The sequence below is a fragment of the Poecile atricapillus genome, chromosome 25 (genome assembly GCF_030490865.1).
Source record: "Poecile atricapillus isolate bPoeAtr1 chromosome 25, bPoeAtr1.hap1, whole genome shotgun sequence".
Classification (NCBI taxonomy): Eukaryota; Metazoa; Chordata; class Aves; order Passeriformes; family Paridae; genus Poecile; species Poecile atricapillus.
In genome coordinates this window covers 7113000-7215873 of record NC_081273.1, presented here as the reverse complement: position 1 = coordinate 7215873, position 102874 = coordinate 7113000, and the positions used below count along the sequence as shown (strand labels likewise).

The window sequence follows — 102874 nt, the reverse complement described above, 5'->3', positions numbered from 1 at the left end:
GTCTAACTCAGAGGTAGAGAGAAAGGAAACGGAGGCAATTCCTGGTCACTGTAACTGAGTTACAGTGGAAAGGAATCGACTCCGTTTGCTGTCTGTCTAACTCGGAGCGAGAGGGAAAAGAAACAGAGGAAGGGTGGAGACAAACCGACTCTATTGCTTTTCTGTCTAACTCAGAGGTGGAGAGAAAGGAAACAGAGACGATGCCTGGTCCCTGTAACTCAGAGTTACAGGGGAAAGGAATCAACTCCATTTGCTGTCTGTCCAACTCGGAGCTAGAGGGAAAAGAAACAGAGTTGGAGAGAAAAGAGACAGAGGGAGAGTGGAGAGAAACCGACTCTATTTCTTTTCTGTCTAACTCAGAGGTAGAGAGAAAGGAAACAGAGACGATTCCTGTTCACTGGAACTGAGTTACAGTGGAAAGGAATCGACTCCATTTGCTGTCTGTCTAACTCGGAGCTAGAAGGAAAGGAAACAGAGTTGGAGGGAAAATAAAGGGTTGGAGTCAGACAGCAAAGAAACAGAAAAATAGAGGAAGTAACAGACAGAAATAAGGTTAGAAAGAGACAGAAAAGCAAGAAATAGAATGAAAATAATGTCTACACCACACCAAAGACACAGGGGTTGGGGAGGAGGGGGTGGGGGGGATCATCTTTATTAGGGGTGAGGCAACTTTATTGAATGAATTTATTTACAGTACAGAAAAACACATAGAAACTGGATACAAATGCATTACAATACAATACAATTGCTGTACACGCTGAAAAACTCCTAATTCACATACAGAGCAATACAGAGAAACACAGCAGCAAATACAGAACAATACAAGCCAAATACATATTAACGTAATATAACCATTTCTGAAAAGGACAATACATGCTGTTTCATTATTACTGCTCCCCCAAACCACAACGAGCACGCAGAAAACACAATACTCATTCGCCACAGAAGCCGGCTTCTGCTCACACACACGCTCACCTTCGCTCTCCTCTCGACCGCCCCGTTATAACCCTGCTGGCGGTGGTCCTCGGGAACGTGGTTCCCGGGAGCCTCGAAATCGGCCTGCCTGACGAAAACCCCGGTCCGGGGCCGGTCCGTGCCCAAACTTAGGCGATGACTGTCGCCTCGCAGACCGGCCGGGACCGAGGAAAAAAAACCCCAGCTGGGAGGGAAAAAAAAAAAACCCCCCCAGCTGGGGATTTTTTATTCTAAATTTAAAAGTGAATTTAAAGTCCTGAAAAGCAATACACACAAGGTTAGAACCCCACAACACACACCCCTCCTACCCCACAGGGAACTCGGTTCCCGGAGGCCTCAAAATCACCCTGCCTGACGAAAACCCCGGTCCGGGGCCGGTCCGTGCCCAAACTTAGGCGATGACTGTCGCCTCGCAGACCGGCCGGGACCGAGGAAAAAAAACCCCAGCTGGGAGGGAAAAAAAAAAAACCCCCCCAGCTGGGGATTTTTTATTCTAAATTTAAAAGTGAATTTAAAGTCCTGAAAAGCAAAAGCAATACACACAAGGTTAGAACCGCACAACACACACCCCTCCTACCCCACAGGGAACTCGGTTCCCGGGAGCCTCGAGATCCGCCTGCCTGACGAAAACCCCGGTCCGGGGCCGGTCCGTGCCCAAACTTAGGCGATGACTGTCGCCTCGCAGACCGGCCGGGACCGAGGAAAAAAAAACCCCAGCTGGGAGGGAAAAAAAAAAAACCCCCCCAGCTGGGGATTTTTTATTCTAAATTTAAAAGTGAATTTAAAGTCCTGAAAAGCAAAAGCAATACACACAAGGTTAGAACCGCACAACACACACACACACACCCCCCTCCTACCCCACGGGAACTCGGTTCCCGGGAGCCTCGAAAATCAGCCTGCCTGACGAAAACCCCGGTCCGGGGCCGGTCCGTGCCCAAACTTAGGCGATGACTGTCGCCTCGCAGACCGGCCGGGACCGAGGAAAAAAAACCCCAGCTGGGAGGGAAAAAAAAAAAACCCCCCCAGCTGGGGATTTTTTATTCTAAATTTAAAAGCGAATTTAAAGTCCTGAAAAGCAAAAGCAATACACACAAGGTTAGAACCGCACAACACGCACACACACAAGCACACCCAGACCCACCGACTCTCACAGACAGACACGCTCTGACACACAGCGGGAGACTCTAACTCACACAGTGACCGCAACCCTTATTTGAAACACTGTGCTGAACAAAATGCCCCGAGACATCTTCTCGCTGCTGCTTCTCAACATCAAATGGTAGATCCTCAGAAAATAGGCATCAGAGACCTGCAAGACAACACAAGGTGGTCAGTGAGGGATTGTATGATAGCTATGACTCAGCCCCCCTCTAGGCCCACACATTTTATACACAAAAACCTCATAGAAAAGAGGAACTATAACCTTTTATACCTGTTCTACCTAACTCTAACTATGGGCCAGGGCAGGGCAGCTCCAAACCAATGCATTTTACAGAGGCGAGCACAGCACAAGGCACTTTTTACAGAGGCGAGCACAGCACAAGGCACTTTTTACAGAGGCGAGCACAGCACAAGGCACTTTTTACAGAGGCGAGCACAGCACAAGGCACTTTTTACAGAGGCGAGCACAGCACAAGGCACTTTTTACAGAGGCGAGCACAGCACAAGGCACTTTTTACAGAGGCGAGCACAGCACAAGGCACTTTTTACAGAGGCGAGCACAGCACAAGGCACTTTTTACAGAGGCGAGCACAGCACAAGGCACTTTTTACAGAGGCGAGCACAGCACAAGGCACTTTTTACAGAGGCGAGCACAGCACAAGGCACTTTTTACAGAGGCGAGCACAGCACAAGGCACTTTTTACAGAGGCGAGCACAGCACAAGGCACTTTTTACAGAGGCGAGCACAGCACAAGGCACTTTTTACAGAGGCGAGCACAGCACAAGGCACTTTTTACAGAGGCGAGCACAGCACAAGGCACTTTACAGAGGCGAGCGCAGGCGATGTCTGCCGGGTGAACGTGGCGATAGCCGCGGGGACGCGAAGGCCGGTTCCTCGGACGAAAAAATCCACGACGACGTCGAGAGGCTGAGACGGCCGACGACGTGAAACGCGAGAGCGTGGGAGGATGGATTGGAACTGCCCTGCCCGGCAAAAGCTCTGGGAAGCTCAAAAAGAAACCCTCTCCCTTGGCTTCAGAGGGGCCCACCCCACTACAACCCTGTCCTGTACCTTAACTTCAAATTGGCTCCACTGATTATAAATGCTTTTCCCCTGATCCCAACTTCCACCTGTGACGCTTACCTTTTGTAACGTAATAGAACAAGGCCCATCCTCGATAGGATGCGTACGTCGAGACGTCCCCCGTGCCGGCTTCGGTGCGGCCGATCGCAAACTTCGGCTCTGCCTCTCTGCACGGAACCTCGGACAAAACAGAAAATATGACTGGCACCATCCGCAAGGTGGAATTCCTGATGCGGTTCCTTTATTCCATCTTGGACTACGAAAGCTTGTCAGCCAACCAGGGACTTAAACAGAAGAAAAACCACTCAGTCCCACCTCTCGTACTCAAAGATCCCCTGTAAAGTTCTGAAGACAGAGCCCTCAAATGAGTGTGGGGTGCTTTGCATCTAGGCGTGTGCAGTTTTTAAAAAATTCGAATCGCCTCCCTTGCTTTCTAGACACTGCTCACCGGCGTGGCAGGCTAGGGGCGGCTGAGGCGAAACGTCTTTGCCCGAGACTGAGTGCACAACAAATCTGCAACCCCTTCTGTCTCTCAGAATCCTGTCCGTGACACCGATTTGTGTCGGGATCCACGAGGTGGGATTTGTGATCTGGTTCTTTCATTCCATCTTAGAGAACTAAACATTATCAGCAAACAAGTACTTTAAACAGAAAAATCAGTCAGTCCAAACTCTTGTACTCAAATATCCCTTGTAAAATTCTGAAGACAGAGCCCTCAAACGAGTGTGGGGTGCTTTGCATCTAGGCGTGTGCAGTTTTTAAAAAATTCGAATCGCCTCCCTTGCTTTCTAGGCACTGCTCACCGGCGTGGCAGGCTAGGGGCGGCTGAGGCGAAACGTCTTTCCCCCGATACTGAGTGCACTACAAATCTGCAACCCCTTCTGTCTCTCAGAATCCTGTCCGTGACACCGATTCGTGTCGGGATCCACAAGGTGGGATTTGTCATGTGGTTCCTTCCTTCTGTCTTAGAGAACTAAACATTATCAGCAAACAAGTACTTTAAACAGAAAAATCAGTCAGTCCAAACTCTTGCATTCAAATATCCCTTGTAAAATTCTGAAGACAGAGCCCTCAAATGAGTGTGGGGTGCTTTGCATCTAGGCGTGTGCAGTTTTTAAAAAATTCGAATCGCCTCCCTTGCTTTCTAGACACTGCTCACCGGCGTGGCAGGCTAGGGGCGGCTGAGGCGAAACGTCTTTCCCCCGATACCGAGTGCACGACAAATCTGCAACCCCTTCTGTCTCTCAGAATCCTGTCCGTGACACCGATTCGTGTCAGGATCCACAAGGTGGGATTCGTGATACGGTTCTTTCATTCCATCTTAGAGAACTAAACATTATCAGCAAACCAGGGACTTAAACACCAAAACACACTTAGAGCTTGCACCCACCTGTCCTCTGGCATCCTGGGCTGGGATATCTTGCAAGTAGACCACCTAACATAAAAAAACAAGGGATTAAAGTTATAGCAGAAACTGAGACCCCAGCAAGAACAACTGCTTCTCTCCACCGACCGAGGCTCACCTTCACAATGCTTCGCCTTCGCTGCTGCTATCCGGCTTTACTTCCTGAAAAAAAAGACAAAGAGCAGAGCTGTAACACAGTGACTGACTCCAGCCCCGCTGCAAAAGAAGAACCGTGACCGACCTTCCCAGGGGGATCCCCTCATCTGGGACGGGGCGCTCTGCCAGGAGGTCGATCCATCCGCATCTGAAAGAAAGTTGGGAAAAAGGTCAAAGTGCTGCAGGGTAACTTCACAGCTCCAGACACCTTCTGCCAACATAAGAATACTACCTAGACTCCAACTACAGCCCGTATTACGAATCTCCACTTTCAAGTGCCCGGGACTTGTCCTTGAACACCTGCAACGGGGCCGGGCGGCAGGGCAGAGCAGTTCCGGACCGAATACCCCCAGACACCCGTGACACGTGACACGAGGGGACACGACAGGGAGAGAAAACTCTCTGAGACGAGGAAGTCCTCACGAGGACGGAGAGAATGCTGAACGAGATGACCGAGGGGGGACCGAAGGAGAGCCCGCCGGGCTCGGATGACCCCTGAGGAAAAAGATGCTAACGGAACGACTTATTCCAAGAACCGCGGACACGGATGCCTGAGAATCCTGTGGCTGGAAGCCTCTGCCTGCCTTTGAATCGGCACAAGTCCTTATCCACTGTAAAGAAAGATTACTGCACACAGCTGTCAACACAGCTGAGAACAAGACCTAAGAAGACATCCGATCGGATGCTGCTGAACAGAGATGCGATTCTGACGCCCGTCTGACCTCCCGAATCGAAACTTCGCCGGCGTCGGCCCCGGGCCGAGGAACGCAAAGATGGGAGATGACCGGAAGGACCTGGGGTTTCTCATAAGCTCCTGGGAGGACTAAGGCAAGAGACATGTTGCACGAGATGAACGGAAGACACGGAAAGCACGACAGACAAGTGACAACACACCTTGGGACTGCTCTGCCCTGCCCGCCTCAGCATTGTTAGCCAAAGTGAGCCTTTCCCTCACGGTGGCCCCAGAGGCCAGTTCTCAAACCTCCCCCTTCCCATAGCTGACTCAAAACCCTAACCGGTGTGAATCCTAACCCACTACCCTGCTTTGATCCCCTCTGTGACCACAGCCCTCGACTTATCTCTCCGAAGCGAATCCGTCGGAGAGACCGATCTGCTGCTAAGGAAAGCTGCCGCAGCGGTTCCCTTTTGTGTCACGATGAATCTGCTGAGAGAATCTGAAGTATCGCACTTGACGTGACCGAGAACTTCAGGAAACTGCAATCCTCCTAAAAAAAACCCAAACAGAAGAATCATTATAAAAGCATCTTATCACCCCTGAACTCCCAACCCAAAATCATGAACTTAAATACTCCCTGTGTTCAATAATGTTTTCTTCAAGGTGTTTTCAAAACCTCTGCTGCTTCAAATGCCCAAAAGATACCTGCTAAAAGCAGGCTGAAGTAAATTGAAAGAGCCTCTTCGCTGAAATGAGAGACAAGCTCTTTAGCCCAGCTGATTCTCCCAGAGGGAATAATGCCCCTTAGCACAGCCTGGGGTTAATATACCCCTAATTGAGCCCGCCTCTTTTTCCCACGCTGCCTGGGAAAAGGGAGGCGGCAAATCCCACCGGGTATAAAAGCCCTCAGAGGGACCGTAGCTGTTTGGCTCCTCTGAGTTAAAATTGAGGTAAGGAGCTCTGCGTAGAAGAAAACTCTTTGGGAAAAGACAGTGTTTTCTTTTTTTACTGCAATTACTCAGAGCAATGGAGCAAAGGGAAAAAAAAAGGTAAGAAGCAAAACTTTGTGTTTCAGCAGTGTTGTCGGCTAAGTTGGATAATTTATGGACTTGCATAATTATTTATTAGTGATTACTAAGTAGCACTCCCCCTGTGATTAATTAGGGTGGAGAAGAATAGTATAGATATGAATGGTGTCTCACAGGGACCTCTAATTCGGGCTCTCTACATTATAAATGAAAATAAGAAAAAAAATAGACTCCTAGTTGGCATTACCGTTACGTACCTGCTGGACTCGCTCCTGTTGGAAATATTTGGTGCCGGGGCGTGGGTAGAGGTATCCTGAAATGCAGCTTTAAACCCTTGAAATGCTGTGTCCTAGTTTAGGGCAAATTAGGGAGGAAAACTCCAAATGGGGATTTCCCCAGGGAAATGACCCCTCCCTACCAACTGGTCCAGGAAAGGAAAAAAAAAAATTCCTTGGAAAGAAGTGGAAAAAGCTGTTTATTTAACAGAAATTGAATAATATGAAATAATAAAACTTCTCACTGTTCAATGGGATGGCAAGTCTAGGAAGAAAAGTCCTTTTCATGTGGTGTAGCTCGCCTCACTCGGGTTCTTATCGGTCCTTCCGGCGCTGAAAAGTGCCGAGGCCCGGGCCCCAGTGGGCCAAAGGCGTGAGCTCCCGGGGTTTGGCCGGGTGTTCGGTCCGGAGCAGGTTTGCACAGATCCAAGGAAACAAAATAAGGAAAAAAAAAACAAAGGTCCAGGGAACTCCTCTGCCTCAGCTAGCTAAAACCAACTAAAAGCCAGAGAGAAGCTCTGTCCCGCTGTCTGTCCGTGCTGCAGACACCACGGTCCAGGAGCGGGATGTGTGGGACTGATGTTTGTTCCTTAACGCAAACGGCGTGCCTCTTCTTCCCCCCGCTCTCGCCTTCAGAGCCGGTCTTAAAGGTGCAGAACTTAATATTTAACATAAACCAGACGATTGGGGATACCGGTATCATAAAGTCACCCCAGGACATGCTGGAAAAGGCAACGCTAAAAATGAGCAAATGGGGCAGCTACCTCCACTTAAACGGATACAGTGGTAAATAAATGGCTTCTCCCCTTTAATTTAAACGTGTCAAATATTGGGAAAAAGAGTGGTTTTCCTCACTTTAAATCTCTCTGGTGATTGAAAAGGGGGCATTTTTCGGTTAATTCAGATCCATAAAAAAGCATCATCCCTGCTTTCCCTTTCCACTTAAAGTGGAAAAAAATAGAAAATGGGCATTCTCTATCAATTAATATCTCTAACAGCACAGAAAAGGCAGAGTACCTCCAACTGAGACTATCAAAATTGCAGGGGAAGTGGATTTCTCTTCAATTCAAACACAGGCGATTGGGGAAGAGAAAGCTTTTTCCCTCAGCTTAAACGCCTTTTTTCCTGATAACCCATCCCTTCTTTGGGGCTGTGGAGATGGAGTAGCGAGGTAGAAGAGGAAAGCTGAAAACTGCCGCCCCCCGCCCCCCCCCCCCCCCCCCCCCCCGGGAATGTGCGTGCTGCCCCACCCGCTCGGGTGACCCTGCTCGGCAGGACGGGCTTTTCTCTCGGCTTTATCTTAAAGTGACGCTCCCCGTCCGGGTGAAACCGCCTGATCCCCCGGTCCCTGCTGGGTGCCGTGACCCTCGTTCCCGGAGGAACTCCCGGGATGCCCCCGCTGGCCCCTCCGGCGGCTCCCTGCGCGAGCCTTGCCCGGGTAAGCCTCTCAAAACTGCCTCTGCAAGGAGCTGCTGCCTTCTCGTCCTCACCGGTCACGCCTGAGGCTGCACCTTGGAGTGGGGGGGGGGGGGGGGGTGAGGCGCAGAAACATCCTGCCGGTCGTTCCCTCCCTTACGTGTCCCGCTGTCCGTCCCCAAAACGCCGGGGTGCTGGGCTTTCATTTCCGCGATAGAGAACCGGTATCCTCCTCCGGGTGCCGTGGCCGAAATTGGGATTCTGCCGCATAAATCCCCTGCGTGCTGGGTTTGTGATTACCGAGGAAATTCCTCACGGGGTCCTAGGCGATTACCGGTTACTGACTTCCGCTTCCCTTGAGCGGTCGGGGGTTGGCCCGGCTCGTTTAGGGCTAATCCTGGCCGAACCCGAGCGCCCCCGTCGCTGCTCTGCCCTGAATTTCAGTGAAATATCGATATAGTTTATAAATGCTCCCTTTGCTCGCCGCTCGGTCTTCCCCCGCGCAGCCGCGGGGACCGGGCTCGCTCTGTGTTTCGATCCCGGCCCCGGCGGTCCCGCCCGGAGGCTGCGGGTCACGGACGCGAGCTGAGGACCGCTACAAAAGTGGGGTTTTAAAGAAAAATTTTATTACGCCCGGCTAAATGATCAAAATAACTACGTGTATTGATGATCACCAGGGAAAGCTTTTCAGGGAAGAAAATAGCCGTTCTGGTAGCACAGATCCCGTTTTGACAATAATTGCATTCATTTGGGTTTGGGAATCCTGCCGGTGTAAGACATCTGAGAACTGGTATTTTGCAATTTGATATTTTGAAATTGGGTGCTTTTCATATTTTGGAACTCACTAGTTTACTATTTTGAAACGGAATCATTTTGGAATTTTGGAACCCCGTATTCTGGTATTTTGCAATTGGATTCCTTTGGAAATTTTCAACTCGGTGATTTGAAACTGCGTGACGCTGGTATTTTTGGACTTGTTCTGGTGTTTTAGAAGTGGTCATTTCTCTCCCCCTCCGCGGTTTGACAGGCTGGCACGGGGGGGGGAGACGCGGGGAGCGCGGGGACGGCGGCAGGAGCCTCGGCGATAAAAGCCGTGATTGCGCATGCGTGGATGGCGTCAGCGCCGCAGGGCAGCATGGGGGAGTGGTGTACGGCAGCGGGAGTTTCGGATCGGCCCGGCCGCACCGCTCGGATCGGTGTCGCTGGGCGGCGGCGGCGGCGGCGGGGCCGGCGGCCCCACGGGCACCGGGAAAGCGAAGCCTGTGGGGCGGCAAGGCGGCGCGGGCGGCACGGAGGGGGTGTAGGGGAGCTGAGCAGCGGGAACGGCGATGCCGAGGGTGGGCGGGGTGGCGGAGCCGGGAACCGCGGTGTCGGCGGGGGAAGGCGGGACCGAGGGGACGGCGGCGGCGGGGCCCATAACCGCGGGGACGGTGGAACGGGACGGGACCGCAACATCGGGGGTAGCTGGGACGGCAGGAGGGAGGCAAAAGCGGGCGGGCGGTGGGAGGGGTGGGAACGGAGCGTGCCGGAACTGGGGTAGGGGGAACGGGGGGCGCGCCGGTCTCAGTGGGCAGGAAAGAAGGGGGGCCGGCGGGGACAGAGGATGCGGGGGCCGCGTGGTGGGGGGGAGGGGTAGGAGATACGGGGGTTGCGGGGGTACGGGGGGCTCGTCACGCGTTGTGTATTGGCAGCACGCATTTCTACGAGTGCTCTGCAGGCTGGGAGGAGCTTAGCGGCCGCCACAGTTCGGCGAGAGATGTTATTAAAAAGCTTATTACCAACTGTGTCCCAAAAATCTCTAGTAAAAAATTCTGAGTGTTTTGCGTTTGGGAAATTAACTAGAGTCCAGGTTAGGAGGGTTTTTAGTTCTCGTTTAGGCAATTTACTTTGGCTGGCTTTTAGTGAGAATTTTAGTTGCTTATACAGCTTTTTTTCTGGGGTTGAATACTTTTGACCCGTGATAGACTGGTTTGTGACTCACCTCTTATTTTAATGATGTCGGCTCGTCTCTTGTCTGTTTATGGATTTTTAGATTTGGGTTCTTTTTCCCTTTGAACTGAAGATTGATGAGAGGGAGGCGGTTTTTTCTCTCGTTCGGTCTCAGTTGTTTATTTTTTGTTATCTGCATTACAAGGTACAAGGAGCTATGTGCACTATGATAGAAAAGGGGTAAAATGGCTAACAAAGATCTTCTTCGAGGTCTTTTATATGTCCATTTACCCAATTAACAGATGCCAACTAAGCTATTTTTCTTAGTGACCCAATGACCCAACACCTGTGTGCTGCACTGTGACATTTTCTACCCAATCACTTACTACTACCCAAAAACCCCTAGGAGGAGAAGATGAAGAAGAAAGAAGAAGGACAAGAGACAACACCCTAAATCCTCCATCTTGTCTCCTGTTCTCTAAACTACTTTTTCACCCAGTGATTTAAGAAACTTTCTAATCTACACATTTACACATTTCCTATCTAACTTGAACATTTGTTTTCATGTATCACCATGAAAACATGCACATGAATTTCATATTATATGAAATTCAGTGTTTCTTTGAATCCTGGAACTAAATATTAAAACCAAGGGCACACAGTCTGTATCTCAGACTCCAACAGTCTCTCAGAGCTCGGGTGATGGGTGCTGGCCAGGCACCTCCCGTCCGTTCTCGGGTGTCACTTAGTAATACTCGCACATAACCACGCTGCAGAGTCGTCTGAAAACTACAGTGTGGACGCTGCAGCGGAAAAACTTTTATAGAGTTCGGGGTGTAGATGCTGTGACAGCGTCTGCCCCTCACTCGACCACGTAGAGGCTTTGCCCACCTAGCCCAGGTGAGACGTCGCCTCGCAACGCCCCCCTGAGCTCGGGGGCTCCACGGAAACCAGGGGTTCAGACGCTGCTTGGCAACCTTCACCCCGAAGAAACCACGCAGGGTATGTCCCGTGTAGCACAGAAGAGGCGTGGCTTTGCCACCCTTCTCAGTGCCGCGGGGCCCTGCGGAAACCAGGGGTGCGGACGCCGTTCGGAACGTGCGCCCCGAAAAAGCCACGCGGCGGATACCTCTAGAGCTCCGGAGCCGACGCTGCTGAGCGACGGCCGGCCAGTGCCCGAGGGTGCCGCGGAACAGTGGAAAGAGAGTTACGGTGTTATGGTGATCAGCCGCATAAACTGCGCTCTAGACGGCCTTAAAGGGTGAAAAAACCTGTCTTCGTAGTTGCCAGTGATGATGGAGCAGTGTCTCACCGATGGAGGAGTCGTGGGATGGCTCGTAAACGTGCGGGCGCCAGGTATTGGTATGTAAAAACGCTCACTCACGGTGAGAGACTTCTCCGGGGTCAAGCTGTTCAAGTATAAGCAATTTATTATAAGGGTAAAAAGAGGGGAGATCCATGTCTGCCGCCGGCCTCGGCGTCCGCGTGGTCCGGGGAAGGGGAGAGAGAACGGGTAAGAGCAGGGGAGGAGAGGTTGGGAAAGGGGAGGGAGGGAATAAGAGAGCAATAGAGGGAAAGAGGGAAAAACCAGAGGTAGAGAGCAGGGAAGACTAGTGGGGTAGGACCAGGGAGAGGGGGCTGAGAGTTAAGAGTGGGGGAGAGGGCTAGACGGGAAGGAGGTGAGGGAGCGGGGTTCAGAGGTAAGAGCGGGGGAGAGGGGAGCTGAGAGAGGGGTAAGAGTTGAGAGCGAAGTTCTTGTTACAATCCAATATATCTTTTTCTATCGTGAATATTCTAATTCTTAGTAACCGATCACCATGAGACACGGCCACTAAAGAGTTTACATACAGCCTATGCGCTTCCCTATATTAACATACAGTGCTGCGCTTTAGACTCTACAAAGCTTTACAAGTTCTTTCCTTGCTTTTTACCTTTGGACTTCTCAATCAGCAGAAGGACATTGTTTTGTCAGCAGGGATTCTCGTTCAACTGGCTAGGCTATTGTTCTTTGGTTAACCGGCACTCGGTATCCTAGGACTCAGAGCAGGCTTTCATTTCTACTTTGATTCTAGCCTTCATATTTTCAGAATCTTCTGACAAACAATCACATTCATAAGGTTTCCCTGTTTCACCCTCCCCAACAGAGTTGCTTCCCTCAGTTTCAACTACTTTCGTCCTCATCATCCCCATTTTTTCTAGGGACGCTTTGGAGGGACTAGGAAGATGAAATCAAAAGGAAAAAAGGAGAAAGATCCCCCCTGCAAATCCAGTTCCCCCCTGCAAATCCATGCACCGGTTCATCTGCTCGGCTGCTGCTGCTTGACAGAGGTTTGTCCGATACCCGCTGCTGTTGCCCCTGGGTGAGAGGGTAGGGGCGGAAACGGCTCGCCGCTAGTTCCCTGAACGCCTCGTTGTCTGCGCCTGACGCGCTGGGGTGCTCGGCTTCCCTTTATATGGCTAAGGACTCCTGTCCTCCTTCGGGTGCCCAAAGCTGAAACTAGAATTCCACCTTCAGAATTTCACATGTCTCGGGTTTGTGACTCCCGAGAAATTTTTCCCCAGCAATCGTTCAGTCGTGAATTTTTCCTCTGCAGTCATTACTGCCTTGGCCTTCTGTGGATGTGTTTCAAACGCTCATTGAGAGCTGAGGAGCCGAGTTGGCTTGTTTATGACTTAGCTGACAAGCCCAGGCTAAATCCAAACGCCCCGAATTACGGCGAAATATTAATGCGGTTTAGAAAGAGGCCTCTTCCGTGCGACTCGGTCCTTTGCCGCGCGTCCCCGGAGATTTACTCCGTCCTTCGTTCCCGACCGTGCCTCTTCGGCGGCCCGCCTCTCGCGGACGCAAACCGAATGAAATTCTACTACGAGTGTTGCCTTGAAAAATAATCTTCTAAGTACATCTAGCTACGTGATTAAAACACATCCGTGCCTTGGCGGTCGTGTACGGAACGCTTTTCGGTGGAGAAAATAGCTATTTTGATAGCACGCTTTCATACGCCTTCAGAAAAAGCAGAATTCGTACCGGCTCCTGAGACTCCCCGCTGAAGAACCCGGCCGTCCTCGCGACGCTCGATGCGGCGGACGTCGGGGGAAAAGCCGAGCCTGGAGTGAAAAAGAGACGGTGAGTATGCGGCCTTTAAAAAAAGCCTTCGCGCAACAATAGCGGGAACCTGTCGTGTTTATTCTTTGCTCATTTTTTCTGATAATGTAAATACCACGTAAAAGTACATGAAACACGAAGCAGAGCTAGGATTTTACGGGTCTTCATTTCGGCAGTCTGGATGAAAAATGTCTCTTCCTGCGCTAACACCCGGTCCGGTTTGAATCCATATTTAGCCTGAATCTTCCTTGCCTCCCGTTTCCCATTTCTAGGAACTGCTTCCCGGTCTAAGGACGAGGCTGGATGCCAACCCTGTTCCACAAAGTTCAAGGAGAAGCTGGATGTCCTGTTTGATCGCTTGTGACCATTTGTACCACAGATCTTCTCTGTTGTATCCTGACCAGAGGCAGAAGTGAATCCTCAGGTCTCCAGAGAAGTAACCCACATTTCTTCGATAATTTTACCGACAAATACTGTCCACGTATTTGTTACTACGGCCTAAAGGAATTACTCACGTGAGACGCTTACGGCCGAGGTCACGTGGGGTAAGTTGAGATTCGGATGTGGGCTCTGGGATAGCCTTCCCTCCTGGCATTGGAGGCCCGGTGATTAGCTTAGGACTAGACGGGACTGGTCCCCGGTGCTTCGAAGGAAGGTACGAGAAAGCTCGGGAGTAATAACTGTTTTATGCGTCCATCCGTAAGTTTTTGATCGCTGTAAAAGTGTTCTTTCCTATATGTATACGTATGCGTGCGTATATGATACCGTTTACGGCAATCAAAAACTGGTTAAGAAGACGCATAATTAATATTATGCGATGTTAAACTTATCTAAATGATCTGTAATATGAATTGCCAAATGTACTAAATATATACGCTCATCCCAGAGTCTGCCACAGCTGATAAATCAATGGAAGATTGGAAAATCGTGTCCGGATAACGATTTTCCGAGCCCGCCGTAAAATCTAGCTGCTATATTAATTCACTAATTGCCAAGTCCGATTGACCTGAATATTGCTTTGATGCGGAAAACTTCTGGGTTTATTGGTAAATTCTCTATCTAGGTAAAGTCAAGGCTTGGTCAGAGCCTAAGGTTTAAACTGGAAAGATGTCTCTGAAGTAATTTTCAAAGCAAGGGGTTTAAAAATAGCAGCTATAGGGTGCTTAAAACACAGCAAACCTTTAAAGGCATTTGTATAAAACAAATGATCGGATGTCTTAGGTAATTGACTAATTAAACTATCCAATAGTTAATTTAATCTGAAGTTTCTTTCATAACACTTAACTTTCAACCGTGACGCATTTTCTTAGAATTTTGGAAACTAAAATAATAAAGTTACATTGGATTAGGTAAATGTAAATCTTTTTAAACAAGGAAAAGAGTAAAAACTAACACAAAAAAAAACCTCTACGTAGAAGCAGCTGCATAACTTACTGACCGAGATACATCTGTAGTTAGAAAACAAAAAAATCTCAAATGACACGTGTCTAAAAGGTAATTACACAAATATATATCAAAATATGTATAAAGCGGGCTGTAAATAAAACGACGCTTTATAGATAATGCTTATCGTAGAAACCTATAAATTTACACTATACAATGCATGTGTCATCAGTAAGTGTCTGAGGAAATCGAGATAATATTTTTGAAACATTCCTGTCTTAATGACTAAAAATGAATTAAAGTGAAAAACTTTTAAATTTTTTGTAAATAACTATCATTATTTTTTTGTGCAACTTATAGAAAACTAAAACTGCAGAGATTATAACAAACGATAGAACTTCTAATGAAATCAAGGGTGTCACAAACAGCATTCACCTCTGTTCTTAAGCAGGTGTTCACCAGTGTTCTATCACAGCTGTTTCAGTTGTAGTTTTTTTCATCTTTCTAGGAAAATAACTATGTAGTTTAAACAAATGTCTTCAATAAGACATGAAGCAATTTAAATTTTAAACTTGTTAAAAATTAATTATGACAAAAGGAAGCAACAAAACTTAACGTTAAAAAATACCAAAGTTAGAACTGAAGTTAAAAACACTTAAATTTAAACATAGTGAAGTTTAACTTTGCTTAATTCTGTTAACACTTAATCTATATTAGATGAAAACATGACTTAATCTTACTCTGTTATTATAAAAAAAGACAACTAAAAGTTTGGTACACGCTTCTTTGAACACAATATAATAGGAATATTGGTTCACGATAGAGATTATAGGGATGCAACAAATTTATCACCTTTCTATGTTACTTGGTTTTGAGAATAACCTATAATAACTGCAGATGTTATTAAAAATGCTTATTCGTAACAAGAATTTGCTTGGCCTATGTTTAAATGTATTAGGATTTTTAGAGTGCAGTTTTACTGGAAAAAAACCACAACACCACAGATTTGGTAATTTGCTATTCAGCTTTTGTAGTACTTTTCAGAAACATTAAGTCTAGCTTTTTAACTTAAATTCAAAATCTAAATTGGTATATATGCTGTTATACATGTTTGGGGTTTTTTTTATAACAGAAAGACTCATATTAAAATTACATTATTAAAATTGTAAAAAAATACCAAGCAAATGGGTAATATATGGTTAATATATCTTTGAGATTTTTGAAAACTATATTGATCTAAATCCACAATACACTTATTCAAATGAAAGGTTAAAAATGAAAGCAACTTCTTATTCAATCCTTTTTCTGTAGGGTTAATCATATGATTTTTAACTCAATTTTAAAGAAAAGCATCTTGCAGAAATTAACTGTAATTTCGGTAATAATACTTGATCACTCCATATCATACAATACTACATTATCAGCAGATGTATAGAGAAGATAACATTTTCAAAACTTTCATGTATTACGAATACTGAAACAGAAGAAAAATCTTTTAAATTTCTTGGGTGCGTAAGTATCATCTTTTTCCATGTTATTCTGTAGAAACAAAATCTACAGCTATCATTAGAAATATAACATCTATATGTATTCTATTATGCAACATTTTTAAACTTTTTGATCCATTTTTGAAGGCATTTCAATAGGGGCTTCTCTCTGAAGCTTGTGGCTGCTATAATTTGCAGATTAGCCAGTAATGCATCTTACAATGCTTTTGATTTTTGCTTTTCGGCTATTTTTCTGAAACCGTGAGAGAGATGCTGGACTTGATATTGACATGTGCCGTAACCCTGTATCCGTGTCTGTGGGAGGATTGAAAGAACTGCATTAGCACGGCTGTGCTCAAAAGACTCTTGGCTTTATGTGGTATCCAGTGAAACCATCTGCTGTGGTGAAGCTGTTGTTTTTCCAAGCTGTTGTTGCTCTGCTGCAGCTGTATTGCAAAGCGAATTCAATTTTAAAAGTGCCGCCGCAGCGCTCGGTGCACGCCGAGGCTCGGTTCCTCCACCCGCCTGTGCCCCGGCTCCGGGCTGGGCACGGAGGGACGGGACCACGCCTCCCTGTGACGTCACGGGCGCCCCGGATGACGGCTGGCCTGGGGGCGGTGCCGCAGGCGGGGTCTGGAGCTGCGGCTGTGGTTGCGTCACTGCTGACGTCACGTTGACTGACAGCTGTGGCTCAAAGCCCACCCCTGGCAGGCGGGGCACAGGGGCCGCCGTGCCCGTGGAGGTCCCGGACCGCTCTGGCTCGGGCCGAACCCTCCCGTACCCTCCCAGGGGGGACAGGGCTGTCCACTCCACTCCCTTAGGGCCGGAATGGGCTCGGCTGCTGGCACGCAGGCGGCCAAGGAAATTTCCCCTCCCTGTTCTGCCGGCACCGGCAGACCGGGCGCTGGAACAGTTTCAAGAGAACTCAGACGCTCTTGCAAAAGCTCTAAGACCCCTTTTTGCAAATTCTGCCCGCATTTTTGAATCGCCTCCTCGTCTCGGTATAGTTGTTTGTCTGGGCTTTCAACAGGCTTACACATTCTCTTTGCTAAGGTAGATTTCCGGGAGGCTGACACAGACTTTACAGCGTGCGGTAACGAGCATTCCGCATCTGACTGAAACAAACCCTTCTGTTTTTCTGGACCCATAGTGTCCCTTGCCTGAGTTTCAGAGTCCCATTTACTGGCGATGACTTCATAAGTCACTGCAGAAGCTGTTAGAAGTTCAGCTGCTACCTCGTCTCTAAGAGTGGTTTTTTCATATACTCTGACGTTTATCTTCTCCCATAGGCTTGGGGTAAAAATATTTTCTGAATCCACGTTAGGGAATTCTACCTGTACCCAGGATAGAAGGCTTTTAAACTGATCCGTGCAAACAGAGAGCGGGTGCTCCTTTACCGTAGCTTCCAAGGTAGCCGAAACCTCCCCCTCAGGTTTGGACACATTTCCCATATTTTTGCTCCCTTTTGATGGCTTACCTGACCTCAGGGTCAGCTTTGTCTCAGCTCCTCTATCCGTGATCCGTTCCACAGCTCACAGACGTCCGGCTTGGCTTGTCCGCTCTCACCGGCGCCAGGATTACCGAGATCTTCTTTTTCCCCTTTCCAGGGAGTTTTCCAGCTTTCTGCTGTCTTCTTTTTTTTCCAGCTTCCCGCTGTCTTCTCTCTTTTTTGGGTTTTTTTTCTGTTTGTTTGTTTGTTTGGGTCTTTTTTGTTGGGTTGGGTTTTTTTTTTCCTTCAACAGGAGCATTCAGTTCAAAGTGCCCCAAGGTTGGGAGCCATTTGTCTAGTTAAAGGACTTTTGGATTTGGGTTCTTTTTCCCTTTGAACTGAAGATTGATGAGAGGGAGGCTGGTTTTTCTCGTTCGGTCTCAGTTGTTTATTTTTTCTTACGAGCATTACAAGGTACAAGGAGCTATGTGCACTACGATAGAAAAGGGGTAAAATGGCTAACAAAAATCTTCTTCAAGGTCTTTTATATGTCCGTTTATCCAATTACCAGATGCCAACCGAGCTATTTTTCTTAGTGACCCGATGACCCGACACCTGTGTGCTGCACTGCCGCATTTTCTACCCGATGACCTACTACTACCCAAAAACCCCTAGGAAAAGAACATGAAGAAGAAAGAAGGACAAGAGACAACACCCTAAATCCTCCATCTTGTCTCCTGTTCCCTAAACTACTTTTTCACCTAGTGATTTAAGAAACTTTCTAATCTACACATTTACACTTTCCCGATCTAACTTGAACATTTGTTTTCATGTATCACCAGGAAAACATGCACATGAATTTCATATTATATGAAATTCAGTGTTTCTTTGAATCCTAGAACTAAATATTAAAAACAAGGGCACACAGTCTGTATCTCAGACTCCAACATCTCATAGCTGCTACTATTGAGAACCTTGTTTCAGTAATACGTTAAGAGGCATCTTTCCAGTTTAAACCTTAGGCCCTGGCCAAGCCTTGACTTTACCTGGATAGAGAATTGACAAATAAATCCAGTTTTCTGCATCAAAACAATATTCAGGTCAATTGGACTTGGCAATTAGTGAATTAATATAGCAGCTGGATTTTTACTGTGAGCTTGGAGAATTGTTATCTGGACACGACTTTCCAATCTTCCATTGATTTATCAGCTGTGGCAGACTCTGGGATGAGAGTATATATTTAGTACATTCGGTAATTCATATTACAGATTTAGATAAGTTTAATATCGCATAATATTAATTATGCATCTTCTTAATCACTTTTTGATTGCTGTAAAAGTTTTATTTCCTATATCTATACATATGCATGTGTTTTACTTTGGTTTTTCATTGTCAGAACAAGACAGTGGATATTTTACCTTTGTTTATAAGAGAGGAGGAGGAAACGGGTTGCGGTTCAGAAGCGTGGAAACGCTATGTATGTATTTTAGATTTTGGAAAAAACGCAAATATTGTATATCTATTGCAAATAATTCTTGATCGGTCCTTTTTAAACAAGTCTTTCACAAAGCCAGTTCCATCAATTATCAGGTATTCTTCTAACAGTACTCAAGCAAAGTTGAGAGAGAATTCTTTGGTTCCTGTCAAAGGTTCAGAAGCAAGAAGATAAAAAATTAATTTCAGTTAGTAATTTGGAGTAAAGTGTAGTTTCTGTATTCACAGGTTCAAAGCAGAAGTAACTTGCTAGCGAAGAACATGGAAACTCATTAGGTGCAGAGACGAGCAGACGGCCCAAGGAGCAGAAGAGCGAGCACGCCGATGTGAACCGTATCGAGACCGCAGTTGACGGCTGAACACCTTTGATCCCGCATGCGAGAGCGATGAACTTGGGTTTCGTGTGAAAGAGTAGGAAAATCGATATTGTAAAGCCTCATTTGTTAAAGCGTGGTGTGAACTGTGTCAAGATTCAGAAACCTGCATGAGAGATAAAGTCCTTGAAGATGAAGGTGAATCAGGTATCCCCCTTGAGCTGTATCATTTTGGTGATCGCTTTGTGATGCGATTTCACCTGCATCGCTTCTTTTAGTTAACTCAAAAGAAAGTATACCTTATCTCAGTGAAAATAAATTTTGGTATAATATTCAATTTTTCTTTTTATTTATTATGTTCTATATAAAGAGTCAACATCTTAGTGTAACCTTATATCAATCTTAGTCACACTTGATTGTGAAGAGTTTGACTCATGAAATTTCAGGTAGAGATTTATAACAACTCAGCTTTCAATTCAAGTAGTTTCAGCAGAAACTTTAAAGCAATTAGACAAATTAAGCTACTGGTTAAGTAAGCAACCTAGATCTAATACTCTAGCTTTGAGTGGTTAGTTAACTGATGTTCAAACCTGGAGGCAGAGCGCTCTGTAGAACAGAGCAGCAGTTCTGTTGTTGGTGCATAGGGCTTGAGAGAAGGAAAAATAACCCTGAGTAAAAATTAATCAAAGAAAAGGTTTGGGTTGATTTTTTTTTTTATTTTTTTTAAGGAGTGGGGCAAATGTTGGAGTCTGGAATACAAAGTGCATGCCCTTGTTTCTGATACTTAGTTATAAGATCCAGAAAAACATTGAATTTCATATAATATGAAATTCATGAGCATGTTTTCATGGTGATACATGAAAACAAATGTTAAAGTTAGAAAAAGCTAAAAGTGTAAGGGTATAGATTAGAAAGTTTTTTTAAATCACTGGGTGAAAAAGTTTAGAGAACAGGAGACAAGATGGAGGATTTAGGGTGTTGTCTCATGTCCCTTTTTCTTTCTTCTTCATGTTCTTCTCAGAGAGATCAGAGATGTTAAGAGAGACACCGGGGTTTCTGATAAACCCCTGGAAGGGATAAGGCGAGGCACGTACGACACGAGAGGTACAAAAGGCACGGAAGGCACGGTAGAAAAGTGACACGACACACCCCGGGATTGCTCTGTCCTGCACACCTCAGCACTGTGAGCCAAAGTGAGGAATTCCCTTGAGGTGTGGCCTAAGGGGACACAGCTTGGACCTCCACATCGCCAAATCTGACTCAAAAATCCTTGGCCACGAGTGCTGACCTAGCACACCGCTTTCATGCCCCTCTGTAGGTCTTGGACTTCAACTTAGCTCTCATATGCGTGGGGACGAGAAGCCACGTGGGGCACAAGGGAAGGCCGCCTCACCGTCTGGCACGTTTCTGGCAGGCTGTTGTCTCTTGGACAGGTACAATAAAGAAAACCAAATATCAGTGCGAGATCTTAGCAGCACATCTGTGAAAACCCAACACTCACGGTCTCCTGACAATGGCTGGGTCCTTCGCCTGCATGCTTCAGCCCCGCTGGGATGCTGAGGCTTGCGGAGCGAAACTCTTCAAGCGGTATTGCTGTGGATCCGAATGAACCGCCGCCTCGATGAGGTTTGGGAGCCTCCCCGGTTGCGGATGAACGGGGAGCCCGGGGTGGGCCGGGGCTGGAAACCCCTGGTTATCCCACACAAGTGGGACCTAAATGGCCACTATTTCTTCTCAACTGGCCCTAGAACACGGTGTACTGCCTGCACCTCTCGGGGTTCTGGCACTCTGCTGCTTTAGGATTCCTGCCTGCAGCTGCCTCAGGGAAATGGGAGCGCTGTTAGGGCTGCTGTTTAGGGTTGGGGGTGGGGTACAACTGTATTCTACTGTACCTGTACCCCTTCTTTTCATTGTTTGGTCAGCCTTTTTTTTTTTTCTTGGAATTCTTGTGACAGATTGAGGGCACCGGGGAGGGACTGCCAAGATGGAATCAAAAGGGAAAAGGAGAAAGATCAGCCCTTCAAATCCACACTGGCTCACCTGTTCAGCTGCTGTTTCCTGGCAAAAAGCTTTGTCCCTCACCACCTCCTCTGAGCAATGCTCCGGGTCCAAGTGCATCCTGGTGCTCCCCCAGACCCTATGAGATGCTCTCACCGTCATGTTGGAGTCTGAGATACAGACTGTGTGCCCTTGTTTTTAATATTTAGTTCTAGGATTCAAGGAAACACTGAATTTCATATAATATGAAATTCATGTGCATGTTTTCATGGTGACACATGAAAACAAATGTTAAAGTTAGATAGGAAAAGTGTAAATGTGTAGATTAGAAAGTTTCTTAAATCACTAGGTGAAAAAGTAGTTTAGAGAACAGGAGACAAGATGGAGGATTTAGGGTGTTGTCTCTTGTCCCTCTTCTTTCTTCTTCATGTTCTTCTCCTAGGGGTGTTTGGGTAGTAGTAGGTGATTGGGTAGAAAATGTCACAGTGCAGCACACAGGTGTTGGGTCATTGGGTCACTAAGAAAAATAATTTAGTTGGCACCTGTTAATTGGGTAAATGGACATATAAAAGACCTTGAAGAAGATCTTTGTTAGCCATTTTACCCCTTTTCTATCATAGTGCACATAGCTCCTTGTACCTTGTAATGCTGATAAGAAAAAATAAACAACTGAGACCGAACAAGAGAAAATCAGCCTCCCTCTCATCAATCTTCAGTTCAAAGGGAAAAAGAATCCAAATCTAAAAGTCCATAAAGAGACAAAGTCACTCCATCAGATGTCACTGGGAGCCCACCACAAACTCCGCTCCTCCAGCATTCCATGCCAATGTTGATTTGCCACTCGAATTTGGCCCTGTAATAACGGCAAAATTGTTGCCGTCCGTCAGGTACGTGTTGTTACACCCAGGTTTTTCCATAGCCATCTTTTCAAGAACGGGGTGCCATCCCTGCTTGATTGCTAAATTATCAATAAATTCTGGAAAAACTAAATAAGAAAAAGAATCTAAGACACTGAGGAGTTAAAATGGAAACCTTTATATCATTAAAGTAGTATGTTTTGAAATAAAGTGAATTCTTCCAGGCCTACTGCAAAAATCAAATTCCTAAAAATAAAATAACCAAAAAACAAACAGCATCAAATTCTCATCAATGTCATCAATAAAATCACTTTCTCCACCAACTAAGGGAAAAAAAATCTTAACCTAGAAAAAATCTGAACCCCCTCAAAAAGATTCAACACTGAAACACAACTCATCCAAACACTTCAACTAACAATACCAAAACAAATTTTCAAAACAAATATTCCCCCTATCTAAACCACGAATACCACATAAAACAACTAATGTACTCTCATCACAGTGCATCCGTGTCAAAAATCTAAATTGCCCTAAAATTTTTAATTTAATCACAACCCCAAAATAAAAACTTTAATCTCACTAACAAAAAAAAAACCCCAAAACAGGTAACACAAACAAAACCCACACCGTACAACCAACTACCAGCAAAAACATATGCTATGCTCTGTCACTAACAGTTCTTATCACATCAGCAAAGTTAAATGTAAATAAAAAGCAACCCTATTGAACTCCAGACAACAAATCACACCAACTATTAAAAAATAATCAGACCGATGCACTGAACTCAAAACCATTCAACTAACCCTAAACATTAGTTAAAAAAACCCCCAAAGCTCTACCTTTATACTAATACATTATTACAATACTCAATAAAAAAAATACCTAATGAAAAACATAAAAAATCCATCTAAACTACTAAAATGTTAAAAAAATCACCCCCAAAAATATACCTATAAAAATCCACCATATAAATGCCTGTGTCCCCAGAAGTAAAACTAATAAGAAACACCACAACCGAAAGAAATCCGAACTTATCATCAACACCTAAACTAAAAAAAAGACAACATTAAATAAATAGAACATATATGTTATTATACACCAACTACAAACAAAATAAAATTATACCATCAATTACTAAACATTACCTTAAATCCACTCAATAAAAAAACTTTCAAAAATTGAAAACTGCATCTAACAAAAGCCGCCTAATTAACACCCAAAACTCAGCTAAACAAACCAACCCTACCCCATCTGAACCCCTACATCCAATAAACAAAACCCAATAAGGTGTGTTCCTTCTATCCCAGGTGTGCCCAGGTGTCCCCAGGTCCCCCCAGGTGAGTTCCAGATGTATCCTCTCCATCCCAGGTGTGTCCCAGGTACCCCCAGGTGTCCCCAGCTGTCCCCCAGATGTATCCTCTCTATCCCAGGTGTCCCCAGGTATGTTCCCAGGTACCCCCCCCCAGGTACCCTCAGGTGTGCCCAGGTGTGTTCCTTCTATCCTAGGTGTCCCCAGGTGTGTCACCAGGTGTATCTCAGGTGTCCCCAGGTGTGCCCAGGTGTCTCCAGGTATATCTCAGGTGTCCCCAGGTGTGTCCCAGGCGTATCTCAGGGGCCCCCAGGTGTCCCCAGGTGTGTCCCCAAGGTGTCCCCAGGTATCCCCAGGTGTGTCCCCAGATGTCCCCAGGTGTGTCCCAGATGTCCCCAGCTGTCCCCAGGTGTGTTCCAGGTGTGTTTCTAGAACGTGTTCTAGATTGTTCTAGATCGGGTTCTAGACTGGGTTCTAGATTGTTCTAGAGTGTTCTATATCACGTTCTAGATTGTTCTAGGCTGGGTTCTAGAGTGTTCTAGACTGGGTTCTAGAGTGTTCTAGACTGGGTTCTAGAGCGTTCTAGATCACGTTCTAGATTGTTCTAGACTGGGTTCTAGAGCGTTCTAGATCACGTTCTAGACTAGGTTCTAGAGCGTTCTAGATCACGTTCTAGAGCGTTCTAGATAATGTTCTAGATTGTTCTAGACTGGGTTCTAGATTGAGTTCTAGACTGTTCTGGACTGGGTTCTAGACTGGGTTCCAGGTGTGTCCCAGCTGTCCCCAGGTGTCCCCAAATGTCTCCCAGATGTTCCCCAGCTGTCCCCAGGTGTATCTCAGCTGTCCCCAGGTGTGGTTTTGGTGTCCCCAGGTGTGTCCCCAGGTGTCCCCAGGTGTGTCTCAGGTCCCCCCAGGTGTCCCCAAATGTCTCCCAGATGTTCTCCAGGTGTCCCCAGGTGTGTCTCAGGTATCTCAGATGTTCCTCAGCTGTCCCCAGGTGTGTCTCAGCTGTCCCCAGGTGTCCCCAGTTGTCCCCAGGTGGCCCCCTGGTGTCACTAGGTGTCCCCAGGTGTGTCTCAGGTCCCCCCAGGTGTCCCCAGGTGTGGCCCCAGCTGTCCCCAGGTGTGTCCAGGTGTCCCCAGGGGGCCCCAGGTGTGTCTCAGGTCCCCCCAGGTGTCCCCAGGTGCGCTCACGTTGTCAGTCAGGGTGACGTCGGCCCCTCGGGTCAGCGGTCGCCGAATGACCTCGATGTGTTTGTGCTTGGCCGCCCAAATGATCGGGGTGCAGCCGCCGTTGTCCTGAGGGGTCATCCAGGGGTCAGCGCCGCCTCCAGACACCCAAAATCACTCCAAAACACCCCAAAAACAACCCAAAACCAGCACAAAAACAGCCCCAAAATAACCCCAAAAACAACCCCAAAAACAGCCCTAAAACGGCCAAAAAAACACCCGAAAAACAACCCCTCAACAGCCCAAAAACAGCCCCAGAGCAGCCCTGACCCTCTGACTACTGCCAGGACACTCCGGACACTGAGTGGACACTCAGGGGTCACTCACTGACCTCTCACCTGGGCGTTGACATCCACCTGTCCAGTTCCCAGCAGGGACACACAGAGTGGACACTCACACACTCAGGACACACTCAGAACACTCAGGACAGTGAGTGGACACTCAGTGGTCACTCACTGACCACTCCCCTGAGCGTTGACGTCCACCTGGCCGGTTCCCAGCAGCAGCTCCACCATCTCCAGGTTCCCGTTCTTGGCCGCGTGGTGCAGGCAGGTGGAGCCGTCCTCCTCCTGTGACGTCATCGACGGCCGCGCCGTGACGTCATCGACGGCAGAGCCGTGATGTCATACACGGGGGACAAGGTGACGTCATACACGGGGGTTGTGACATCATATGGGGGCATGTGGTGATGTCAGACACCGGGGGGGTGGTGACGTCATACATTGGGGGGGGCTTGGGACGTCACGAGCTGGCGATGACATCACGGAGTGCGGATGACGTCACCGGGCGGGACACGAAATTTCTGTGCCTAAGTTCCAGAGAGACGAGCGCATTTTGCACTCGGGGTTCACCAGGGCTTTATATTTTTGTCATTCTCACCTGTTAGCTGAATGAATGGGTAGAGTTTCAAAGAGAAAGCAATGCAAATTTCAAAAAGCAGAACATTGGAAAGAGAAATATATAAATCTATACATGTAAAAGTAAATATAGGGGAGCTAGATAGATATATAGAGAGAGAGAGTTAGAGAGAAAGAAAAAAGAAATAAATACAAGTAATCCAAATCTAGACAAGTAGATTAATATTCAGTATGAAAACCATATGGATAGATGCTAATATAATATATTTAAATATCTGTGGTGTATTATATCTAGGTGTGTAAAAAATGAAGTTCAATATGATAGAAATAGGTATGAAAAATATTTAAATCAAGGGACTATTTGTTTTTTATTTAATTACAGGCATGGCATTTAAATGAATAATATAGAAATGAAAATATACACATCTATAATAAACAAATGACTATAGATAGACAGATAGATAGATAGGTAGCCAGCCATAAAATAGAAATAAATACAAGTAATCCATTTCTGGACAAGTAGATTAAAACCTCAAAAAAAGCTCAGAGACTAGAACTACATGAAGGCCTCCACCCTGAGAGAAATGAACTTCAGCAACACCATTACAAAGTCCTTTATCCCAAAGTCCTTTTTCCCAACACAAAGGAAGTACCAATACAACGTAAGCAGTATAGATTTTTCTTACTCTTTTGAACCCCACATCGGGCAACAAATAATGTAATGGTTAGAAAGCTAAGACAAAACTCAAAGAGCTGAAGGATAACTTCACAGCTCCAGCCACCTTGTGTCCATCTAGGAACACCCGCTAGACTCCAACTACACCCTACATCACAAATTTCAAATTACAGGGGCCTGGGACTTGGCCTTTTACACCTACACCCAGGCTGGGCAGCAGGACAGAGCAGCTCCGGGACAACTACACCCAGACACCCGTGACACACAAGACAACAGACGAAGGGACACAACAGGGAGACACAGCTCTGGGCCACAAGAATAGCCGCAAGGACCGAGAGAACGCGGAATGAGATGAGCCGGGTGAGAATGAAGGCGAGTTGATGAAGCTCGCAGAACCCGGGAGGAAGAAGATGCTGACGGAATGACGAACTCCAGCAACTGCCAAGACGGATGCCCGAGAATTTTAGGGCCACAGTCCTCTACCTATCTTTGTGTTTCTTCAAGACCTAAGCCGCAACAATGGATCCTCGCGGCGCACGGCTGTTGACACAGCTCGGAACAAGACCTCTAAAAGACATCCGATCGGATGCTTTCCAAAACAGATGCAATTCCAAGGCCTCTGCGAGCTCCTGAGGCAAAGCTTCGATGGCATCGGGCTGAAGAGCCCAGAGATCGGAGATGGTACGAGCGACGCCGGAGTTTCTGGTAAGCCCCCAGAAGAAATAAGGCGAGGCACATACAACAGGAGAGGCACAAAAGACACAGAAGGCACGACGGACAAGTGATACAACACGCCCCGGGACTGCTCTGTCCTGCGCACCTCAGCACTGTGAACAAAAGTGAGGCTCTCCCTTCACGTGGCCTAAGGGGCCACAGCCTGGACCTCCCCATCCCCAAAGCTGACTTGAAAATGCCAGATCCAGAGTCCTGACCCGGCACCCCACTTTCAGCCCCTCTGCAATTCGCAGCCTCCGACTCAGCTCTCGGATGCCCGGCGGGGAGGATCCACGTGGAGCGCCAAGGAAGGGCGCCTCGCCATCTGGGAAGTTCCTGCCATCGCCAGGCTGCCGTCTCTCGGTCAGCTACAATAAATAAAACACAAAATCAGCGGCTGATCTTTGCAGGGCATCAGCCAAAACCCGAAAATTCCGCGACTCACGGTCTCCTGTGAACGGCCGCGTCCTGAGGCCGCACGCTTCGGCCACGCCGGGAGCCGGACGCCGTCGTCGCAGGGCGCGCCTGAGTTAAGAGAAGACAAAGTGATGCGGCATTGCTGAAACTCAAAGGGACCCTCGCTCCTCCTCCCGACATCCCCAACTCACGGCAACCCCTCGGCCCGTTCCTGAAGGCCACCCACACGGCCCCTTTACGTGGAAAAGGCTCCGTCACACGGTTCCATAACGCTTCCGCAGGGCTCACGGGAGCGGTGAAACAGCTGTGCCGGCCGGTTGGTTGGGGAGGGGATCTCGGCGAACTGTGACTGGACCACCTAAAGCACGCAAACACGAAGGGACGCTTGGCATTTGCACCAGAAACTCAGAGCCCAGCAACAACAACAGTTTCCCTCCACCGGTAAATGCTCACCTTGCCCGCTTCGCCTTGACCGCTGCTAGCCGGCTTCACTTCCTAAAAATAAAGACAAAGAGGAGACCTGTAACACAGTGACCGGTTCCAGTTGCCCTGCAAAGACAAACATTGACTTACCTTCTCGGGGGAACCCCCTTACCCTGGATGGGGCGCTCTGCCACCGATTTCATCCGTCCGCATCTGAAAGAAAGCTGAGACAAAAGTCAAAGTGCTGCAGGGTAACTTCACAGCTCCTGACATCTTGTGTCAATCTAGGCACACCCGCTAGACTCCAACTACACCCTACATCACAAATTTCAAATTACAGGGGCCTGGGACTTGGCTGCAGGCTGGGCAGGGCTGGGCAGCCAGGCTGGGCAGCAGGACAGAGCAGCTCCGGGACAACTACACCCAGACACCCGTGACACACAAGACAACAGACGAGGGGACACAACGGGGAGACAAAACTCTGGGCCACAAGAACGGCCGCAAGGACCGAGAGAACGCGGAACGAGATGAGCCGGGTGAGAATGAAGGCGAGCTGATGAAGCTCGCAGAACCCAGGAGGAAGAAGATGCTGACGGAATGACGAACTCCAGCAACTGCCAAGACGGATGCCCGAGAATTTTAGGGCCACAGTCCTCTACCTATCTTTGTGTTTCTTCAAGACCTAAGCCGCAACAATGGATCCTCGCGGCGCACGGCTGTTGACACAGCTCGGAACAAGACCTCTAAAAGACATCCGATCGGATGCTTTCCAAAACAGATGCAATTCCAAGGCCTCTGCGAGCTCCTGAGGCAAAGCTTCGATGGCATCGGGCTGAAGAGCCCAGAGATCGGAGATGGTACGAGCGACGCCGGGGTTTCTGGTAAGCCCCCAGAAGAAATAAGGCGAGGCACATACAACAGGAGAGGCACAAAAGACACAGAAGGCACGACGGACAAGTGATACAACACGCCCCGGGACTGCTCTGTCCTGCACACCTCAGCACTGTGAACAAAAGTGAGGCTCTCCCTTCACGTGGCCTAAGGGGCCACAGCCTAGACCTCCCCATCCCCAAAGCTGACTTAAAAATCCCAGGTCCAGAGTCCCGACCCGACACCCCACTTTCAGCCCCTCTGCAATTCATAGCCTTCGACTTAGCTCTCGGATGCCCGGCAGGGAGGATCCACGTGGAGCGCCAAGGAAGGGCGCCTCGCCATCTAGGAAGTTCCTGCCATCGCCAGGCTGCCGTCTCTCGGTCAGCTACAATAAATAAAACACAAAATCAGCAGCTGATCTTTGCAGGGCATCAGCCAAAACCCGACAATTCCGCGACTCACGGTCTCCTGTGAACGGCCACGTCCTGAGGCCGCACGCTTCGGCCACGCCGGGAGCCGGACGCCGTCGTCGCAGGGCGCGCCTGAGTTAAGAGAAGACAAAGCGATGCGGCATTGCTGAAACTCAAAGGGACCCTCGCACCTCCTCCCGACATCCCCAACTCACGGCAACCCCTCGGCCCCTTCCTGAAGGCCACCCACACGGCCCCTTTACGTGGAAAAGGCTCCGTCACACAATTCCATAACGCTTCCGCAGGGCTCACGGGAGCGGTGAAACAGCTGTGCCGGCCGGTTGGTTGGGGAGGGGATCTCGGCGAACTGTGACTGGACCACCTAAAGCACGCAAACACGAAGGGACGCTTGGCATTTGCACCAGAAACTCAGAGCCCAGCAACAACAACAGTTTCCCTCCACCGGTAAATGCTCACCTTGCCCGCTTCGCCTTGACCGCTGCTAGCCGGCTTCACTTCCTAAAAATAAAGACAAAGAGGAGACCTGTCACACAGTGACCGGTTCCAGTTGCCCTGCAAAGACAAACATTGACTTACCTTCTCGGGGGAACCCCCTTACCCTGGATGGGGCGCTTTGCCACCGATTTCATCCGTCCGCATCTGAAAGAAAGCTGAGACAAAAGTCAAAGTGCTGCAGGGTAACTTCACAGCTCCTGACATCTTGTGTCAATCTAGGCACACCCGCTAGACTCCAACTACACCCTACATCACAAATTTCAAATTACAGGGGCCTGGGACTTGGCCTTTTACACCTACACCCAGGCTGGGCAGCAGGACAGAGCAGCTCCGGGACAACTACACCCAGACACCCGTGACACATAAGACAACAGACGAGGGGACACAACGGGGAGACAAAACTCTGGGCCACAAGAACGGCCGCAAGGACCGAGAGAACGCGGAACGAGATGAGCCGGGTGAGAATGAAGGCGAGCTGATGAAGCTCGCAGAACCCGGGAGGAAGAAGATGCTGACGGAATGACGAACTCCAGCAACTGCCAAGACGGATGCCCGAGAATTTTAGGGCCACAGTCCTCTACCTATCTTTGTGTTTCTTCAAGACCTAAGCCGCAACAATGGATCCTCGCGGCGCACGGCTGTTGACACAGCTCGGAACAAGACCTCTAAAAGACATCCGATCGGATGCTTTCCAAAACAGATGCAATTCCAAGGCCTCTGCGAGCTCCTGAGGCAAAGCTTCGATGGCATCGGGCTGAAGAGCCCAGAGATCGGAGATGGTACGAGCGACGCCGGGGTTTCTGGTAAGCCCCCAGAAGAAATAAGGCGAGGCACATACAACAGGAGAGGCACAAAAGACACAGAAGGCACGACGGACAAGTGATACAACACGCCCCGGGACTGCTCTGTCCTGCGCACCTCAGCACTGTGAACAAAAGTGAGGCTCTCCCTTCACGTGGCCTAAGGGGCCACAGCCTAGACCTCCCCATCCCCAAAGCTGACTTAAAAATCCCAGGTCCAGAGTCCCGACCCGGAACCCACTTTCAGCCCCTCTGCAATTCATAGCCTTCGACTTAGCTCTCGGATGCCCGGCAGGGTGGATCCACATGGAGCACCAAGGAAGGGCGCCTCGCCATCTAGGAAGTTCCTGCCATCGCCAGGCTGCCGTCTCTCGGTCAGCTACAATAAATAAAACACAAAATCAGCAGCTGATCTTTGCAGGGCATCAGCCAAAACCCGAAAATTCCGCGACTCACGGTCTCCTGTGAACGGCCGCATCCTGAGGCCGCACGCTTCGGCCACGCCGGGAGCCGGACGCCGTCGTCGCAGGGCGCGCCTGAGTTAAGAGAAGACAAAGCGATGCGGCATTGCTGAAACTCAAAGGGACCCTCGCTCCTCCTCCCGACATCCCCAACTCACGGCAACCCCTCGGCCCGTTCCTGAAGGCCACCCACACGGCCCCTTTACGTGGAAAAGGCTCCGTCACACAATTCCATAACGCTTCCGCAGGGCTCACGGGAGCGGTGAAACAGCTGTGCCGGCCGGTTGGTTGGGGAGGGGATCTCGGCGAACTGTGACTGGACCACCTAAAGCACGCAAACACGAAGGGACGCTTGGCATTTGCACCAGAAACTCAGAGCCCAGCAACAACAACAGTTTCCCTCCACCGGTAAATGCTCACCTTGCCCACTTCACCTTGACCGCTGCTAGCCGGCTTCACTTCCTAAAAATAAAGACAAAGAGGAGACCTGTCACACAGTGACCGGTTCCAGTTGCCCTGCAAAGACAAACATTGACTTACCTTCTCAGGGGAACCCCCTTACCCTGGATGGGGCGCTCTGCCACCGATTTCATCCATCCGCATCTGAAAGAAAGCTGAGACAAAAGTCAAAGTGCTGCAGGGTAACTTCACAGCTCCTGCCATCTTGTGTCAATCTAGGCACACCCGCTAGACTCCAACTACACCCTACATCACAAATTTCAAATTACAGGGGCCTGGGACTTGGCTGCAGACTGGGCAGGGCTGGGCAGCCAGGCTGGGCAGCAGGACAGAGCAGCTCCGGGACAACTACACCCAGACACCCGTGACACATAAGACAACAGACGAGGGGACACAACGGGGAGACAAAACTCTGGGCCACAAGAACGGCCGCAAGGACCGAGAGAACGCGGAACGAGATGAGCCGGGTGAGAATGAAGGCGAGCTGATGAAGCTCGCAGAACCCGGGAGGAAGAAGATGCTGACGGAATGACGAACTCCAGCAACTGCCAAGACGGATGCCCGAGAATTTTAGGGCCACAGTCCTCTACCTATCTTTGTGTTTCTTCAAGACCTAAGCCGCAACAATGGATCCTCGCGGCGCACGGCTGTTGACACAGCTCGGAACAAGACCTCTAAAAGACATCCGATCGGATGCTTTCCAAAACAGATGCAATTCCAAGGCCTCTGCGAGCTCCTGAGGCAAAGCTTCGATGGCATCGGGCTGAAGAGCCCAGAGATCGGAGATGGTACGAGCGACGCCGGGGTTTCTGGTAAGCCCCCAGAAGAAATAAGGCGAGGCACATACAACAGGAGAGGCACAAAAGACACAGAAGGCACGACGGACAAGTGATACAACACGCCCCGGGACTGCTCTGTCCTGCGCACCTCAGCACTGTGAACAAAAGTGAGGCTCTCCCTTCACGTGGCCTAAGGGGCCACAGCCTAGACCTCCCCATCCCCAAAGCTGACTTAAAAATCCCAGGTCCAGAGTCCCGACCCGGAACCCACTTTCAGCCCCTCTGCAATTCATAGCCTTCGACTTAGCTCTCGGATGCCCGGCAGGGTGGATCCACATGGAGCACCAAGGAAGGGCGCCTCGCCATCTAGGAAGTTCCTGCCATCGCCAGGCTGCCGTCTCTCGGTCAGCTACAATAAATAAAACACAAAATCAGCAGCTGATCTTTGCAGGGCATCAGCCAAAACCCGAAAATTCCGCGACTCACGGTCTCCTGTGAACGGCCGCATCCTGAGGCCGCACGCTTCGGCCACGCCGGGAGCCGGACGCCGTCGTCGCAGGGCGCGCCTGAGTTAAGAGAAGACAAAGCGATGCGGCATTGCTGAAACTCAAAGGGACCCTCGCTCCTCCTCCCGACATCCCCAACTCACGGCAACCCCTCGGCCCGTTCCTGAAGGCCACCCACACGGCCCCTTTACGTGGAAAAGGCTCCGTCACACAATTCCATAACGCTTCCGCAGGGCTCACGGGAGCGGTGAAACAGCTGTGCCGGCCGGTTGGTTGGGGAGGGGATCTCGGCGAACTGTGACTGGACCACCTAAAGCACGCAAACACGAAGGGACGCTTGGCATTTGCACCAGAAACTCAGAGCCCAGCAACAACAACAGTTTCCCTCCACCGGTAAATGCTCACCTTGCCCACTTCACCTTGACCGCTGCTAGCCGGCTTCACTTCCTAAAAATAAAGACAAAGAGGAGACCTGTCACACAGTGACCGGTTCCAGTTGCCCTGCAAAGACAAACATTGACTTACCTTCTCAGGGGAACCCCCTTACCCTGGATGGGGCGCTCTGCCACCGATTTCATCCATCCGCATCTGAAAGAAAGCTGAGACAAAAGTCAAAGTGCTGCAGGGTAACTTCACAGCTCCTGCCATCTTGTGTCAATCTAGGCACACCCGCTAGACTCCAACTACACCCTACATCACAAATTTCAAATTACAGGGGCCTGGGACTTGGCTGCAGACTGGGCAGGGCTGGGCAGCCAGGCTGGGCAGCAGGACAGAGCAGCTCCGGGACAACTACACCCAGACACCCGTGACACACAAGACAACAGACGAGGGGACACAACGGGGAGACAAAACTCTGGGCCACAAGAACGGCCGCAAGGACCGAGAGAACGCGGAACGAGATGAGCCGGGTGAGAATGAAGGCGAGCTGATGAAGCTCGCAGAACCCGGGAGGAAGAAGATGCTGACGGAATGACGAACTCCAGCAACTGCCAAGACGGATGCCCGAGAATTTTAGGGCCACAGTCCTCTACCTATCTTTGTGTTTCTTCAAGACCTAAGCCGCAACAATGGATCCTCGCGGCGCACGGCTGTTGACACAACTCGGAACAAGACCTCTAAAAGACATCCGATCGGATGCTTTCCAAAACAGATGCAATTCCAAGGCCTCTGCGAGCTCCTGAGGCAAAGCTTCGATGGCATCGGGCTGAAGAGCCCAGAGATCGGAGATGGTACGAGCGACGCCGGGGTTTCTGGTAAGCCCCCAGAAGAAATAAGGCGAGGCACATACAACAGGAGAGGCACAAAAGACACAGAAGGCACGACGGACAAGTGATACAACACGCCCTGGGACTGCTCTGTCCTGCACACCTCAGCACTGTGAACAAAAGTGAGGCTCTCCCTTCACGTGGCCTAAGGGGCCACAGCCTGGACCTCCCCATCCCCAAAGCTGACTTAAAAATCCCAGGTCCAGAGTCCCGACCTGACACCCCACTTTCAGCCCCTCTGCAATTCATAGCCTTCGACTTAGCTCTCGGATGCCCGGCAGGGAGGATCCACGTGGAGCGCCAAGGAAGGGCGCCTCGCCATCTGGGAAGTTCCTGCCATCGCCAGGCTGCCGTCTCTCGGTCAGCTACAATAAATAAAACACAAAATCAGCAGCTGATCTTTGCAGGGCATCAGCCAAAACCCGACAATTCCGCGACTCACGGTCTCCTGTGAACGGCCACGTCCTGAGGCCGCACGCTTCGGCCACGCCGGGAGCCGGACGCCGTCGTCGCAGGGCGCGCCTGAGTTAAGAGAAGACAAAGCGATGCGGCATTGCTGAAACTCAAAGGGACCCTCGCACCTCCTCCCGACATCCCCAACTCACGGCAACCCCTCGGCCCCTTCCTGAAGGCCACCCACACGGCCCCTTTACGTGGAAAAGGCTCCGTCACACAATTCCATAACGCTTCCGCAGGGCTCACGGGAGCGGTGAAACAGCTGTGCCGGCCGGTTGGTTGGGGAGGGGATCTCGGCGAACTGTGACTGGACCACCTAAAGCACGCAAACACGAAGGGACGCTTGGCATTTGCACCAGAAACTCAGAGCCCAGCAACAACAACAGTTTCCCTCCACCGGTAAATGCTCACCTTGCCCGCTTCGCCTTGACCGCTGCTAGCCGGCTTCACTTCCTAAAAATAAAGACAAAGAGGAGACCTGTCACACAGTGACCGGTTCCAGTTGCCCTGCAAAGACAAACATTGACTTACCTTCTCGGGGGAACCCCCTTACCCTGGATGGGGCGCTTTGCCACCGATTTCATCCGTCCGCATCTGAAAGAAAGCTGAGACAAAAGTCAAAGTGCTGCAGGGTAACTTCACAGCTCCTGACATCTTGTGTCAATCTAGGCACACCCGCTAGACTCCAACTACACCCTACATCACAAATTTCAAATTACAGGGGCCTGGGACTTGGCCTTTTACACCTACACCCAGGCTGGGCAGCAGGACAGAGCAGCTCCGGGACAACTACACCCAGACACCCGTGACACATAAGACAACAGACGAGGGGACACAACGGGGAGACAAAACTCTGGGCCACAAGAACGGCCGCAAGGACCGAGAGAACGCGGAACGAGATGAGCCGGGTGAGAATGAAGGCGAGCTGATGAAGCTCGCAGAACCCGGGAGGAAGAAGATGCTGACGGAATGACGAACTCCAGCAACTGCCAAGACGGATGCCCGAGAATTTTAGGGCCACAGTCCTCTACCTATCTTTGTGTTTCTTCAAGACCTAAGCCGCAACAATGGATCCTCGCGGCGCACGGCTGTTGACACAGCTCGGAACAAGACCTCTAAAAGACATCCGATCGGATGCTTTCCAAAACAGATGCAATTCCAAGGCCTCTGCGAGCTCCTGAGGCAAAGCTTCGATGGCATCGGGCTGAAGAGCCCAGAGATCGGAGATGGTACGAGCGACGCCGGGGTTTCTGGTAAGCCCCCAGAAGAAATAAGGCGAGGCACATACAACAGGAGAGGCACAAAAGACACAGAAGGCACGACGGACAAGTGATACAACACGCCCCGGGACTGCTCTGTCCTGCGCACCTCAGCACTGTGAACAAAAGTGAGGCTCTCCCTTCACGTGGCCTAAGGGGCCACAGCCTAGACCTCCCCATCCCCAAAGCTGACTTAAAAATCCCAGGTCCAGAGTCCCGACCCGGAACCCACTTTCAGCCCCTCTGCAATTCATAGCCTTCGACTTAGCTCTCGGATGCCCGGCAGGGTGGATCCACATGGAGCACCAAGGAAGGGCGCCTCGCCATCTAGGAAGTTCCTGCCATCGCCAGGCTGCCGTCTCTCGGTCAGCTACAATAAATAAAACACAAAATCAGCAGCTGATCTTTGCAGGGCATCAGCCAAAACCCGAAAATTCCGCGACTCACGGTCTCCTGTGAACGGCCGCATCCTGAGGCCGCACGCTTCGGCCACGCCGGGAGCCGGACGCCGTCGTCGCAGGGCGCGCCTGAGTTAAGAGAAGACAAAGCGATGCGGCATTGCTGAAACTCAAAGGGACCCTCGCTCCTCCTCCCGACATCCCCAACTCACGGCAACCCCTCGGCCCGTTCCTGAAGGCCACCCACACGGCCCCTTTACGTGGAAAAGGCTCCGTCACACAATTCCATAACGCTTCCGCAGGGCTCACGGGAGCGGTGAAACAGCTGTGCCGGCCGGTTGGTTGGGGAGGGGATCTCGGCGAACTGTGACTGGACCACCTAAAGCACGCAAACACGAAGGGACGCTTGGCATTTGCACCAGAAACTCAGAGCCCAGCAACAACAACAGTTTCCCTCCACCGGTAAATGCTCACCTTGCCCACTTCACCTTGACCGCTGCTAGCCGGCTTCACTTCCTAAAAATAAAGACAAAGAGGAGACCTGTCACACAGTGACCGGTTCCAGTTGCCCTGCAAAGACAAACATTGACTTACCTTCTCAGGGGAACCCCCTTACCCTGGATGGGGCGCTCTGCCACCGATTTCATCCATCCGCATCTGAAAGAAAGCTGAGACAAAAGTCAAAGTGCTGCAGGGTAACTTCACAGCTCCTGCCATCTTGTGTCAATCTAGGCACACCCGCTAGACTCCAACTACACCCTACATCACAAATTTCAAATTACAGGGGCCTGGGACTTGGCTGCAGACTGGGCAGGGCTGGGCAGCCAGGCTGGGCAGCAGGACAGAGCAGCTCCGGGACAACTACACCCAGACACCCGTGACACACAAGACAACAGACGAGGGGACACAACGGGGAGACAAAACTCTGGGCCACAAGAACGGCCGCAAGGACCGAGAGAACGCGGAACGAGATGAGCCGGGTGAGAATGAAGGCGAGCTGATGAAGCTCGCAGAACCCGGGAGGAAGAAGATGCTGACGGAATGACGAACTCCAGCAACTGCCAAGACGGATGCCCGAGAATTTTAGGGCCACAGTCCTCTACCTATCTTTGTGTTTCTTCAAGACCTAAGCCGCAACAATGGATCCTCGCGGCGCACGGCTGTTGACACAACTCGGAACAAGACCTCTAAAAGACATCCGATCGGATGCTTTCCAAAACAGATGCAATTCCAAGGCCTCTGCGAGCTCCTGAGGCAAAGCTTCGATGGCATCGGGCTGAAGAGCCCAGAGATCGGAGATGGTACGAGCGACGCCGGGGTTTCTGGTAAGCCCCCAGAAGAAATAAGGCGAGGCACATACAACAGGAGAGGCACAAAAGACACAGAAGGCACGACGGACAAGTGATACAACACGCCCTGGGACTGCTCTGTCCTGCACACCTCAGCACTGTGAACAAAAGTGAGGCTCTCCCTTCACGTGGCCTAAGGGGCCACAGCCTGGACCTCCCCATCCCCAAAGCTGACTTAAAAATCCCAGGTCCAGAGTCCCGACCTGACACCCCACTTTCAGCCCCTCTGCAATTCATAGCCTTCGACTTAGCTCTCGGATGCCCGGCAGGGAGGATCCACGTGGAGCGCCAAGGAAGGGCGCCTCGCCATCTGGGAAGTTCCTGCCATCGCCAGGCTGCCGTCTCTCGGTCAGCTACAATAAATAAAACACAAAATCAGCAGCTGATCTTTGCAGGGCATCAGCCAAAACCCGACAATTCCGCGACTCACGGTCTCCTGTGAACGGCCGCGTCCTGAGGCCGCACGCTTCGGCCACGCCGGGAGCCGGACGCCGTCGTCGCAGGGCGCGCCTGAGTTAAGAGAAGACAAAGTGATGCGGCATTGCTGAAACTCAAAGGGACCCTCGCACCTCCTCCCGACATCCCCAACTCACGGCAACCCCTCGGCCCCTTCCTGAAGGCCACCCACACGGCCCCTTTACGTGGAAAAGGCTCCGTCACACGGTTCCATAACGCTTCCGCAGGGCTCACGGGAGCGGTGAAACAGCTGTGCCGGCCGGTTGGTTGGGGAGGGGATCTCGGCGAACTGTGACTGGACCACCTAAAGCACGCAAACACGAAGGGACGCTTGGCATTTGCACCAGAAACTCAGAGCCCAGCAACAACAACAGTTTCCCTCCACCGGTAAATGCTCACCTTGCCCGCTTCGCCTTGACCGCTGCTAGCCGGCTTTACTTCCTAAAAATAAAGACAAAGAGGAGACCTGTAACACAGTGACCGGTTCCAGTTGCCCTGCAAAGACAAACATTGACTTACCTTCTCGGGGGAACCCCCTTACCCTGGATGGGGCGCTTTGCCACCGATTTCATCCGTCCGCATCTGAAAGAAAGCTGAGACAAAAGTCAAAGTGCTGCAGGGTAACTTCACAGCTCCTGACATCTTGTGTCAATCTAGGCACACCCGCTAGACTCCAACTACACCCTACATCACAAATTTCAAATTACAGGGGCCTGGGACTTGGCCTTTTACACCTACACCCAGGCTGGGCAGCAGGACAGAGCAGCTCCGGGACAACTACACCCAGACACCCGTGACACATAAGACAACAGACGAGGGGACACAACGGGGAGACAAAACTCTGGGCCACAAGAATGGCCGCAAGGACCGAGAGAACGCGGAACGAGATGAGCCGGGTGAGAATGAAGGCGAGCTGATGAAGCTCACAGAACCCGGGAGGAAGAAGATGCTGACGGAATGACAAACTCCAGCAACTGCCAAGATGGATGCCCGAGAATTTTAGGGCCACAGTCCTCTACCTATCTTTGTGTTTCTTCAAGACCTAAGCCGCAACAATGGATCCTCGCGGCGCACGGCTGTTGACACAACTCGGAACAAGACCTCTAAAAGACATCCGATCGGATGCTTTCCAAAACAGATGCAATTCCAAGGCCTCTGCGAGCTCCTGAGGCAAAGCTTCGATGGCATCGGGCTGAAGAGCCCAGAGATCGGAGATGGTACGAGCGACGCCGGGGTTTCTGGTAAGCCCCCAGAAGAAATAAGGCGAGGCACATACAACAGGAGAGGCACAAAAGACACAGAAGGCACGACGGACAAGTGATACAACACGCCCCGGGACTGCTCTGTCCTGCACACCTCAGCACTGTGAACAAAAGTGAGGCTCTCCCTTCACGTGGCCTAAGGGGCCACAGCCTGGACCTCCCCATCCCCAAAGCTGACTTAAAAATCCCAGGTCCAGAGTCCCGACCCGGTACCCCACTTTCAGCCCCTCTGCAATTCACAGCCTTCGACTTAGCTCTCGGATGCCCGGCGGGGAGGATCCACGTGGAGCGCCAAGGAAGGGCGCCTCGCCATCTGGGAAGTTCCTGCCATCGCCAGGCTGCCGTCTCTCGGTCAGCTACAATAAATGAAACACAAAATCAGCAGCTGATCTTTGCAGGGCATCAGCCAAAACCCGACAATTCCGCGACTCACGGTCTCCTGTGAACAGCTGCATCCTGAGGCCGCACGCTTCGGCCACGCCGGGAGCCGGACGCCGTCGTCGCAGGGCACGCCTGAGTTAAGAGAAGACAAAGTGATGCGGCATTGCTGAAACTCAAAGGGACCCTCGCTCCTCCTCCCGACATCCCCAACTCACGGCAACCCCTCGGCCCCTTCCTGAAGGCCACCCACACGGCCCCTGTACGTGGAAAAGGCTTCGTCTCACGGTCCCGTAACGCTTCCGCCGGGCTCACGGGAGCGGCGAAACAGCTGTGCCGGCCGGTTGGTTGGGGAGGCGATCTCGGCGAAATGTGACTGGACCACCTAAAGCACGCAAACAAGAAGGGACGCTTGGCATTTGCACCAGAAACTCAGAGCCCAGCAACAACAACAGTTTCCCTCCACCGGTAAATGCTCACCTTGCCCGCTTCGCCTTGACCGCTGCTAGCCGGCTTCACTTCCTAAAAATAAAGACAAAGAGGAGACCTGTCACACAGTGACCGGTTCCAGTTGCCCTGCAAAGACAAACATTGACTTACCTTCTCAGGGGAACCCCCTTACCCTGGATGGGGCGCTCTGCCACCGATTTCATCCATGTGCATCTGAAAGAAAGCTAAGACAAAAGTCAAAGTGCTGCAGGGTAACTTCACAGCTCCTGACATCTTGCGTCCATCTAGGAACACCCGCTAGACTCCAACGACACCCTACATCACAAATTTCAAATTACAGGGGCCTGGGACTCGGCCTTTTACACCTACACCCAGGCTGGGCAGCAGGACAGAGCAGCTCCGGGACAACTACACCCAGACACCCGTGACACACAAGACAACAGACGAGGGGACGCAACGGGGAGACAAAACTCTGGGCCACAAGAATGGCCGCAAGGACCGAGAGAACGCGGAATGAGATGAGCCGGGTGACAATGAAGGCGAGCTGATGAAGCTCGCAGAACCCGGGAGGAAGAAGATGCTGACGGAATGACGAACTCCAGCAACTGCCAAGACGGATGCCCGAGAATTTTAGGGCCACAGTCCTCTACCTATCTTTGTGTTTCTTCAAGACCTAAGCCGCAACAATGGATCCTCACGGCGCACGGCTGTTGACACAGCTTGGAACAAGACCTCTAAAAGACATCCGATCAGATGCTTTTAAAAGAGAGATGTGATTCTGAGGCCTCCGAGAGCTCCTGAGGCAAAGCTTCGATGGCGTCGGGCCGAGGAACCCAGAGAACAGAGATGCTACGAGTGACACCGGGGTTTCTGGTAAGCCCCCAGAAGAGATAAGGCGAGGCACGTACAACACGAGAGGCACAAAAGACACAGAAGGCACGATGGACAAGTGACACGACACGCCCCGGGACTGCTCTGTCCTGTGCACCTCAGCACTGTGAACAAAAGTGAGGCTCTCCCACCGTGTGGCCTAAGGGGCCACAGCCTGGACCTCCCCATCCCCAAAGCTGACTCCATTATCCCAGGTCACAAGTCCCAACCCGGCACCCCACTTTCAGCCCCTCTGCAATTTGTAGCCTTTGACTCAGCTCTCGGATGCCCGGCGGGGAGGATCCACACGAGGACGCCCTGGAAGGCCGTTGCGCTATCCGGGAAGTTCCTGCCATCGCCAGGATGTCGTCTCCTCGTCAGCTACAATCTAGAAGACCAAATATCAATGCAGGATCTTAGCGGCACATCTGTGAAAACCCAGCACTTACCTTCTCTAGAGAATGCCCAGGTTCATGGGCTGCACACTTCACCCCACAGGGAGGCAGAGGCTTGCTTCACAGCAGTATTGGCTGACAGCCAAATTACCACCACCTCAAGGAGGGGAGGAAGACTCTCCAGTCAGTGAGGGACAGGGAACCCAGGGTACCCCAAGGATGGAAACCCCAGCTTATATGACAGCAGTAGGCCCTAGCACCCACTATCTCTTCCTGGCTGGCCCTAGCACCAGGGGTACTGCCTGCAGCTCTCAGGGGTCTGGCACTCTGCTGCTTTAGGGTTCCTGCCTGCAGCTGCCTCAAGGAAACGGGAGTGTTGTTAGGGCTGCTGTTTAGGGTTTGAATAGTCCTGTACTCTACCTTATATCGAAACCTGTACCCTTTTTATTTTCACTGTTTGTCTCCAGCCCTCGACCTCTGAAGCCCTCCCTCAGCATCTCTGTGTCACTGCCAAGCTCCCGCACTGAACCCTACAAACTTAGTTAGAACCCTACGCTTGCAACCGGGGATGCTCCTTATCCATAGGCCCCAAGAGATGTCCATTAGCCCGGACCAGGCAATCCACAGTTGCTCCCTACCCTACCTAAGTTTGGCCCTGAGACAGGGCAGAGGCTGACAGAGCCGAACTCTTTGCGGAGGCTAGGCACGAAGCCCTGCCAACCGCCGCCTCGAGGAGGGGTGGGAGCAATCCCCGGCTGCGGAGGGACCGAGAGCCCAGGGTGGGGCAGGGCGGGAAACCCCCTGTTTCCCCAACCCTACGGATCGTCCCCCCACTATCTCCTGGCTGACCCTAGCACCAGGGGTACTGTCTGCAGTACCAGGGGTTCTGGCACTCTGCTGCTTTAGGGTTCCTGCCTGCAGCTGTCTCAGGGAAACGGGAGCACTGTCAGGGCTGCTGTTTAGGGTTTGGGGTGGGGTACACCTGAACTCCACCTTACCTATACCCCTTCTTTTCACTGTTTGCTCAGCCTTTTTTTTTCTTGGAATTCTTGTGACAGATTGAGGGCACCGGGGAGGGACTGCCAAAGTGAAATCAAAAGGGAAAAGGAGAAAGATCACCCCTGCAAATCCACACCAGCTCAGCTGTTCAGGTGCTGCTTCCTGGCAAAAAGCTTTGTCCCTCACCACCTCCTTTAAGCGGTGCTCCGGGTTCAAGTGCATCCAGGTGCTCCCCCAGACCCTATGAGATGCTCTCACCGTCACTCCATGAGATGCCACTGGGAGCCCACCAGAAACTCCTCTCCTCCAGGAGATGCATGCAAATGTTGTTTTGCCACTTGTATTTGGCCCTGTAATAACAGCAAAATTGTTGCCCTCTGTCAGGTACGTGTTGTTAGACACAGGTTTTTCCATAGCCATCTTTTCAAGAACTGGGTGCCATCCCTGCTTGATTGCTAAATTATCCATAAATTCTGGAAAACCTAAATGAGAAAAAAAATCTAAGACACTGAGGAGTTAATATGGAAACCTTTACATCATTACAGTAGTATGTTTTGAAATAAAGTGAATTCTTCCAGTCCAACTGCAAAAATCCAATTCGTAAAAATAAAATAGCCAAAAACAAACAGCATCAAGTTCCCACCAATATCATCAATAAAATCACAATACCTCCACCAACCAAGGGAAAAAAATCTTAACCTAGAAAAAATCTGAACCCCCTCAAAAAGATTCAACACTAAAACACAACTCATCCTAACACTTCAACTAACAATACTAAAATAATTTTTTAAAACAAATATAAAAACCCTTCTAAAATCTACTGGTCTTTCCTCCACAACAAAAAAAAAAAACTCCTTTAAAATCAATTTAAAAACGGACTGAAACCTGCTTTCTATTAAGAAACACATTCATTTTAAAACATTTCCTCCCAATTGGTCTCAAACCTTTCCAAGGTTTGGATCCCGTTCCAGTGCACCAGAACCAAATCAACCTGCTCTGGCTCTGGAAACATCAGCGACACCAAACCCAGAGCACGAAGCACCTCGCCGCTCCTACCCCGCTGTCCCTCAGCCCTGCTCTCTCGCGTCCTACGCTGCAGAGCGCTGGGAGCCAGGTTCAGCCCCGAGAATTGTCGCATCCATTTCCTCGGACATTCCAACTTCCACGGGGATATTGCGGGGACCCCCTGCATTCCATTCCCTAGTACAGCAGCAAGACAAAGTTCTCCCTCAGCCCGCGTCTCCAGAAAATCGTGTACAAGGGTTAACAAGCCTCGAGGTGTGAGAAATACAGTCTGCCCAACAAGCCCAACTCTGCATCCAGAGGAAATGAACATCACAAACAGATTCATGCACACCAGATGCACGGGACGCTGCCAGCTTGGACCTGCAGTTAACTCGGCAATGGAAAAACCTGAGCTCGAAGCCCTCACGTGAAGGTACAAAAGGTATTAGACACAGTTTCTAGAAGGCGCCACATCGTTATTTAAAGGCGCGGCTCGGCTAAAGAGCGAAACCGACAAAGCCCCCCAGACAAAAAGGCCGGAAGGTCGGGCTTTTCCCCCTCCCCTCCTCCCAGCGGCTTTTGCCAGCGCACTCTGAAGCTGATAAGCCACAAGTGTCCCCCAGCGGCCCTCACTGGGACTCGCTCCCGGGCTGGCGCCGCTCCAGGTGCGGGGGGACCGGGCGAGCCACACGAGCCCCGGCACCGGCGGCACTCGGCACCCGGGGGCGGCCCCGCGCTCCTGCCCCCGGACGGACCGGGGCTCCCGGCAGGAAAGCGGCTCCTCCGGCGGGCAGGGGCGGCCCCGGCCCCGGGACAGCCCGGCCCGCCCAGCGGCACCGGGACCGGCCCGAAGGGACCCCGGCGGTGCCCGAGCCCCGCGCCCGGAGCGGGCGGAGCGGCCGGACGGACACAGCTCCGCGCCGCGGCTCCCGCCTGCCGGCCCGGCAGAGCTCACCTCGCCTCCGCACAGCTCTGTCGCTCCCCGGCAAGAGGAAATCAAAAAGGAAAAGGAGAAAAGTCCCCCCTGCAAACCCGCACTGCCTTACTTGCTCCGATGCTGCTTCGCGACACAAAGGTTTGTCCCTGGGCACCTCCTTTAAACAATGCTCCATGTCCAAGTGCATCCAGCTGTTCTCCCAGACCCTATGAGATGCTCCCGGTATCGTTCCATGAGATACCCCCGTGGAGCCCACCATAAATGACTCTCTTCCAGCTGCTCCGTGCCCAAGTGAACTGAACGAAACCCTCCCCCTAAAACAGCCCCGGGCAGGACCCACCCGCTCCTCATCAACCTCACTGCTCACACCTGGGGCTGCTCTGTCCCCTCATCAACCTCACTGCTCACACCTGGGGCTGCTCTGTCCCCTCATCAACCTCACTGCTCACACCTGGGGCTGCTCTGTCCCCTCATCAACCTCACTGCTCACACCTGGGGCTGCTCTGAGCCCTCATCATCCTCACAGTTCAGTTTGTGCTGTTGCTATCCTACGGGTGAGGGCAGGGGCAGAAGGAACTTGTTGCTCATTCCCTGGACAGCTCATTGTCTGCACCTGACACACGGGGGCACCAGGCTTTCCTTGCTATGGATGAGGACACCTCTCCTCCTCCAGGTGCCCAAGGCTGAAAATGGAATTCCACCTCCACAATTCCATGTGTTTGAGTTTCATAATTCCCAATGTAATTCCCCATGGATCATAAGACATCACCTCTAATTTTTCCTCTAGAATCACTGCTGACGTGCCTTTCTGTGGAAGTGTTTGACACATCGATGCAGAGTTCAGGGGCTCGTTTATGGCTTATCCTGACGAGCACAAAGGAAATCCAAACACCCAGAATTACAGGGAAATATGGATAAAGTTTATAAATACTCCTCTTCCCTGCAACTCCCTGGCAACTTCCCATTGACCTTTTACTCTTAACCTCTGAATTTTGACCTTTGACTCTTGACTTCTGCTCTCTGAAGTCTGATTCCCTGATAATTGACCTTGGACCACGGTGGATTCAGGAACACCGATTCAGGAACACACTCAAAGGGTGGGGAAAAATTGATCTGGTGTTCACAGCTTGCAGGAGCAGCAGCACAAAACATCCCCCACGGGCTCCCTTCCTCATCCCTTTGCAGCCACCACCTGCGGGTTGCCAGAGCAAATCCCAAACGGGATCGGCTGGAAGGCGATCGGGATCAAAAACCTGCAATTGGGACAAATGAGTGCCGAGGGTGCAGGATGAGTGCCGAGGGTGCTGAACACCATCCCGAGGGTGCTGAGCACCGTCCCGAGGGTGCTGAGCACCATCCCGAGGGTGCTGAGCACCATCCCGAGGGTGCAAGATGAGTCCCGAGGATGCAGGATGAGTGCTGAGAATGCAGGATGAGTCCCGAGGGTGCTGAGCACCATCTCGAAAGTGCTCAGCACCATCCCGAGGGTGCTGAGCACCGTCCCGAGGGTGCTGAGCACCATCCCGCAGGTGCAGGATGAGTCCCGAGGGTGCTGAGCACCATCCCGCAGGTGCAGGATGAGTCCCGAGGGTGCTGAGCACCATCCCGAGGGTGCAGGATGAGTCCCGAGGGTGCTCAAGGCTGCTGAAATTGTCTCGGGGTTTTGGACTGTCCTGGGTGATCTGGAACCTCAGCGCCGGGCGGGGTCCAGCAGAATTGTCTAGAACCCCCGGACTGGTTCCAGAACCTTGGGACTCTCAGGATGGATTTTTGGGTGAAATTTGGGGGTTTTGGGTGGAAATCCCGGCAGGAATTTGGGCTGAGGTGCTGGATCCGTCCTGTGGGTGCTGAGCGCCTCCCACAAGGTGCTGGATCCGTCCCGAGGGTGCTGAGCGCCTCCCAGAAGGTGTTGAGCACCTTCCAAAAGGTCCTGGATCTGTCCTGTGGATGCTGAGAGCCTCCCAAATGGTGCTGAGCTCCTTCCCGAAGGTGCTGGATCTGTCCCGAGGGTGCTGGATCCGTCCCAATGGTGCTGAGCGGCTTCCCGAAGGTGCTGGATCCGTCCCGAGGGTGTAGATGGGGATTATCTGCTCAGCAACCTCGGGATTCATCCTGCACCCTCGGGATGGTGCTGAGCACCCTCGGGACGGACCCAGCACCTTCTGGAAGGCGCTCAGCACCCTCGGGATGGATCCGGCACTTTCTGGAATGCGCTCAGCACCCCTCGGGACTGATCCAGCACCTTCTGGAAGAGCCTCACCTCCATCGGGACGAATCCAACACCTTCTGGAAGGCACTCAGCACCCTCGGGACGGATCCAGCACCTTCTGGAGGGCGCTCAGCACCCTCGGGACAAATCCAGCACCTTGTGGAAGGTGCTCAGCACCCACGGGACAAATCCAGCACCTTCTGGAAGAGCCTCAGCACCCCCGGGATGGATCCAGCACCTTCTGGAAGGCGCTCAGCACCCTCGGGACGGATCCAGCACCTTCTGGAGGGCGCTCAGCACCCTCGGGACAAATCCAGCACCTTGTGGAAGGTGCTCAGCACCCACGGGACAAATCCAGCACCTTCTGGAAGAGCCTCAGCACCCTCGGGACGGATCCAGCACCTTCTGGAAGAGCCTCACCTCCCTTGGGACGCATCCAGCACCTTCTGGAAGAGCCTCAGCACCCTCGGGACAGATCCAGCACCTTCTGGAAGGTGCTCACCTCCGTCGGGATGGATCCTGCACCTTCTGGAAGGCGCTCAGCACCCTCGGGATGGATCCAGCACATTGTGGAGGGCGCTCAGCACCCTCGGGATGGATCCAGCACCTTCAGAAAGGCGCTCAGGATCCTCGGGATGGATCCAGCACCTTCTGGAAGAGCCTCAACACCCTCGGGATGGATCCAGCACCTTCTGGAAGGCGCTCAGCACCCTTGGGATGGATCCAGCACGTTCTGGAAGGCGCTCAGCACCCTCGGGACTGATCCAGCACCTTCTGAAACGCACTCAGCACCCTCGGGACAAATCCAGCACCTTCTGGAAGAGATTTAGCACTCTCTGGACGGATCCATCATTTTCTGGAAGGCGCTCAGCACCCTCGGGACGAATCCAGCACCTTCTGGAAGAGCCACACCTCCCACGGGATGGATCCGGCACCTTCTGGAAGGCGCTCAGCACCCTCGGGATGGATCCAGCACCTTCAGGAAGGCGCTCAGCACCCTCGGGATGGATCCAGCACTTTCTGAAAGAGATTTAGCACCATCTGGACGGATCCATCATTTTCTGGAAGGCGCTTAGCACCCCTCGGGATGGATCCAGCACCTTCTGGAAGGTGCTCAGCACCCTCGGGACAGATCCAGCACCTTCTAAGAGGCGCTCAGCACCCTCGGGATGGATCCGGCACCTTCTGGAAGGCGATCAGCACCCTCGGGACAGATCCAGCACCTTCTGGAAGGCGCTCAGCACCCTCGGGACAGATCCAGCACCTTCTGGAAGAGCCTCAGCACCTTCGGGATGGATCCAGCACCTTCTGGAAGAGCCTCAGCACCCTCGGGATGGATCCAGCACCTTCGGGAAGGCGCTCAGCACCCTCGGGACGGATCCAGCACCTTCTGGAAGGCGCTCAGCATCCTCGGGACAGATCCAGCATCTTCTGGAAGAGCCTCAGGACCCACAGGGCGATCACGAACCTCAGCACTGCTCAGCACCTGGGGGGCGGGACCGCATGCGGAGGGGGGCCACGGGGCACAGCCCGAGAGCGCCTGGGTACTGCCGGGGATCACGGGCGGTGCCGCCTATCCCCCATCGGGCGGATCGAGGCGGCCTCGGACCCGGGATCGGTCTCGGGTCCGGGATCGGTTCCGGGCCCGGGATCGGTCTCGGGCCCGGGATCGGTTCCGGGCCCGCGATGGCGGCGGCGGTTCCCGTTGCGGACTCGGCGCCCCCGCCCGGCCCCGGGACCGCGGCACGAGGGGGGCGGGGCCAGGGAGGGGAGGGGTCGGCACAGGTGCGAGGGGCGGGGGCACGGGGCGCGTGCGCAGCTCGTGACAGCAGAGCGCGTGCGCGGGTCGGAGCCGCCTCAGGTGTGCGGGGCGGGGCCGGCACAGGTGCGAGGGGCTCCAGAGCGGCTGCGCGGGGCGGGACCGAGGGCATTTAAACCCCGGAAGGGCGGCGGCCGCCATTTTCTCCCCAGAGCCGGGAGGAGGCGGCTGCGGCCGCTGCGGTGAGGCGCTTCTCTCTCCTCTGCTTTTATCTATCCATTCTGCTTTTATCTCTCCTTTCTCTGCTTCTGTCCCCTCTCTGCTTTTATCTCCCCTCTGCTTTTCGCTCCTTTCTGCTTCTCTCTCCTCTCCGTTTCTCTCTCCCGTCTCCTTCTCTCCACTCTCTGCTCTTGTGCCCCGTCTCCCCTCACACCGCCCGCTCCCTCTCTCCCCTCACCTCCCCGCCCGCCCCCTCCTCCCCAACCTGACCCCCGCCTCTGTTCCTCCTCTGTCTCTTCCTCCCGCTCCCTCCTCACCGGCCCAACCTGGCTCTGCCCTCCGTTCTCCTTCTGTCGCCGCTCCCTTCCCCTGCTCCTTCTTTCTCCCCTCCGCCGTCCCTGCCCCGGCCGCCCCGGCCTCTCCCTGTTTCCCCTCCGCCCCTGTTTATCCGTGTCCCCCTTCTCCCCTCCTTGGCGGCACTATCGCCCCTCTGTCTCTGCCGCCGCCCCTTCCTTCTCTGTCCCTTGTCCCTTTCTGTCTTCCCCCGCAGCCGCGGGGCTCGGGGCGCCGGATAATAAAGCCCAGAGGGCCGGAGCCGGCGCCCCCGGCGGGAATCCCCTCACGGGGCCGGAGCCCGCGGTGCGGGTCCCCCCACGCACAACACCGCCCCCACACTGCCGGGTGTCCCCACATCACACTGGGGGCTGAGGGGGGCCGGGGCTGGGAGGGGGGCTTAGGGTGGACCCCCTCCTCCGGAGGGGTCCTGGGGTGGGTTAGCGAGGGTTGGGGGGCCGGGGGGGGGGGTTTGGGAAGGGCCCCCTCGTTAGGAGGGGGTCCTGGGGGGGGAGGGTTTTGGGAAGGGCCCCCCTCGTTAGGAGGGGGGTCCCGGGTGGGGGGGTGGGTTAGGGAGGGCCCCCTCCGGAGGAGGGGGTCCCGGGGAGGGGCGGGGGGCGGGGCCCCCTCCGGAGGGGGGGGCCGGGGTGGGAGGGGCTGGGGGGGTCCGCCCCCCTAAGCCCCTCCCACCCCGGGCCCTCCCTCCGGGCGGGGCGCTGCCCGGCCCCTCCTCAGGACCCCTCCTCCGGACAGGGGCCCGCGGGGGGGGGTGGGTGGGTGGGTGGGGGGGGGTGGGCAGCAGAGGGGGTCACGTCACTCTGCACAGTAATCTCACATTTGTGTCAAACAACAGCAGTCCTCCCCACCTATTTCCCCCCCCCACCCACCCCCCCCCCCCCCCCCCCCCCCCGTCCGGAGGAGGGGGTCCTGAGGAGGGGGCCGGGCAGCGCCCGCCCGGAGGGGAGGGCCCGGGGTGGGAGGGGCTTAGGGGGGCGGACCCCCCCAGCCCCTCCCACCCGGGCCCCCCCCTCCGGAGGGGGGCCCCGCCCCCCGCCCCTCCCCGGGACCCCCTCCTCCGGGAGGGGGCCCTCCCTAACCCACCCCCCACCCGGGACCCCCCTCCTAACGAGGGGGCCCTTCCCAAACCCTCCCCCCCAGGACCCCCCTCCAGAGGAGGGGGCCCACCCTAAACCCCCCCTAACCCACCCCCCCACCCGGGACCCCCCTCCTAACGAGGGGGGCCCTTCCCAAACCCCCCCCCCCCCCGGCCCCCCAACCCTCGCTAACCCACCCCAGGACCCCTCCGGAGGAGGGGGCCCACCCTAAGCCCCCCTCCCAGCCCCCGGCCCCCCTCAGCCCCCAGTGTGATGTGGGGACACCCGGCAGTGTGGGGCGGTGTTGTGCGTGGGGGGACCCGCACCGCGGGCTCCGGCCCCGTGAGGGGATTTCCCGCCGGGGGCGCGGCTCCGGCCCCTCTGGGCTTTATTATCCGGCGCCCCGAGCCCCGCGGCTGCGGGGGAAGACAGAAAGGGACAAGGGACAGAGAAGGAAGGGGCGGCGGCAGAGACAGAGGGGCGATAGTGCCGCCAAGGAGGGGAGAAGGGGGACACGGACAAACAGGGGCGTACGGCACACAGGGAGAGGCCGGGGCGGGTGGGGCAGGGGACGGCGGAGGGGAGAAAGAAGGAGCAGGGGAAGGGAGCGGCGACAGAAGGAGAACGGAGGGCAGAGCCAGGTTGGGCCGGGTGAGGGAGGGAGCGGGAGGAAGAGACAGAGGAGAACAGAGGCGGGGGTCAGGTTGGGGAGGAGGGGGCGGGCGGGGAGGTGAGGGGAGAGAGGCAGCGGGCGCTGTGAGGGGAGATGGGGGACAAGAGCAGAGAGGGAGAGAAGGAGACGGAGGGAGAAGCGGCGAGGAGAGAGAAGCAGAGAAAGGAGAGATAAAAGCAGAAAAGAGAGATAAAAGCGGAGAAGAGAGAAGCGCCTCACCGCAGCGGCCGCAGCCACCTCCTCCCGGCTCTGGGGAGAAAATGGCGGCCGCCGCCCTTCCGGGGTTTAAATGCCCTCGGTCCCGCCCCGCGCAGTCGCTCTGGAGCCCCTCGCACCTGTGCCGGCCCCGCCCCGCCACACCTGAGGCGGCCCCGACCCGCGCACGCGCTCTGCTGTCCCGAGCTGCGCACGCGCCCCGTGCGCCCTCCCCGCACTCTGTGCCCCCGCCCCTCGCACCTGTGCCGACCCCTCCCCTCCTGGCCCCGCCCCCCTCGTGCCGCTGTCCCCGAGGCCGCCGGGGGGCGCCGCGTTCGCACCGGGCGCTCCGTGTCCGCCGGAGGGCGCCCTGCGGGGTCCCGGGCCCACACGGGGGCTCCGCGTCCGCAGCGGGAACCGCCGCCGCCATCCTGGGCCCGGTACCGATCCCGGGCCGAGACCGATCCCGGGCTCAATGCCGCGTCGATCCGCCTGATGGGGGAGAGGCGGCACCGCCCGGGACCCCCCGGCGCGCTCGGATGAATGTGCCCCGTGGCCCGCTCCTCATGCGGCCCCGCCCCCCGTGCCGCTGGCCCGCGACTCTCGCTCGGCGCTGGTCGAGCCCCGGCCCGGGGGCTGCTCCCTGCGGGCTCCGCTCCGAGCCCTGCGCGCTGCGGCGGGGCCGCGGCTCGGGACGGGGTCTGCAGCGGGGCAAAGTCCTGCCGGTGTCCGCCGGCGGAGCGGTGCCGCCTCTCCCCCGGCCGGCCCCGGGTGGCGGGTCTCGGGGGTGGCGGAGCATGGCGGGATTGGGGCTGAGACAAGGCTGGGGACGGGGCACTCCCTCGCCTGGACTCGACTCCCCCTCCTGCCGCGATGTCGGGACGGGGCTGACCGAAGCGGGTGACGGAGCCCACAACCGGGAGCTGGGATGGGAGGTTCGGGTCCTGCCGGTGTCCGCCCTGAGGTCCCGGGCGGTGCCGCCTCTCCCCCGTGGGGCGGATCGCAGCGGGAGCGCTCCCGGCCCGGCCCCCCCCGCTCCGCCAGCCCCGAGGCCGCGGCGGGGCCCCGAGCCGCGCTGGGCGCCCGCGTCTCCCTCCTTCCGCTTCCCCGGCGCAGCAGCTCCGATCACAGCGGGTTTTTTATTTTAGCTTTACTCTCTTCCAGAGGACGAAGAGGAACCCGGCTGCTCCTCGGCTGGCTCAGAGGTCCCAAATGCCAGGGGTGGCAGATGGCTTCCCCACCCTGCCCAGTTAAGCCCGGGAGAGCTGCAGCAGCATGGAGGGAGGGCAGCGGTGCAGTCGCTAAGACGGGAGCAGGGGGAATTGACAGCTGCCCCTCCTCACCAAAGGTGCCCTTGGGCTAGTTCTCGGGCCTGGAGCCCTCCCAGCCCCCAGATCCTCAGCCTCTGCTTGGTACCAGCAGGCAGGAGCTGCTAAGCCCCCAGGCACCTCCTGCAGGCCCTGAGCTGCAGCTCCATCCCCTTCCCCCATGGCATTTACCCAGCTCCAGCCTCAGTATTTCCATTGCCCCACATTGCTTAGGCCTGACTCCAGTGCCAAGGTCTTTAGTCCACACCCTGGGGCTTTATGTCTCCACTGGCCCCACAACTGGTGTTTCAGCCCCAGCCCCACAATCTTTACTGAATTAACATCAGCTATCCAGCAAAAAAGCCCCTGAAGTAATTAATAAATAATATTTAATAATTATTTATCAACAATATTTAATTAATAGATTAATAAAGCTAAACAGAAAAATATATCTTATTAAAAGTAATTATCATTAATAATAATATTTTTATTATTTTAATAAAACGAGCAAAACAAAATCATGTAATAAAGAAAATCTTTAATATTTTAAATAAAAGCAAAATACAATAATAAAATCGCAAAAAACCCAGCTTTGTTCCCGATATTTTGAACATTATCTTCAATCCAGAAACTACGAAATAGCTCCTCTCTGTGTCGCAGTAGCAGCAGCTCGTCCCCCTGTGCGACTCCAGACCCCGCACCCGCCTCCGGCCGCCCGAACAGCCCAGGGCGTGGCAGAAAGAACTGGCCACGACCGGCCCCGCCGCCCCAGGACACCGCCGGCCCCCAGATGCTGGCCCCGGCAGACGCGGGCGTCGCGCCCGAGCTCACCGGCGCTCCCCGGATCGGCAGCCGCCGGGGTCCCGTCCTGGCGCTCCCCGGATCGGCAGCCGCAGCTCCCGCCGCCGCTCGCACCTCACCGCCGAACTAACGCCCGCACCCCTCCAGCGCACGCTGTTTGTGCCCCAGGGCCGGCCAGCACAGCCGATCACAGCCCGAGGCAGCGCCGGGCCCGCCGATCTCAGCCCGCCCGTTCCCGCCGCGCTCGACTCCGCGGCCCCCCGCTGTCCCCTCAAGCCCCGCTCCCGCGATCCCGTCTGCTCCCCGCCTTCTCCCTGTTCCCCTGGGAGAACCAATGGCCGGGACCTGAACGGGGAGCCCCCGCCCACCCTTCCCAGGACCCAACAGCACCTGCCGGGGCTGCGGCAGCACGGCTCCGCCGGATCCCAAAGCGACAGCGGCCGCAGCGGCGCCTCAGCACAACGGGGGAGCGGGGCCGGGCTGCCTGAGGCGCTGGGCCGCGACTGAGCGGGCAGAGCTTGGCGGGACCGCGCCCGGATTCAACGGGCGGCTGTGATTGGCCAGAGCGGAGCGAATCTCTGAGCCTACCCCCACTGTGATTTCAGCTCCCCGCCCCTCTACAGTGCTCCGTTCGTAATTTAAATGTTTCGGGCTGTTACAGACCCTTACATCCGTATACACGGTTTGTCATCATTTGAGTGGGAAAATTTTGGGGAGACAGGGACAGGCTGGAGCGAAACTCACAGCACTATAATAGGTATGAAGTCAGACTCCGGTTTTGATTTTCATGTGGTTTAATAAGGTAACAGATTTAGCCATTATACAACAATAGAATTATTCTTTGAGATTTATAAAGGTGCAAGATCTTAGTCATATGTAGCTTTATTTTCATTATTAGCTACACAGTTCCAATTCTTTCCCACCTGAACAATAGGTCAGGGGTCAAAACAATCCATCCAGACAGAAAGCATCAAAGTACAAAAGAGCACACACAAGGAGGGGTGCTAATTCAAATTCCATGTTGGTATTTGGTCCAGTACCTTACAAAGCAAGGAAAGGTGACGTGGAGCAGTCGTGCCTGTAGAAGGAGCTGCGATATCACAAGCACACCTTTGCCGGAAGTTTGACCACCACTGGGACTGTTACTCCACCCTGAGACTCACTGTGACCCTGCAGTAGGGGAGGTGGGATAGAGAGAACAACACAAAAAGAGCACAAACGACAACCCTCCAAAAACTCAAGCTTCTCCACAGCTACCCAGAAATTACTTCTCTGTAGTTTTAGCAAACAATGACCCAAGAGAAGCTATTGCTTCACTAAAGCCAAAAAACTTAACAAAAACATTTGCCATACACTCAGGTCTAGTCTAAAAGTAGCACGTGCCTGTCACTGAACTTGCTCTCCACCCAAGCAGTCTCCCCTCGCTCTTCCCCATTTCAGTCAAGCTGCCTAAAACCACACCCTCAACTGCATAAGCAGCACGAGGGTGCTTGCAGGGGCAGGAGTTGGACTTGCTTGCTCTGGTCTGCCCCTGCAGAAATCTGCGCAAGAGATGGGTATGAATGCTACAGAAGCTGGTATGGCCACTCTCCTGTCCCATCTATCGGCACTGTCATCCTCAGTCGCTTTGCACCGTTACCGGTATAGGCATTTGCAGAGTATGCTCTAATTGTAAGCACGTGCAAATACACATCCATGCACCCAATTGCTCTGGCCTCAGACATCCATCGTGCAAAATCCTATGGCACCCTCGGAACACTGAGGTTTTGAGGTTCTCTATTTTTTCCTTCATCTATTTTCCACTGACTCAAGAGGATATCTCTCATGGGCCAACACCGAGGACTTTGTGGATGACACGACTCCTAAACAGCATTGCCTAAGCATAGAGAGAAGATGTATCCAGACAGAAATATACTGACAAGCATACTTACAGCTAGCGTAAATCTATTTTCTTCAGAGAAGTAAAAATACACAGCATAGGTAAATTCTAGTAAATCTGTTCAGCCAAAATAGGAAACAAACAAACAAAACAAAACCCACAAACAAACAAGAAACCCCCAACAAACCAAAAAACCCTCCAAGCAAACCAAAACAAACTAAACCCCAAAACAATCCCAGCAAAATGCCTACTTTGGCTTCATTTACAAGTCACTGCTCTGTTTGTGCAGCAGCACAAACACAGCATCTGGAACACAGGCCCTCATATGCAGGTTGAAGCCTCCATGCATTCAAGCCCACTGCTCTGCTGTTCCTCTTCCACCATATATGTGGTCAAGGACCAATTTCACAAGGTGCAAATAGTGAGCCTACCCTGAGACAACAATCTGCCAACTGCAGATCATTCGAGCTTAAAAAGTTTGATGGTGGCCTGCGCCATTCATGGGGTTCTGCCGTTGTGTGGTCCCAGGCATTATGAAATGCAACAGAGCGCACGGCAGCACCAAGGTGAGGGCACAGGTATCTGGAAGAACTTAAACAGGGAAAGTAGATTTCAAATAGCATTTCTTCTGTCCTAAAGCCAGAAACACAAGTGGGGATTAAATACAAAAGAGGTTTCTTAAAGCAGCCATTCTATGGGGGGAAATTCCCAGGGACTTCGTCTTTGCAGCTTCTGGAGAACAAAACCCTATGTGACCTTCTCTTTCCATCTGAGATTAGGACAGACAAATCGTCGCTCACACCAATAATCACACCTCCACCACAAGGTGGATTCATTACCATTCATGCCTTTGAGAAACCAGGAAGAGCCACCTGTGCTCTCATAGTCAGGACTAACAAAACCAGCACCTACTGCCTGGGGGATGAAAACATCTCTGTGGGCCAGAGGGACAGCCGTGTTCAGGTAAGAAGAGGAAAGACCAACACAGTTAATGAGAAGCGTATCAGAACCAAAAAATTTCCAATGCACACAGCAGACCCATGCCCCGATATCCCTCTGTTCCTCAGACAGCACTCTTGCCAAACATCCCGCACTTACAGAGAACATTGAAGAGAAGCTAAAAGGTTACCGTACCACTCCTAGGCTGCAGGACTTTGAGAAGCAACGAAGTATCAGAGAATACATCTCCTCTAGGGAACACAAGCAGATGTAGGACCTAAGGTCTGGGGATGAGCTGTCAGCACTTGACAGCATCCCTTTCCTTTGCAAGCTGTCTAACCAGATATAGATTTGCAGCACAATTTACTGTCTGTGGAAAAAACACTGCTATAAATTCAAGGGAAGATATGCCCCTACTGGCATGCTTCCCATGTGCCATTCATTTTGCCAAACACAGTGCAGGCATCTTCTGCCACACCAGGTTCAAAATCAAAAACTGTACCTCCAGTGCAAGTCACTGGCAGGCCAACAAACCTGGAACAAAACAGGCACGACGCCATGGACCTATGACAAGAACTGCCCATTTAACATGGCTAGAAAGGGTCCCCAAGGCCAGTGAGTAACTCGAGCTTCTGTTTTACTCCCTTTCCTACCTCCTCCTCCATGCCAGACCAAAATACGCTGGTCAAGAATCCACGTATGTGTTTGTCTGACAGAAATTCTGCCTTTCCTGCCTCCAGTCTACAGTGACAAGGACAACACTGGCTAGCCCTCACAGTCCTCCTTGTGTACACAAGCCTCAGATCCCTGATTCTGAAAAGCAGTGGTGACCCTCAGTGTTCACCTGCAGCCACTCTGCACCAAGACACCTCAAGCTGCTCTTACAGTTTAAAGAAAAGAACACGGGACTATGAAATGAGACTCATGGCAGGTCCTTGATTAACCCACAACTGAAGAGCCACAGGCTCTTCCACACACACCAGCATTGCTAGTGCAAGGCTTCAGAGTCTCTCACCAGAGAAGCGGTGCTGTCTGGGTTCAAATCTTCAAGGCTTAGTACCTTGAAATGGTGTTAAAACTAATAAATAAAATACGCAAATGGAACATAAAGTACTGTCACAGCTACAAGTCGTAAGGGGGTGGTGCAAGAGAGAATACCAAATTGAAACCAAACTCCAGCACTTTGGGAACAGGAGTGTGCCTGAGAAGGACAGCGCCACACGTGACAGCACTGCACCAACCCAGCAAAAGAAGGCTATTTGAAAGCAGTGGCTGGATTGCTACAGGAAAAGCTACAGATGCCCAAGTTCCAATGGCACTGTAGTGCAAACCAGTCACTCGCATCAAGGAAAATGATCCTCAGTGACAAACAGTGAGTTCTCTGACATCCGTAGTGCATGGAACTGTAAACAAAGCCACGGTGACGTGCAGACAAGGAAAAAAACAAAGGATAAAAGACGTGACAGAGCTTGGGGACAACAAAGACTCCCAGACCGAAACAGATGTAGAGATTCCTGGTCAGTCAGCTGAACCAACAAGATTTTTTGGATTGATACATGCCCAGTCATGTGAGGAATTGGCAAGAAAAACAGCCAAGAGTCCCTCCTGCTAGCACACACTAGCACTTTCAATTACAGCCCTTGGTAACTCTGGTCTTCCCCATCTGTACAAACATGCAAGAAACAGCCACCTGTAAATTCTTTATCTGCAGCACACCAAACACGTTCTGGTTGTTGGAAATGGCACATGGCAGCAGTATCAGCAAATCAGGAAGGTTTGTCCTTCCAAGAAACACATTTCATCCGTGTCATCAAGAGAGCTGCTTTTTCAGTTGGCAGCATCCTGCATAAGGAAGTGCAACAGACACGACCACAGGAGATACCCTTAACGGAAGAGCAGAGCTAGAGAATCCAGTCAGGCCTGGGAAGCAGCTCTTCTGTGAGGTTTTTCCTCCCCTCTGTCACACCTCCTTAACTCAACAACCCACAGGAGAGCAGGAGGTTTCTCTCAAACCAGGCACGTTGGCAGGGCATGAGTGTTTCTCCAAAGAGCATTGTTATGTGCTATCTGAAGGGAACTTCTAGGGATATTACAGATAAAATGTGTACAGGCCAGGAGACCGGACAAATGTTTCTCTAGAAAGACAGTCTCCTCCTGCACAGGGATTCTATTATCCCCTGCACACCTCTCGCTCTCTGCAAATACCTGCTGCAGAAATGCCCTGTTTGAATGGGGTGGATCATGTTTGCAGGAAGAAAGGAAATGCCAAATGCAATCCAGAAAGATTCCCTCTAGTAAAGGAAACCCACCTGTGACACATGTAAACTCTTGCCTCCTTCTGCCATGTGCCTTCAGGCTCCCCATCAGACTGCCTTTCGCTACATTCTTTGCCTTATTCCTTGCCATCCATCCCCAGCACAGTGCCAGTCCTCGTCACGAGAACCATGACAGCTTGAGACTGGATGCTTGGCAGGTCTGGAAGACAGCCTGGCAGCCCTTTGGCAACATCCCCACCACCCCGAAGAGTAAGGAATCTGCTCTTACAATAGCTGGTATGTGCATTCAGTACAGGACCTTCCCTGTTCAAGAACACAAATGTGGAAAGAGTGAGTGTTGTGTCACAGGGTGGCTTCACAGGGTGGCAGAACCAACAGCACTGACCGGGCACTCTTGCAAGGGCTCAGGCTTCTACAAAAGTTTGTGCAGTGGTTAAAGCTTCCTCCTCCTTCTTAGAGACTTCTTCCTTCACCAACACAGCACAGAAAAACACGGGGTCCTCAGTGCTGTCTGAACCAGAGACTGCTCCAATGGCAAAGCCAGATAGAGGACCACAACTCTGACAGCTGACAGCTCTCCTCTGACAGCTCATGACCCAGGAATGCATCACCCTGCAGCGCACCTCAGATTACAGCCTCTGCACCAAACACAAGCAATAATAGTGTTTAGATCATCAGTGACTGCATCATTCTCTGCCACTAGAAGAGCTGAGTGAGGCTACATCTCACACTTCTCAACACTGTAGCTAACCCAGTAGTTTCTTGATTTTAACTCTGAAGGTTGCCATTTGAGAGACCTGCCCCTGTTTCCGTGAGGCACCTGATGATGCCAAACACCTAAACACACGGACTCACTTCTGCAGTTCCTGGGACCCCCAGGGGGATTAGCATGCCACCTGGATTTTCTGGGCGAGCACGGTGGGGTGCAGCACGCAGAGAAGGCTAAGCCGAGGCAGCCAAACGGCCTAAGTCCCAGGCTTGCCACCTCCACTCCCCAAATGGCATAAAGCACTCGGGTGTCTTCCCTCAGCCAAGGCTGGAGAGAACTGGACTGCAAGTCACAGATACCATGGAGTGGGAAGACAAGAGACTAGAAAACAATCTCTAAGAAATCTTTCCAATGGGCTTCTCCATCCTTCAGTTCTCACCAGCTGATGTGTTGTCACTACCTTTGGGTTTGGATTTAGACTTGAAGGAGAAGCGTTTGATGAGGCGGTGAGAGAAGCTACCAGCTTTCCTTCTAGCAGTGGAGTTGGCAGTGACATTGGACAAGTCATCGTGCGACTGGCTCAGGCCCACTTCCTTCTGCTTGCTCCTTCTCCGGAAGATGAGCTTGGTACCGCTCCGAAGAAAACTAACTGTAGAGACAGGAAGGAGATGGAAACCACGATAACATCCTGCGCTGGCAAGTTTCAGGGACAGTAACATATCCAGCCATTCTCAGAGATGCAGCAGCCCTCTTCTGCAGTGAGTGGCAGAAATACACAGCACACTGACTAATCCCAGCTTCTAAACACAAGGCAGTGTCTCAGTTCATGATAGACTGCAATACCAACAAGCTGCCTCATTAAACATTCCGTCTCGTGACCCCTCTACATAAACTTCCTTTTACACAATGTCCTCCCCTCAGTGGAAGCGTGCAGCATTTTAAATGAAAGCCAAGACTCATATGAATGGAAAACAAGCGAGATCAACTGAACCTGAAGACCCTGAGAGGAACATATGAGAGGGAAAAGGCCTCTCAGACCAGTTTTTCTCAAGGGCACGCGGATTAACTTTGTCATCCAGCGCCTGGAACAACTGCCCGTGTTTTCATGACGTGCCCAGTCTGGAGGCACATAATGCCAATGGCTCCTTATGACTCTCACAAGCAGAAGATGGAGATGCCAATTGCTTTCAACCTCAGAAAGACACATCCAAAACCTGCACACTGTATAACACTACAATGGTATTTCCTACAGAGGCGGTTTGCTCTCCATTTTCCCTCTCACTCCCCACCCACTAGCTCTCTCAAGAATCTGGGTTGTACACCCTTCTACCCACCGACGTTCAAAAACGGGGTCTCCACAGCTCAAATCATACCTAGCTGTGACAGGGTACAACTCCCCAGAATTTGTCCCACTCTAATATTCTGAGTAATCAAGATTTTGATTTACATTTATTTTTGTAAGTCAGCAGCAGAGAAATCCAAGGTGCACCATCCACCTAACTGATAAATGTGTGGGAAGGCCAGGACAGGAGCTAGGTTGGGGCAGCCCACTCCATCATTTAAAAAAAGTGAGTTTGTGTGGGCATCTTACAGTACGACAGGTCAGGGGTACTAGCTGCTTTGATAGTAGCAGAGAAGGAAGGAGGGCAGTCAAGGCCCATACAATCCACACTGTTGGGCAGCCTCCACGTCCATACCACAGGTGGCCAAATTCAGAGGATAAGTCATTATTTATGGACATGCGCCTGATCTGGAGATCAGGGAGAGAAAAGGCGTTCTCTGTAATACACAGGCTGCACAGGGATCCCATCTAAGAGGGCACAGAAACTTAAAATGCTACAGGAATCAGACACCTACAAATGAAGGCATTTCGGGTCATTCCGGTGGAAAAAACACAAAAGAAAGGCAGGCTTTTCCAGACTCCATCATTTTGCTATGCCGAAAGGTGGCTGCAGACCCCATGCTTGGGGGTGGAACATGGATGTCACTTTGTCCTCGTGGTACAGCTAATGTTACGGGCTCATGCTAGCTACCCTACCTAACAGTTCATCCTTACCTTTGTGATCTTTCAAGCTCCTTGTCTCAAGGGCTCCCGTGGAGCCAGTTTCAGACTCGACATCTTCCACGGATGGTCTTTCAGAGATGTCTGATCGCGTTGTCTCATCCAGCTCCTGACTGTCCCTTTGTCCCAATGGTGATGCTTCCAGTGGCTGCGACAATTCGGTAATATCGTGCATCTGGTCAGCTGTGCCCTCTGCCTCAGAGTCCCCATATTCTGTGGCCTCCAGAGATGCAGCATAACCCAGAGAAAGTGCCATTTCGTCTTGAGCAATAGGTACCTGAAGGGGGGTTAGAGGGGCAGACAGACACGAAGACAGGATCAAAAGAACTGCATTCATCTCCCTACTTCCACCTATACCTACGTACGCACATGGCCCAGTTCAGATTATTGGTGCTAGATGGCACCGATGGACAATGGTCACTCTTTGGCTGAAATACACTGGACCGTGGCTGATTATAAAGTGTTCCGCTGCACGTCCCTCACTCCCACAGCCAAGTTCAAGGAGAACTCCTTATAGCCTCCACAAGGTTCAAAACCAGCTATGGCAGCCACATCTCTTTCTGCAGCTGCCCATTGTGAACTCCCACAGGCAGCTGCCCTGCAGACTGGCGAGGTACCTTTTAATGCTCACTGGGAAGCAGCGAAAGGCTTCCGATAAGCCAGTCATCTGTGCTGGAACCTTCCCACACTGGTCCCTACAGGACAGGTTAGTTTCACACACACGCCCCTAAAAACAACCTCCCAGACTGGAAATGCAGCTCCTAACTACCAGAGACCTTGGACACTCCTGAGATGATCAGCGTACTACGTTTTGTTGGTGTCTTCTTAGCAGTCTTGTTATTTGTCTCAGTTAGCTGCCTGATTGCCGTCTCGGCCACCGGATCCAACCCGTTGGGCATATGGCTATCCCCTGAGCACAAGAAAAATACCAATGCTTGGAGAAGCAATCTTCAGCAGAGGCAAAAGGTCGCTTTCTGACCGAAATGCCTGCAATAGGCAACTTACATGCACACGAACATAGCTTCCCCACCCAGAGTTTATGACAGACTTGTCCAAATAATCAAAATGAAGGAAGCTCTGTATAGCTAGCTCTTGGCTTTTTCAGGTACCTGACAAGTTTCATTTCCCACCAGGCATATAATTAAAATACACCCCTGCCCCCCTACCCCTACCTCCCCAGCCCTCGCTCAACATAGACTTCCAATAGCTTGCTTTGGCAGCAAACTGTCAAAACATCTGCAGTGCTCTGTTCCAGACATGATCAGAGCCCAAAATGCAGGGTGAGCAAAGTTCTTGGGGTCCAGATAGCCTGCAAAGTTCCTGTTGAGCAAGGAAACACTCGTAGTCATTGACTGGATAGTCAAAGGGGAAAGTCTTTTATCCCCCACATCACCACCACCAGCCTTCTGCCCCCAACTTCACTCAGGCACTTGGACATTCTCTGAAGCAGAAGAGGCAAGTGAGTTCAGGGAACTGCATTTAGACTGCCACTTTCTAAAACAGGCTAAGGAACACAGTTACTTCAGTAAGAGCCTCAAATTTCCAAGCACTTACGGCTACCGCTGGGCAAGTGGCCGTGAGGACAGCTGGTCTCCAAAAGCACTGTTGTCTTCCTTTCAGTCACTTCCACTTTGGAAGGCGACCTTGATGGTGAATCTTTACAGCAAAAGAGACACCGAGATACTGGTAAGTGGAAACAAAGCTTGCACGACTATGCTATCATACATACCATGTGCCCCCTACACACAACCCCAAAAAACCTCAAGCGAACATTCGGAGAGCCTGCAAGGCAGCTCTGTAAGGCTTTGAGGCAGCAAAGCAGTAAGAAGCCCACTGGGAAAAAATCGGAACCACAGAATGGTTTGGGCTGGAAGGGACCTTTAAGAACACTTAGTTTCAGCCAGACTGCCCTTAGAGCAGGTTGCTCCAAGCCCCACTCAGCCTGGTCCTGAACACTTCCAGGGATGGGAAAACTACAGCTTCCCTGGGCAACCTGCGCCAGTGCCTCAGCACCCCAAGAGGGAAAAACTTCCTAATGGCTAATATAAATCTACTCTCCTTCAGCTTAAAGCCATTCCCCCTTGCCTTATCACTGCATGCCCTTGTAAAAAATCCCTCTTCAGCCCTCCTGTAAGCCCCTTTTAGGTATTGGAAGGCTGCTTGTTATAATGTCTCCCCAGAGCCTTCTCTTTTCTTGCCTAAACAGCTCCAACTCTCTCAGCCTTTCTGCACAGGTTGGTGTTCCAGGTATGTGGCCAACTTAGCAGTCCTCCTCTGGACTTACTCCAACAGGTCCATGTCTTTCATGTGTTGGGGGGCCAGTACTCAAGGCAAGTACTCAAGTACTCTCACAAGAGTGGAGCAGAGGGGGAGAATCGCCTCTCTCGACCCGCTGGCCACGCTTCTTTTGATGCAGCTCAGGACAGGGTTGCCTCGGCTGGGCTGCAACCCTGTGAAGCAGGCGCACAGCAATACCTCATTCGTACAGTTTTCCAGCCCCACCTCTTGGAATATCCAGCCAAGGATGCCAGACCACAAGCAGCAACAACCCCTAGTAAGGCAGGTCAACATGCTTTTGGCTCCACATTCAGTATGTTCAACCTAACTTCTTTAGCAGTGAAGAAACTAGAGAAAGCATGGCTAAACACTCAGCCTGACATCACGCAGAGGTCATGTGGTGGCATATGCATTAGACCTCCTACCACCAAAAGGGTGTGCGAGAGGCTCATCCCTCCCTCACCTCCCCCCAGACCCAGAGCTGCGTCAATTCTCTCCCCTCGGGCTACACAAGAGTTTCCAGGCAGCCACAAAGACTCTAGGGGAACAGCAAGGATGCCTGTGTTCCGACCCACGCACCACAAGCAACAAGCGTGAACCTGCAATAACCGGATGTGATGGCTAAACGGTTTTGCTGCTGCCTTCATGAGCAGCCATGGGAGTATCGCAGCTAAGTCTGTCCTGCTACAGGAGCCACCTGTACAATACACCTGCTGCTGCGCAGCCTCACCCAGTTTGCAGTCTGCCTTGGGCCGGGACTGAATTGTGGTGACAGTAGTCACAATGGTGCCATCAGGCATGATGGTCCGGTCCATCTCCACCTTCTTAGTGGGGGTGATGCTGGTTCGCAGAGATGGGGCGTGTGGAGCATTCAAAGATGCAGGAGACTCCTGGAACAGCAGCTATAAAGAGTAAAGCACTGCTCAGAGGGGCGCTCTTCTTCCCAGATGGAAAGGCAGGCATGTTTGGGCAACAAAAGCTAGGGCTCTGGGCACCACGGAGCCATCCCCAGTACAGTATCAGTTCAATAGCGGGAGGCTCAGGGACCGAGGGTCAGATGACATCCACCCCTCCATGGCGTAAGGGTCTGCTAGTCCTCTGTGCCAAGCTCAGGTCCAAACATGCGTGTCTCCAGCTAGAGGCTCACGTTATGAATGCTTCCGGAGTGTGCGTGTGTGCAGAGCTTGTGGGGTCATGAGCTCTGCATTACCTCCAATGTAATGGCAGCTTCAGCTGTCAGTGACTGTCCAGCTCCCGGGGCCAGTGAGCAGACCTGTCTCCCAGATGGTTGCTTGCCCAAAGAATCTATCAAAAGCGTGGCATATGCCAGCAGCACATCTGCAAGAAGGAAGAGTAAAAGTGGAACACTTTGCATGACCTCAGCACTGTTGCCCTAAGAACTAAACCTTCTAATCTTGTTTTCATAGTTTCTAGCCACTTTCCCAGGAAAGTAACTATAAACATAGATGTTTATACATTCCATTAAAGAAATGTCTTTTGATGAATGTTTCTCACGACCAGTGTAGTTAGGAAAGAGGTAACCTAACTATCCAATCCCTAGTCGTTATCAAAAATCTATAACTACGGAAACCACAAAATAAATCACTCTCTTTTTTCTATCACACATTGAGCTGTGTCTGTGTGAATCACTCCGTGTCCAACGGCAACACAGCACCTCGCACATCTCCAAGGTAATCTCTGCTTTAGGGAAGCAGCCCTATGGGCCAACACAGCAGATCCCCACAACTCCGCTAACTCCCGAGTTCAAGAAGGAGAAGGGGCAGGCAGTGCTCTTGCACTCCTCTTTAACAATTCAGGTATCAACTCCCTTTAAAAGGGGACCACTGTGTGGCCTCCATCAAAAATAGATGCTGCAGTTAGTCCCCGACTGAGTACAAAAGAATAGTTAAGAGCCTTATGCAAAGCTCTCCTAACACAAGAGGCAAAATTCCGCATGCCTCTCCCTGCTTCAGAATGCAGACGGGCAGGCCACAGGAACCTCCTGATTCAAAGTCAGCCCCAGACCGTTTCGGTAAGAAGAGAACCCAGAGTTACTTCACCCAGTCACAGAAGCTCACATAAAGCTAAATATGAAAAATCCTTTGCAGAAGTCATCACATGTTGTACCGATAGAGAACTACCATGAGCTTAAAGCACAGTGAGTCCCTTAGGCATTTTTGCCTCTCCATCTTACAACCCAACTAATGGCTGCTCATACTCACTTCCCCCTCCATCGCTGTTCCCCAGCACCTGTAGTTTCAGTTCTTTGCTTCTAGGTCCCAACTCCCTGTTGAAACCAAAGACGGACTGGTATTAGGCACTCCTTTTTAAAATGGCCATGGAGCAAACAACTGCATTCTTTATCTTCCCTCCCTCAAATGTCACACGCCTCATCACTCTCTCCAAAGTTTCAGTAGCATGCACTACCGTGGAGGACATGACTAGAGCACCAAATAACACGAATGAGAACTACCCTGCAGAGCTGTGTAGGGCTGCCAGTGGAAGTCGAGAGGGCAATCCCTCTGGAAGGCTGTTTATGCTACAGCCCCATTGCACCTCCTGCACCTACAATCAGCGTTTCTGCCCATCCAGTTAAAACACAGAGCGTTCAGTGAAGCAAGAAATATGTATGTGAGCTGGGGCAAAATGCCAGAATCAGCAGTCCAGCACAGGGGGATCACAAATGGACACTGTCCCGTGGTGCAGACTTCACCTCAGCAGCATGCACATCAGTTACTGCAGCATGGCAATGTTACCCAGAGACTGTGCCGGTCCACCTATGCTCTGCCAGCCAGAAGGAGAGCAGACACTTACAGAAGGAACTCGTCATTCCATTCCATCTCTCCTACAGCACCGACACTGCCACCTGTCATTGGCCTCGTCCACTTCTGCTGCGGGGGGCTGTCTAGCTCCGCCACGCAGCGTATCTCCCCAGTTCCTGCAACAGAGAGACAGAGGGCACATGTGCACTCATCAACAAGAGGCAGTGTATCGTCAGGCAGATGGCCCTCTTTTCCATTCAAACGCACCCAAAACATCCACTCGTTCCAATCCTGCCACCTGCATGCTTGGCCCTGTGGGTCAGCAAGGGAGGTTTTCACACTTACCTCCCTTCCCCTGGCAGCCCAAGTTCAGCACTCGAAGATTCCGGAGCAACAGCTTAGAACCCAGAGGGGCTGCTGCTACTCCAGACAGGGACTCTCGAGTCAACTTATTACCGGGTACCTGAGGAATGACAAGAGCAAGACCGATACCTTTATCGTTCACTTGCCAGCAGACAGCAGCAAGACGGATCATCCTTGTATCTATTAAGTAGCTCCTCACACCAACACAGGGGAATACCCGCAAGCATCAAGGAATGCTTGCAGGTATCCAAAGCTACTGACCTCCAGTGGGCCCTCGTGTTATTTCAGATGAGAAGTTTAAGGCAGACAGAAAAGAAGACAGGGAAGTACAAGCTCGCTGGCTACCAGATCGTCAACTGATGATGACAAAGCATGGGCCATTCCACACCTGCAAAAGCTGCCCTGGACAGAGCCTTGGTGATCAGAGTAAGGGCGACTGCCAACGGAGAGACGTACCTCAGGCAGTCCAGCTCTGCAAGCACATGGCTGACGATGAGCATTCAAGAAAAAAAGTGGAAGGAGTTGCCCTTGGGAGCAATTTCTAACTATCCCTATGAGTCATGTCACAGTACCCAAACTCCTACGACAGAACAGGCCAAGATTCAGCTGTTGTCCAGAAGTGAAACTCAACCCTTGGTTTCCTGCCTGACCCTCAGCCCTCAGAAGTGTCTTGGGGGCCTGTGTTTGAGGCACAAGAATGACATGAGAAGAGTGACTTACTGCACTGGCTCCAGTTGTGCAGGCTATCAAATTCACCATCATGGCTGGCTTCGTGCTGACAATGGTATCCTCAATCAGATCCTTTATAGTGGACAGATCCGCTCTCCCTTCATCCTTCTCTCCGTAAATCAAGAGGAAATACAGGAAAGTCATTAAAAAAAAGGACACCTTTACAGCTCCACCTGCCTCTCAAGACTGCTACACAGTCATTCTCCCAGTAATAACCTCCTAGATACTCTTCCCATATTCCATACCCATCCTCCTCGGTGCTTAAAGCTTCTGTGTAGCAGCTCAGGCAAACGCAAGCTTTCTAAATGTGACAAACTAAGCCTCTACTTCTGTACTTTATCTAGTGTAAATTTTTACAATACAGCTTTTATAGTCTGTCACATGCTCACCACCTCAGGAGATAGTGCCAACACACTTTTGGGAAAACAGCAGAATTCCTGTATCTACTCAGGAGAAAGTAACAAAGGTGTCAATAAAACAACGAATCTACCAACCTATTTGGATCATGGATGTGCAAGCACATCCACATTCTGTTCATTAAACCTCTAACCTAGGGATTCCCCACATTAATCTCTTAAATCTTAATTAATCGCTTCAAAAAAACCCAACCAAACTTAACCAACATAACCAAGCTAACACAATAACAAAAAGCAAACACCACCTCACACAAAAAAAGTGGCAGCTTGTTTTGCAGCTCTACGTCTGACAACGGCAGGAGGAACCTACATAGAAAGCCTTCAATAGATACTGGTACCACCTCAGTCCTCTTGAGGATGGTGTTTTAACACAGCTGAGCTAGTATTGATTCCAGGATGAAAGAATCCCCTCCACTGCCTTAAAGGGCCATGGCAGTGAGTTGCCAACCCTTCTCCTCCACAGCAACCTGCCTTCTAGCTGTTTCTGCTCCTTACTCCCTTCCTCCACTCACAGTCAGCCTCTCACTGTTGGCCACTCACCTCAGGAAGCTCAAGTCGTGGAAGAACCAAAAGGTCCAAGTCTGGTCTGTCTTTGAATGTCCATGACACTAGGAGACCCTCATTCTGTATCTCCTCCAAGTGGATCTCCACCTGGCCCAGAACAAATATCCACAGTTAGAAACTGTTTCTGTTTATACTAGGTGATTTTTGCCCCATTCCAAATTCAGCGACTGAAAGGCCCTCACGCCAGTGCAACAGTAAAAACCAGAACATAAGAACACACGTACTCCCAGACTGACAGGATGAAGCAGCTGCAGAAGCCTCAATGCTCTATAGTGATATCTGGCTTCCTCACTGCTGTTGGATGCCCAGGCACCACCAGAGAGAAAAACGATCTGTTATTTCTTTGACTGAAGAAAAAGCCTGCAGTACAATGCAAAAGTGCCCAACTGGACACCAATACATAGGATATTTACTGAGCTACATACATCAATTAGGTATTGTCAAATGTAAGCACAACTATTTATAAGTTAGCAATGCATCTCTAGGAGATAATCCTCAGGCTGAAGACCCATTCGGGTCACCATTAGGCTGCAACAACAAACCAGACTGTACACCATCCTGTAGTTTAGGTGAAGTTAAAAAAAAACTGTCCATAAAAGCATCATTAAAAATAATGCATAAATAAATAAATAATAAATAAATAAAAATAATGCATAAAATAAAAGCATCATAAAAGCATGTGACAGACAGAGGCAGAACCACACAGGAACTGAACTGAATTGACCGTAGAGCACTACTAAAACCTGGGTAACGAAATTCAACATAGTTCTCAATTGCCAGGTTGACATTTACTGACAACACAGGTCATCGGACAAAAGCAACAGATATGAGACACAGCGGTCACGTAAGAAACCAAAAGGAAGTGTGCAGAATAGACAGGGCACAATTGGGAACACAGTACTTGAAGTATTCCAGAACACAGGCAGGCATGCGCTAATCTATCCGGCATTTCATAAAGCAGCGGCAGCAAGACCTCAATTAGAATACCACATGCAACTCCTTAAATGAACAATCAACCCAAAACTTCACCAGGCGCAGACAAGGAGACCTAGAAAATGCCAGTAAGTAGAGGAGCAATCGGATGAGATGTGAAAAAGGGGACCTCTCAGAGATGAAAAGCAACTGCAGCTGCCCAGAACTAGATTGGCAGCAGGCACACTACATGCTAAAGAGAGAGGAGGTCTCTGGAGCTCTGGATCTCTGGAGGAGATGACAACAGAACAGAGGTACAAAATCAAACTAGAATGACCTGATAAAAATAGGCTGAAAATTTTCATAAAACTTCTGAGAGCAAAAGAGTTCCAGAAGAAGCTTCAAACTGCCTGCAACAGCATGGGATTGGTTTCTGCTACCGCTGAGTTACTTCTAATTTTGCCGTGTCTATTTTTTCAATTTTTTTTTTTTTTTTTTTGGTGCATATATGAGCACACTGCCTCCAAGCAAGGTATCATCTCCAGTGTTACGTCCTTCATCATGATGGAAACAAAACCACATTCCAGAGAATCAAATCCAGCCGGAAAGTAACTATGGAGTTACCACCCATTGTGATTTCAGAGCTTTTTTGCTGGGAGAAGCATCTCCGATATTCAACGCCCAGAAAAAGCTGTGTTGTGCTCTGGTGAATGTAATGAGGGGAACTGACAAGCCCATAGATTTCTTTTTCACACCCACTACCAGGACACCACACTTTCATATATCCACAGGACATACCTTTCCCCTTCCATTATGCCACAAGAGGAATTGAATTCTCTGGACGTCTCACTTCTTAAATACCCACTTCAAAGCCAGTACAGAATGCTGCCACGTGTCAAAACTCTCTAGGATTTCTTACAGCTATGTTTCATAGCCAAAACTGCAGATGAAGACTCTGAAGACAAGACTCGGCATGCAGATGGGGAATATTTGCCACCTCACCAAATGTTAGTGACTGCACACTGCTTCTTCCAGCCCAACAAGACCTTTATTTGTACTGAATCAGGTCCTCCTTCCTCAATCAGTGTGGGACTAGGTGGAGGAGTAAGGTCAATGTCTAACTTCTTATAACCCTTACCTGAGCCTGCAGTACAGCCAAAGTGACATGATACGTGTCCACAGAAACAGCAACTGGGGACTGCTGAGTAACAGAGACAGGGAATTTCACAGCTTCAGCTGACAGATGGCAGCACAGCACCTAAAAAGAAAAGATGAATTTACATCCTGGCAAGAGGCAGCTATGTTATTCTCACCAAGTTCCACAATGCAAACCTGACACTTCAGACCCCGTGCTGTGACAAGAGCTCTCTTCTGCTCTCCACAGTAGGACTCTGATGTTTGGGTTCGGCATTCATACACCCTGGCTCCACCAACGCAACTTCCCTCACAGAGCTCACCGATGTGCAGCTCCAGAGCCTCCAAACAGGAGACAGGCTTCCAAACTCCTTCAAATAGACCTCACCCAAAACCTGCTCAGCTCCACCACCTCCATCACAAAAGCCTCAGCAGCCTCTGTAGAACACACCACCAATGGAGAAACGCCACACTGTACAATTCAGAACAGCAAAGCCTTACCATGCTGTGGTCCAACTGTCCCTTGCATGTCACACAACTTATATTTGTGGCTTGTGGTAACTGAGGACCCTCTTCAAATATGATCTGCACTGAACTCTGCAAAGAGAAAACTCTGTTAGTTCCCAGAGCCACCCAATGTCAGGCTCCACAGACACTCCAGTCTGTTATCACAAACCAGCACCCAGAACTATCACACACTGTAATTCTACCCACCTCAGCTTGTCCATACAGAGAACGGAAACAAGGTGTCCAGTTAAAGCTTGAATTCACAAGCAGATATAAGCACCTCCAAGAAAGGCCAAATCTCATCCAGAATCTCATATAAGACAAAGTCCTCCTGGACAACTTCCAGACCTCGCTTCAGAAAACAGCTTTTAGACCCAGCAACTCACTGAGGCAGTGCTGCTTTCTGAGCAGACATGCCCCAGACAAGGAGCAGCTGCAGCAGAAACTGAAGTGTGGCCCTCCAGGGGCCTCCATGCCAATTCAGCCACCAGCTAATCTTCCCTTTACAGGAGTCCTAAATTCTGGAGCTTACACATTCTGGTCATTTTGTGAGAATCTCAGTAATTCAACACATGGCAGAAAAGTATGGTGTATCACATTTGGGAAACTGGCAACACTTTGACATGATGACTATTGCATTGTGATAAGAGGGGCATGGAAGCAGAGGGCAAGTTTCTACAGGGGAACTGGGGAAGCACTAAGCCCAATGGCAGAAGACACTTCACACTGAATCCAATCTAGAGTTTGCCACTGTGAAAAAGGGACATGCTTTTCCTATCTTGCTGGAAAACTCAAACACAAGTTTGCATCATATTCTTCAAGACTTTAACTGCTTTGTCTTCAAATATGTTAGCTTCATGCTAACCTTTTTTAGCTCTTGATTCTCCTATACAACTTAAGAGAAAGGTAACCCCTTCCCACTCACGCGACAGAAAAAAAACCGAGATCACAAAAGACCTTGGACTGTTTTGGACCACTGTTTCTGTGAGCATTAGGTCCCTGCCTTGCAGGTAACACAAGCTATAATGCAATTATTTCCACATGGAATCATCAAGGCATACTGTCCTTCGTGAACTTCAAAACTACAGCTAATACAATGGCAATACTGGGAGATTAAAGAAAATAAATACCAGAACATTTCGAAGAGCTTGCTGTGGAAACATCAGAGTGTTGCCCCAACCCGCATTAAACGACGCGTGGTAACCCGCTCCGCTCCCTCCGCGCTCGCACACCGCAGCGCACTCCCGCGCAGGCCGCGCTGAGCCGTCCGCACGGCTCCTGCTGTCTAAGGGCTCCTCCGGCCGGAGCGCCCTGCGGGGAAGGGCTGTCCCGACCCCGCGAACGAAGAGCAGGCGGGTGGGCCCGCCTCAGCTCGCTGCCGCTCCCCGCGCGCCCCCGCTCGTGCCCTGCCGTACCCCGTGCCGGCGCGCCTGGCTGTTGAGAGCTCGCACCCAAGCTCGCTGCCACTGCTCCCGTAGAGACCTAAGGGCGAGAAGCGCCGCGAGCAGCGCCCGGGCCCCGGCCTCCTCCGCCGCCGGTCCGCGACGCCGTAGCGCTCGCAGGGCCGTAGAACGCCAGTACTGCAGCAGCCAGGCCGCCACGGTGAGCAGCGAGGCGGCGAAGAGCAGCACCAGCGCGGCCCAGCCCAGGTCCGGCCCCATGGCACGGCACGCGGGGCTCACGGCGGCGCGGCGAGCATGGCGGGCGGGCTGCGGCGCTGCCCCGCTGGCAACACCGGGTGCACGTGGCCCCGCCGCAGCCCCGCGGCACCGCACGCGCACCCGCCGCCGCCGCCTCTTTCCTTCCGGCGCGGCGGAGCACGCGCGCCTCCCGCGGCCCGGCGGAGCCGCCCAAGCCGCTCCGCGCCGTGCCTGCGGGAAGGCTGTGGTACCCGGTCTGAACGGCAGGGGAACCTCACGGCTGCTGCCGGAGCCTTCTCTTCTGGGGGGCTGAAATAGCAAAAGAGCCGCGATCTGAAAGCCCAGCTCCCCACCGAGCTTTCCGATTAACGACGCTTTTCTCCTCACATCACGCTCTTTTCTGCCGGGAGTCATTGCCCTGTTCCCAGCAGGCACGCAGGACACACCAGCAAGGCGAAAACCTTTCCGTTCGTCTGCTCCCGATTGCACCACTCTCAAGCAACACGAATTTTGATCACCTCCCGACAGTCACAAACCAAAGTAGCAGCGGCCTCTGGCCAGACATGCTCCCCTGCACCTCTGTGCTGAGCTTTCCTCCCCGGCAGTACCATGCGCCTGCCTCAAAGTTTATTTAAAGTTTACAAGATCGCTTTTGCATACGTTCAACTGACAGCACAGCAGAGTAGGCCTCTCAACACAGCAGCAGCTCCCCAGGCGGCCAAAAAGCCATCAGAAAAATCAGATAAAGCCATCAAAACCTATTTCAGCTTGCCATACAGGTTCAGGGCACGTAAAAGTTCTTGCTGCTACCTAACTTCCTGCTCCGTCTCCCTTCTGCTCATCGACTCACACCTTTGTGAACATAACAGTGAATAAACATTGAGCCTATCCTGCCTTCCCCTCCCCACCGCCCAAAAAATGCCCCGAGGGCCCAACAGCAGTTACAGATTCCCTGACAATCAAAAATCTTCAGTAAGGTATTTTACTGAATTTTGCCGACATCTGAGGAAGCACGTGGGGAAACGAACCCGACGGCCGCTCGCTTTTCCGCTCGCGCATTCTGCACTTCGGCAACATGGCTCGCCGCCCCGCCGGCCGGCGGTGACCGCGCTGGCCGCGGCTCGCCCGCGGCCGCACACAAGCGCCGCTCCCCAGAGCCAGGCAAAAAGCTGTTCCGGCTGGGAGCCGTCGGTCATTCAGCACCGCCCGGTCCCACCCGCCCGCCCTCCGCTGCGGTTCATCCGCTCCCCGCGTGAGAGGAAGTGACGTACCTGTAAAACGAGCGGGGGAAGGGGGGGCTAAGGTGGCCATGGCGGTTGCGGGCATTGCGGGGCGGAGTCTGTGGCGGGGCTGTCCCTGGGCGAGTGCTGCTCCCGGCGCAGTTTCGGAGGAGCGCCGCGGAGGAGGAGGAGCGCCGCGGACCTTAGCACCGGCGACAGGCGCCTCTACACAGCCCTCTACGCGGCTGAAACCGCTACCGATCCTGGCCGTCGTGCGAGCAGAGCTCCGTGCCTGCGGGAATCTCATGCCAGTGCCAAAGATGGCGCCCCCGCCCCCGATACGCCGCGAGGGCCCCGCGCATCCGGCGCCGTCCGCGTAGCGCCCGGCCGGGAAGGGCAGCGCCCCCGTCCGGCCTCGCTCCGCGCCCTTGGCAGGGGCAGCGCCCGCCGTGGCCATGGCGGCCTGGCCTGCCGTGCCCCTCCTCATCAACCTCGGCGGGTCGCTGCTGGGCTTTGCGGCCACGCTCACGCTGATCCCGGCCTTCACACAACACTTCCTCGCCGCGCGGCTCTTCGGGGAGGACCTCAACAAGACCTCAAGGCGGCCCGTGTGAGTAGCGCTGCCCCCCGGTGCTGCCCCGCGGGGCCGGCCCGGGCAAGGCTGACTGTCCCCGCTCTACCTTCCAGCCCCGAAGCACAGGGCGTGATCAGCGGTGCCGTGTTCCTGATCATCCTCTTCTGTTTCATCCCCGTGCCCTTCCTGAGATGTTTTGTGGAGGAGCAGTGCGCGGCCTTTCCTCACGATGAGGTGAGGCTCGTCTGGTGCTGCAAGCGTGGCAGGCAGGGGCAGGGAGTGGCCACCGGTGACCGGGGTCCTGTTCTCTGTCCTGCAGTTCGTGGAGCTCATCGGTTCGCTCCTTGCCATCTGCTGCATGATTTTCCTGGGCTTTGCAGATGATGTTCTGAACCTGCGCTGGCGCCACAAGTTGCTTCTTCCTACCATGGCTTCTCTCCCACTGCTCATGGTTTACTTCACCAACTTTGGGAACACGACCATTGTTGTGCCTAAGCCCTTCCGGCTGCTGCTGGGCATGCATTTGGACCTGGGTAAGTTATGAATCAACAGAAACAGTCATCCACAAGGAGTCAGTGGAAGGGATCACATGAAGCACTTTGTGCTGCAGAGGGAGCAGACTAAAGATTTGCTTAAGTAACTAGTAAGAGAATGGCACTCCACCCACTGAACATTAGGCCGGAAAGAAACCCAGCATACATTCAGCTGTGCATAGACAGGCACCAATCATTTTCCCATGAACCTGCCAATACAGGTGAGTACTGGGGCACACAGCACATGGCTGACAACACCGGGAAGTTAGAAAGACAGAAAGGGCACTATAGCTGGCTGCCCTGTCACAGCAGTTTGCCGCAGTCACATATGTGCTGTACATACACGTACACTTGACGGCTAACTCGTAAGAGAGGAAGCAGTCTACTATGTGAGAGAGGAAGCTACCCTACCACTCTCAAAACTCACTGAGATTGTTAGGTAATAGGTTGTTGTATAAAGCAGGAAGCGAGCACTTCAGTGAATTGGTCTAGGGCCTGCTTTGCCTCCAAATACTAAATCATTTGGCTTGCTCTGATCTGCAGGTATCCTCTACTACGTGTACATGGGTATGCTAGCAGTGTTCTGCACTAATGCCATCAACATACTCGCTGGAATTAATGGAATTGAAGCAGGACAGTCACTGGTGATAGCTGCTTCCATTATCATATTCAACATTGTAGAGCTAAACGGTAAGGAAAATAACAAACATTTGTGGGCACAAAAAGCAAAGGGAGATTGAATTCTAGATTTCAGTAGCTGGTATTACTAAAAATGAACCATCTTGTCCTATCACAAACACATGTTTTTCTTTTTTCTATAGGGGATTATCAAGATGATCATATTTTTTCTCTCTACTTCATGATTCCCTTTTTTTTTACCACGCTGGGCCTATTTTACCACAACTGGTAAGAGGATAGACATTCAGAATTTGTTTGGAAGCATCCTTTCCCTCTAGTTTCTCCCTTTTTCAACAAACAAAACCACTTAACAATGTGCAGGTGGAACACTGGAGCGTAAAGAGGCTTCTTGCCAGAACCAAGAATACAAAGCATCGATGGAGCTGTAGCTTTTCTTTGTATTAGAACAATTGCGGTCACACCAGCTCACCCAAACACACAGGATACACTCTCTCCTGTGCCTCACTGGCTGTCTTTTCATACCATATTCTCCACAAGTAAGATGGTGGGTGCCAGTCCTGCAGTTCTTAGAATAAATACCTACAATTGTTTTTACTGTGTAGATCTGCTGCAGATACCCACTGACCTCTAACCTGCAATGTGGGCATACACTCAGTAGTTATAAATAGTCATTTTCGTGGCAACGGCAGTCATGTCAGACCTTTGCTTTTCTGCTCCATGGATTGCAGGTACCCATCTCGAGTATTTGTTGGGGACACCTTCTGCTACTTTGCTGGCATGACCTTTGCTGTGGTGGGGATCTTGGGACACTTCAGCAAAACGATGCTGCTTTTTTTCATCCCACAAGTACTCAACTTCCTCTATTCACTGCCTCAACTCTTCCACACCATTCCTTGTCCCCGTCACCGGCTACCGAGGTAATGTACCCAGTGACTTATAGTGGTACTACAGATTATGTCTTTTACCTCCAACACCAGCTGAGAAAGGTGGTGGAAGGTGCTCTTTTTAAAAGCCATCAAAATATGTTTTCTCTTTAAAAGACAGCAGCTCACTCTGTCAGCTGCAGTCAGATCATACAGTAGAGGTTTCTCAAAGAAGTGAACATTTCTGACCAGTCCACTCCTCAGATACAGAATGATTTTTAACATGATTCTGACCGACAAGATCGAGAGAAATTGACACAGGCTTCTTTTAATGCTGTGGCAGTGGGATCTGCTAAGATTTCATAGTAGCAAGCATTCTGTAGCACTCTGCCACATCAGCAATTCTCTCCGCAGATGTTAGATACTTCTATTTTATTCTTTAAACTACACAGCATATATTGGGGCTACAATGGAAAGGAGTCTTCTCTGCCCCACTTGAGGAGCTAGATACCAGCAGCTGTTGTTAAGTACATCAAGTTATTCCTGTTTCTTCCACCACTGGATTTCTTTCTCAGCTGTGATTCTAAGTCTGCTCACAAAGTGATCTCTCTATCTCTTTTTTTTTAATTTATTTTAAATGTTTCTTTTAGGCTTAATCCTAATACAGGGAAGTTGGAGATGAGCTACTCCAAATTCAAAACTAAAAGCCTCTCTGCCCTGGGAACAAACATTCTGAAGGTAATATGTGGAAAACATTCAAAATTCAGAAGCATTTTGAGGCAGTCATCAAGTGCAACAGAAACAGGATGGGAGAAAATGCAGAACTTTTGGGTTCAGTAGTTATTGACTGGCTCAAATCTGGAAGAAAGGCTGTTACCATCCCTCACAGTCACTCGACTGTGTTAATAATTGTTCTTTCAGAATAACCACACATAGAAGTGCCCCAGGACCATCATATCCCTGTCATGTCTTTTCAGTAAGAGCATAACCAGGATTTCAGGGCTGGTACAGCAAACGGTTCTTGAGCAAGACTAGCTAGTGAACACCAAACATACCTGGTAAAATAGCGTGCAATATTTCTTTCCTCAGGTAGTCAAGATCTTGCACTTAGTAGATGTGAGGAGTGGAACAGATGAAGATGGTGAATACACGGAATGCAGTAATATGACACTTATTAATTTTGTCATAAAGCTGATCGGACCCACCCACGAACGAAATCTCACTCTCCTGTTGCTACTCATTCAGGTCAGACAAAGGGTTCCTCCAGTAGAAAGATTTACTCTGCAATAGAAACAGATCCAAGCCAGTCTCAAGAGTTTTAAGGGGAAAGGGGAAAGTAAGATAGCATGCTCTTCACATAAGTTGAGCTGTGGAGCTTGGGGAGAATAAGAGGCTTAGACACCTCAAGGAGGAAAGAAATTGACACACACCTCCCTGTTCACTGAGAGCTTATAATAAAAAGTCAGAAGGTTAGCTTAACATTCACAAGGCACAAGTCATTGGTTACAAGATAAACCTGAGCACAGCAGAGTGCCTTGTCACTGACTAAAAACAGCCTTTTGGTATGTTGCTGTTTTTCAGTAATACCAAATAACAGTCCCAGAGTTACCTCCGGCAAGTGGACTTGTGTAAGCGTGGCACGTGGCTTAGTGGTCCCTCAGTCTGAGGGGCATGCGGGAGCATTTTGAAGCCACTTGTAGCACAAGGATATGTTTCACAGATCCTGCCACTACCTCTATTCAGCATGTGAATTCTCAAACATGGTGTAGTAAAAACACCGCTTTTTGAAAGGCCTGCATTGGTTAACTGCCCACAATAAAATCCTTCTTTTCATCTTCAGATTTAAGATAAGGGACTCTTATTAAGAAAGAGACAGCCAGATTTCGATTTGGGAGGAAGGATTTTCAGCGGAAGCCTGTTGAGGGCTCAGGCAGATGACATCGGGGATGGGAGAAGCCAGGAAGTACATAGCACGTACCTTGATCCCAGTCACCACAGAGAAGTGACAGCACCTTATTGTAGGGATGCTGAATTTCAGCTTTGACATAAGGTATTTTCCATTACAAACCAGGGGTTTTTATTATAATATAGGCTCCTTAAGGGAGAAGGAGTTACAAACATTTATCTCATCCACCTGTTCTTAGAATGTGAATGTGCGCAGGCACATGAAGAAATCTCCCACCGATACCTAAAATCCTCAAAGAGACAAGGTCTTTGGATAGACTTCTGCCATTTATCTTCCTATACATAAAAAAAAGTAGCCTTTTTGTTGCCGTTTTATGAAATGAGGCATGCTGGAAAGCTTAGCAAATCCATTTGGAAAGGAGAATTCCGATAGCCTGTAAACCATTCAACAGTATAATATTTCTGTTACGTGTCTGATTTTTACCTAGGTCCTTGGCAGCACGATTGCATTTTCGATCCGGTACCAACTAGTGCGCTTGTTTTATGATGTCTGACTGGACTGTCAGGAGCAAGGGAAAGAGTTCTACCTGCCAGTCCATTTTCTCCACTTGCTTGACCAAATGATTCAACTGATCTTACTCCCAACCTTCTGAGAACCTCAGAATACCTGTCAAAATGCAAGCAACTGCTTTGCGTGGGCTAGTTTTGAACTGGAATGTTTTTTGTGCACCAAAGGCTTTTGTCCAGTTCTGTGATGGAAAAGATTCACTGCTACTTGGACATCATTGTTACTAGGAATACCTTTTAGAGGGGAAGCAAATGACAGCACTCAGGGAAAGTGGGAAAGTTGGAATCTCTATACATCTAACAAAGACATTACTGCTCACTAAGAGAGAAAACAGCAACTTTAATTTCTGTGAGCAGAATGAGTAAACGAGACTCCATGCCTATCTTCTCCAATCCTGTTTTTGGTCCATGGACATAGAATGACACGTTATAACCCATACTCAAAACTCAGAGCGCTCCGAGAATAAAATAATTCATGGTACCCTTTCCCCTGCAGTGCTTTGCTTCAACAATATTGACATGCAGCGAAACTAGGTTATGTGACCCATCTCTACCTATCGACCCTGTTAGGCAGCTGATCATTTCTACAGTAGACTCCCTCCATTTTTATGGCTACTGAGAATGTTCCTGCTGATGACCTTTTAATTCTGAATACCTTTATTGTCTCACTTCCTCCCTGGAAGAGGACATGTCTGGAATAGGCTAGCAGAGTAAGGATCACCATGTCCTTGTCTTAATAGGGTATCAATAAGACCCTTAGATTAACATGGAACTAAGACCCTGCTGACTACCAATCCCTTTTCCTCAAATACAAATAATTCTATATATAGCGGTATTATATAGCGGTATTTAGCACCATAGTTCAACACAGAATTGCTTCCTACCTGACAGAAAAACAGAACAGCCATTGGAGTACCAGGTTACAGTCTTTGCAAGAGTAATGGTAGTGAAAGTGAAATAATGCAACAGCAGAAACAGGGATGCGGAGGTGGGTGAACTAGAAATTGCCAGGTCCAGTACCCTAACAGATGCAAGGGTAGTGCCCCTCTGCACACCTAAGTCCAGCTAGTAGAAAGGCTTGGAACGTATTACCAGAAGCCTGTGTCCAGCGGCACCGATCCACACAGAAAACACACAGCACTCAATGAATGGTATGAGTGGCCGAATCCTCTTCCTCCTCTCCAGCTGATCAGTTTGTAAGTCTACTAGTACAGTATATCCATAAACACATACAGTATGAAGCCATTCAGTACCTGGCCTTAAACAGTCTGTCCAGTAAATAGCTGCTGTATTTTCAGGCACCGGGGCATATGAACAGAGAAATTAATCTCTGCTAGCTGATCTAGCAATATGGCCTTCCAAGAGGTATCTCTCAGGCAGCCACCCCATTTTCCCCAGTAAGCTGGCTTAGCCCTCCCTCCAGTAAGCATCCTGCTGACTCTGACCTCTCCCATATCTGGTCCTAGGCTCCAAATTCCATTACCCTACTTGCTCTCTAGTCTGGCTCATTCGCTAGGGAATCACACACACTTGCATGCCACCTAGCCCTGGCCCCTCCCTGCATGTGCTGAAGTCTTCCCATTTGCTGGAACCACTAGCTGTGTCCCAGTGCCAGTTGCTGGCACTTAGACCTCCAGAGGGACATAGTGTAGACGGTCAGCTCGCTCTGGGGCAAAAAACCCACGTTGGGTTAAGTAAGCCAGCAGAGACTGTATTCTCACAGATCAGCAACATTTTAAAACGTTACCACTTTCCCAGGTTTTTTTTTTTTTTTCTTCAATGTTCCCATGTTTTTCCGTCTATGCCACTTTGATTGCTCCCTCTCCTTTGGTGCTTCTCTTATTATACCCATATTATAAGCCCATAGTATGTATCACACATTCCCACAATTCCCTAAAAAGCATCTCATGGTAGGTTTTTTCACATCACTAACTGCTCTTCCCCCCATGTGCCACCCTAAGGCAAATGCCCCTACAGACAGGGATACCTGTAAGTCTGTAGGTATACTAGGAACCGCTCTACTCCACTCTAGACGGAAGCTAGGCCCCGACAACGGGCCGGGCCCAGGGGCTGACTCCACCCCTCAGAAAGCGCGGCGCGCGCCCGGACAGCCGGCGGGAGGTGCTGCGCGAGGCCGGTAACTCCCTCCCAGCGGGCGGGCCGGCATCGCGTACTCGCGGCTTCGCTCGCTGATTGGCCGGACCCCGTGGCCAACGCATTCAGAGCGAGCGCGTCGGTATCACACAAGCGACCAGTCAGCAAAAAGCTTCTTCCGGCAGACGCACCAATAGCGAGGGGCGGTGGTGCCGTCCAATGAGCTGGACGCTACTTGGCGGGAAGTTATAAAAAATTCCAGGCGCGGCACCTCATGTCCCAGCGCTTCAGCAGCAGAAGGGCACGCTACAGTCGGCAGGGGGAAGAGCAGCAGTAAGGCCGGCGCTAAGGCCAAATCTCACTCGTCCCGGGCTGGGCTCCAGCTCCCGGCAGGGCGCGTTTACCGGCTGCTGAGGCGCGGGCACTACTCGGAGCGGGTGGGGACCACTTCGCTGGTACATCTGGCGGCCGTGCTCGAGTAGCTGACCGCTGAGATCCTGGAGCTCGCAGGCAACGCGGCACGCGTAAACCAGGAGCTGCGAATCAATCCCCGTCACATACAGCTAGCGGTGCGCAATGAAGAGGAGCTCAACAAGCTGCTGGGCAGCGTTACCACCGCGAAGGGCGGCGTACTGCCCACCGCGCTCTGCTGCACAGGAAGGCCAGGAAGACGGGCAACAGAGAGCAGTCACAGGAATACAAGGCTGGGCGTCCGGCCCGCCCTCCAAACACGACAAAAAGGCCCTTTTCGGACTCCACTGCCCATCGGGAGAGCTGCGATCCGCGGAGGAGGCAGGAGGAGGGAAGAGAACGAAAGGAGCCGTGGCTGGCCTTGGCTGCGGGGGGCTGGACAGGAACCGGCCCGGGGCCAGCCAAACACCCAGTGCTAGAGCTGCTCCGTAAAGGCCCGTTAATTTAACTTTTACTTGCCTGTGGTACATTCAGTGGACGTTGCCTAGGAAATAAAACTGTTTTATTTGCAAAACAGGACGGTGTCGTTTCAGCGTTTCTACAAGCCCTGCTGAGAGGATGCTGACTTAGTAGCAAGTGCAGGAAGCCAGAGTAACTGAAATTTCGGCTTCTGCTTCAGCTCCCCCTTCACTGGCTAGTCTAGCTAACTGGCTCTCATGACCTTTGTGGACAAACACACAAGGGAAACCAAAATGGCTGTCCATTCCCTTGTTTAATATTAGGCAATTGGCAAATCTTCATCTACCTGATAACGGCAAACTTAATTTACCTTCACTAAGACCAAGGGTGAATGTAGCCTCTCTGCTACTTTACTATAAGGAACATACTAGCAGAAACCTAATGGGAGCCTTCAGTGATTCAGTGACTGAAAAGCCCCAAATAATGACTACATTAAGCACTCAGCACAGTATAGCATTTTAGTACCAGCACAGTTGAGTCTCCCGTTATAACCTAAAAAGTGCTTTGCTCCTAAATGGAATTGAACACTTAAAAGCTTTTATTTTATTTTTAATTTTTTTCTCTTAGCTTCCTAGCTACAAAAATTGTTGACACTACTTCAAAGAAACACTTAAGAATTTAGAGAAATTTGGAGAGGGATGAAAACTCCGAAAAGCAGAAACTACTCAAGTTAGTTAACTTCATATTTCACTTTTTTGCACCCAAACGTCAGGTAAGACTGGTTTGAATGTTAAAATAAATCCCTCCAGAGGATCATGACGTAGCTGCAAAGACTTGTAGCTAGAACTGCAGCATTCCTGCTGGCTGCACCCCAGGTTCAGTGGGCATCGTTGAGCTGCCTTGCCACGCTTAGGATATGCTTTGCTCCCTTGCTCAGAAGTAAACTAGCTAGTTCAACACCTAGGTTCTCTGCAGCTTCCTGAGCCTGACCAGGAACATTCTTGGCCGTGATCCCAACATGCTGCACATCATCATTCGGTCCATCTTCATTCTGCAAATATAAACACCTCAAAGTAAGGCAGCAGGAAAACAGTGGGCAAAGAATTAAGACATCCATGAAACAGAGTCTGAGAAGTGTCAAGAACAGAGGTTTCTTGTAAGCTGTAACAGAGCTGTTACAGCTTACAAGAAACTAGACCAAATATCTCTTTCTAAAGGCCTAGTTTTTGTCATTTAGCTTCAGGCTTGAATTTGGAAGCCACCATGGTTCACGTACCTGATGGGGATAACTAACACCGGTCTGCATGGTCTCCTTCAGGCTATCAGATCCATCCAAGCTGTAGACTGCTCCTGTCAAATACAGCTTGGAAAAATATATAGAATGGATTAATACCACATTAACAAATAAACAAGCAGCCAACTACCCCTTCTTTAAAAAAACCCACCCAATATACAAAGCTAAGTCTGGAGGGGAAGGCTTTTGTCATGCAGTGGGATCAGCATGAATAGCAGTACAATGAAAGTATAGGAAAAGTAGTCCCTGTTAGGGAAGATGTGACTTCTCAAGAAAAAAGCTCAAGCTTTTTCTAGATTCCCACCTTAATCACACTCCATTGTCTAAAAATAGGTTTGGTAGGGTCAGAAGCAATACTTTCAGATCTCAGGACAACATGAAATAAGCAGGGGTGGAGCGGGGAATCTGGTATATATTATAATGGAATTTTCTGAAAGACAGCTTCAGTAGCCAGACCCATTCTTGTACTCCTGCTTTGGACACAAACACAGAAGGGTCAAGTCAGGAGACTATCTGCCCTAACTGGCTATAAAGATAGCTGCAGAAATTAGCTTCAGGAAATGATATGGAAACATGCACACACTTGGAATAGGTTTTCAGAAATAATCCATGAAAAATACATAGTACTCCTCACCTGGCCATCCTTCAGCAGGGTGTTGACAGCAACAGGGACACTACATCCACCCTCCTAAAACACAAAGCAGCTGACACTGAGACTCCTAGCCAACACATTCAAAGCAGAGGCCTCTGAAAAGTTTAGGCTGCACATAAGCCTGCCCATCACTCTTCTGGCCCTTTTCAATTCAGAAGTACTGTCCTTTGCAGTTTTAGAGAAGTGTAACAGATTTCCCATACCATGGCATTAAGTCAACTAGCAGATCAGTATTTACTGCTGCAGGCAGAGCAAGGGTGCCAGACCTACCAAATGCTTCATGAAGGCTCTCTCAGCAATGCAGCACAACACAGTGTCTGCGTCATGCAGGGCAGATACCATATTCAGTATCTCTTGGTCTTTGGCACGAACTTCCACTGCTAAAGCACCCTAGAAGAAGAAACACAACAGAATAGAATAATTCTTCAACTTTATGCATCTGCATGTGTACTCCCCATTGATCATGAAACAGAACTCAGAGGCTCAGACCCTCTTCACTAAGGGAGCAATGCTCACAGAAATGCAGGGTCATCCTACAGCAGCTGCTATAAACAGAAGATCAGGACTTATTCAGCCAAGTGTTAAAGATCATGCTTAAATCATTAAATCACCTTAAACCATTCTAGAACTCTGCATGGTACTTGACAAATGCATGATCAAAATCACTTTTTCAGACTGAATGCGCAGATCCATCACTTGCAATCACTAACGGATCACCAGCTCTAGTTTAGCAAGTTTGATACTAGCACAGCAATCCTGCATAAGTTCAGCATACAGCCAGCCCACCTAAAAACAGGAGCATTAAGAATGTGCTCCAAGACGGTGTTTCAGATCCACCCTTCAGGAGTCAGGACACCATGCACAAAAGAGTCACAGAACAAAGACAATGTAGTGGCTTTGCACAGTTATCCTGGTGCAGCGTAATACCGACCCTGCCAGAATGTGCCTCATATCTTCCGTGTTGCCCCACTGTAGCTATGCATGGATTACCATTCTCATTTACTGTTTTTCTATTACTGATAGGAATCAGCCCCTAACACACGGGGTAGGAGAGCAGACTCACATTCTCCTAACAAGCTGTGCCTAAAACAGTGTAACAGCCAACAAAAGAGATTGAAGTACTTTCCTGGTAACCAAGACATGAGAAGTCTTCAGCTCAGTTAACTACTCAGATATATCATATGGCTGCTGGCTTTCAGTGCCCTTTAAGCATGGCTTAAGGAACATAGTTGTGACGTACCTGTCCAACAGCATACAGACAATCTTCAGGGCCTAGGAGCTGGAAGAAAGTGAAATCAACAGTTAACTCAAGTTGCAATGTTCACAATACAGGAAACAAGAACCATATTCCTGTCTACTACCAACTGATTTCATGTTAATCCAAAGAAATATCACCTGTCCCTTCCCATGCCTCAGTATTTCCACCACAAAAGTGAGACAATGCACTTTCCATCAACTGGAGCACAACACTTTGTGAATTAGCTAATCACTAAAATCTCAGCCTTACACAGTGCTGCATTGCTAGACCAGAGTGCTGTGAAGTGCTAGGAGGCAATCAGATTAAAAACTGTTACTGAACCATGGAAAGCTGAGCAAGAAAAATTTCTGTATGAAGAAAAAAAGCAAGCAACCAAAAAAACCCAACCACTCCTTCCTGAAAATCAAAGCTAACATTGCAACAGAGTCAGGAGATTGCATACTTTTCTTGGACAGGACAACCACAAGGTCTGAAAGGCAAACAGTTGATAGTTCCGCTGAGAATGGTATTTTCTGCTTTGCTTCACCTCACCTGGCCAATGCGATTTTCCCAGCCCATTCTCTTCAGCCCAGCAGCAGCTAGGATGATGGCACTGAAGTCTTCTTTCTCATCTAGCTTCTTTAAACGGGTATTTAAGTTTCCTCTCTGTAGAAGTGATTAAGCGAGCACAGAAACAGCAGGCAAAGAGTCCTACAACCACTTGAGTCTTTACAGACTGTACATAATCCAACAGTCTGCAAATGAGAACGTCAGTACCATCCCAAAAGAAGTGTTAGATGTGAACAATTGTTTCTTAGAATAGAATTTTGCCAAGTATTATGGAATATTAGTTCAAGCGCTGAGTCTACTAAGATATGCAGGCCACTGAAGTACACTATTAGCACCCAACTCCTTCTGTACTGCAGAAAGAACTCTGCTCCTAGGACTTAAGTAAAAACGCCTTTTCTCAGTAAGTCATCCACCCACATCTAGCTGGACTAGTGGTCCAAACTGCATCCACGCTTACTGGAAACCCAGCAACATTTGGTCACATGCCCATGAAAAACACATGGGAGGCACCATGTCACACAGTTTCTCAAATACTGCAAAACATACAATTCACCTGTATGCTGAATCCCCAGCAAGATCAAGGCTGGCTGCTTCTTCACAGCCTCATGAGAAAGCAGAGACAGAATGGCTACAGTGCTACCTCCCCCTCAGAACAGGGTACCAGAGAACAGCCTTTGAGAAAGCAGTTTGTTCTTCTAAGTCAGGTGGCACAAGTCGAGGTGGCAGCCTCGAATCCAGATTTTACACCAAGTTGTACTTCCCTGTTTGCAGCTTTACCCAGCTTCCACAGCTTGCCATAAAAGGATACAATATCCCTGAATTCTAAATGAGGGAACTTCTTCTTGAGCTGAGCTGCTCTCCGAAGTGAACTGGTTCCAATCACACTGCAGGAAAAAACGTAATAATTGAAATCCAGAACACTCCTAACAATTACCTCCAGCCAGATATATGACAGAAGGCTCAAGGAAACAAATGGTAACCTTTTCTTTTTTTTGTTGTTGTTGTTGTCATTGAGATGAAGATCAAAAAACTTGTCAATGATTTGTATCTCCTTAGAAGAAACAGAACCACTCTGTGAAGTTTAGCATGAAGCGTGTCTGAAGCAACTCCCAAGAAGCCAATTTACAGGATATGCTTCTGACGAGCAGTCCCTAGCCACTGTCAAGGACTGATGAAACCTCATTGAAAGACGACATTTTTCACAGAAAAAAAGTCTCTGCTGCTCCAAAATAAACCAGACAAACACACAACTAAGTGATGAAGCTACTAAAATAGAGGAACTTCATCAAAGACAGAAATGCAGTAAGCAGAGGACCTTTGAGTATAGAACTGGAAACCACAGAAAACTACAAGTCTGGGCATTTCCTTTCTTGAGATACATGCTGTTCACTTCTTTTCATAGAATCATTTAATACGCTGACTTGGAAGGGACCCATCGGGATCACTGATTTCCAACTCCCAGCCCAGTGCAGGACACCCCAAGAATCCCACCATGTGCCTGAGAGCATTGTCCAAATATTCCTTGAGCTCTGTCGGGTTTGGTGCTGTGACCTTTTCCCTCAAGAGCCCGTTCCAGTGCTGAACCACTCTCTGGGTGATGAACCTTTTCCTGATATCCAACCTAAACCTCCCCTGATTCAGCTTCATGCAATTTCCTTTGAGTCCTGTCACTGGTCATGAGACTGAAGAAATTAGCATGTGCCCTTCTGCTTCCTCCTTTTGGTAACCTGAAACCTAAACCAGATGCAATTTTCCTGCTATCCAAATGTACAGAAGCACAAGTCTTTGTGTCACGGCAAGTTTATTTCCTTCACTTTAACATATAAAAAAATATCTTTCTAATAGCTACCTTAATCTGAGCAATTTCACTCTTTCTCAGACAAAAGATTCCAATAACCTCTACGGAAAGATGGGTCATTAAAAATGGAGAAACCAGAAGAAAGCGATGTCAAAAAAACAAGGAAGAAATCAGAACTGGCTGAGTGAGAACAGAAGAATAGTTAAGGTCCATGAAAACCAAAATCCTGCATCAGACACCCTGTCTGCATTGTATGCATTCCCCAGCAGTAGGCAGAATATCAAGGAGCAGGAATTCACTTGAGCGATCATGGCAAGAAAGGTTCTAACTTGAGAAAGTATTGCCACTCAAAGGTGGCTTGAGAGATGAACCTCACTCAGCATGCAGCACTCCTGTGAGTCAGTGTTACTCCTTCCAGCAAGTGGGTCCAGGTTAAGGTCTGTGGAATGCTCACAAAAGGCAGTGTAAAACCACTACAGGATAAAGCAGTGAGCTGACTGACCTGCCAATGGAAAATACCAATCAACTGACCCCTTCTGTTTTCACACGTGTCTTCCCCTTCTTCTCCTACTCACCTCTTTTCAGGAAGGAGGCTCAGTGTTTTTCCACAGTTTTTGGGATGAAAGACAACAGCATCAAGTGGGTTCTCCCTTCTGCAAAATAATGCAAGTGCAGAATGCCCGACACGTCATTTAAGGCAAGGCTGCTAAGCTCAACAGTTCTGCTATCATTTCCCGCAAGAACTGCCTCTGGCTCCAAAATACTCCATCATCACTGTACAAGCAAGACTTTTCAGTACATGTGCTAGCTATGGAACACTAGGGCAGCCCTAGTGTTCCACTAGAGCTTCCAACCATTTTGGAGATTGACCACAGGAAACTTTTGAACACCGAAAAGGACCTATGCTGGCTCTTTTACTAACACACTACAAAGTGCAATACCCCCAGAGAATCGAGCCTCATGTCTACACTTACTTGCAGACAGCGCCAATCGTAAAGCCAGGAGGAAGAGAAGTTGGCAGGTCCTTCAGGGAGTGAACCACAAGGTCAACTCTAAAAATTAGAGGATAGTAATATCAGAGAAAAGATGGTGGAGCTCATGTGGCAGTCTACCAGAGGCCTGCAGGTCTCCTACAGAAAAGTTTGAAGCCACTCTGGGAATTAATTTGGAGAAGGGAGAAGAATTTCAGGCTTCCATAGCCAGGATTACTATACAGTTTTTGTGTCACTCCTAAAAAAGCTACTTCACGTTTGTCTCTTTTCCACTTACCCAGCAACAAAAGACACTTAACAATCAATCAGATTGAATGAGGGGAAGATGCTGGAGATACTCACACAGAGAGACTCACTGCACCAAAATGCATCAGTATGTGGGTTGGTATTGTGCTTCAAACTATAAGTAATAGCGAGCCAAACTACAGGCTACCTGCTTTGTGAAACAGGAAATTGTATACTAATTACATAATTGTAAACTCTTCAGTCTCTGTATTTTTTCACCAACTTGACTGAAAATGCAGTATGATGTAACTATGTGGCAGAGATGCAGAATATCTTTGCTTCAAAACACACATTAACTAAGGCACCACTGAAACCCTCCTCAGAACATTGAAAAGAAAGAGACAAATCCCCCAGCACCTCAAACCCACAAAACCAGCTCTAATCTCTCTCTGTTCAGGCACCTGAAGCAAGGTTTTTGTAGAGAGAAGTTGCACAGAGGACAGCACAATTTGCCCATTGCGTCTGCACATTTAGCTTGCATAACTTAATAAATGTTGACGGGGAGCAAACATAAACAGGTTGTGTTTATGTTAACATAAATCTGTTTCACAATACATTACCACCAACAAGCAAAGTATTTTTAAAAAAATATATTCATAAACAGGAATCATACGAGATCACATCCTCCATCCTCCCAGAGTATTACAGCATGTAATACACAAATAACAGAATAAAACCTAACTGGGGCAGACCAAGTGATAGAACAACTCCAAAATACATGGCCTAAGCCCAGGGTAGAGAGGAAAAATGGGGTAAAAAAAGACAGTGACTTCTTTTTAAAGGACATCTTTTTTTTTAGCCCAAGACTGAAGAAAAGTAGATCACCTATGCAGCAAGCCAAATATGTCCAAAGAGCATCACATGCCAAGGAGAAAGACAAAACAGTAAGCTCTTACTCATTTCTTTCAAGTGCACTTTCCAACTCTTTGGTGAAGAGGCTCTTCTCTCCAATCTACACATAAATGGAACAACATGAATTACAAAAGAAGCATCAGCCAATATAACAAATACAATTAGCTCTTGAATAAAGGAAGAACAGACCCTTTACCTTGGAAAGTGCTGTATCCAAGATCCTGTCCCCAGTTGTTGACATGGCCACTGCTCAGAGACAGTATAGGTAAAATGTGAGGCTTGACAAAAGCACTGGGCTTAGGCTGAAAGTACCTATGCAAAATGCCATGAGCAGTCACACACTACGGTCTGAACGCTGACTCAAGCTCAATACAAGAGCAGCTCACTTCTAGAAATACACTGCACTCAAGACAAATGAAATTGAGACTTCTTTCACTGCCCTTAAAAATAAAAGCAAGGGGAAAGAGGGCAGGTTTGGGGAAGAGCTGACCCAATGGAAACTGCTGCAATCTCTCTCTGGAGTGCCAGATAACATGTATAAAGCAGTTTCCTTCAGTGCAAGGCTAAGCTCCCATTATTCCTTTTGAAAGCCTTGAGCCCCAGACCAGAAAATGCCCCTAATGCTCAGAGGGGTGCAGCCAGAACAATACCAGATTTGCAAATGAAGCAACACAACACCATATCCATCACATACTCAGCACTTAAACCATCAAGAGCTTATGAAATCCATCTATCTCCCCTAGAAGAAACCAGCAGCAGCAGTTACTCAGCCACACAACTGAATTGAATTCAGGCAGAACTTTCAGATAAACTTAGACAGACCTCCTCCTCCTGACTCTACACACACATCTTGCACACAAAGATAACCCACTGGCTCCTGCTGCCATCTACCCCAGGGCAGCATCCAAAAAAAAAAACTTACCAATCTCAAAGTGGAGGTCAGGGTATAGCTCACGGAGCATCATAACTACGCTATCAGTCTGAATCCGGGCCAGCTACAAGGAAGCAGAAAACAAAGTCCTAAAGAAAGAGCACGTTGTCCATACAGTAACTAAGGAGGCCCTGCCATTCTTCCACAACCAGGCATGCATGACCAGTACATTCTAAAATGTACTAAATCAAAAGCATTAGAAATAGGTTGCCTCAAGTGAAATCACTCATAGGTATGAACTCCTTGAACTGTGTGAACTTCTGTCATGACCAGAGCACTTCACTGAAGAGCTTCTTTTATTGACTGAAGTGCCACGTGTCCCCACATCCAGCATTGATGTGATTCAACCACTGATGAAACACTGCAATAAATTTATCGAGTTAGGGAGAGTGACTACAACAGACCAACAGATCATGGTTCTAATGCTTTCACTTCCTAGTTTCACAAATGTGGAACAAAACTGCTGAATGATGGCAGCTCATCAGCAAGTGGGAAGAAAAGTAAGCTAAACCATTATTCTGTGGCTCAGTGTTGAAAGAACAAGTCATATGGCACACTGGGCTAGTTAAAGTTAAAGTTTTAAGTTAGGGTTAAAGCCTCCTGCCTTCTCTAAGAGTATGAATTTTACTAATACTGAAAGCTTTTCTGGAGAAACCAGTAGGATTGGACTGAGCTGACAGAAAAATCCAGAGTTAGTGTCAAATACAAGTTACTTATCCTCTATAAGAACAAAGATCTAGTTAGGGGTTCTACAAACACATACATAAGTAACAGCTTACATCACTGCATACAGCAAGAAACAAATCTCAAAGCAGTAAACTGCAAGAAAAACATTCTGTTGCGTAAGAAAACCAGAAGCAAGTAAAAGACAATCACTAGCATATCATCTTTCTGCACATGCAAGGGGCAGCAGATTCAAGATGACTACAGATGAGTTTCAGCTTTTCTCACACCGAAGGGCTCAGGACCCTTTGGTAATTTATGTCATTCTCAGGACTGCAGTTCTGTACAAATACAATGAATGTATGTGCCTCGTTTTGTAAAGCGCTCCAAAAGCCTCAGGTTATTACATGAGGTAGCATATACGCACACGGTTATCTCCCATGTCCTGGTGTCTACATAAAATGCCTTTGTGACAGCACGGAATTCTACCTAGAACGTGCTACGAAAAGGAACGAGATTATCTGAGTGCAAAGGCCTGAGGGTGGCTTATCTCCCTTTGCGAGGCTGCTCCTCCCTACTGTAGTCCGCTGGCAAGAGATACCTCCTCTGTCTCTGGATATGTCCCTTCCCCGGCCTTTGAGCGGGCTGCAACCAACGGTCACTGGAGGGCTTTCCCTGCAGGAGCTGCACAGACTTTGCAAGTTGCACAGTCCTAGCCAGACCCGGGAGAGACCCGCACCGTCGCCCCCGGCCCCTGCACCGCCGCAGCGCTAACACAGCCCTGGCTTTCCAAACTTCTTTCCCGAGTTCCACGGAAGGAGTCGAAACACGCGAACTCAGGAAGCTCAGGCCGTTCCTCAGCCCCGAGAAGCACGCAGACCGTGCGCTGCCCGGGACGAACCGGGTGCCCGAGCGGGAGCACCCCCCGTACCCCAGCCCTGCCGCTGCCTACCTGGCTCCGGCGGGTGCCCACGCGGATCGCTCTGCCATCCACGCCGTTCTCTCCCTGCGGCAGCAAAGAGTCGGCGCCCGCCCCGTCTGGGCCCCCGCCAGACTCCGCTCGCCCCTGGCCCACGGCGGCCACCCCCGGCTCTGCCATGACCACCGGCCCTCGGAGCCCCGCACCACGTGACCGGCGGCCTCCCCCCGCCGCCCTGACCACGTGACCGGCGGCGCGCCCACACCAGCCGCAGCGCCGGGAAAGCCCTGCCCTCAGAGGCTCCGCCCCCCCAGAGCCCCGCCCCCCCAGAGGCCCCGACCGGCCGGGCCGGTCAATGAGGGCCGGGATGCGGCACTGCCCAGCCAGTCTGGTTTATTGAGGGCCAAGGGATGGAGCCAAATACAGGTGCCCGAGACACAGCAGGGGACCCCGTACAACACGAGAGGGCGTGTGGACAGGGCCTGGGGTCAGGTACTGCGCTTGGTGTGGATAAGCAGCTCCCGCTGCAGGCCAGCCTCGATCGTCGTAGCTGTCTTTCCCGAGGGTAAGTCCGTGATCAGGGTGAGCTTATTGAAGACACCGCGACCAAAGTAGTCAGCAACGACTGAGAAGCCATCGTTTGAACACTTGAGCTGCCAGACACAAAGTGGCAGCATCAGCAAAAGTGTCCAGAGCTTCTTGCCTCCAGTGCCCTTCCTTTCTCCCCCTGCACTTAAAAGCCTCTGGCTAAGGGGACAGGGCAGCCCATGTCAGTCCCTGGCTCTTAGCTCATTCCATGCAAGGGCTGGGTGTAGCAGAAGAACCTGCTAGATTTTCTGACACTGGCCATTCCAGCTCCTGTTTCAGCCCCAATTTCACCTGCTCTACTTTTCCTGTGTGTTAAGCTTTTCCAGCTAATGTCCCATTCTCACACTCACCACTTACTTCATCCTTGGGGAACACAAGGTAGATGCAACATTTTGGTGCTATCCCCATCCCATTTCACACTATTCTTCTCCCCGTCTCCCTAATTAGTTCTATGCAACCTGTTGACCAGTTGTCACACTGACCAATAGGTCTTGAGATCCATCTGGGGGTCAGGTGAGAAGGGATTCTCTCTTTCACCTTCATAGAGCCAACAATGACTCTTCATGTCCTTTACACAACGTAGTCACCCTAGGGTCTAATGCCTCATTATCCAGTTAACATGACCTTGTTTACAAAATACTTGTTCAAGCCTTACCTGTGTCTCCCTCCATTTACAGGTCTGTAAATTAATCTAAACTCTATATATTTCAACTTGGTAAGACAGGCAATGTTACCCTACCTGATGCTGAAACTGGTCATGCAGATCTCTCTTCTGCTCCTGGGCTCGGATCATGTCCATTACTTTGCGATTTTCTGGCATGCAAGTAGGACATTCCGAATCACTCTCAGAGTAGCTTTCAAAGCAGTGCTGGTGAAAGGAATGACCACACAGGAAGTGGACTGAAGGGAGCTCCAATGCACTGGTGCAAATGCTACACTTGGTCTTCTGGAAAATCTTGGGACTGAGTGACAAGATGGAGAAGTATGAGAAAGACAAACTACACTTCACCTTACTAAAAGAAAACAGCAGTTCTATCCTTGTATAGGACTAGACAAGATAGCACACAGTCCTGCACCTTGCTTTTAGCTCTTCGATTTCCAGACGGATCCTCGTAGTTTCTTCTCGGTATTTCTGAATTCTCAGCTCATCTTGCTCTATCTGGCGGCTTTGCTTCTGCAGTTTGTTGACAAGATAATCCTTAATCACAGAGAGGGTGGCTGTGGAGTTATGAGCCAGCGTCTGCACAACTGAGAGCAACTGAGATGTTAGTTTAAACACAAGCACAAAAACTGCAGATATGCTTGTACTGCCAGGGCAGACTGCTTTCCTGGGACAGGCCACTTGCAGGCAAAGACAGTTGGCATTCTCATTGAATTGGAAGAGCTCGCTTAAAGATTCTCTTCCAGTTTGACCTCTTCCAGAAATGGGTGACTGGGAGCATGTCTGGATAACTCGGACCAAAAGGGACAAAGGAAGGATCCAGTAGTGGATTGGATTCTAGTTCTCCACCATGGCATAACAGGAGTTTCAGCATGCCCTGCACTGCCACACACTGACGGAAGAGAAATCCTGTACGAGACATCTCACTGATACTGCAGATCTTTTTCCCTAACTAGGGAGCTGTGATTGACATAGTTCCTGCCTATAGAGCAAATTATTACTTAAAATGGTAGGCTCTAATTTCATTGATTCTTCTCATGTCAGATCTATAGAAAGCACTACAAACTAGTCTGGATTGGAGACTTTTGTGGTTTGTTTTTGCTTGGACTGGGGTTTTATTGTGGGGGAGGCTGAGTGTCACATGTCATTACCAAGTAGTGGAGGCATAAGATTCTTGTTCTCAATGTGTTTCAGCACTGCAGCAATATACTCTTTGCAGTTCTCCTCCTTCCGTGCAAAGTAGCCGAGAGCCTGCTCCCAGAGACAAGCCTCTTGGTCACCATACAACTCGCACACCTCAATCACCTTCTTGTACTGCTCATTCTGCATGTGGTAGTGCATGATCTGTTGGAAACTATGGGAGAAAGACTCATCAGCTGCAACAATCCATCTCGCCCTTTGAGTTGTTACAGGGACCTCAGGTTTTCACCTAGCCATGCAATCTGCAGACTCACACAGAACTCAAAAACAAGTATTTTTTTCCCTCTATATAACTGCCTTGCTTCAACAGTGAGGTATTTCTGCAGAGCAATCATCTACAGTTACCATCTTGAGACACTGAAGAGATCACTACCATTAATGGTACAGACATTTATGGCTCAGAAATGGCTTCAGTGGAGGCAAGAGGGGAAGGACAGGACTCTAAAAACAAGAGTAACACTCACAGTTTGCCCTGCTCATAGAGGTAGAGAACACCATCCTTGAAACTGTGCATCTGACATAAGACCAAGGCCTTATCAAAGACTGTTTTGAACCTTCCACTCTTCAGGAGGGTGAGGGCTTCATTGTGCAACTTCTCCTTTAGCTACAAAGGGGGAGAGGTCAAGATGAGGAACACAGGCACACCCACATCCACACGATTTTGCACTAGGATCTGACAATTAGGAGGTCTTTCACAAAGGTCAGTTTTGGTACTTGTTCTTTAACCCTTTTAAGCAAACAGGACATGATTTTCTTTCCCAAACAGCCAAAATCCTCACAGATCTAGGCAAGAAAGTAAAGATACTTTTGTGTACAAGGCATCTGCTCACAGAGTGTCTGTATTGTCTGGAATGTGTCCTTAAATGAGATACAAACAAAACAAGCTCAGCCATCCTGAAGGGAATATTTTCCCAGCTACTAGGCTGGTCTCCCCTTTAGGTGCTATTTGTCCAGCACAGCATATGTATTGTCTCATGTTGTCAATGCCCAGATGGAAAGGGCATTGCAGGAATGCAAATATGATTCACAGATACCAAATCTCTCCCTCAGAACACAATGCTGGAGGAGCTCAAACCTGCTCATCTTGTTCATGTGCCCAGTTCTGCAATCGAAGTTCCAGTAAAGTGTCATAGACACCCTGTGGAGAGTCAGCCTGCACCTCAGTCATGTGCTCCAGAAAAGCTTTCAGTTCTCGGGAGTTGTTTGCAAAGACTGGGATGAACTCCTCTGAATTAGCCTGTAAAATAGTCAGAAAAAGACATGCACCCACAGCAGTCTAAGCCATTCCAGTGCTTCCTTCCTGCCACAAGGAATGTTCATTTCCAGAGTCTCAGGCAGGACAGATACAGCAGAATACAAGATGCCAATGACATCAAGGATCAATCCTGAGCAATAGCTTTAAGAGCTCCCCTGCCTCTAGGGCTACCAGAACGGGGTTTCTCATAGAATCATTGAATAGTTTGGGTGGTAAGGGAATTTTAACAGTCATCTAGTCCAACACCCTGCAAAGAGCTGGGATGTCTTCCATTCCATCAGGTTGCTCAGCTCCTCATCCAACCTGACTTAAATGTTTCCAGGGATGGGGCCATCTACCACTTCTCTGGGCAACCTGGTTCAGTGTTTCACCACCTTCATTATAAGTTCTTTCCTTCTATCTAGTCTAAATCTGCCCTCTTTTACTTTAAAACTATTACCTCTTGCAGCATTACAACAGGCCCTGTAAAAAAGTTTGTCCTCATCTATCTTACAAAACTCTTTTTTAGTACTGAAAAGCTGCAATAAGGTCTCCCTGAAGCCTTCCCTTATCCAGACTAGGCAACCCTAGCTCACTCAGCCTTTCTTCAGAGCAGGTGTGTTCCATCCCTCTGATCATTTTTATAGCCCTCCTCTGGAGGAGGAAGACCCTCCAAAAGGTCCGTGTCTTTCCTGCACTAAGTGTTCCACAGCTAGACACAGTATTCCAGGTGGGGTTTCTTCTGAGCAGAGTTTAGGATTGATTCTCATAATACCTAAAACATCAGGCTGGCAACACAAGGCATGCAGAAGCACTTGCTGCAAAGTTATTAATGGAGAGCAACAACTCTCAGTCTGCACAAACCATACCTTTTTTCCTTCCAGCATCCCAGGGCCTTCATTGCCTCCTGAGGGATGGTAATCAGTGCAAAGGATCTTCAGCAATTCAGTGGTCTCACTAGGGACATGGTGCATCAGGATTTTACCATATCGCTTCATGTTACTCTCTGCCTGTTCAAAGGGCAGTTTCCCAATGTAGTGCAAAGCCTCTTGGTAGTTCTGTGAAGACAGACAACAGAACAATCAGAGGACATTGGCCTCTGCCCTCCACTTCGAGGTTAGGACAGAAAGCATTGAAGATACGCTGTGAGTATGCCACAAATACCATTTGCTCTGAATTATCAACCTAATTCACTATTCCTGCTCATTTTCCTCCTCAGGGAGAAAGACTGTATATAGCCTGGGGGAAACGTTTAGAATAATCCCCAACTAACCACCCTCCCTCCTCTTAAAGGGCACTGTAAAAAGCCAAAAGCAGAAAGGCAACACACCAGCAGCAACAAGTATTATTGCTGCTGCTCTCATCAGCATGCTATCCTCAGCAAAGAGGTCAGTGAAATTATATTCTCACTAAAGAGGAGGCTGAAGAATTGGTGGATATATATAACGTGCAGTTACATCTCCTCACCTTGATGTCCTCTAATTGGATTTTGAGGTACCATTCATGATGCTCATGCTTCTCTGCCAGGTACACTGCATGGGAGTAGTAACCAGCTTGGCGAAGCACCTTGATAGCTGTTTCCACATCAAAGTGGACCTCACTCTCACTTGTCTCCAAGAACAAAAGCAGAGAGATAGTCCCTAAGAAAAATTCTAACAGTCCAGAAGCAGCAATCATTTATGTAAGAGGAGGAAAACATGAGGGACAATTTGGTACCTCTTATGCAAGGGAAAATTCACCCATGAAGAAAGGAAGGAGTCTAACCACTTCTCATTTGCTCACCAGCTGCACTGGCAGAAGCAAGCACACTCCAGACCCAGATGGCAAACCAACCAAACTGACAATGTAAGCAAGAGCTTGGAAATAAAGGAGTAAAGACCAGGGTACTGAGTGGTAAATTCATTCTTCTCTCTCTTAATAGTCGTACAGGAGGGAATTTACAATGTCACCACTACCCCTTTTTAATTATTATGATGACATAAAAATGTAGCAGGATTTCACTTCCTCCCAATACCTTAATGAACTCTTCCAGTTTGGAGCTGTCTTTGAGTTTGGTATAGCAATTCAGCAGAAGTGTAGTGTGGTCTGCATTGGCCAGGGACTGCAGATGGAGCATCTGTAGATAAGCAGTGAGGTTGTGGATACGCTGAGCATCCAGGAATTTCCGAATAACGTAAGATGGTTCTAGCTTCCCTATAGTTCTGTGAGGGGAAGAGTCATGTTACAAGATACTGTATACTCATGAAGTCAAATAAATGGAGAAATTAACAACAGAACACAGAGAAGCCTTAACTTCAGCAGGCACTAACCCTCTTGGGACTGCTCAGCTACGCATCAGAAGTAACAACTAGTTACGGTGTAAGACCACCCATCTGCACACACACTGATACAAAGGCCTTGATCAGGATGACCATGACAGCATAGAAAGAGTTAATCTTCCTTTAAAGGTGGCAGTGAGAAGACAGACTAGGCTCTGAGCACAACAAACTGGGAAGCCAAAACCAGAGAGTATCAAAAGCTACATTTTGCTTCATTTCAAGTCACATAACTCAAAGGCAGCTTTAAATGCTTATGCTCTAGACATGCAGCAGTTTAGCCACAGTTACTGTGACAGTTAAAGCAAGTCAAGGTAAAAAGATATGCTGACTCTCACTAGATGTCAGGGACTCCAGAGCATCAGCTCCACAATGTAACACTTTGTGGCATTTTAAAAATTGAACATGAAGTTTTCAGTAAGCCCCTCTGAGTTCTAGTTTTAAAAAACCCAAGATGTTTTCAAACTGACATTGAACTGTTTGAGTATTTTCTAAGAAGATTGCCATACATGGTCAGATTCCATCACCTATCTTGCACAGAGTGATCCCTTCTTTATAATGATGTCACCAGGCCCCACTACATCCCAATAGGCCTACATTATTCATGTTAAAATATGATCAAAGAGAAGAACTTCATCCTAAGATGCACAGAGTGATTTTCAAGCAACTTGTTTAAAGACTTTTAGTCTCACTGATATCTTTCTCTGTACAGGTAGAATTTTCACCTCAACTTTTGTGGTTGTTTGTTTTTTTTTGGTTTGGTTTGGGTTTTTTTCCCCCCTGGGCTGAGAGAAATAAAGGCCTATGTTGCTCCCACGTATTCTACAACATCACAGCTCCATAGGACTCCCACCTACCGGATATACTGCTGGATGGCTCCATCGTGGTTTCCTTTGTTATAGAGATGATCTCCATACTGCCGGAAAATCTCTGACAAGCCATCGCTGTCCAAGTGGTGGCTCTTGGCCAGGTTAATGGCCATTTCAAATAAGTTCTTTCTGAACAGCATCTGTTAAATACATGGTAAGAGCAGTATGAGAGAAATACCACCCCACAAAACAAGTTCAAACACAACCAGAAAACAAGTTTTCTTCTTCTTAGTGCACACATGCGCTTGGGCCATTACATACCAACTGTCTTACAACACTGGTTATACTGAAAAGCTACTCGGTCACTAGTTATTAATTCACTTACCTGAATGGTTCAATTTTTTGGTCTGCAGAGCCAGTACAATATTACAGACATAAGGCAGAGACTAATAAGAAAACAAATTTACATGCCTCAAGTTTGGTTTGTGTATCCTTCTCCTGTAGTACGTGGATTTTCCCATCTCTGGTCAGTACATAGAGAGAACCCCACTCTGCCAAGACATCCACTATATCATCAAAGATGGAGCTATATGCAATGAATTTGTTGCACAAGTCATAGATATTCAGGACTTGTTTGTCTGAATTCTGTGCCTCATTCCCAGCAAATTCTGACCTGGAGAGCAGAAGAAAGTTTTAGAAAACAAGAAGAACATAACTTGAAATCTTGATACCTGTTCGAACTAGGGATGTATAGAAAGCAAGACAAACAGAGTTCATTAAGGCAATTAAACTAAGCGGATCCAGAGGGGAACCACCATGTATTTATACACAAATTCCATCATCCTGGTACACTGAGAAATTCATAGGCCTGGGAAAAAAATCCCACTCACTCAGCACACTTAATTGTGCTGTTCTCACAATGGAAGTTAATCAAAATATGGCTCTGGATGAACCTCAACAATGTCTGACAGAGTCACATTGTACCCCCAAAAGCAAAGCTTCACGGGGAAAGCAAGAGAAAGAAAGAAAAAGAGAAAGAGAAAAAGCATGAAGCTGCATCAGCAAAAAGAACTCATCTGTTTCAAGGAGCCCTACTTTGGGGAAGTCTTTCGGTCCTTGGAGACAATGATGAGGTACCCGCGATACCAGTGAACAATCAGCTTTTGTCCTTCGAAGGCAAAGCAGGGGCCACGTTCATCTGGTTGATAAAGGTACACACATTCATTTCCTGCCACAATGAACTGGAGATCCTGTGAGGGGTCACTGAGAGATGAGCAGCGTAATCCACAACCGTGAGTGTCCAGCTCCAGGTGAGGATAGTCTTTCACTGAAAGCATATAAGACTACAGAGGAAACTCGAGGGTTTGGGAATCGCTCTGAACTAGACTCTGAAATCAAATAAATTTCCAAGTCAGAGTCACTTTTTTTCAACTACCTTCTCACCTGGATGTTCTCGGTGGTCACCACAAATAGATGTGTTGTTTTGCCAGACTGTCGAAAAGCAAGGCCAGTAACTGGATAACTGCCTTCGTGTAGGATCTGGGTCTTACTATGCCGATCTCGAGTGATGTCTCCTTTAGTAAGTACAACACTCCCATCTGCAAAACCTGGTGGACAGACTAAACTATTATACAACACACCTGAAATTTTATCCAGCTAAGTTAGGGAAGCTCCAGTCAGCAACAACACCATGCTCACCAGCACGGTATAAAGCAATGAGGTTGCCACAGGTTCTAATGTCAAGTCTATCTCTGCCAAATCACCCCCCAACTGCTCCTGTTACAGTTCAGAGCTGTCACACAACTGCACATAGGATAGCACTCTTCAGCAAGGGTTAACTTGCTTTCCAGACACAAACTTCGCATGCAGATTAATTCTGTTTTACTAGATTTTGTTTTACAAATGGTCTTCCCATACTGCACCTCTAACTATAATTTCACGTCCTTTGCTTATTCAAAACACACTACACACTGTAAAAAAAGACCAGAGGGAAATTTTTTTACGGAAGAGTAACACACGCAGTTTTCATAGCTTGCCAACAGTCCCAGTCTTGTAAGTTGTTCCAGGGTTGAAGGCCACCATACATACAGGGAAAGCTTTTTGATTTCAGTGTAGGGACCGAGTCAGCTGAGAGCACATGTAACCTCACAGCATTACTGCTCTTACTCTGTCAGAAGAGTTAAGCAAGAAATATTACCAAGAAATGGTTAAATCCAAAAAGGGAGATTTGCTTTTTTTCTTTGAAAAAAGGTTCGTATAACATGCTTGAAAAAATACCTCTCTAACATTAGGTATCACAAAACTCATGTTTTTCCTGTACCAATAGAAACTAAACTTAGTACTAAGTTCAGTAAATACATAGCCTTACCAACTGGCAGGGAAAAGAAGACCTCAACTAAAAATACGTGCTTCCAAGTATCAAAGTTATTAGTGCAAATTATACAGTCAGGTTAAATTTATGCGTTTATCTCTTCAGTCCTTGGATAGCATGAGATACACAATATCTCTGTGAGAATAATGTAACAACTGAGTAAAAAGAAAGATCACCAGGACATTCTATGCTGATTTTTGCATTATCTATTCATGTTCCTTACCTCTCAGTAAGGACTGCAATATTGTTCAGCTTTACTTACCGATAGCCATGAAATTAAGATTCTCGTGGACAGTTAGGCAGGATACAACGGTGGGCTTGTTACCCGGTATCGCTGGAAAAATTCGTGTGCAAAGAGGATTACCACCATCTCGTTTCTCCAGGTTCCAGACTTTCACCTACAAACAACAATCTGGCATAAGCAAAACATGAGTTGTTAGAAGGCCAAGACCTGGCATCAAAATGTTATAGTACCCAAAATGAACAAGCTACTTAAGGTAAGAAAGGGCAACTAAGATCATCACAATAGTCTTTAAGAATAAAGCTCCATATTACAAATGCATTTTCCTCTCTTTATTATTCAACTTACCAAAGGATTAATACCCTCTTCATCCTCACCAATAGAAACCAGGATACTGTGCTGCTTCAGCTGGTACAGATGCGTCACCCTTAGCTTGTAAGCTTGGAAACTGCTGAGTTGAAGGGAGCGAGGCAAAAACCAAATCTGACCTTCCATATTTAGATCACAGTTAAGGCACATAAAGGGGAAAAAAAAAAAATCCCCACACCTCCAATCATACAAGGATCTGCACGCCTTTTGCTGATTCCTGGTAGAGCTACAGCAACCACTTCTGCGGAGCAACCCCTGAACGCCAACACATCCAGCGTCGGTTTGGTTTGGGTTTTTTCTTAAAACAAAGCACAGCCGAGAGCGGAAAGCTGCCGCACTCCCAAGGCCGGAGTACCCTCCGGTGCGCGCTAGATATCGCCCAGGACTCGCCTACCACGCAGCCTCGGCTCGGCCGAGCCCCGCGCAGGCCACAGCGCCCGGCCCCACACAGGATATCTCCGAACACGAGGCTTCCCCGGCCCGAGTCGCAGACTGCGATGCCCGGGGGCAGCGCGAAGGGCTTCGCACTGGTCCCATCCGGCCCCGGCGGCTCCCTCACCGTCTCTCTGTCAAAGAAGACGAACCGGCGCCACTGCAGGTAGGCAGCCATGTTGAGGCTAGCCCCGCGCGCCCGCCCCTCACGTGACCGGAGTCTCCGCCCCTCAGGTAACGCGGCGGGGCGTGCCGGGCGGGGTAGCTGCAACGCCAAGAAATTTTACTTCAGAAGATTGAATTTTGAACGTCCATATTGAAAAAATATCCCAAATCCTGCTAGGAATTTAAAACTCAGAACAACCTTAAATGACTCATTTTACAGTAACGAATATATAATCTTTTTAATCTGCCTCTCTCCAACAAGGCCTTAATAGTATATATAAAAAGGCTTGGTATTTAAATGTGGCTAAGGATTAATGAATTTGCTGTAAGCTCAGCAGGATATGACTAATTATTTATGTGTTATTAGTGACAGATTGAGCTTTTTCGCTTAACAAAGAAGAGTAATAGTAAATACATTAAAAATAAAGCCATACCTTTGGATACATGTTTAAGTCAGTTTCAATGCAACCTCAGCAAACGAGAATGCATTCAGCATTTATGTACTTGTGCAGTACTTCATTTCATTGCCACTGTACACTTCTACTGCTCCAGTGCCTCAGGCAATGCTCGAAGTGGGACCTTGTTGTTTACAATCTAAAGTATTTAGTTACCATTATGGTAAGTTCTGTATGAATCTTTTGTTAAATTGTTTACCTTAAGCTATCACTTAAGTGCTGTTAGGTTTGCTGTTAAACCTTTATGCATAAACCACTGGTCAAGTCCAAGGCACAGCTGAGCAAAGGCAGTCTACTCTGAACCTTGTGACTCAACTTACCCATTCCTATCCTTACTTTTTTTCCTGAGCCTCCATGTAGATAATTTTGGGTTGATTTCAGGTTTGGATTGAGTGTAGTCTGCCTTTACTGTGTGCTTTAACCATCTAGGCCACAGCAGTGAACCTTGCCACTGAACTTCACCCTGCTTTCACTTTTACATTAAGCCGGCTTTTGCCAACTGCTTTGCTAGTGACTTTTAAAAGCATCTTTAAAGTACTCATTCCAAGCACCAGAACCACAGCACACACAAGGTCTTCTGCAGCACAAGCAGCCAGCAAGGCAGAGCTCAGTATGAGTCTTGCTGAAAGACATGAGGACTCAGGCCCAGCAGGATCTGCAGCGCTCCTCTGGCCCCTTGCAGAAACTCTCATTGTCAAAGTCGAGGTTAACTTGGCAGTGCAACCAGATGCCACAC

The 102874-nt window shown here is 50.1% G+C and overlaps 6 protein-coding genes and 5 long non-coding RNA genes across 15 annotated transcripts; 4 read left to right on the top strand and 7 right to left on the bottom strand.

The window, feature by feature from the left end:
* Positions 1 to 3351: 3351 nt before the first annotated feature.
* Positions 3352 to 7046, bottom strand: LOC131588264 (uncharacterized). Its single transcript, XR_009279545.1, has 6 exons — positions 7006 to 7046; positions 6743 to 6834; positions 5857 to 6007; positions 4867 to 4929; positions 4744 to 4787; positions 3352 to 4655 (listed from the first exon to the last, which is right to left on the bottom strand). It is a non-coding gene; the product is annotated as an uncharacterized LOC131588264 (long non-coding RNA).
* A 3617-nt stretch (positions 7047 to 10663) lies between these two features.
* LOC131588363 (uncharacterized) lies at positions 10664 to 13169 on the top strand. The gene is made up of 3 exons (XR_009279563.1): positions 10664 to 11461; positions 12305 to 12433; positions 13113 to 13169. It is a non-coding gene; the product is annotated as an uncharacterized LOC131588363 (long non-coding RNA).
* A 17-nt stretch (positions 13170 to 13186) lies between these two features.
* Positions 13187 to 21032, top strand: LOC131588362 (uncharacterized). Its single transcript, XR_009279562.1, has 4 exons — positions 13187 to 13229; positions 13481 to 13753; positions 19230 to 19522; positions 20337 to 21032. It is a non-coding gene; the product is annotated as an uncharacterized LOC131588362 (long non-coding RNA).
* A 6154-nt stretch (positions 21033 to 27186) lies between these two features.
* LOC131588279 (uncharacterized) lies at positions 27187 to 27862 on the bottom strand. The gene is made up of 4 exons (XR_009279546.1): positions 27826 to 27862; positions 27564 to 27730; positions 27401 to 27480; positions 27187 to 27323 (listed from the first exon to the last, which is right to left on the bottom strand). It is a non-coding gene; the product is annotated as an uncharacterized LOC131588279 (long non-coding RNA).
* A 9303-nt stretch (positions 27863 to 37165) lies between these two features.
* On the bottom strand, positions 37166 to 38217 carry LOC131588285 (uncharacterized). Its single transcript, XR_009279550.1, has 4 exons — positions 38185 to 38217; positions 37923 to 38089; positions 37760 to 37839; positions 37166 to 37682 (listed from the first exon to the last, which is right to left on the bottom strand). It is a non-coding gene; the product is annotated as an uncharacterized LOC131588285 (long non-coding RNA).
* Positions 38218 to 47863: 9646 nt separating this feature from the next.
* LOC131588210 (uncharacterized) lies at positions 47864 to 50993 on the bottom strand. The gene is made up of 3 exons (XM_058856856.1): positions 50588 to 50993; positions 50022 to 50111; positions 47864 to 48453 (listed from the first exon to the last, which is right to left on the bottom strand). Exons 1-3 carry the CDS (start codon positions 50991 to 50993, stop codon positions 47864 to 47866), a joined length of 1086 nt encoding a protein of 361 aa, XP_058712839.1.
* Positions 50994 to 53044: 2051 nt separating this feature from the next.
* Positions 53045 to 73042, bottom strand: C2CD2L (C2CD2 like). Of its 3 annotated transcripts, none has more exons than XM_058857131.1 (14): positions 72827 to 73042; positions 70195 to 70290; positions 69698 to 69817; positions 67624 to 67734; positions 66659 to 66772; positions 65921 to 66038; positions 65628 to 65751; positions 65036 to 65100; positions 64024 to 64151; positions 63544 to 63715; positions 62091 to 62192; positions 61313 to 61446; positions 60531 to 60813; positions 53045 to 59123 (listed from the first exon to the last, which is right to left on the bottom strand). In XM_058857131.1, the coding sequence occupies exons 1-14, from the start codon at positions 73034 to 73036 to the stop codon at positions 58903 to 58905; spliced, it is 1998 nt and encodes a 665-aa protein (XP_058713114.1). In that variant the 5' UTR covers positions 73037 to 73042; the 3' UTR covers positions 53045 to 58902. The 3 variants fall into 3 exon arrangements, with proteins under 3 accessions (XP_058713114.1, XP_058713115.1, XP_058713113.1); XM_058857132.1 differs by having other exon boundaries at positions 72869 to 73042; XM_058857130.1 differs by lacking the exon at positions 72827 to 73042 and adding an exon at positions 71616 to 72789.
* A 466-nt stretch (positions 73043 to 73508) lies between these two features.
* On the top strand, positions 73509 to 78628 carry DPAGT1 (dolichyl-phosphate N-acetylglucosaminephosphotransferase 1). Its single transcript, XM_058857133.1, has 9 exons — positions 73509 to 73670; positions 73748 to 73868; positions 73954 to 74167; positions 74711 to 74857; positions 74989 to 75073; positions 75535 to 75723; positions 76320 to 76407; positions 76759 to 76914; positions 78063 to 78628. The coding sequence occupies exons 1-9, from the start codon at positions 73516 to 73518 to the stop codon at positions 78126 to 78128; spliced, it is 1221 nt and encodes a 406-aa protein (XP_058713116.1). The 5' UTR covers positions 73509 to 73515; the 3' UTR covers positions 78129 to 78628.
* Positions 78629 to 79491: 863 nt separating this feature from the next.
* LOC131588209 (histone H2AX) lies at positions 79492 to 81264 on the top strand. Its single transcript, XM_058856854.1, is given in 2 exon segments — positions 79492 to 79506; positions 80433 to 81264. Coding segments are annotated over 2 exon segments (708 nt in total). The 3' UTR covers positions 81126 to 81264.
* A 419-nt stretch (positions 81265 to 81683) lies between these two features.
* On the bottom strand, positions 81684 to 91552 carry HMBS (hydroxymethylbilane synthase). Of its 2 annotated transcripts, none has more exons than XM_058857135.1 (13): positions 91332 to 91392; positions 89708 to 89780; positions 88982 to 89097; positions 88830 to 88885; positions 87631 to 87708; positions 87232 to 87309; positions 85667 to 85742; positions 84841 to 84954; positions 84292 to 84330; positions 83322 to 83441; positions 83034 to 83087; positions 82382 to 82468; positions 81684 to 82156 (listed from the first exon to the last, which is right to left on the bottom strand). In XM_058857135.1, the coding sequence occupies exons 3-13, from the start codon at positions 89024 to 89026 to the stop codon at positions 81983 to 81985; spliced, it is 921 nt and encodes a 306-aa protein (XP_058713118.1). In that variant the 5' UTR covers positions 89027 to 89097; positions 89708 to 89780; positions 91332 to 91392; the 3' UTR covers positions 81684 to 81982. The 2 variants fall into 2 exon arrangements, with proteins under 2 accessions (XP_058713118.1, XP_058713117.1); XM_058857134.1 differs by having other exon boundaries at positions 81694 to 82156; positions 88982 to 89031; positions 91332 to 91552.
* Positions 91553 to 91677: 125 nt separating this feature from the next.
* Positions 91678 to 101740, bottom strand: VPS11 (VPS11 core subunit of CORVET and HOPS complexes). Of its 2 annotated transcripts, none has more exons than XM_058857268.1 (16): positions 101534 to 101740; positions 101066 to 101205; positions 100739 to 100874; positions 99549 to 99724; positions 99201 to 99448; positions 98577 to 98778; positions 98154 to 98305; positions 96996 to 97182; positions 96449 to 96592; positions 95851 to 96039; positions 94823 to 94984; positions 94212 to 94351; positions 93699 to 93901; positions 92963 to 93134; positions 92626 to 92848; positions 91678 to 91951 (listed from the first exon to the last, which is right to left on the bottom strand). In XM_058857268.1, the coding sequence occupies exons 1-16, from the start codon at positions 101694 to 101696 to the stop codon at positions 91787 to 91789; spliced, it is 2802 nt and encodes a 933-aa protein (XP_058713251.1). In that variant the 5' UTR covers positions 101697 to 101740; the 3' UTR covers positions 91678 to 91786. The 2 variants fall into 2 exon arrangements, with proteins under 2 accessions (XP_058713251.1, XP_058713252.1); XM_058857269.1 differs by having other exon boundaries at positions 99549 to 99712.
* Between the last annotated feature and the right edge of the window lie 1134 nt (positions 101741 to 102874).

Bases quoted from the DNA above. Each gene is read 5' to 3' on its own strand.
- C2CD2L (XM_058857130.1), bottom strand. From the start codon at position 72,254: ATGACTCCCGGCAGAAAAGAGCGTGATGTGAGGAGAAAAGCGTCGTTA. The intron at 65,101-65,627 runs GTAAGTGTCTGC...TGGTTTCAACAG, and splicing joins TGGAATGACGAGTTCCTTCT to GGAGTTGGGACCTAGAAGCA. The intron at 63,716-64,023 runs GTAATGCAGAGC...TACTCTTTATAG, and splicing joins AAGCTGCCATTACATTGGAG to CTGCTGTTCCAGGAGTCTCC.
- VPS11 (XM_058857268.1), bottom strand. From the start codon at position 101,696: ATGGCTGCCTACCTGCAGTGGCGCCGGTTCGTCTTCTTTGACAGAGAG. The intron at 99,449-99,548 runs GTGAGAAGGTAG...TTTCCTCTGTAG, and splicing joins TGACCACCGAGAACATCCAG to TCTTATATGCTTTCAGTGAA. The intron at 96,040-96,448 runs GTGAGGAGATGT...CTGTCTTCACAG, and splicing joins TCCAATTAGAGGACATCAAG to AACTACCAAGAGGCTTTGCA.
- HMBS (XM_058857134.1), bottom strand. From the start codon at position 91,478: ATGGCAGAGCCGGGGGTGGCCGCCGTGGGCCAGGGGCGAGCGGAGTCT. The intron at 89,781-91,331 runs GTAGGCAGCGGC...GCTTCCTTGTAG, and splicing joins TGGGCACCCGCCGGAGCCAG to CTGGCCCGGATTCAGACTGA. The intron at 82,469-83,033 runs GTGAGGAGTACT...TATTTTTCCAAG, and splicing joins CCCTGCTGAAGGATGGCCAG to CTGTATTTGACAGGAGCAGT.
- LOC131588210 (XM_058856856.1), bottom strand. From the start codon at position 50,993: ATGGCGGCGGCGGTTCCCGCTGCGGACGCGGAGCCCCCGTGTGGGCCC. The intron at 50,112-50,587 runs GTGAGGCGCTTC...CTTCCCCCGCAG, and splicing joins AGGTGGCTGCGGCCGCTGCG to CCGCGGGGCTCGGGGCGCCG. The intron at 48,454-50,021 runs GTGCGGGTCCCC...GCACAAGAGCAG, and splicing joins TCACGGGGCCGGAGCCCGCG to AGAGTGGAGAGAAGGAGACG.
- DPAGT1 (XM_058857133.1), top strand. From the start codon at position 73,516: ATGGCGGCCTGGCCTGCCGTGCCCCTCCTCATCAACCTCGGCGGGTCG. The intron at 74,168-74,710 runs GTAAGTTATGAA...TCTGATCTGCAG, and splicing joins GGGCATGCATTTGGACCTGG to GTATCCTCTACTACGTGTAC. The intron at 76,408-76,758 runs GTAATATGTGGA...TTCTTTCCTCAG, and splicing joins TGGGAACAAACATTCTGAAG to GTAGTCAAGATCTTGCACTT.